At 40.6% G+C, this 144,179-nt stretch overlaps 1 protein-coding gene, 1 long non-coding RNA gene and 1 pseudogene across 4 annotated transcripts; all 3 read left to right on the top strand.

The window, feature by feature from the left end:
- The first annotated feature begins 25,941 nt into the window (after positions 1-25,941).
- Positions 25,942-54,545, top strand: LOC309612107. Its single transcript, XR_014234945.1, has 2 exons — positions 25,942-28,253; positions 52,650-54,545. It is a non-coding gene; the product is annotated as an uncharacterized lncRNA (long non-coding RNA).
- A 29,251-nt stretch (positions 54,546-83,796) lies between these two features.
- On the top strand, positions 83,797-143,774 carry IL1RL2 (interleukin 1 receptor like 2). 2 transcript variants are annotated; one of them, XM_082357389.1, is made up of 11 exons: positions 83,798-86,010; positions 86,783-86,851; positions 87,928-88,159; positions 91,115-91,310; positions 103,020-103,179; positions 106,267-106,338; positions 119,201-119,330; positions 120,105-120,241; positions 124,210-124,353; positions 130,972-131,133; positions 132,768-143,774. In XM_082357389.1, exons 1-11 carry the CDS (start codon positions 85,926-85,928, stop codon positions 133,184-133,186), a joined length of 1,806 nt encoding a protein of 601 aa, XP_082213515.1. In that variant the 5' UTR covers positions 83,798-85,925; the 3' UTR covers positions 133,187-143,774. The 2 variants fall into 2 exon arrangements, with proteins under 2 accessions (XP_082213516.1, XP_082213515.1); XM_082357390.1 differs by lacking the exon at positions 86,783-86,851 and having other exon boundaries at positions 83,797-86,010.
- On the top strand, positions 91,712-101,716 carry LOC309612102 (olfactory receptor 1J1-like; annotated as a pseudogene). Its single transcript has one exon. The product of its transcript is annotated as an olfactory receptor 1J1-like (transcript).
- Positions 143,775-144,179: the final 405 nt, after the last annotated feature.

Here is a 144,179-nt window from a genome sequence, read left to right as displayed (position 1 = left end):
CATCAGAGTGTTCCTCTCTTCCTACCATATGAGAGGCTCTCATCTTTTATTGTTTTTCATCTTATGATTTAGCCTAGGGTAATCTGATTTCCAGCGTTCTTGCAGTAAGGAACAGGAAGAGCATTGTTCCTTCCCCAACAGTGGCTTACCTCTCTTCGGGTTACTCACCCTCTGGGAATCCAGTGCTGCTGCCAAAAAAGTGGCATTTTATTTTGCATCTTCTTTCTCCCGTTGTTATTCCCTATTGAACATTTGAAAAGCAACATCTACCAATTGAGAAGGGTTCACTCCAAATGCACCATCTAATTTTTGCAACTTTTCTCCTGATATCTGAGGCACTTTACCCCCCCACCTCCACCCCAAAGAAGGTCAAATTTACCATTCTAATATTTCCAGGGGCTTCGGGATCTGAGTTAGTATAATGTCTGTAGTCTTGATCAAGTTTTTCCAAAAATTCAGAGGGGTCTTCGTTTTTTGACTGAGTTTCTTGAAATTTTTCAACTGCTTTTGCTTTGGTTCCCCTTTTTCAAAGCCCTGCACTAATAAGTAGTACTCCAACAAAGGCATTCTTCCTTCATTCGTGTCTCAATTTGGTTCAGCTGTCAAGTTGGCTTCAGGTGTAGAGGATCCTCCCTATAAGGCAGGTTGCGATCTTTCCAACTAAACGAGTCTGAGAAACCCAGCCAGCTGGTCATTTGCATTTAGGTCCCTATGAGATGATGGCATAAGGGACATTATTCTGCCCCAGGAGTGTCTCCTGGCCAAAACTGGGTGCCCTGTCGGATCTTAGATGGTAATACCAGACCAAATCCCTGTGCCCCAGGAACTAACACAGGATTTTCTAACTGATCCCTATAAGGAGGGATAGTCCTGATTGCCGGGGTCAGGAATTGGCGCTGGACAGACATGGAAGGTAGTGGAAGGGGTGGATATATTGGAATAACATCTGGAGTGGCAGGGACAGCTAGCTCATCTGGAGGAATTAAGGTTTGAAGCAATATCTCCTCACCCTCATTACCTTCCCTTTCTTATTTTCCCTGATGTAATATGATAGCAGAAATGCTTGTACATAAGGAATTTCATCATTCTTTCCCACTTCATTACAGAATAGCAACCATAAAACCATAAATAGCAATTGATAATTTCTAACCACTAGAAGGATGACTTTTTGCCTAGGCATCAACCAACTGGGTTGAATTCTGGGCTGGGGTTTTTGGAGATTTTAGGAACCAAGTGGAACCTTTCTCTTCTCCCTGGGAATGTCCCACAGCCAGGTCTTTTTTCCTCTTCTATTCCTTTCCTCCATTTGACATCAGTAAAAGTTTTAAACATCACAAAATTGATTTGGCTGTAAATGGAGAAACAGTACCAAACAAAACGAAATGAAAAACCAAAAAGACAAACAGAAAATACTAAATAAACCCTCAAGTTTGGTCTTGGGGTTTTCCATATACCAATGACACAGGAGACCATAACAATGTAATGAACACAGCAAGGGTAGCAGTAAATGGTGCACAGGGTCCCAAGATAACCCTGCCTAAACCTCTTGTGGAGATCCTAACTGTGGCCACACATTATTACGATAAAATATCATCTTCTCACTCATGGGTTCATGGTTATAGTCAGATCACTTATCCAAAATGCACATCAGAGTACTTCCTTTAGAGATGGGGAATGTTTCACCTATCTTTAAAGACAGAAATTCAAGAGAAACAAAACACAAACAGCACACACAAATGCTAGCATACAAAGAAGCAAACTAGAGGCTCCAATCAAGATGGAGAACAGAAGGACATGGAGCTCACCCCCTCCCACAAATACAGCAAAAATACATCTACATGTGGAACACTTCTTACAGAATACCTACTGAACACTGAAAGAAGATCTCAGGCACCCAGAAGTGTAGGAGAGATCTCCCCATAACTGGGAAGGATGAAAGAAACAGCAACAACAAAAAAGGAGGAAGTGGGATAGGACCCGAGTCCCTGGGAGGGAGCTGCAAAAGAGGAAAGGTTTCTGTATCTTGGGAAGCCCTTTCACTGGCAAGGAGATCAGCCGGGACAGGAAAGGAGTTTTAGAACTAGGAAGAGAGTGCAGCAGTCAGTGTGCGGCAGGCAGAACAGAGACAGACTGGCTCAGAGGATACTTGCTAGCTCACTGCAGTCTCCAGGCCTAGATGCGCACCTTTTGGTATGTGCTAGGGCTAGGTGCTAAAACCTGGGTTTCAGAGAACAGACGTGGGGAGACGACTAGGGTTGGCTGCTCAGAGATAGCCTGAAGGGGCTGGAGTGAGGTATGTACCCTGACTGGGTGTGTGTGTGGAAGAAGCCTGGGCCTGCCATAGAAGTGAAGCGCCATTGTTAAGGGGAGCATGAAGGGAGCAGTGGGGTTTGCTTTAGCAGCCTGTTTCTTGGTGCCACCTCTATGAGCTCTGGGAGTGCACAAGTGCCAGTGGTTTGCCCAAGCACAGAGGTAGGCCTGAAATCAGAGTTGAGCCCCAGGGGCTGCATGACTTAGGAAGCAGGGCTGAAATCTGAGTCCTATTTCTCAGCTGTATGATCTGAGGATTTATGCCACTGCCACAGGCTTTGTAAACTCAGCTCCTGTGGGACATCTGAGTGGACAAAGTGTGCTCCCGGGGCTGGGATGGGTCCAGCCTTAGCATTTGTGGGTTTTTTGGGTGCATGTTCATGGTGGCAAGGCTGTAGTCTGGGCTGCTTCCATAGCTCCCTAGGTGGGTCCAGATGTGCGACTACTACAGTCCTGATACCTGACTTCAGTTGATTGGTGCCTACAGATCTATGCTGGTGGCTTCTGAACACAGCACCTGAGGGACACCAGGGCTGATTTCCTGCATTCCCACAGTGGAGGCAGGGCTGAGGGCAGTGCCAACATCAAGGTACTTTGTGAGCCAACATAACAGGCTACAGATGACACCACAGAGCACACTCCCCTGTGGACAGCTCCTGTGGAGGAATATTCAGTGGCTCCTCACCCAGTAGGAGTGCTCCAATCCTGCCTACCTCACACTGCAGCTTAGAAACAGATCTGGGGGCTCCTACTCCAATATCTAGGGAGCACACCCTGAAACTGACAGGGCAGTGATAACTGCAGAGCCAAGAGGAGGTCCCACTCAATATCCAGTGAGAGCTCTGATCACTACAACACCAGTCACACCACCTGATGTAATGGAGGTAATGGCTAGCACACAGGGAAGATGCAGCAGGTGTCCATACTAAAAACAACCCTTGTGACAAAATATTAAACCCACAAAGGCTATAACAGGGATGCTCTCACATAAAAATAGCCCTCCAAGACCAGAGTAGATAATTGTTTGTTCTAAACTCAGAGTAAGAGAAATAAGTAAAATGAAGCAGAGGAACCACTCCCAATAAAAATATCAGGAGAATTCTCCTGAAATAACAACAAAACAGACTTCTTCAGTATAATAGATATTGAGTTCAAAAAGGAGATAATGAAAATACTGAAAGAATTAGGAAGAGCTATTGACAGAAATACAAATTACTGTAAAAAAAAAAAGGACATAGAAACTATAAAGAGTAACCAAGAGAAATTAGAAAACTCTTTTGCTGAGACAAAAGCTGTGCTGCTAAAGGCAATAAATAGCAGATTGAATAATGCAGAGGAACAAATAAGTGATCTAGAAGATAGAATAATGGAAATCACCAAATCAGAACATCAGAGAGAAAGCCAAATGAAAAAAAAAATGAAAGCAATATAAGAGGCTTATGGGATAATATAAACATGCCAATCTATGCATAATAGGGATCCCAGAAGAAGAAAGAAAAAAGGGGATCAAAATGTATTTGAAGAAATTATGGCTGAAAACTTCCCAAACATAAAGAAGGAAACAGATATTCAGGTATAGGAAGAACAGATGGACCCAAACAAGATGAACCCAAACAGACCTACACCAAGACATTATAATTAAAATTGCAAAAGTTAAGAATAAAGAGAGGATTCTAAAGGCAGCAAGAGAAAAACAGAGTTCATTACAAGGGAACCCACATAAGGCTATCTGCTGATTTCTCTATAGAAACGTTGTACGACAGGAGCGGCAAGATATATTCAAAGTCCTGAAAGGGAAAAATCTGCACCCTAGGATACTGTACCAACAAGATCATTTAGAATAGGAGAGATAAAGAATTTCTCAGACAAGCAAAAACGAAAAGAATACAGCAACACTAAACATACCCTAAGAGAAACATTGAAAGGTCTTCTTTAAATAGAAAAGACACAAGAATCTATAGGAAAGAGAAAATTCACAATTGGAAAGTAAATCACTTAAATAAGCCAGTAAACAGATTTAAAAAAATTTTTTTCAAGTTCTGTGAAAGTGATGATAACCGCAATAACAGCAAAAGGATAAACGTGAAGATGTAAAAGAGGACATCAGAATAAAAACATGTGGGGGAAGAGAGTAAGAAAATGTAGATTATTTTTTTTCCAGAATGTGTTTGAGCCTATATGACTATCAGTCAAAACAAGTAGACATAAGAAGGGGTTAACAAACTTGAAAAACAGGGTAACCACAAATCAAAACCATACAATAGATTTACAAAACCCAAAAAGAGAACACAAGCATAGTACAAAAGAAAATCATCAAACCACAAAAGGAAAAGCAAAAGGAAAAAGAAAGGTAGAAGAAACTCAAAATCAATGGGAATACAAGGTTTAAAATGGCAACAAGTACATATCTATCAATAATTACCTAAATGTTAATGGACTAAATTCTCCAATCAAAAGACAGAGTGGCAGATTGGATTAAAAAAAAACAAGAACCTAACATATGCTGCAGGAGACCCATTTTATGGCAAAGGACACACATAGATAGAAACTGAAGGGATGGAAAAAGATATTTCATGCAAACGGAAATGACAAGAAAGCAGGGGTCACAATACTCATATCAGAAAACAGACTTTCATACAAAGGCTATAAAGAAAGACAAGAAGGACATGGTATAATGATAAAAGGATCAATACAAGAAGAGGATATTATACCCATCAACATATATGCACCCAATATAAGAGCACCTAAATACATAAAACAAATACTAACAGAAATAAAGGGAGAAATTGACAGGAATACAAAAAGTGTAGGAGATATTAACACCCCACTCACATCAATGGACAGATCTTCTAGACAGAAAATAAATAAGGCAACAGAGAGCCTAAATGATACAACAATAAGACTTAATTGATATTTTTAGGACATTACATTAAAAAAAACCCAGAATACATATTCTTTTCAAGTGCACATGGAACATTCTCTAGGACTGACCACATATGAGTGCACAAAAAAGCCTCAACAAATTTAAGAGAATGGAAATTATTTCAAGCATCTTTTCTGACCACAACAGCATGAAGCTAGAAATCAACCACAGAAAAAGAATAAAGAAAAATAAATGATTACATAGAGACTAAACAACATGTTACTAAAAAACCAGTGGGGGCTTCCCTGGTGGTGCAGTGGTTAGGAATCCGCCTGCCAATGCAGGGGACACGGGTTCGTGCCCCAGTCCGGAAAGATCCCACATGCCGCGGAGCGGCTAGGCCTGTGAGCCACAACTACTGAGCCTGCGCGTCTGGAGCCTGTGCTCCACAACGGGAGATGCTGCAACAGTGAGACGCCTGTGCACCGCGATGAAGAGTGGCCCCCGCTCACCGCAACTGGAGAAAGCCCTTGCACAGAAACGAAGACCCAACACAGCCAAAAATAAATAAATTTATTAAAAAAAAAAAATGGGTCAATGATGAAATCAAAGAGGAAATTTAAAAATATCTTGAGACAAACGACAATGAAACACAACCATATAAAATCAATGGGATGCAACAGTTCTTAGCGAGAAGTTCATCTTGATACAGGCCTTCTTCAGGAAACAAGAGAAAACTCAAATAAGACAACCTAACCTACCACCTAAAAGAATTAGAAAAAGAACAAACAAAACCTAAAGTCAGCAGAAGAAAGGCAATAATAAAATCAGAGAGGAAATAAAATAGAGATTAAAAGAACAATAGAAAAAAATCAATAAAACCAAGAGCTGGTCCTTTGAAAGGATAAACAAAATGGAAAAATCTCTGGCCAGGCTCACCAAGAAGAGAGAGGACCCAAATAAGCAAAATAAGGAATGAAAGAGGCAAAATTACAAATGATACCACAGAAAATTTTTAAAAAATAAGAATACTATGATCAATTATATGCCAACAAACTGGACAGTCTAGAAGAAGTGTATGGACAAGTTTTTAGAAACACACAACCCACCAAAACTGAATCAAGAAGAAATAGACAATTTGAACATACTGATCACTAGAGGTGAAACAGAATCTGTAATAAAAAAAACTCCCTGCAATCAAAAGTCCATGACCAGATGGCTTCACTGGGCAATTCTACCAAACATACAAAGAACTTTTACCAATCCTTCTTAAACTCTTCCCAAAGTTTCAAGAAGAGGGAATGCTGTCAAAGATATTCTATGAAGCCACTATCACCCTGATACCAAAACCAGACAAAGACCATAAAAGAAAAATACAGGCCACTATCTTTGATGAATACAGATGCAAAAATTTTCAGCAAAATATTAGCAAATCAAATCCAACAACATGTAAAAAAGATCATACACCATGACGAAATTGGATCCCTTTTAAAATCACATTAAGAAGGATGTCCAAGGACAAATTGGCAGAGTAGAAGGACCTGAGTTCACCTTCTCTCTTGAAAACACCAAAATCACAACTAACTGCTGAACAACCATCAACAAAAAGACTGGAACCTACCAAAAAATTATTCTACTTCCAAAGAAAAGGAAGCCAGAATGAGACAGCTGGAGGACCTAATCTGTAATACAATCAAATCCCATACCTTCCAGGTTGGTGACCCACAAACTGGAAAATAATTATACCACAGAGCTTCTCCCACAGGAGTGAGAATTCTGAGCCCCACATCAAGCTCCCCATTCTAAGGGTCTGGCATTGAGAGGAGACACAGAGCATCTGTCTTTGAAGGCCAGCAGGGCTTGATCACAGGAGCTCCACAGGACTGGGGGAAACAGGGACTCCACTTCAGGGGGGGCACACTCAAGGTACAGTGCACACCAGAACCCAGAGGAAAAAGTAGTGACTTCATAGAAGACTGGACCAGACCTACCTTCTGGACTTGGAGGGTCTCCTGGGGAGGCACGGGGCTCACTGTGGGCACAAAGACAGTGGCGGCAGAGGTACAGGGGAGTACTCATTGGTGTGAGCTGTCCTGGAGGCTGCCATTTTGATGCCAAGATCTGACCCCACCCAAGAGCCCATAGGCTCCAGTGCTGGGACGCCTGAGGCCAAACAACCGACAGAGCAAGAACACAGCCCCACCCATCAGCAAACAGGATGTTTAAAGTCTTCCTGAGTCCCCAGCCACCTCTAAACACACCTCTTGACATGGCCTTGCCAACAAGAAGGACAAGACCCAGCTCCACCCACCAGTGGGCAGCACCAGTCCCTCCCACCAGGAAGCCTGCACAAGCCTCTTAGACGAGCCTCACCCACCAGGGTGCAACATGAGAAGCAAGAGGAACTACAATCCTGCAGCCTGTGTGACCACAAACACAGAAAGTTAGACAAAATGAGACGGCAGAGGAATATACTCCAGATGAAGAAAAAAGATAAACCCCCAGAAGAACAACTAAGTAAAGTGGAGATAGGCAATCTACCTGAAAAAGAATTCAGAGTAATGATAGTAAAGATAATGCAAGATCTCAGAAAAAGAATGGAGGCACAGACAAAGAAGATACAAGAAATGTTTAATGAAAAGCTATAGCATATAAAGAACAAACAGAGATGGAGAATACAATAACTGAAATGAAAAAATACACTAGAAGGAATCAATAGCAGAATAAATGAGGCAGAAGAACAGGTAAGTCAGTGGGAAAACAGAATGGTGGAAATCACTGCCACAGAACAGAATAAAGTAAAAAGAATGAAAATAAATGACAACCATTTAAGAAACTTCTAGGACAACATTAAATGCACCAGCATTTGCATTACATAGGTCCTGAAAGGAGCAGAGATAGAGAAAGCCTTGAGAAAATATGTGAAGAGATAATAGGTGAAAACTTCCCTAACATGAGAAAGGAAACAGACATCCAAGTCCAAGAAGCACTAAGAGTCCATACAGGATGAACCTAAGGAGGAACACGCCCAGACACATAGTAATCAAATTGACAGAAATTAAAGACAAAGAGAAAACATTAAGAGCAACAATGGTAAAGCAACAAATAACACACAAGGGAATCCACATAAGGTTATCAACTGATGTTACAGCAGAAATTCTGCAGGCAAGAAGGGAGTGGTATGATATATATAAAGTGATAAAAGGGGAAAGCCTACAACAAAGAATACTCAACTCAGCAAGGTCTCATTCTGATTTGATGGAGAAATCAAAAGCTTTACAGACAAGCAAAAGCTAAAAGAATTCAGAACCACCAAACCAGCTTTACAACAAATGATAAAGGAACTTCTCTAGGAGGAATAGAAAAGGCACAACTAGAAACACATCAATTATGAAAAGGGAAAGCTCACAGGTAAAGACAAATATACAGTAAAGGTAGAAAATGATCCACATGCAAATATGATCTCAAAACTAGCAAACCTGAGAAGAGGAGAGTACAAATGCAGGATATTGGAAATGCATTTGAAATTAAGAGAACAGCAACTTAAAAAATCTTGTATATATATAGACTGCTATATCCAAACCACATGTTAACCACAAACCAAAAATCTACAATAGATACATACACAAAAAAGAAAAAGGAATCCAAACAACACAAAAGACAGTCATCAAATCACAAGAGAAGATAACTAAAGAGGAAGGGAAGAAAAAAGTCCTACAAAAACAAATCCAAAACAATTAACAAAATAGCAATAAAAACGTATATACTGGTAATTACCTTAAATATAAATGGATTAAATGCTCCAACCAAAAGATACAGACTGGCTAAATAGATACAAAAACAAGACCCATATATACGCTGTCTACAAGAGTCCCACTTCAGATCTAGGGACACATACAGAATGAAAGTTTGTGGATGGGAAAAGCTGTTCCATGCAAATGGAAATCAAACAAAGGTGGAGAAAAAATACTACTATCAGACAAAATAGACTTTAAAATAAAGACTGTTACAAGAGACAAAGAAGGACACTACATAATGATCAAGGGATCAATCCAAGAAGATTTAACAGTTGTAGATATATATGCACCCAACATAGGAATACCTCAATATATAAAACAAATGCTAACAGACACAAAAGAAAAAATTGACAGTAACACAATAATAGTGGGGGACTTTAACACCCCACTTACATCAAAGGACAGATCATCCAGACAGGACAGATCAATAAGGAAACACAGGTCTTAAATGACACATTAGACCAGATGCACTTAATTGTTATTTATAGAGCATCTGATCGGAAAGCAGCAGAATTCATATTCTTTTCAAATGCATGTGGACAATTCTCCAGGGTAGATCACATGCTGGGCCACAAAGCAAGCCTATGTAAATTTTTAAAAAACTGAAATCATATCAAGCATCATTTCTGACCACAACACTATGAGGTTAGAAATCAAATATAGGAAATAAACTGCAAAAAAACAGAAACACATGGGGCCTAAACAATATGATACTAAACAACCAATGGATCACTGAAGAAATCAAAGAGGGAATAAAAATACCTAGAGACTAGTGAAAATGAAAACACATCAATCCAAAACCTATGGGACACAGCAAAAGCAGTTCTAAGAAGGAAGTTCATAGCAATACAAGCTTACCTCAGGAAACAAGAAAAATCTCAAAACAACTAACCTTACACCAAAAGCAACTAGAGAAAGAAAACAAAACCCAAAATTAGTAGAAGGAAAGAAATCATAAAGATCAGATCAGAAATAAATGAAATAGAAACTAAGAAAACAACAGAAAAGATCAATGAAACTAAAAGCTGGTTCTTTGAAAATATAAACAAAATTGATAAACCTTTAGCCAGACTCATTAAGAACAAAAGGGAGAGGGCTGAAATCAGTAAAATTAGAAATGAAAAAGGAGAAGTTACAACTGACACTACAGAAATTCGAAAGATCATAAGACTACTACAAGCAACTATATGCCAATAAAATGGACAAACCAGAAGAAATGGACAAATTCATAGAAAGGTACAATCTCCCAAACTCAACTGGGAAGAAATAGAAAATATGAACCGACCAATCACAAGTACTGAAATTGAATCTGTGATTTAAATACTCCCAACAAACAAAAGTTCAGGACCATATGGCTTCACAGGTAAATTCTACCAAACGTTTAGAGAAGAGTTAACACCTGTCCTTCTGAAACTATTCCAAAAATTGCAGAGGAAGGAACACGTCCAAAACTCATTCTATGTGGCCACCATCACCCTGATACCAAAAGCAGACAAAGATACAAGGAAGGGAGGAAGGAAGGAAGAAGGGAGGGAGGGAGGGAGGGAGGGGGGGAGGGAGGGAGAGAAAGAGGGAGAGAGAGAGAGAAGAAAGAAAGAAAGAAAGAAAGAAAGAAAGAAAGAAAGAAAGAAAGAAAGAAAGGGAGGGAGGGAGGGAGGGAGGGAGGGAGGGAGGGAGGGAGGGAGGGAGGAAGAAGAAAAAGAGAAAATTACAGGCCAATATAACTGATGAACATAGATGCAAAAATCCTCAATGAAATACTAGCAAAACGAATCCAACGATACATTAAAAGGATCATACACCATGATTAAGTGGCATTTATCACAGGGATGCAAGGATTTTTCAAAATCTGCAAATCAACCAGTCTGATATACCACATTAACAAACTGAATAAAAACCATATGATCATCTCAATAGATGTAGAAAAAGCTTTTGACAAAATTTGATACCCATTTATGATAAAAACTCTCCAGAAAGTGGGCATAGAGGGAACTTACCTCAGCATAATAAAGGTCAGATATGACACCCACAGCTAACATCATACTCAATGGTGAAAAGCTGAGAGCATTTCCTTTAATATCAGGAAAAAGATAAGGATGTCCACTCTTGCCATTTTTATTCAACATAATTTGGAAGCCCTAGCCATGGCAATCAGAAAAGAAAAAGAAATAAAAGGAATCCAAATTGGAAAAGAAGAAATAAAAACGTCACTGTTTGCATATGACATGATATATACATAGAAAATCGTAACGATGCTACCAGAAAACTAGTAGAGCTCATTAATGAATTTGTTATAGTTGCAGAAGACAAAATTAATACACAGAAATCTGTTGCATTTCTATACACTAACAAAAAAAGATCAGAAACAGAAATTAAGGAGCCAATCTCATTTACCATCGCATCAAAAAGAATAAATACTTACGAATAAACATACCTAAGGAGGCAAAACACATGTACTCCAAATATCATAAGATGCAGATAAAAGAGATCAAAGATGACACAAATAGATGGAAAGGTATACCATGTTTCTGGATTGGAAGAATAAATACTGTCAAAACATCTAGGGACTTCCGTGGTGGCGCAGTGGTTGAGAGTCTGCCTGCCGATGCAGGGGACACGGGTTCGAGCCCTGGTCCGGGAAGATCCCACATGCTGCGGAGCAAATGGGCCTGTGAGCCACAATTACTGAGCCTGCGCGTCTGGAGCCTGTGCTCCGCAACAGGAGAGGCCGCGATAGTGAGAGGCCCGCGCACCGCAATGAAGAGTGGCCCCCGCTTGCCACAGCTGGAGAGAGCCCTTGCACCAAAACGAAGATCCAACACAGCCATAAATAAATAAATCAATAAATAAATTAAAAAAAAAAAAAAAAACGTCTATACTGGCCAAAGCAATCAAAGGACTCAGTGCAATCCCTATCAAATTTCCATGGCATTTTTTTGCAGATCAAGGACAAAACACTTTAAAATTTGTATGGAGACCCAAAAAACCCCAAATAGCCAAAGGAATCTTGAGAAAGAAGAACAGAGCTGGAGGAATCAGGCTACATGATTTCAGATATAGAAGACTATATTATAAAGTCAAAGTAATCAAAAGAGTATGGTACTGGCACAAAAACAAAATTATAGATCACTGGAACAGGATAGAAAGCCCAGAAATTAACACACACGTCTATGGTCAATAATCTATGCAAATGAGGCAAGAATATACAATGGAGAAAACACAGTCTCTTCCTTCAATAAGTAGTGCTGGGAACCCTGGACAGCTACATGCAGAAATATGAAATTAGAACATTCTCTAATGTTCTTTAAAAAAAAAACACCTCAAAATGTATTGAAAACCTATGTAAGACGAGATACTATAAAACTCCTAGAGGAAAACATAGGCAGAATATTCTCTAACATAAATCATACCACTGTTTTCTTAGTTCAGTCTCCCAGGCAATAGAAATAAAAGCAAAAATAAATAAGACCTAATTGAACGTATCAAATTTTGCACAGCAAAGGAAACCATAAACAAAATGAAAAGACAAGCTACAGATTGAGAGAAAATATTTGCAAATGATGAGCCTGAAAAGGGATTAATTTGAAAAATATACAAACAGATCATTCAATTCAATATCAAAACACTAACAATGCAATCAAAAAATGGGCAGAAGATCTAAAGACATTATGCCAAAGAAGATATAATGATGGCCAAGGAGCACATGAAAAGATGCTCAACATTGACAATTATTAGAGAAATGCAAATCACAACTACAATGCAGAATCACCTCACAATGATCAGAATTTCCATAATTAAAATGTCTGCAAATAACAAATGCTGGAGAGGGTGTGGGGAAAAAGGAACCCTTCAACACTGTCACTGGGAATGTACTTGGTACAGCTAATATGGAGAACAGTATGAACGTGCCTTAAAAATTACAAGAACTTTATTTACAAAAAACAAATAGACTCAGACTCAAAAACTAAGAAAACAAACTTATGGTTACCAATGGAGAAAGGTGGTGGGTAGGGATAAATAAGGAGTTTGGGATTAACATACACACACTATTATATACAAGATGCAAAATCAACAAGGACCTACTGTATACAACAGGGACTCAATTTAATACACTGTACTAACCTATATGGATAAAGATCCAGAAAAAGAATAGATATATGTTTATGTATAAGTAAATCACTCTGCTGTACAACTGAAAACAAAACATTGTAAATCAACTCTACTCCAATATAAAATAAAAATTAAAATTTAAAAATGATTGGAAAATAAATGTTATGTTATGCATATTTTACCACAATCCAGAAATTTGAAAGAAAACACATAAAAATAAATAAAATACTTCAAAATAAACATGAACACATAGGTGAAAGACTTATATACTGAGAACTATGAAACATTAATAAAGGAAATTGAAGATAATTCAAAGAAATGCAAAGATATTTAATGCTCTATGATTGGAAGCATTAATACGGTTAAAATGGCCATACAACTAAAAGCAATCTAAAGATTTATTGCAGTCCGTATCAAATTACCAATGACATTTATCACAGAACTAGAACCAATAAGCCTAAAATTTATATGCAACCATGAATGACCCAGAATCGCCCAAGCAATTCTGAGGACAAAGAACAAAGCGGGAGGCATAACCCTCCCAGACTTCAGACAACACTATAAAGCAACAGTATTCAAAACAATGAGGTACTGGCACAAAAACAGACCTATGGATTAATGGAAAAGAATAGAGAGCCCAGTAACAAAACCACACAGCTATGGTCAATTAATCTTCGACCAAAAAAGCAAAAATATACAATGGGGAAAAGATAGTCTCTTCAGCAAGTGGTGTTGGGAAAGTTGGACAGTTGCATGTAAATCACTGAAATTAGAACCCACCCACACACCACACAAAAAAAGGAACTCAAAATGGCTTAAGGACTTAAATAGGAGACATCACACAATAAAACTCCTAGAGAAAAATGTAGGCAAAACAGTCTGACAGAACTGGTACCATTGTTTTCTGAGTTCAGTCTCCCAAGGCAATAGAAAGAGAATCAAAAATAAACAAATGGGACCTAATCAAACTTATGACCCTTGGAACAGCAAAGGAAACCATTAACAAAATGAAAAGACAACCCACAGAATGGAAGAAAATATTTGCAAATGATATGATTGACAAGGCGCTAATCTCCAAAATATACAAACAGCTCATTCACATCAATATCGAAAACACTAACAACCCAATTAAAAAATGGGCAGAAGATCCACATAATACACTTCTCCAAAGAAGACAGATGGCCAAAAAGCACATGAAAAGATGCTCAATATCAATAATTAACAAAATGCAAATTAATGAGCTACCACCACAAGGATCAGAATTTCCATAATTCAAATGTCTACAAATAAGAAATGCTGGACAGGGTGTGGAGAAAAAGGAACCCTCATATGCTGTTAATGGGAATGTACAGTGGTACAACCACTATGGAGAACAGTAAGGAGGGTCCTTAAAATTTAAATGAACTTATTTACAAAACAGAAACAGACTCAGAGACTGAGAAAACAAACTTATGGTTACCAAAGAGGAAAGGTGGTGGGGATGGATAAGTTAGGAGTTTGCAATTAACATATACACGCTACTATATACATAAGGCATATTCAACAAGTACCTAATGTATAGCATAGGGAACTCAACGTAATACTCTGTATAACCTATATGGGAAAAGAATCTGAAAAAGAATAGACATAATTATAAGTAAGTCACTTTGATGTACAACTGAATCCAACACAATACTGTAAATCAACTACTCCAATATAAAATAAAAATTTAAAAAATTAAGATCATAAATGTTTTATTATGCATACTGTAATACCACAATAAAGAAATCTGCAAAAAGTAAAATAAAATAAAATACAAAAATATTGCATCAAAATGAATAAAATACTTAGGAGTCAACCTCACAAAGGAGGTCAAAAACTTATATGCTGAGAACCATAAAACATTAATAAAGGAAACTGAAGATGATGCAAAGATATCCCATGCTTTTGGAATAAAAGCATTCATATTTTCAAAATAGCCATACCACCCAAAGCAATCTACAGATTTAATGCAATCCCTATCGAATTACCCATGACAGTTTTCACAGAACTAGAACCAATAAGCCTAAAATTTATATGCAACCATGAATGACCCAGAATTGCCCAAGCAATCCTGAGGACAAAGAACAAAGCAGGAGGCATAACTCTCCCAGACTTCAGACAATACTACAAAGCAACAGTATTCAAAACAATGAGGTACTGGCACAAAAACAGAACTATGGATGAATGGAACAGAATAGACAGTCCAGTAACAAACCCACACAGCTACGGTCAATTAATCTTCGACAAAGAAAGCAAGAATATACAATGGGGAAAAGATAGTCTCTTCAGCAAATGGTGTTGGGAAAGTTGGACAGCTGCATATAAATCATTGAAATTAGAACACACCTCTCCACTATACACAAAAGGCAACTCAAATTGGCATAAGGTCTTAAATAGGAGACCTCACACCATAAAACTCCTAGAGAAAAACATAGGCAAAACATTCCCTTACAGAAATTATACTGTGGTTTTCTTAGGTCATTCTCCAGAGGAAATAGAAAAGCCAAAAAAAAAGAGGACATAATCAAACTTCTGCACCCTTGCACAACAAAGGAAACCACAAACAAAATGAAAAGACAAACCACCAAATGGCAGAAAATAGTTGCTAATGATGCAACTGACAAGGCACTAACCCAAAATATACAAACACCTCATTCACATCAATATCAAAAATACTAACTACCCAATGAAAAAATGGGCAGAAGATCTTAATAGACATTTTTCCAAAGAAGACATACAGATCGCCCAAAAGCACATGAAAAGATCCTCATCAATAATTATTAGAAAAATGCAAATCAAATCTACAATAAGGAATCACCTCACAATGATCAGAATTTCCATAATTAAAATATCTACAAATAAGAAATGTTGGACAGGGTGTGGAGAAAAAGGAACCCCCCTAAACTGTTGGTGGCAATGTAAATTGGCATACGCATCAAGGAGAACAGTAAGGAGGGTCCTTAAAAATTAAATGAACTTATTTACAAAACAGAAACAGACTCACAGACTGAGTAAAGAGACTTATGGTTACCAAAGGGAAAGGAGATGGGGAGGGTTGAATTAGGAGTTTGGGTATAACATATACACACTATGATATACAAAATAGATAATCAACAAAGAGCTACTGTATACCAGGGAACTGTTCTCAGTACTCTGTGTATCTTATATGGAAAAAAAATCTGAAAAAGAATATATATATATATGTAAATCACTTGGCTCTACATGTGAAACTAACACAATATTGTAAATCAACACTATTCTAATATAAAATAAGAATCTTAAAAATTGATTAAGATGATAAATGTTATGTTATGCATATTTTACAATAAAGAAATTTTGAAAAAAATTGAAATGAAATTTAAAAAAATCATATCAAAATAAATAAAGTACTTAGAATTCAACCTGACCAAGGAAGTGAAAGACTTATATGCTGAGAACTATGAAACATTAATAAAGGAATTTGAAAACGATTCAAAGAAATGGAAGAATATCACATGCTCTTTTATTGGAAGCATTAATATCGTTAAAATGGCCAGGAAATCTACAGATTTAAATACTCTCCATCAAATTACCCATGACATTTTTTTTTTTTTTTTTACAGAACTAGGACCAATAATACTAAAATATATATGGAACCATAAGTGACCCAGTATCGCCACAGAAATCCTGAGGACAAAGAAGAAAGCAGGAGGCGTAACCCTCCCAGACTTCAGACAATACCTCAAAGCTACAGTAATCAAAACAACATGGTACTGGCATAAAAACAGACCTATGGATCAGTGGAAAAGAATAGAGATCCCGGTAATAAACCCACACACCTACAGTCAATTAATCTTAGACAAAGAAAGCAAGAATATACAATGGGAAAGAGACAGTCTCTTCAGCAAGTGGTGTTGAGAAAGTTGGACAGTTGCATGTAAACCAATGAAATTAGAACACACCCTCACACCATACCAAAAAAAAAAGGAACTCAAAATGCTTAAGGACTTAAATCGAGACTTCAAACCATATAACTTTTAGAGGAAATCATAAGCAAAACGTTCTCTGACATAAATCATACCACTGTTTTCTTAGGCCAGTCTCCCAAGGCAATAAAATAGAAACAAATGTGATCTAATCAAACTCATGAGCTTCTGCACAGCAAGGTAACCATAAATAAAATGAAAAGACAACTTACGGAATGGCAGAAATTATTTGCAAATGATGTGGCAGACAAGGGACTAATCTCCAAAGTATATAAACAGCTCATTTACATCAATATCAAAAACACTAACAACCCAATTAAAAAAATGGGAAGATCTACATAGACATTTCTCCAAGGAAGACATACAGATGGTCAAAAAGCACATGAAAAGATGCTCAACTTCGATTATTAGAGAAATGCAAATCAGTAGTACAATGAGGTATCACCACAATGATCAGAATTTCCATAATTAAAATGTTTACAAATAAGAAATGCTGGACAGGGTGTGGAGAAAAAGGAACTCTCCTACACTGCTGGTGGGAATGTAAAGTGGTACAGCTACTGTGGAAAACAGTAAGCAGGTTCCTTAAAGATTAACTTATTTACAAAACAGAAACAGACTCACAGATTCAGAAACTGAGAAAATAAACTTATGGTTACCAAAGAGGAAAGGTGCTGGGGAGGGATGAATTAGGAGTTTGGGGTTAACATACACACACTACTATATACAAAATAGATAATCAACAAGGATCTACTGCATAGCCCAGGGAACTCTACTCAATACTCTGTATAACCAATATGGGAAAAGAATCTGAAAAAGAATAGATTTATGTATAAGTACATCACTAGGCTATACAAGTGAAACTAACAAATTATAAATTAACTCTACTCCGGTATGAAATAAAGTTTTTAAAAAGTGATTAAGATGATAAATGTTATGTTATGCATATTGTACCACAATACAGAAATTTGAAAAAATGTAAATTAAAAAAAAATCACATCGGGGCTTCCCTGGTGGCGCAGTGGTTGAGAGTCTGCCTGCCAATGCAGGGGACACGGGTTCGAGCCCTGGTCCGGGAAGATCCCACATGCCGCGGAGCAACTGGGCCCGTGAGCCACAACTACTGAGCCTGCGCGTCTGGAGCCTGTGCTCTGCAACGAGAGAGGCCGCGATAGTGAGAGGCCCGCGCACCGCGATGAAGAGTGGCCCCCGCTTGCAGCAACTGGAGAAAGCCCTCGCCCAGAAACAAACACCCAACACAGCCAAAAATAAATAAAAATAAAGAATTATTAAAAAAAAAATCACATCAAAATAAATAAAATAATTAGGAATAAACCTGACCAAAGAAGTGAAAGACTTGTATGCTGAGAGCCATAAAATATTAAGAAAAGAAATTGAGGTTGATTCAAAGAAATGGAAAGATACCCCATGCTCTTGGATTGGAAGCATTAATATTGTTAAAATGACCATACTACCCAAAGCAGTCTACAGATTTAATGCAATCCCTATCAAATTACCCATGACATTTTTCACGTAACTAGAAACAATAACACTAAAATTTATACAGAACCATAAATGACTAGGAATTGCCAAAGCAATCCTGAGGACAAAGAACAAAGCAGGAGGCATAACCCGCCCAGACTTCAGACAACACTGCAAAGCTACAGTAATTAAAATAATGTTGCACTGGCATAAAAAATAGATTTATGGATCAATGGAACAGAATAGAGAGGCCAGCAATAAACCCACACACCTATGGTCAATTAATTTTCAACAAAGGAAGCAAGAGTATACAATGGGGAAAAGACGGTCTCTTCAGCGAGTGGTTTGGGAAAGTTGGTCAGCTACATGTAAATCACTGAAATTAGGACAACCTCCTAACCCCTCCACATACCATATGAAAAAGGGAACTCACAACTGTTTAAGTACTTAAACTGGAAACATCACACCATAAAACTCCCAGAGGAAAACATAGACAAAATATTCTGACAGAAATCTTACCATTGTTTTCTTAGGTCAGTCTCCCAAGGCAATAAAAATAAAAGCAAAAATAAACAAATGTGACCTAGTCAACTCATGAACTTTTGCACAGCAAAGGAAATCATAATCAAAATGAAGAGAATCCACAGAATGGCAGAAAATATTTGTAAATGATGCGACAGACGAGGCACTAATCTCCAGCTCATTCTTCTGAAATGGAAAAACAACCGAATCAAAAAATGAGAATATCTAATAGTTATTTCTCCAAAGAAGACATACACATGGCCAAAATGCACATGAAATATGCTCAACATTGATAATTATGAGAAAAGCAAATCAAAACTACAATGAGGTATCACCTCACAACGTTCAGAATTTCCATAATTAAAATTTAAACAAATAACATATGCTGGAGAAGGTGTGGATAAAAAGGAACCCTCCTACACTGTTGGTGAGAATGTAAATTAAAGCCACTATGGAGAATAGAATGGAGGTTCCTTAAACATTTTTTTACCGAGTCCAAACTTGTAGTACTGTAGACAGGCCAATAAATTGAGCTGTGCTTTGTTTGGGCAATAAACAGGGACTTTATCTGGAAGCCAGCTGACTGAGAAGATGGTGCGACTGGTACCCCAAAGAACCACCTTGCCTGAGTTAGAATTCCGCCTTATTTTATACAAAAAGTAGAGGGAGTCAAGTCAAACACTTCCTGGGTCAGGTGAGCTGCAGAGGGGAGGTGTTAACTTCTCCTGTCCTGCAGGCATTCACAGGTGGGCCTGGTCAGGATGTCTCCGGTGAGCTAAACAGAGGTATTTTTAGCTTCATGATCATTACCTGAGAGGCAGGGTTCCCAGAGATGGACCATGATGTATAATTAACGCTTACAGGCAACACCCATTTAGTGATTAACTTGTAGTTGAATACAAAGGTTTTTCCCTATGACAGAAAGTCTACGTCCAATATCTGAGACAGAATCTCAATATATTTTCTTAATTTTACCTCTTGATCAGTACAAGTAAAAGAGTAAATTCGTTTAATCCAGAGTGAATTTTTTCCAAATTCTGGGGATTGGGGAGTGGAGGGAGAGGAGGGCAGATAGTCCTGGTGTCAGCTTCTAAAAATGATAATAGCTTCTATTTAATCCAATTTTAGCAAGTCGGGATCTGGCTTGCTGTTTACGATACAGTAGGTTTCACAAACATTCATTGAAGGGCTAAGTATAAGTAGCATACAGCTAGAAAATCAGAGATTTCCATAAGCTAGTTTGTCAAAAGAAAACCTTTTCCCCTTTGAGGCAAGAATCTGTGAGTGTGGTGAGTTTGGCTTAATGTGGAGGCCACAGAAAGGGTAGCAGGTGAGAAGAGAATGATCTGGGGGAAGAAGGGGAGAAGTCCTTTCTTACTAAAATAAAATGCACAAGTGAATCTAACCGTAGTAAGAATTCAAAAAATAGGGAAAAAATAGACACCCCCTGAAAAAATGTACATGGGGAGACAGCTGGGAAGGACTTTTTTTGGTGTACTAACATTTATTTTACAGCCAAAGTGTGTGTGTGTGTGTGTGTGTGTGTGTGTGTGTGTGTGTGTGTGTGTGTGTGTGTGTGTGTGTGTGTGTGTGTAAATTTTAGGGAGAAGAGCTATAGGAAATAGACGACAATATTTAAAGTGAGTATTAATCTTTTAAACTGAAAACATGCTTATCTTAACATGCGTGGCTCAGATTTCTTCTAAGGAAGGTCTGGCTGTTTAAAGTTCATAGATCCTGTATGTTCACCTTAAATCTGCAGCCCAAACACAAGGCAGCAGTCACTAAAAACTGCAACTGTCAGACCAGTTGAGCTTGGAGCACCTGAATCATGGAGACTCACAGGATCCTGTTGACTTGCTCTGGGCTCAACCAGTGGGGAGACGAATTTACTCAGAGTGAAAGTCAAGGAAACTCATTTTTCTCGGAGGCCTTGACCAGAAGTGATTCCAAGTGTCACTTAGTCCCTGCTTCTGGTACTGGGATGAGCGCACTGATACCAGCCCACAGTGTTCACTGGTTTCCTTTCATTTAACACATCCTGGAACGAGATTCCTCGGACGTCTTCAGTGCGAGTGGATCATGTCTCATGGCCCTAGTGTGAACCCCTTTCTGCCTTTGCTCACATGGTGAATCCTGTCTGGCTACCCACATTCTTCCCTCCTCAGCCATCTCACATCGCTTATCCCGCTTAGCCTGAGACACACTCCTTCTCATTTGCCTCTGTAGCTGTGGACAGTGGCCATCTGTTGAAATACTTTATTGTTGCGTGATATTCCATAATCCTACCTTCCACACTACACTTAATTGCTTCTGAATTCTTAGTTGCCTAAAACTGGACCCCAAATTCCTCCCTCAAATTCCAAAACAGGGGAATATATTTGCTTTCCAGTTGAATTTTGATTGTTTTAAAAGTGCTATGTGCCTAACATATTAGACACTGAGAAAATTACAAAGCTGGAAAACCCTTAATCTCTCTAGTCATAGAGAGTAGTGTCGACAGAAGGGAGTTCAGGAAACCAACTCATTATGATAGAGGGTCTTAACTCCCTGACTGAAATATTTAGACTTTATTATTTGGAGTTGGTATATATAGAAGCTCTTGGATATTTCTGAATGGGAGAACACTAAGGCATAAAGAAAGTGTTAACAGAGGGGCAGGCATTATTATGCAGGCAAATTAGAAGGGAGTAAAGGGTCAGAAAGAGAGGTCTTGAGGAAGTTGGTATAGTAATCCTTCTGTGAGTTGACTGTTTTAAAAACATTTTTCTTAAATAAATTTTAAAAACCCGTTTTATATTGTAGAAGCAATGCTGGCTTGAGAGAACAGAGAAATTCCTGAATATTATGAGGGAGAAAAATTCACCCATAACCTCACAAGTTAAAGATAATTATTAACATTTCATTGTCTTTCTATGGATATAATTGAGACCATATAGTACATGCATTTTAATCCCTAACTTTTCTTTAACTTAGTAACAATATTTGCCCACATTATCTGAAATATGATCTATGAATGTTCATTAAGTTTATCAAATGTATGCTCTATACCTTTTCTGATTTGGTTACACATCTAGATTATTTCCAGTTTGTAGCTATCAGTGGTCAAAATGAAGTAGTCATCCTTGCCCAAATATCTTTGTACACTTCCCTGATGATTAGCTTAGCATACATTCCTAGAATCAATGGGCCAGAGGGCAATGGACCTTCAAGTTCTTTACTAATTGTGTCCATGGAGACATTTGCTCTGCTTTCCCACAGGAAGCGTGTGACACTGAAAATAGTCATTTGAAAGTCTTTGCCAACTTGATAGGGTATCTCTGTGATAAATATTTCTTTTGCAAATTAAATAATGCAGCTCAAAGTTTCACTCAACACTGACAGTTCCTGGGGGCAGGCCATGCCCCCAAATTTGTTATAACTCTCATCTAGTTAACAAGAGGGCTGAGAAGGGAGCCCAGATGTTTTGCCTCCCAGATAAATGACCTCTTTAACCAATCATTGTTATCAGATGACACTGACTAAGGATAAATGTAAGACCCTTCACTTACAATAAGGAACATGCCTAAGCACAAGTGCAGAAAACACGGCTTAGAGGCTACAAATTTGAAAAAAAAAAAGGTGTCTTAGTTCTCAGTAATGCCAGAATGAATGAATGTGGAAAAGCAAAGCAAAACACTTACAAGCCCAATGAGACCACAGGTGATTTGAACACAAGCCTAACATTTAGAATGTCAGGGATGAAGTTCCCATGTCGTCCATGTTTCAGAGGCCAGCAACTGAGTAGCTGTGAGGCCTGTTGCATCCTCTGACTCCAGGTACTAGGTCTGCAGAGAAGGAATGTTGCGGGATCTTTGGCAACATTGGATGTGTCGCAATGTGGAAGACTGGCTTCTTCTTTCTAAGGACCCAAAGGGTGGAACAAAAATCCCTACGTGGCTGAGATTTCCTCTTCCCATTAGGAAGCAGTGATTAGCTACAGTTTGGAATGGGCTGCCTTGGAGAGAATGAGTTCCCTCAAGCCTAAGCTGAGTAAACTCCTGCAGGACTCTGAAGAGATCTGAACACTGGATGTGAGATTAAACTAGGTGACTTGTGGGCAGGATGTCTCTAGAGGGGAGCTGTCCTGAGCCCAGTCAACTGGTGCTGGTAGGTGGATGAGGTTGCCGTTATGGCCGTGTGTAACATAAGTCATTAAGTTGTAAGGGCTGAAAAATGTTGATTACTGCACCATGCGTTCCCCCACATGTAGGAGGGTCCTCACTACTCTACACAAGTCATAGCCAAGCCTTAGGTTCTATTCAGAACCTCTGATGTTGTGAATCTGATTTAAGATAGATTGATATGAAGGACAGAGAGACTCTCTAATGTATCCCAAATGGGTCTCCATATGTGCATGTCCACTGTCATCAGGCTACACCTGCCACATCCCCTCTTCCTTGGTCTACTTCAGTAGCCTCCTAACCGGGGCCACGTTTCTCCACTTGCCATCTCACCCCTCGTGACCAGTTCTTCATACAGTGTCCAGAGTGAACTTCCTTTGAATTTTTATAACCTACATTTAGAAAAGAGCTCGTAAGTGAATAGCTCCTTGAAGTTTCACAGACACTCCCATGCCACCAGCATCCAAATCAAGAAAGGAAGATGATCAGCACTGAAACATCACTCTCATGTTCCCAAGTTACTTGTTACCCTTGCCCCAAAGGAAACCAGTGTTCTGACTTTCAACAGCATAGATTAATTTTTCCTGTTTTTGAAATTTATATAAATGCAACCAAGTAGTATGATCTCTTTTATTCTATTTTCTTTTGTTGGACATTTTATCTGTGAGATTCAATCATGAAATTCATCCATACTGTTGCCTGTATTTGTACGTAGTTGTTTCTCATGGTGCTATAGTATTCCACTGTGAGAATCTACCACACCTGTTTTATCCACTGTATTGTTGATAGGCATTTGGGTAATTTTTAGTTTTTGACTATTATGAGCACTATTCCTATGAGCATTCTAGCAAATGTCTCTTTTGGTGAATGTATGTATGCATTTCCATTTGGTGTATCTGTCAGAAATGGACTTGCTGACTTAGCTTTAGTAGAAATCACCAAATAGAGTTCCTGAGTGGTCATGCCAATCTGTACCGCCACTGGCAGCATATGACAGCTGCAGTTTTTCCATATGCCCATCAACACTTAGTATTGTCAGCCTGGAATCATAGCCATATTGGTGGACTTTTAATGGCCAGAATGACATTTTAAAACTGTAGATAACATTCTCTCTCTGTTCTGCTTTAAATCTTCTAATAGCTTTCAATTTTGCCTACAATAAAATCCAACCTTCTTCCTATTGCCTACAGGCCCCTGTACAGTACAGCCCTGGCTACTCTCTGATTTTATTTACCCAACGCTCGCACATGTTCACTGTATTCTGGTCACTGTGACTTCATTTATGTTATTTAGAAATTTCCACACTCTTTCTTCCTTCAGATATTTTGTCGCAGCTGTTCCTTCTGTGAAGAGAGGTCTCCGCCAGATGTCTACCTGGGGATCTCCTTGTCATTACTCAGGCCACAATCACTTCTGCAGTGAAGCCTCTCCCAACACCCTCTCTACCTGTTCATCGTATTTCATATCCTCATGGTTCTCACCAACCTGAAATCATCTCTTTAAGTGCTCTTAGTCAGTGCTTTTCCCCCACATCTCTCACCCCCCCACACGCACACACTAGCCACTATACTGTAAGCTCTGAGATTGCTTGTCTTCTGTCCAGCTCTTTCCGACACTTGGAGTGTCATCTGACACAAAGGAGGAGACTGGGTAAATATTTGATGAGTGAGTGAATGAACTGATGACTGGAGCTGAGGACCCCAGGACAGTAAATGTGGTAGCATCATCTTCCTGTCACCCTTGTTGCTTCTTCCATCTCTAGAAGTTCATTTTACTCCAGCAACAGAAGTCAACTGCAGAATTGCTGCTGCGTATTCTCAAGCTTCCCAGAGAGAAAAAGAAAAAAGTAAGAACTTAAGCTTGAAGGTATAAAGATCTTGGTAGGACCCCACTCCCCACACTGAGTTTTGGAATATTTGGCCATGTCCTGTGGACACATTTCTGCTTCATTCTCACTGGGAAACTAGTTGTACATTATGTTCAGTGGGAAATTAGTTATTTAGTTAAAAAAAACGTTAATATACATTATATTAAATATACATTTGTATATGAAATCTTTAAAATATGTTGCCTGCTATTCTTCTGAATATGCATCACATCCTTGTCTGAATATCAAATGATTTGAATGTAAAATTCAACCAATCCAAAGTCATCAATGCCTCCATCACATATAGACCATTGCTTCACACCTGCTCTCAGGATGAGGTAATGAATTTTTAGAGGAATTGTTTCAGGTGATTAAAAAAAAATTGAAAGAGTCCATTATCTATGGCTTGTGACTAATGGCATGAACTTCTAAGAATATTCTCATTGCAAAAATATCTGCAATATTAAATACTGTGGCATGGAAGTGTTGGTTGTAGGACGATGGTAAAGAACTCAGTACTCAGCAAGTATCTATTATTGTCAAGCACTCTTCTAAGGAGTTTACAAATAACACCTCTGAAAAGTCCGTCTATCATTGCTATGTTATAGATAAGCGGTACTGCTGGGTTTGAACTCCCTTTCAGGGAGAGAACAGTGAGGTACATCTGTGCCTCCCTTTGAAGGTAACCACATAAAATATCAGAGGTCGAATATAACGAGTTCTCTACAAATTGATGAGAGGAAGACAAACAACTAGGTGGGTGAAAGGGAAAAACATGATAAGGAATTTCAGAGGACAAAGATGAAGATAGGCAAAGGTGTTCCATCTTCCTAGTAATCAGAGAATTGTAAAATAAATGCACACGATAGCTTTCCCATCATTGGACTGGCAAAAGCTGGCACAGTGTAAAAGTCTGACATTACCAAATATTGGCAAGAACATGAAACAATGAAACGCTTATCCTCTAAAGGATACTAACGTGGAAAAAGCTAGGGATCCCCTAATACAGTCGAAGGTCCATCTACCCAGTGCTCCTTCATTTTCACTCATTAGACAAGCTCTCAAAAACCCACACTAGAATTCTCGAGAAGATGATGGAGTAGAAGAACCTTGGGCTCACCTCCCCTCACGAGCATAGCAAAACCACAACTGCTCTACAACCATTGTTGAAAAAGACTGGAACCTAACAAACAAGATATTCTACACCCAAAGACAATGAAGAAACCACAATGAGATGGTAGGAGGGGTACACTGCCAGTATAATCAAATCTCATAACACGTGGGTCAGTGACCCAAAACTGGAGAATAATTATATACAGAAGTTCTCCCACAGGATTGAGTTCTGAGTCCCATGTCAGGATCCTCAACTTGGGGTTCTAGCATTGGGAGGAGAAGCCTTCAGAACATTTGGCTTTGAAGGCCAGCAAAGCTTGATTGCAGGTGCTCCACGGGACTGGGGGAAACAGACACTCCACTCTTGCAGGGTACACACATGTTCTCGCATGACCAGGTGAAAGAGAAAAAGCAGTGACTTCATAGGGGCATAGGCCAGACCTACCCGCTGGTCTTGCAGGGTCTCCTAAGGAGGCAGGGGGTGGCTGTGGCTCACCCTGGGGAAAGGACGCTGCTTACAGAGTTATCAGGGAATATTCATCAGCATGAGCTCTCCTGGAGGCCTACATTTTGCACAAAGACCTGACCCCACCCAACAGCCTGAAGGCTCCAGTGCTGAGATGCCTCAGGCCAAACAACCAACAGGGAGAGAACAGTCCCACCCATCAGCAGACAGGCTGCCTGAAGACTTTCTGAGCCCACAGCCACCTCTAGAAGCACCACTTAACAGGACCCGACTCACAAGAGGGCCAAGACCTAGCTCCAGCCACCAGTGGGCAGGCACCAGCACCCTCACACCAGGAGGCCTGAACAAGCCTCTAGACCAGACTCACACACCAAGGGGGCAGACACCAGAAGCAAGAAAATTATGATCCTACAGCCTGCAGAAATGAGTCTGCAAACACAGGTGAGAACCTACCCGGGACCAGCTGGAACCTGGCCCTTGGATGACGACAGGGGAGTGAACTGCTGGGACACATAGGACATCCCCTACAAAGGGCCAATTCCCCAAGGACAAGAAACATAACTAACCTTCCATATACATAAAAAAAACAAATAGAAATTTAGACAAACTGAGACAGCAAAGGAATATGTTTCAGAAAGTGGAACAAAATAAAACCTCAGAAGAACAATGAAGTGAAATGGAGAAGGCAATATACCTGAGAAAGAGTTCAGAGTAATGATTGTAAAGATGATCCAAGAACTCTGGAAAAGAATGGAGGTAGAGCAAGAGAAGTTACAAGAAGTTTTTAACAAAGACTTAGAAAATATAATATACAAAGAGAGTTGAAGACTACAGTTACTTAAACGAAAAATGCAGTAGAAGGAATCAATAGCAGAAAAATTAGGCAGAAGAACAGATAAGTGAGCTGAAAGACAAGAGTGGTGGAAATCACTTATGCGGAACAAAATAAAGGAGAAAGAATACAAGGAAATGAGGACAGATTAAGAGATCTCTGGGACAACAAACACACCAACATTTGCATTATACGGGTCCCAGAAGGAAAAGAGAGCGGGAAAGGCTCAGATAAAATATTTCAACAGATAATAGCTGAAAACTTTCCTAACGTGGGAAAGGAAACAGTCACTGAAATCCAGTAAGTACAGAGAGTCCCAAGCCGGACAAACCCAAGGAGAAATACACCGAGACACACAGTAATCAAATCGACAAAAGTTAAAGTTAAAAGATTAAAAGCAACAAGGGAGAAGAAACAAATAACATACAAGAGAATGCACATCAGACTATCAGCTGATTTTTTCGGTCAAATATGCAGGGCAGAAGGGAGTGGTAAAATATACTTAAAGTGATGAAAGGGAAAAACCTACATCCAAGAATACTCTACCCAGCAAGGTGCTCATTCAGATTTGATGGAGAAATTAAAAGCTTCACAGAGAAGCAAAAGCTAAAAGAATTCAGCACCACCAAACCAGCTGTACAACAAATGCTAAAGCAACTTCACTAAGCAGAAAAGAAAAGGCCAAAACTAGAGACAAGAACATTGAAAAATGAGAAAGCTCATCGGTAAAGTCAAACATAAAGTAAAGGTAGGAAATTATCTACAATTAAATATGACATGTAAACCAGTGTTCATGATAGGAGGAGAGTGAAAATGCAGAATACTTGAAATGCATTTGAAATTAAGAGAGCAGCAACTTAATACAGTAATATATATATATATACACTGCTATGTCAAAACCTCATGGTAACTGCAAACAGAAAATCTATAATAGATATACACACACAAAAGGAAAAGGGATCCAAACACAAAGCTAAAGAAAGTCAAATCACAAGAGAACAAAAGAGGAAAGGAAGAAATAAGACCTACAAAAACAGATTGAAAACAGTTAACAAAATGGCATTAAGAACATACATATTGATAATTACCTTGAATGTAAACAGATTAAAGGCTCCAACCAAAAGACACAGACTGGTTTAATGGATACAAAAATAAGACCCATATATATGCTGTCTACAAGAGACCCACTTCAGATCTAGAGACACATACAGACTGAAAGTGAGGTGATGGATAAAGCTATCCTAAGTAAAGGGAAATCAAAAGAAACCTGGAGTAGCAATACTCTCATCAGACAAAATAGACTTTAAAATAAAGACTGTTACAAGAGACAAAGAAGGACACTACATAATGATTAAGGGCTCAGTCCAAGAAGAAGATATAACAATTGTAAACATAGATGCACCCAACAAAGGAACACCTCAATATATAAGGTAAATATTAACAGCCATAAAAGATAAATTGACAGTAACACAATAATAGTTGGGGACTTTAACATCTTGCTTACATGAGTGGAGAGATCATCCAGACAGAAAATCAATAAGGAAACACAGGCCTTAAATGACACATTAGTCCAGAAGGAATCATTGATATTTATATAGCATTCCTTCAAAGGCAGCAGAATACACATTCTTTTCAAGTGCACATGGAACATTCTCCAGGATAGACCACATGAGGGGCACAAAGCAAGCCTTGGTAAATTCAAGAAAATTTAAAGTATATCAAGCATCTTTTCTGACCACACCACTATGAGGTTAGATACCAACCACAAGAAAAAACTGCAAAAAACACAGACACGTGGAGGCTAAACAATATGCTACTGAACAACCAATGGATCACTGAAGAAATCAAAGAGGAAATCAAAAAAACACCCAGAGACAAATGAAAATGAAAACAGAACGATCCACTTTTATTCAACACAGTTTTGGAAGTCCTAGTCACAACAATCAGAGAAGAAAAATAAATAAGTTATCCAAATTGGAAAAGTAATACTGTTACTGTTGGCAAATGACATGAAAGTATACACAGAACATCCTAAAGATGTTACCAGAAGACTACTAACACTCAATGAATTTGGTAAAGTTGCAGGATACAAAATTAATACACAGAAATCTGCTGCATTTCTATACATTACCAATGAAAGATCGGGAACAGAAATTAAGGAAACAATGCCATTTACCATCACATCAAAAAGAATAAAATACATAGTAATAAACCTACTTAAGGGGGCATAAGGCCTGTACTCCAAAAACAATAAGACCCTGATGAAAGAAATCAATGACACAAACAGTTGGAAAGATATACCAAGTTTGTGAATCAAAAACACCAGTATTTTCAAAATGACTATATTCCCGAAGGCAAACTACAGATTCCATACAATCCGTATCAAATTACCAATGACATTTTTCACAGAAGTAGAACAAAAAATTTTTTAATTTGTATCGAAACACAAAAGACCCTGAGAAAGAAAGCAATTTTAAGAAAGAAAAACAGAGCTGGAAGAATCAGGTGCCCTGACTTCAGACTATCCTACAAAGCTACTGATATCAAACCAGTATGGTACTGGCACAAAAACAGACAAAAATCAATGAAATAGGATAGAAATCCCAGAAATACATCTGTGCACAGATGGTCAATTATTTTACAACAATGTAGGCATGGATATACAATGGAGAAAATAGTCTCTTCAAAAGTGGTGCTGGGAAAACTGGACACCTATATGTAAAAGAATGAAATGAGAACTTTCTCTAACACCATATGCAAAAATAAACTCAAAATAGAGTAAAGACTTCAACGTAAGACCAGTTACTACAAAACGCTTAGAGGGAACCATAGGTAGAACATTCCTTGACATCAATTGCAGCAATACCTTTTTGGATTTGCCTCAGAGTAATGGAAATAAAAAAGTAAACAAATGGGAACTAATTAAACTTGAAGATTTTGCACAAAGGAAACCATAAATAAAACCAAAAGACAACCTACTGAATGGAGAAAAAGTTTGTAACTGATGCAATTGACAAGGAATTAACTTCCAAAATATACACACAGTTCATACAACTCAATGTCAAATAAACAAACAACTGAATCAAAAAATGAGCAGAAGATTTAAATAGACATTTCTCCAAAGAAGACATGCAGATGTCCAAAAGGCAGAGGAAAGGGTGTTCAACATCAGTAACTATTCGAGAATGCAAATCATAATGACAGCGAAGTGTCACCTCACACTGGTCAGAATGGCCATCATCAAAATTCTAAAGATAATCAATGCTGGAGAAGGTGTGGAGAAAAAGAAGCCCTCCTAAATTGTTGGTGGGAATGTAAACTGGTACACCCCTATGGAGAACGGTATGGAGGTTCCTTAAGAAACTAGAATTACCATATGATCCTGCGATCCCAATTCTGGACATATCCAGAAAATACAAAAACTCTAACTTGAAAAGATACATGCACTCCAATGTTCATAGCAGCACTACTTACAATATCCAAGACATGGAAGCAACCTAAATGTCCATCGACAGATGAATGGATAAAGAAAATGTGGTAGTGGAATACTACTCAGCCGTAAAAAAAGAATGAAATAACGCCATTTGCAGCAACATGGATGGACCTAGAGATTATCAAACTAAGTGAAGTAAGTCAGACAGAGAAAGACAAATAACATATGATATCACTTATATGTGGAATCTAAAAAAAGTGATACAAAGGAACCTATATACAAAGCAGAAATATACCCACAGACATAGAAAACAAACTTATGGTTACCAAAGGGGAAAGTGGGGAGGGGTAAATTAGGAGTTTGGGATTAACATAAATACATTACTATATATAAACTAGATAATCAACAAGGACCTCATGTATAGCACAAGTATCTATACTCAATATTTTGCAATAAGCTATAAGGGAAAAGAATTTGAAAAAGAATAGATATATATATATGTGTATAACTGAATCATTTTGTTGTACACCTGAAAATAACACGACATTGTGAATGAACTATATGTCAATAAAAAAATAAAAAATAAAAGATTTAACCTGAAGATTCCTTACAGGAAGTTCTAGCACAATCAGATTAAAAGAGTCTACATGATCAGGCAACCAGAGTCATTTTGCAAACAAAACAAAACACCTAATTCTTCTTTGGCTATATTTGGTAGAAATAAGGGTAATTTTAGAGAGAAAAAGGATATGTTTCAGAGGATGTTAAATTCTAGTTTTGTCAACTGAGATGTATTTACAAAGACTCGCTTCCCAGATAGTTCCTTGCTGTTAGGTTATATTGTTGCCAAGTTTAATGGAATTAGTAAAAGGACACCAAGTTTGTTTCTGAAGCTTATCTCAGTAATCTATCTTTGGATAGAGAGCAGATGTCCCATGACCCACAACCAGAAGATTAGGCATCATTTAAAAGCCTTTCTCCAACCTAGATGGAAAGACCTTTATCAGATACACTTAACTAGCTCATGCACAGCAAGAGTGATGGGAATTGACTCTTGGATTAATATTTCCACTTAGAAAGGGCCTCTGCACTACACTGGCCTATAGAGAGGATGGTTGACCTCAAAATCACCTTAAAAACAATGCTCAGAGGGGAAATGACCAGACCAGGATAAGAAGACATCTGAAGTGGACAGTTTATCCAGCATGTGAGACCACGCCTGTATACCAATTACTTTGATAATTGCTCACACCTCTGCTTATTAAAAAACAAAGGTATTTCACAATCTATGCAGAGTTAAATTTAACCCAATTGTTAGGGTTATCTGCAATTACCTATACCCAGTGCTTGTGGGTTATGTTAGGGATTTCTCCACTCCATGGCTCTTAGTGGTTGGCCCTTAGGAAATTTACTCGAGAAGAAAAAAATTATAATATTTGTTCAGGAGACTATTGGCCATTACTAGGTGAGATTCCCTAACCTGGCCAATTAATAATACCTGCTCTGGCCCTGGCCATAAATGTGAATTTTCTTCTAAAGTTACTCAAGCTCAGTCAGAGCAACAAGCAAATAATCAGCCAAAGAATATAACCTCCAGAGAATGCATCAGAGTAGAAGCAGGAAGAACAGTACCTTACGCAAAAAAGAATGATCAAGAGGAATTATACTCCAGGAGCTGTACCTGAGGAAATGCATCTGAGGAACTGCATCTGAGGAACCTCAATCACACCTGGACCTGAATTAGATATCAAGGTTCTAGACATCAAGCTGATGCCATAATCAGATGAGACTTTTGGAGGTCTTAGGAGAGGCTTGAGGGAGGAACCAAGATGGCGGAGTAGAAGGACCTGCTCTCATTCCCTCTTGCAAGAACACCAGAATCACAACTAGCTACTGGACAATCATCGACAGGAAGACACTGGAACTCACCAAAAAAGATACCCCACATCCAAAGACAAAGGAGAAGCCACAATGAGACGGTAGGAGGGGCGCAATCACAGTAAAATCAAATCCTATAACTGCTGGGAGGGTGACTCACAGACTGGAGAACACTTATACCACAGAAGTCTACCCACTGGAGTGAAGGTTCTGAGCCCCACCTCAGGCTTCCCAAACTGGTGGTCTGGCAACGGGAAAAGGAATTCCTAGAGAATCAGACTTTGAAGCCTAGTGGGAATTGATTGCAGGACTTCGACAGGAATGGGGGAAACAAAGACTCCACTCTTGGAGGGCACAAACAAAGTAGTGTGCACATCGGGACCCAGGGGAAAGAGCAGTGCCCAAGGGGAGACCTACCTGCTAGACCTACCTGCTAGTGTTGGAGGGTCTCCTGCAGAGGCGGGGGGTGGCTTTGGTTCTCCACGGGGCCAAGGACACTGGCATTAGAAGTTCTGGGAAGTAATCCTTGGTGTGAGCCCTCCCACAGTCTGTCATTATCCCCACCAAAGAGCCCAGGTAGGCTCCAGTGTTGAGTTGCCTCAGGCCAAACAACCAACAGGGAGGGAACCCAGCCCCACCCATCAACAGTCAAGTGGATTAAAGTTTTACTGAGCTCTGCCTACCAGAGCAACAGTCAGCTCTACCCACCACCAGTCCCTTCCATCAGGAAACTTACACAAGCCTCTTAGATAGCCTCATCCACCAGAGGGCAGAAAGAAGCAAGAAAAACTACAATCCTGCACCCTGTGGAACAAAAACCACATTCACAGAAAGATAGAAAAGATGAAAAGGCAGAGGGCTATATACCAGATGAAGGAACAAGATAAAACCCCAGAAAAACAACTAAATGAAGTAGAGATAGGCAATCTTCCAGAAAAAGAATTCAGAATAATGATAGTGAAGATGACCCAGGACCTCGGAAAAAGAATGGAGGCAAAAATGGAGAAGATGCAACAAATGTTTAACAAAGACCTAGAAGAATTAAAGAACAAACAGAGATGACCAATACAATAACTGAAATGAAAACTACACTAGAAGGAATCAATAGCAGAATAACTGAGGCAGAACTGATAAGTGACCTGGAAGACAGATTGGTGGCATTCACTGCTGTGAAACAGACTGAAGAAAAAAGAATGAAAAGAAAAGAAGACAGCCTAACAGACCTCTGGGACATTAAATGCAACAACATTCGCATTATAGGGGTCCCAGAAGGAGAACAGAGAGAGAAAGGACCCGAGAAAATATTTGAAGAGATTATAGTCGAAAACTTCCCTAACATGGGAAAGGAAATAGCCACCCAAACCCAGGAAGTGCAGAGAGTCCCATACAGGATTAAACCAAGGAGAAACACGCCGAGACACATAGTAATCAAATTGGCAAAAATTAAAGACAAAGAAAAATTATTGAAAGCAGCAAGGGAAAAACGACAAATAACATACAAGGGAACTCCCATAAGGTTAACAGCTGATTTCTCAGCAGAAACTCTACAAGCCAGAAGGGAGTGGCATGATATACTTAAAGTGATGAAAGGGAAGAACCTACAACCAAGATTACTCTACCCAGCAAGGGTCTCATTCAGATTCGATGGAGAAATCAAAAGCTTTACAGACAAGCAAAAGCTAAGACAATTCAGCACCACCAAACCAGTACTACAACAACTGCTAAAGGAAATTCTCTAAGTGGGAAACACAAGAGAAGAAAAGGACCTACAAAAACAAACCTAAAACAATTAAGAAAATGGTCAAAGGACCATACATATCGATAATTACCATAAACGTGAATGGATTAAATGCTCCGACCAAAAGACACAGGCTTGCTGAATGGATACAAAAACAAGACCCATATATATGCTGTCTACAAGAGACCCACTTCAGACCTAGGGACACATACAGACTGAAAGTGAGGGGATGGAAAAAGATATTCCATGCAAATGGAAATCAAAAGAAAGCTGGAGTAGCTATACTCATATCAGATAAAATAGACTTTAAAATAAAGAATGTTACAAGAGACAAGGAAGGACACTAATGATCAAGGGATAAGTCCAAGAAGAAGCTATAACAATTATAAATATATCTGCACCCAACATAGGAGCACCTCAATAAATAAGGCAACTGCTAACAGCTATAAAAGAGGAAATCGACAGTAACACAATAATAGTGGGGGACTTTAACACCTCACTTACACCAATGGACAGATCATCCAAAATGAAAATAAATAAGGAAACAGAAGCTTTAAATGACACAATAGACCAGATAGATTTAATTGATATTTATAGGACATTCCATCCAAAAACAGCAGATTACACTTTCCTCTCAAGTGCACACGGATCATTCTCCAGGATAGATCACATCTTGGGTCACAAATCAAGCCTCAGTAAATTTAAGAAAATTGAAATCATATCAAGCATCTTTTCTGACCACAATGCTATGAGATTAGAAATGAATTACAGGGGAAAAAACGTAAAAAACACAAACACATGGAGGCTAAACAATACATTACTAAATAACCAAGAGATCATTGAAGAAATCACAGAGGAAATCAAGACATACCTAGAGACACATGACAATGAAAACACGATGATCCAAAACCCATGGGATGCAGCAAAAGCAGTTCTAAGAGGGAAGTTTATAGCTATAGAAGCCTACCTGAAGAAACAAGAAAAATCTCAAATAAACAATCTAACCTTACACCTAAAGGAACTAGAGAAAGAAGACAAACAAAACCCAAAGATAGTAGAAGGAAAGAAATCATAAAGATCAGAGCAGAAATAAATGAAATAGAAAAAAACAAAACAATAGCAAATATCAATAAAACTAAAAGCTGGTTCCTTGAGAAGATAAACAAAATTTATAATCCATTAGCCAGACTCATCAAGAAAAAGAGGGAAAGGACTCAAATCAATAAAATTAGAAATGAAAAAAGAGAAGTTACAACAGACACTGCAGAAATACATAGCATCCTAAGAGACTACTACAAGCAACTCTATGCCAATAAAATGGACAACCTGGAAGAAATGGACAAATTCTTAGAAAGGTATAAACTTCCAAGACTGAACCAGGAAGAAACAGAAATTATGAACAGACCAATCACAAGTAATGAAATTGAAACTGTGACTAAAAATCTTCCAACAAACAAAAGTCTAGGACCAGATGGCTTCACGGGTGAATTCTATCAAACATTTAGAGAAGAGCTAACACCTATCCTTCTCAAACTCTTCCAAAAAATTGCAGAGGAAGGAACACTCCCAAACTCATTCTATGAGGCCACCATCACCCTGATCCCAAAACCTGACAAAGATACTACAAAAAAAGGAAATTACAGACCAATATCACCAACGAATATAGATGCAAAAATCCTCAACAAAATACTAGCAAACAGAATCCAACAACACAATAGAAGGATCATACACCACGATCAAGTGGGATTTATCCCAGGGATGCAACGATTCTTCAATATATGCAAATCAATCAATGTGATACACCATATTAACAAATTGAAGAATAAAAACCATATGATCATCTCAATAGGTGCAGAAAAAGCTTTTGACAAAATTCAACACCCATTTATGGTAAAAACTCTCCAGAAAGTGGGCATAGAGGGAACCTACTTCAACATAATAAAGGCCATATATAACAAACCCACAGCAAACATCATTCTCAATGGTGAAAAACTGAAAGCATTTCCTCTAAGATCAGGAACGAGACAAGGATGTCCACTCTCACCACTATTATTCAACATAGTTCTGGAAGTCCTAGCCACGGCAATCAGAGAAGAAAAAGAAAGAAAAGGAATACAAATTGGAAAAGAAGAAGTAAAACTGTCATTGTTTGCAATGACGTGATACTATATATAGAGAATCCTAAAAATGCCACCAGAAAATTACTAGAGCATATCAATGAATTTGGTAAAGTTGCAGGATACAAAATTAATGCACAGAAATCTCTTGCATTTCTATACACTAATGACGAAAAATCTGAAAGTGAGATTAAGAAAACACTCCCGTTTACCATTGTAACAAAAAGAATAAAATACCTAGGAATAAACCTACCTAGGGAGAAAAAAGACTTGTATGCAGAAAACTATAAGACACTGATGAAAGAAATTAAAGATGATACCAACAGATGGAGAGATATACCATGTTCTTGGATTTGAAGAATCAATATTGTGAAAATGACTATACTACCCAAAGCAATCTACAGATTCAATGCAATCCCTATCAAATTACCAATGGCATTTTTTAAGGAACTAGAACAAATCATCTTAAAATTTGTATGGAGACACAAAAGACCCCGAATAGCCAAAGCAGTCTTGAGGGAAAAAAACAGAGCTGGAGGAATCAGACTCCCTGACTTCAGACTATACTACAAATCTACAGTAATCAAGACAACATGGTACTGGCACAAAAACAGAAACATAGATCAATGGAACAAGATAGAAAGCCCAGAGATTAAACCCACGCACCTATGGTCAACTAATCTATGACAAAGGAGGCAAAGATATACAATGGAGAAAAGACAGTCTCTTCAATAAGTGGTGCTGGGAAAACTGGACAGCTACATGTAAAAGAATGAAATTACAACACTGCCTAACACCATATGCAAAAATAAACTCAAAATGGATTAGAGACATAAATGTAAGACCGGACACTATAAAACCCTTAGAGGAAAACATAGGAAGAACACTCTTTGACATAAATCACAGCAAGATCTTTTTTGATCCACCTCCTAGAGTAATGGAATTAAAAACAGAAATAAACAAATGGGACCTAATGAAACGTCAAAGCTTTTGCACAGCAAAGGAAACCATAAACAAGACGAAAAGACAACCCTCAGAATGGGAGAAAATATTTGCAAATGAATCAACGGACAAAGGATTAATCTCCAAAATATATAAACAACTCATGCAGCTCAATATTAAAGAAAGAAACAACCCAATCCAAAAATGGGCAGAAGACCTAAATACACATTTCTCCAAAGAAGGCATACAGATTGCCACGAAGCACATGAAAAGCTGCTCAACATCACTAATTTTTAGAGAAATGCAAATCAAAACTACAATGAGGTATCACCTCACACCAGTTAGAATGGGCATCATCAGAAAATCTACAAACAACAAATGCTGGAGAGGGTGTGGAGAAAAGGGAACCCTCTTGCACTGTTGGTGGGAATGTAAATTGATACAGCCACTATGGAGAACAATATGGAGGTTCCTTAAAAAACTAAAAATAGAATTACCATATGATCCAGCAATCCCACTACTGGGCATATACCCAGAGAAAACCATAATTCAAAAAGACACATGCACGCCAATGTTCATTGCAGCACTATTTACAATAGCCAGGTCATGGAAGCAACCTAAATGCCCATCGATAGACGAATGGCTAAAGAAGATGTGGTACATATATACAATGGAATATTACTCAGCCATAAAAAGGAACGAAATTGAGTCATTTGTGGAGACATGGATGGATCCAGAGACTGCCATACAGAGTGAAGTAAGTCAGAAAGAGAAAAACAAATATCGTATATTAACGCACATATGTGGAACACAGAAAAATGGTACAGATGAACCGGTTTGCAGGGCAGAAGTTGAGACACAGATGTAGAGAACAAATGTATGGACACCAAGGGGGAAAAGCCGCAGGGGGGTGAGGATGGTGGTGTGCTGAATTGGGTGATTGGGGTTGACATGTATACACTGATGTGTATAAAATTGATGACTAATAAGAACCTGCAGTATAAACAAACAAACAAACAAAAACAGCTTGAATTTTATATGTGCTTTTGCATTTGATCTGGTGTATTTCCACACATCATGTATCCTCTGGAAAACCCCGCTGTACACTTACGAGATGAGAGTAAAAAAGGAAAATATCATCTTAGTATTACCACAAAAATACTTTTGATCTCAGGCACCTCCTGAAAGTGCCTCACTATCTCCATAGGGTTCTGGACCACTCTTCCCAAACTGTTTACGTGTAGGATAAAAGAAGCATAGGAGTTATCACCATTGGATAAAGCAAAATTTTCCATGTGCTTAACCAATATTGGCTGTTTAACCTAGTACTTAAGCAGTATGACAGCCAGACTCCAGAATTGAGGTGGGTGGGATAGCCAAAACCTCCAAGCATTGAACTGGGATTCAGTTCCAATTCATGTGCTTTTTAAAAGTAGTTGTTTTTCAGTGTTTTTTTGTGCTATTGTTAACCAGTGGGAGAAGAAAATTGAGCCATATCCCTAGGGAAGAACCAAAGAATTTGAGAGATAAAAATGACCTTTTAAAATAATCTAGTCATAACATTTTAGACTTTTCAGAGTTGAAAAGTACCTGAGAGGTCATCTAATCCAATCCTTAAGCTTTATAATAATTATAAGTAGTACTTGTGATGTACAGCCTAAGTGCTTTACATATAGTCAGCCTCTCTCTTTCTCATGTTATTTTGATCTTTACTGTTTCTTTTTAATATTATTTATAGTAGACAATATCAAATAGGTACCCCATCACCCACCTAGTACTACCCCTACTCACTCCAGCCTCCTCCCTAGATTATTGGATGCAAATTCTAGACATTTTATAATATCATCTACAAACATATCCATATACATCTCTAAAAGATAAGGGCTTTCAATAAATAACCATAATTCCATTCTTACACTTAAAAATTTAACAATAATGCTTTAACAGCATCAAAACCCAGTGAGTGTTTGCGTTTCCCCAATTGTGTCATACATACATGTTTTTTTTTTTCTAGTGTGTTTGAATTGGGGTGCAAATAATTTTGTACAGTACAGTTGGTTGATTTATCTTTTAAGACTGTCCATCACTTTCTTTTTTTCTTTCGTAATTTTTTCTTGTAAAAACTGGGTCATTTGTCTTGTAGAGTTTCCTTGAGTCTAAATTTTGCTGATCACATCTCTGTGGTGCCTTTTAGCATGTTCCTTTCCCTTCTGCATTTCCTTTAAATTGGTACTTAAATTTAGAAGTTTGCTCAGATTTCAAGAGTGGTAAGTATTTCTATCAGGAGGTACTGACTCTCTTTTTGTGATGTCAGTAGCTATTAATGATCTTTGCTTAGATCCATTAAATCATTACGAGCTGCAAAATAGTGATATTCTAATCTGTCATTCTTTATTTACTAGATGGAATACTTCTATAAAGAGAAAGTCTCCCTTATCTACTATGTGATTACCCAGTGGTATAGTTCATATTAGAAAGTCAGGATGAATGCTTGATTCTTTCTTTTGATTCATCAATTTTCAGAATAATGAATTAGTTTACTAGCATTCGCCAGTGGTGACCAGTTAGGGTTTTTTGTTTGGCTTTGGTTTTGGTATCATTATGAATGCCTAGACTTAAACATTTTTTAATATGCTTCAATCCATTGCTGTTATCATTGTACATTATTCCTTACCTAGTAATTTTACATGTTTGCTCTTCTAATAGACTAAGCTTGAAGATGAGGACATGTCTTAGTCATCTTTGTGTCCCTGGTGCCTAGCACATGGCTTTCAATAAACGTTTGTTAAATGAAAAAAAAATATAACCTCCCACAATTATGGTATGGATTTATGTGATTAACACCAGGCTATGGTCATTTAAGTTTAAAGGCTCCCTTATGTTGGGAACAATTAAACCACACTAAGGATAACCAGCCTAGTAACACTAGGAAATTGGGCTGTGTGCCCTATGGACAATGCCAATGTATAATTTCCCTTAAAGATAAGCAGTGGTATAGAGCAGACTAAGTCAGATGACCTGGGGATATACTGAGCGGCACCTGATGGAAGTTCTTAAATTGCTACTTATGAACTTACCGGATATATTATTTGTAGATTTTTGAAATTTGTTTTACAAAATTGTTGTTTCTTGTATTACCAAATGTGTGGCTGAGACCTTGATAGAAATAATGATGACTGTGTGACTTGAAACAGTTGATCAGGTATACAGTTCTATGTAAGATCAGTGATTGCAATAGTGTAGCTCTAGATATGAGAAGAAGCAACAAGAGGGAACTTCTTCCTGGGCCATAACAGACTAGTAAGACAGGTGGTCCAGAGACTTTTGGCTACTGTTAATAAGGCCTAGTCCAGTAATAGCACATTGAGTGGCCTATTAACAAAATCCTCACCTGACCTGGGAATGAACATTCCTAGCACCACGGGATGAAATGGTCATGAAATGCCTTCCAAACCATGTTCGAATTTATCACCATGAGGGGCCCCTGCCGACCAAAACTTGGCACTTGCCATCTGCCTCTGCAAGGATTAAGTCACAAGCCACTGCCGTTGCTGACCTTCAACACACCCTGAAAGGAGTTCAGGGTGAAGATCAGCAATGAGGCACTCTGTGTTCTGAGAAAAACTGGCAGAACAGGCCTTCAGATAGTGAGATATTTTCAGGAGAAGCTTTCAGGAGCCCACATTCTTGCATCTCCTCATATCTAGAAAAGCGCTAAAATCATTAATGGTGACACCTGCTTTGTCCATTAAGGAGAGAAATGTATTTGAAAGTCAAAATGGAGTAGCTATGGTTCAGACATCCAAGGTAAAACTGGGTGGCCATTGTGGATGTCGTTTCATACACAATTCTGTATTGCCAAGAACTTGAATTCCCTGAGTTGTGTCAGACTCAGACACCACCAGCCATTCTGAAAAGAGTGTCTGCTGGTGAAACTGAACAGGACCCTGTGGGTTCCTCGGTAAAGTTTATGATTAATCTCTCTATCCAAAACACTACTCTTTGTTTTTTCTTGTTGTTCTGCATCTGTCCCTACTCAGGATTAAGGAGTATCAAGAAAAGGGGGGATGGAACCAATCAGAACCCTGCAGGCCACCCTCCCCCCCCCAGTACAAAGGCCCCTCCATGTCGCCTGCTTCTTGTTTATAGAAAAGCTGAGTCTCAAAAGAGCAGGCGGAAGCCACTAATGATTAGGAAAATTGGGTCACAGACTCAGTGTCTGATACATATTCCCGAGTTGTTTTACAGATACTGTAACTGCCACCAGAGGGAAAAAGCCGACTGCCTGATGACCAGACTGCGGCCATGACACAAGCTGCTCCATCTTGAGCAATACTGAGCCTATTGCTAGCACAATTCCAAGAACTGGCCTTAAGAGAATGGGATTAACACTACTGCTCATAATCTATATATTTGTGGGCGTCTGAATAATCGCAGCTTGTTCTGCCCATATATGTAAGTGGGCAACTACAACTGTCAGCCAAGAGCTGCTACAAACCCACATCGACATCTTCCAGTCTAAGAATACGGCGCCCTCTGTCAGCAGGAAGAAGTTAAAGATGGACCTTCACCCATAATCTCATAGAAATGGAGTGATGTTCTGACAAAGGGGATTTGCAAGCAGCTTTTGGCAGGAAAGCTCTCTCTGCAGGACGCACCCTGTTGCCTTGTTACTAACCTTAAACCAGGTGCCGCCATACTTTACTAGTCTCCAGCCCTAGTACATCTTTCAAATATTTGATCACACAATATCTTGCCTAATCTATTGGTTCTTTCTGTAAATCAACGTAGAAGACTAAGTAATTAACAGATGACCAGATATCTTCCCTAGCTCTCCCTTCACTAATCTCATGAACACACTGTGTAAAAAAGAAAGTATCGAAAGAAAAATCACCAGATGTCACAAGACTGTACACAACCCTACACACACTCTGTGCTTTTCGTACACCTCGGGGGATAGAGCTGTGACTCCTTTGCAGAGGTTTTCACGAGCACCATCTGTAGGCTGAAAGCATGTTCTGGTGGGACTCCAATGTCAAGCTGTTCTGGTGAAAACACTTTAAGGTGAGGTCTATCAAAAATTAATCAGGGACTTCCCTGGCGCTCCAGTGGTTAAAACCTCACCTTCCAAGGCAAGGGGTGCAGGTTCAATCCCTGGTTGGGGAGCTAAGATCCCCCATGCCTCGTGGCCAAAAAACCAAAACATTAAACAGAAGCAACACTGTGACAAATTCAATAAAGTCTTTAAAAATGGCTCACATTAAATTTAAAAAAAAAAAAAGAAAAGTCAATCAGCTCATTCCCCACTGTCATTTTTTCCCAGGGCTCCTTTGGGGAATTAGGCACCTCATGTCCAAGGGAGCCCCAGGACTCCCTGTTCATTCTTCAGAGTGTTAGTCTCTGTCTACCATGCCAGAAGCTCTCATCTTTTGTTGTTTTTCCTCTTATGTTTTAGCCTAGGGCAACCTGAATTCCAATGTTATTTCTCCTGACGGTAAGTGCATTGTTTCTTCCCCAGTAGTGGCTTACGTCTCTTTGGGTTACTTGCCTTCCGGGAATCCAGTGTCACTGCCAAAAAAGTGAAGTTTTTGTTTTGTATATTTTTCTTCTGTGTCTGTTCTCTGTTGAGCACTTAAAAGGAACATTTACCAATTGAGAAAGTGCATTAGGTTCATTCCAAATGCTCTAAATTTTGCAACTTTTCTCCCAATATCTGAGGAACTTTGCACCCCTTCCTCAGAAAAGGTCAAATTTACCATTCTAATATTTTCAGGGGCCTCAAGATCTGCATTAGTATAATGTCTGTAGGCCTGATAAAGATTTTCCAAAAATTCAAAGAGGTCTCCGTTTTTTTAATTTCTTGAATTTAGTTCAAATTCTTTTGCTTTGTTTCCCTTTTCAAAAAACTGCCACCATGCACATCTGGGAGTACTCTAATAAGGGCATTTGTCCTTTATTAGGGTCCCAATTTGGTTTACCTGTGGGTGCTGCTAAGTGGGCTTCACGTGTAGAAGATCCTCCCTGTAAGGAGGGTTTCGATCTTTCCAATTAAACAAGCCTGAGAAACCCAGCCAGCTGGTCATTTGCATTTAGGCCCCCTGTGAGATGACAGCATAAAGTACACTATCCTGCCCCGGGAGTGACTCCTGGCTCAAATTGGGGGCTCTATTGAGTCTTAGAAGCCGATACCAGACCAAATCCCTGTGCTCCAGGACTAACACAGGATTTTCTAATTGATCCCTGTAAGGATGGACAGCCGTGAGCCCCAGTGTCAGGAACTGGACCTGGAGAGACACGGAAGGTGGTGGAGGGGTGGGTATAGTGGAATGATGGCTACAGTGGCAGGGACACCTACGTCAGCTGGAGGAGTTAAGGTCTGAAGCAATATATCCTCACCCTCATTACCTTCCTTTTCTTATTTTCCCTGATGTAATCGCAGAAATGCTTGTATGTAAAGAATTTCATCATTCTTTCCCTCTTCTTCACAGAATAGCCACCATAGAACCATCAATAGCAATTGATCATCTCTAACCATTAACAGGATGCCTTTCTGCCTGGGCATCAGGCAACCTGGCTGATTTCTGGACTGGGGCTTTTGGTGATTTTAGGAACCAAGTGGAACCTTTCTCTTCTCCCTGGGAATGTCCTACAGCCAGGGCTTTTTTACTTGTATTCCTTTTCTCTATTCGACATCTGTAGAAGTTTTAAATATCACAAAATTTTTTTAGCAATAAACGTGGAAACAGTACAGACAAAATGAAAAGTTAGAACACACCCTCACACCATACACAAGAATAAACTCAAAATGGCTTAAGGATTTAAATGACACATGACACCATAAAACTCCTAGAAGAGAACATAGGTAAACACTGTCAGACATAAATTGTACCAATGTTTTCTTAGGTCAGTCTCCCAAGGCAATAGAAATAAAAGCAAAAATAAACAAATGGGAACTAATTAAACTGGGAAACTTTTGCACAGCCAAGGAAGTCATAAACATAATGGAAAGAACTTAAGGAATGGGAAAAAACATTTGCAAATGATGTAACCGAGCAGAGATTAATTTCCAAAATACACAGACAGCACCTACAACTCAATATCAAAAGAAAAACCCAATCATACAATGGGCAGATGACCGAAAAGACCTTTTTTTAAAGAATACATACATACAGATGGCCAATAGGCACAAGAAAAGATGCTCAACATCACTAATTTTTAGAGAGATACAAATCAAAACTGCAATGATGTACCACCTCAATCTGGTCAGAACGGCCATCATTAAAACATCTACAAATAACAAATGCTGGAGAGGTTGTAGAGAAAATGGAACCCTCCTACACTGTTGGTGGGAATGTAAATTGGTGGAGCCACTATGGAGAACAGTATGGAGGTTCCTCAAAAAACTAAAAATAGAGTTGCCATATGATCCAGCAATCCCACTCCTGGGCATATTATCCGGACAAAGCTCTAATTCAGACAGATACATGCACCCCAATGTTCACAGCAGCAGTATTCACAATAACCAAGACATGGACGCAATCTAAATGTCCATCAACAAATGAATGGATAAAGAAGATGTGGTACATATATATAATGGAATATTACTCAGCCATAAAAATGAATGAAATGCCATTTGCAGCAACATGGATAGAACTAGAGATCATATTAAAGGAAGTAAGTCAGATAGAGAAAGACAAATAACGTGTGGTATCACTTATTTGTGGAATCCAAAATATGACTCAAATGAGCCTATCTATGAAACAGGAGAACTCACAGATGTAGAGAACAGACGGGTGGTTGCCAAGGGATAGGGAGGTGGGGGAGGGATGGAGTGGGAGTTTGGGAGTAGCAGGTGGAAACTATTATATATGGGGTGGATAAACAACAAGGTCCTACTGTAGAGCACAGGGGGCTAAATTCAATACCCCGTAATAAGCCATGATGGAATGGATTATGAAAAACAACATATATATATGTACACACACATATATATATAACTGAAACACTTTGTTGTACAGTAGAAATTAACACAACATTGTAAATCTACTAAACTTCAATAAAATACATTTTAAAAAAACCGAAGAAGCAAATGAACTGGTTCACAAATTGGGTAAAAGCCCAGCAACTCTTTCCTCTCTGCAACAGGGTGCCCCACTCAAATACAAAACAAACTGGCTTATTCCGCAGAATAAAAGCCCCAAACGGAGAGGTTTCTGGCTGCACACACCAGAGCAACTTACCCCACTGCGTGGAGGCCTTCGGCTCCCAAATGTTGATTCCTTGCTCCAATTGCCAGGCGCTGGGGCGGCCAGAATGTTGACGGGAAGATCCTCGGACAAGCAGTCCCGGCAGCGGCCAGGGCCTTACCCCCAAATTCCCAGGCTGCGATCAGCTGGCCAGGAGCAGCAAGGCCCCTGGCGGGTTTCAGCAAAATCTGTTGCCAAGTCCAAACTTTACTACTCACCACGTGACAGGCCAATAAATTGAAAGTCGAGCTGTTGGGACAAGAACTAGCGACTTTATTCGGAAAGCCAGCAGACCGAGAAGATAGCAGACTCCCACCCCCAAAACACCACCTTGCCTGAGTTAGAATTCACGCTTCTTTTATACTCAAAGGGCGGGAGTCAAGTCAAACACTTCCTGGGTCAGGTGAGCTGCAGAGGGGAGGTGTTAACTTCTCCTGTCCTGCAGGCATTCACAGGTGGGCCTGGTCAGGATGTCTCCGGTGAGCTAAACAGAGGTATTTTTAGCTTCATGATCATTACCTGAGAGGCAGGGTTCCCAGAGATGGACCATGATGTATAATTAACGCTTACAGGCAACACCCATTTAGTGATTAACTTGTAGTTGAATACAAAGGTTTTTCCCTATGACAGAAAGTCTACGTCCAATATCTGAGACAGAATCTCAATATATTTTCTTAATTTTACCTCTTGATCAGTACAAGTAAAAGAGTAAATTCGTTTAATCCAGAATGAATCTTTTTCAAATTCTGGGGATTGGGGAGTGGAGGGAGAGGAGGGCAGATAGTCCTGGTGTCAACTTCTAAAAATGATAATAGCTTCTATTTAATCCAATTTTAGCAAGTCGGGATTTGGCTTGGTGTTTACGATACAGTAGGTTTCACAAACATTCATTGAAGGGCTAAGTATAAATATCATACAGTTAGAAAATCAGAGATTTCCATAAGCTAGTTTGTCAAAAGAAAACCTTTTCCCCTTTGAGGCAAGAATCTGTGAGTGTGGTGAGTTTGGCTTAATGTGGAGGCCACAGAGAGGGTAGCAGGTGGGGAAGAGAATGATCTGGGTGTAGAAGGGGAGAAGTCCTTTCTTACTAAAATAAAATGCACAAGTGAATCACGACCATAGTAAGAATTCAAAAGATAGGGAAAAAATAGACACCCCCTGAAAAAATGTACATGGGGAGACAGCTGGGAGGGACTTTTGGTGTACTAACATTTATTTTACAGCCAAAGCATATATACATATATGTGAGTGTGTGTGTGTGTGTGTTGGTGTTAGGGAGAAGAGCTATAGGAAATAGATGACAATATTTAAAGTGAGTATTAATCTTTTTAACTGAAAACATGCTTATCTTAACATGCGTGGCTCAGATTTCTTCTAAGGAAGGTCTGGCTGTTTAAAGTTCATACATCCTGTATGTTCACCTTAAATCTGCAGCCCAAACACAAGGCAGCAGTCACTAAAAACTGCAACTGTCAGACCAGTTGAGCTTGGAGCACCTGAATCATGGAGACTCACAGGATCCTGTTGACTTGCTCTGGGCTCAACCAGTGGGGAGATGAATTTACTCAGAGTGAAAGTCAAGGAAACTCATTTTTCTCGGAGGCCTTGACCAGAAGTGATTCCAAGTGTCACTTAGTCCCTGCTTCAGGTACTGGGATGAGTGCACTGATACCAGCCCACAGTGTTCACTGGTTTTCCTTTCATTTAACACATCCTGGAACGAGATTCCTCGGACGTCTTCAGTGCGAGTGGATCACACGTCTAATGGCCCTAGTGTGAACCCCTTTCTGCCTTTGCTCACATGGTGAATCCTGTCTGGCTACCCACATTTTCCCCTCCTCAGCCATCTCACATCGCTTATCCCACTTAGCCTGAGACACACTCCTTCTCATTTGCCTCTGTAGCTGTGGACAGTGGCCATCTATTGAAATACTTTATTGTTGCGTGATATTCCATAATCTTACCTTCCACACTACACTTAATTGCTTCTGAATTCTTAGTTGCCTAAAACTGGACCCCAAATTCCTCCCTCAAATTCCAAAACAGGCGAACATATTTGCTTTCCAGTTGAATTTTGAATGTTTTAAAAGTGCTAACTATGTGCCTGACATATTAGACACTGAGAAAATTACAAAGCTGGAAAACCCTTAACGTCTCTAGTCATAGAGAGTAGTGTCGACAGAAGGGAGTTCAGGAAACCAACTCATTATGATAGAGGGTCTTAACTCCCTGACTGAAATATTTAGACTTTATTATTTGGAGTTGGTATATATAGAAGCTCTTGGATACGTTTGAAGGGGAGAACACTAAGGAATAAGGAAAGTGTTAACAGAGGGGCAGGCATTATCATGCAGGCAAATTAGAAGGGAGTAAAGGGTCAGAAAGAGAGGTCTTGAGGAAGTTGGTATCTGTGAGATTCATCCATGAAATTCATTCGTACTGTTTCCTGTATTTGTACGTAGTTGTTTCTCATGGTGCTATAGTATTCCACTGTGAGAATCTACCACACCTGTTTTATCCACTGTATTGTTCATAGGCATTTGGGTAATTTTTAGTTTTTGACTATTATGAGTACTATTCCTATGAACATTCTAGCAAATGTCTCTTTTGGTGAATATATGTATGCATTTCTATTTGGTGTATCTGTCAGAAATAGACTTGCTGACTTAGCTTTAGTAGAAATCACCAAATAGAGTTCCTGAGTGGTCATGCCAATCTGTACCGCCACTGGCAGCATATGACAGCTGCAGTTTTTCCATATCCCCATTAACACTTAGTATTGTCAGCCTGGAATCATAGCCATATTGGTGGACTTTTAATGGCCAGAATGACATTTTAAAACTGTAGATAACATTCTCTCTCTGTTCTGCTTTAAATCTTCTAATAGCTTTCAATTTTGCCTACAATAAAATCCAACCTTCTTCCTATTGCCTACAGGCCCCGGTACGGTACAGCCCTGGCTACTCTCTGACTGTATTTACCCAACGCTCGTACATGTTCACTGTATTCTGGTCACTCTGACTTCATTTCTGTTATTTAGAAATTTCCACACTCTTTCTTCCTTCAGATATTTCGTCGCAGCTGTTCCTTCTGTGAAGAGAGGTCTCCGCCAGATGTCTACCTGGGGATCTCCTTGTCATTACTCAGGCCACAATCACTTCTGCAGTGAAGCCTCTCCCAACACACTCTCTACCTCTTCATCGTATTTCATATCCTCATGGTTCTCACCAACCTGAAATCATCTCTTTAAGTGCTTTCATTCAGTGCTTTTTCCCCACATCTATCACCCCCCCAAACACAGTAGCCACTATACTGTAAGCTCTGAGATTGTCTTCTGTCCAGCTGTTTCCAACACTTGTAGTATCATCTGACACAAAGGAGGAGACTGGGTAAATATTTGATGAGTGAGGGAATGAACTGATGACTGGAGCTGAGGACCCCAGGACACTAAATGTGGTAGCATCATCTTCCTGTCACCCCTGTTGCTTCTTCCATCTCTAGAAGTTCATTTTCCTCCAGCAACAAAAGTCAACTGCAGAATTGCTGCTGTGTATTCTCAAGCCTCCCAGAGAGAAAATGAAAAAGGTAAGAACTTAAGCTTGAAGGTATAAAGATCTCGGTAGGACCCCACTCCCCACACAATGAGTTTCGGAACATTTGGCCATGCCCTGTGGACACATTCCTGCTTCATTCTCACTGGGAAACTAGTTGTACATTATGTTCAATGGGAAATCAGTTATTTAGTTCGAAAAAAATAGTTAATATACATTATATTCAATATACATTTGTATACGAAATCTTTAAAATATGTTGCCTTGCTACTCTTCTGAATATGCATCACATCCTTGTCTGAATATCAAACGAATTGAATGTAAAATTCAACCAATCCGAAGTCATCAATGCCTCCATCACATATAGACCATTGCTTCACACCTGCTCTCAGGATGAGGTAATGAATTTTTAGAGGAATTGTTTCAGGTGATTAAAAAAAGAATTGAAAGAGTCCATTATCTGTGGCTTGTGACTAATGGCATGAACTTCTAAGAATATTCTCATTGCAAAAATATCTGCAATATTAAATACTGTGGCATGGAAGCGTTGCTTGTAGGACGATGGTAAAGAACTCAGTACTCAGCAAGTATCTATTATTGTCAAGCACTCTTTTAAGGAGTTTTTACAAATACCACCTCTGAAAAGTCCGTCTATCATTGCTATGTTATAGGTAAGTGGCACTGCTGGGTTTCAACTCCCTTTCAGGGAGAGCACAGTGAGGTACATCTGTGCCTCCCTTTGAAGAAGGTAACCACATAAAATATCACAGGTCGAATATAACGAGTTCTCTACAAATTGATGAGAGGAAGACAAACAACTAGGTGGGTGAAAGGGAAAAACATGATAAGGAATTTCAGAGGACAAAGGTGAACATAGGCAAAGGCGTTCCATCTTCCTAGTAATCAGAGAATTGTAAAATAAATGCACACAATAGCTTTCCCATCATTGCACTGGCAAAAGCTGGTACAGTGTAAAAGTCTGACATTACCAAATATTGGCAAGAACATGAAGCAATGAAACGCTTATCCTCTACATGATACTAATGTAGAGAAAGCTAGGGAACCTCTAATACAGTCGAAGGTCCATCTACCCAGTGCTCCTGCAGTTTCACTCATTAGACAAGCTCTCAAAAACCCACACTAGAATTCTCGAGAAGATGATGGAGTAGAAGAACCTTGAGCTCACGTCCCCTCACAAGCATAGCAAAACCACAACTGCTCTAGAACCATCGTTAAAAAAGACTGGAACCTAACAAGCAAGATATTCTACACCCAAAGACAATGAAGAAACCACAATGAGATGGTAGGAGGGATACAATGCCAATATAATCAAATCTCATAACACATGGGTCAGTGACCCAAAACTGGAGAATAATTATATACAGAAGTTCTCCCACAGGATTGAGTTCTGAGTCCCACGTCAGGATCCCCAACTTGGGGTTCTGGCATAGGGAGGAGAAGCCTTCAGAGCATTTGGCTTTGAAGGCCAGCAAGGCTTGATTGCAGGTGCTCCACGGGACTGGGGGAAACAGACACTCCACTAGTGCAGGGTACACACAAGTTCTCACATGCACCAGGCCCCAGGGAAAAAGCAGTGACTTCATAGGGGCATAGGCCAGACCTACCCGCTGGTCTTGCAGGGTCTCCTATGGCGGCAGGGGATGGCTGTGGCTCACAATGGGGAAAAGACACTGCTTACAGAGTTATCGGGGAATATTCATCAGCATGAGCTCTCCTGGAGGTCTACATTTTGCACAAAGACCTGACCCTACCCAACAGCCTGAAGGCTCCAGTGCTGAGATGCCTCAGGCCAAACAACCAACAGGGAGAGAACAGTCCCACCCATCAGCAGACAGGCTGCCTAAAGACTTTCTGAGCCCACAGCCACCTCTAGAAGCACCACTTAACAGGACCCGACTCACAACAGGGCCAAGACCTAGCTCCAGCCACCAGTGGGCAGGCACCAGCACCCTCACACCAGGACGCCTGAACAAGCCTCTAGACCAGCCTCACACACCAAGGGGGCAGACACCAGAAGCAAGAAAATTATGATCCCACAGCCTGCAGCAATGAGTCTGCAAACACAGGTGAGAACCTACCCAGGACCAGCTGGAACCTGGCCCTTGGATGATGAGAGGGGAGGGAACTGTTAGGACACATAGGACATCCCCTACAAGAGGGCCACTTCTCCAAGGACAAGAAACATAACTAACCTTCCATATACATAAAAAAACAAATAGAAATTTAGACAAAATGAGACAGCAAAGGAATATGTTTCAGAAAGTGGAACAAAATAAAACCTCAGAAGAACAATGAAGTGAAATGGAGAAGGCAATATACCAGAGAAAGAGTTCAGAGTAATGATTGTAAAGATGATCCAAGAACTCTGGAAAAGAATGGAGGTAGAGCAAGAGAAGTTACAAGAAGTTTTTAACAAAGACTTAGAAAATATAAAATACAAACAAGGAGAGTTGAAGACTACAGTTACTGAAACGAAAAATGCACTAGAAGGAATCAACAGCAGAAAAATTAGGCAGAAGAACAGATAAGTGAGCTGAAAGACAAGAGTGGTGGAAATCACTTATGTGGAACAAAATAAAGGAGAAAGAATACAAGGAAATGAGGACAGTTTAAGACATCTCTGAGACAACATCAAACACACCAACATTTGCATTATATGGGTCCCAGAAGGAAAAGAGAGCGGGAAAGGCTCAGATAAAATATTTCAACAGATAATAGCTGAAAACTTTTCTAACGTGGGAAAGGAAACAGTCACCGAAATCCAGTAAGTACAGAGAGTCCCAAGCAGGACAAACCCAAGGAGGAATACACCGAGACACATAGTAATCAAATTGACAAAAATTAACGTTAAGAGAAAAGATTAAAAGCAACAAGGGGGAAGCAAGAAATAACATACAAGAGAATCCACATAAGACTATCAGCTGATTTTTTCAGCAAAATGTGCAGGCCAGAAGGGACTGGTACAATGTATTTAAAGTGATGAAAGGGAAAAACCTACATCCAAGAATACTCTACCCAACAAGGTGCTCATTCAGATTTGATGGAGAAATAAAAAGCTTTACAGAGACACAAAAGCTAAAAGAATTCAACACCACCAAACCAGCTGCACCACAAATGCTAAAGCAACTTCACTAGGCAGAAAAGGCCAAAACTAGAGACAAGAAAATTTTTAAATGGGAAAGCTCATCGGTAAAGTCAAACATAAAGTAAAGGTAGGAAATTATCTACAAATAAATATGACATATAAACCAGTGCTCATGATAGGAGGAGAGGGAAAATGCAGAATACTTGAAATGCATTTCATATTAAGAGAGCAGCAACTTAATACAGTAATGTATATATATAGACTGCTATATCAAAACCTCATGGTAACTGCAAACAGAAAATCTTTAATAGATATACAGACACAAAAGGAAAAGGGATCCAAACACAAAACTAAAGAAAGTCAAATCACAAGAGAAGAGAACAAAAGAGGAAAGGAGGAAATAAGACCTACAAAAACAGATTGAAAACAGTTAACAAAATGGCATTAAGAACATACATATTGATAATTACCTTGAATGTAAACAGATAAATGGCTCCAACCAAAAGACATTGACTGGCTTACTGGATACAAAAATAAGACCCATATATATGCTGTCTACAAAAGACCCACTTCAGATCTAGAGACACATACAGACTGAAAGTGACGTGATGGATAAAGCTATCCTAAGCAAATGGAAATCAAAAGAAACCTGGAGTTGCAATACTCCCATCAGACAAAATAGACTTTAAAATAAAGACTGTTACAAGAGACAAAGAAGGACACTACATAATGATTAAGGGCTCAGTCCAAGAAGAAGATATAACAATTGTAAACATAGATGCACCCAACAAAGGAACACCTCAATATATAAGGTAAATGTTAACAGCCATAAAAGATAAACTGACAGTAACACAATAATAGTTGGGGACTTTAACATCTTAATTACACGAGTGGAGAGATCATCCAGACAGAAAATCAATACGGAAACACAGGCCTTAAATGGCACATTAGTCCAGAAGGAATCATTGATATTTATATAGCGATCCTTCAAAGGCAGCAGAATACACATTCTTTTCAGGTGCACACGGAACATTCTCCAGGATAGATCCCATGATGGGCCACAAAGCAAGCCTTGGTAAATTCAAGAAAATTTAAAGTATAGCAAGCATCTTTTCTGACCACACCACTATGAGGTTAGATATCAACCACAAGAAAAAACTGCAAAAATCACAAACACGTGGAGGCTAAACAATATGCTACTAAACAACCAATGGATCACTGAAGGAATCAAAGAGGAAATCAAAAAAATACCCAGAGACTAATGAAAATGAAAACAGAATGATCTATATCTACGGGATGCAGGAAAAGCTGTTCTAACAGGTAAGTTTAGAGCAATACAAGCTTACCTCAGGAAACAAGAAAAATCTCAAACAACCTGTCTTTACACCTAAAGCAAGTAGAGAAAGAAGGAAAAACAAAACCTGAAGTTAGCAGAAGAAAAGAAATCATAAAGCTCAGAGCAGAAATTTCAAATGAAATAGAGATGAAGAAAATACAAAAGATCAATGAAACTAAAAGCTGGTTCTTTAAAAAGATAAGCAAAATTGATAAACCTATAACCAGACTCATCAAGAAAGAAAGGGAGAGACCCAAAACAATAAAATCAGAAATGAAAAAGGAGAAGCTACAGTGGACACCACAGAAATACAAAGGACCATAGTAGACTACTCCAAGCAATTACATGTCAATAAAATGGAGAACCTAGAAGAAATGGACAAATTCTTAGAAAGGTACAATCTCCCAATACTGAACCAGGATGAAATAGAAAATACAAACAGGCCAATAACGAGTATTGAAATTGAATCTGCTGAAACCAATGTCAAACAAAAGTCCAGGATCAGATGGCTTTACAGGTGAATTCAACCAAACATTTAGTGAAAAGATAACACGAATGCTTCTGAAACTATTCCAAAGAGTTGCAGAGGAAGAACACTTCCAAACTCGTCCTATGAGGCCACCATCACCGGGATACCAAAACCACACAAAAATACCACAAGAAAAGAAATTACAGGCCAATATCCCTGATGAACATAGATGCAAAAAATTCTTAACAAGATCCTAAGCAAACCAAATTCAACAATATATTAAGAGAATCATACACCATGATCAAGTGGGATTTATCCCAAGAGTTTATGGATTTTTCAATATCCACACAATCAGTGTGATACATCACATCAACAAAGTAAAGAATAAAACCCATATGATCATCCCAATAGATGAAGAAAAAGCTTTGGGTAAAATTCAACATCCATTTATGATAAAAGCTCTCTAGAAAGTCAGGCATAGATGGGACCTACCTCAGCATAATAAAGGCCATATATGACAAACCCACAGCTAATATCATACTCAATGGTGAAAAGCTGAAGGTATTTCCTCTAATACCAAGAACAAGACAAGGATGTCAATTCTCGCCACTTTTATTCAACACAGTTTTGGAAGTCCTAGTCACAGCAATCAGAGAAGAATAATAAATAAGTTATCCAAATTGGAAAAGTAAAACTGTTACTGTTGGCAAACGACATGAAAGTATACACAGAAAATCCTAAAGATGTTACCAGAAGACTACTACAACTCAATGAATTTGGTAAAGTTGCGGGATACAAAATTAATACACAGAAATCTGCTGCATTTGTATACATTACCAATGAAAGATCGGGAACAGAAATTAAGGAAACAACGCCATTTACCACACATCAAAAAGAATAAAATACATAGTAATAAACCTACGTAAGGGGGCATAAGGCCTGTACTCCACAACAATAAGACCCTGATGACAGAAATCAAAGATGACACAAACAGTTGGAAAGATATACCATGTTTGTGAATCAGAAACACCAGTATTTCCAAAATGACTATACTCCCAAAGGCAAACTACAGATTCCATACAATCCGTATCAAATTACCAATGATGTTTTTCACAGAAGTAGAACAAAAAATTTATAAATTTGTATGGAAACACAAAAGACCCTGAGAAAGAAAGCAATTTTAAGAAAGAAAAACAGAGCTGGAAGAATCAGGCTCCCTGACTTCAGACTATGCTACAAAGCTAGACATCAAAACAGTATGGTACTGGCACAAAAACAGACAAAAATCAATGAAATAGGATAGAAATACCAGAAATATGTCCGTGCAACAATGGTCAATTGTTTTACAACAATGTAGGCATGGATATACAATGGAGAAAATAGTCTCTTCAAAAGTGGTGCTGGGAAAACTGGACAGCTACATGTGAAAGAATGAAATGAGAACTTTCTCTAACACCATATGCAAAAGTAAACTCAAAATGGAGTAAAGACTTCAATGTAAGACCAGCTACTATAAAACACTTAGAGGGAAACATAGGCAGAACATTCTTTGACATGAATTGCAGCAATACCTTTTTGGATTTCTCTCAGAGTAATGGAAATAAAAAAGTAAACAAATGGGAACCAATTAAACTTGAAGATTTTGCACAAAGGAAACAATAAAACCAAAAGACAACCTCCTGAACGGAGAAAATGTTTGTAACTGATACAATTGACACGGGATTAATTTCCAAAATATACACACAGTTCATACAACTCAATGTCAAATCAACAAAAAACTGAATCAAAAAATGGGCAGAAGATTTAAATAGACATTTCTCCAAAGAAGACATGCAGATGTCCAAAAGGCAGAGGAAAGGGTATTCAACATCGGTAACTATTAGAGAATGCAAATCATAATGACAGTGAGGTATCACCTCACACTGACCAGAATGGCCATCATCAAAATTCTAAAAATAATAAATGCTGGAGAAGGTGTGGAGAAAAAGGAGCCCTCCTACATTGTTGGTGGGAATGTAAACTGGTACACCCCTATGGAGAACGGTAGGGAGGTTCCTTAAAAAACTAGAATTACCATATGATCCTGCAATCCCAATCCTGGATATATATCCAGAAAACACAAAAACTCTAACTTGAAAAGATACATGCACTCCAATGTTCATAGCAGCACTACTTACAATATCCAAGACATGGAAGCAACCTAAATGTCCATCAACAGATGAATGGATAAAGAAAATGTGGTAGTGGAATACGACTCAGACTTAAAAAAAAGAATGACATAATGCCATTTGCAGCAACATGGACCTAGAGATTATCAAACTACGTGAAGTAAGTCAGACAGAGAAAGACACATAACATATGATATCACTTATATGTGGAATCTAAAAAAAGTGATACAAAGGAACCTATATACAAAGCAGAAATATGCCCACAGACATAGAAAACAAACTTATGGTTACCAAAGGGGAAAGTGGGGAGGGGTAAATTAGGAGTTTGGGATTAACATAAATACATTACTATATATAAACTAGATAACCAACAAGGACCTCATGTATAGCACAAGTATCTATACTTAATATTTTGTAATAACCTTAAGGGAAAAGAATTTGAAAAAGAATAGATGTATATATGTGTATAACTGAATCACTTTGTTTTACACCTGAAAATAACACAACATTGTAAATGAACTATATGTCAATAAAAAAATAAAAAAGAAAAGATTTAATCTGAAGATTCCTTACAGAAACTTCTAGCACAATCAGATTAAAAGAGTCTACATGATCAGGTAACCAGACTCACTTTGCAAACAAAACAAAACACCTAATTCTTCTTTGGCTATATTTGGTAGAAATAAGGGTAATTTTAGACAGAAAAAGGATATGTTTCAGAGAATGTTAAATTCTAGTTTTGTCAACTGAGATGTATTTACTATGACTCGCTTCCCAGATAGTTTCTTGCTGTTAGGCTATATTGTTGCAAAGTTTAATGGAATTAGTAAAAGGACACCAAGTTTGTTTCTGAAGCTTATCTCAGTAATCTATCTTTGAATAGAGAGCAGATGTCCCATGACCTACAACCAGAAGATTAGGCATCATTTAAAAGCCTTTCTCCAACCTAGATGGAAAGACATTTATCAGATACCCTTAACTGGCTCATGCACAGCAAAAGTGATGAGAATTGACTCTTGGATTAATATTTCCACTTAGAAAGGGCCTGTGCACTGCACTGGCCTATAGAGAGGATGGTTGACCTCAAAATCACCTTAAAAACAATGCTCAGAGGGGAAATGACCAGACCAGGATAAGAAGACATCTGAAGTGGACAGCTTATCCAACATGTGAGACCACGCCTGTATACCAATTACTTTGATAATTGCTCACACCTCTGCTTATTAAAAAAAAAAAAGGTATTTCACAATCTATGCAGAGTTAAATTTATCCCAATTGTTAGGGTTATCTTCAATTACCTAGAACCAGTGCTTATGGGTTACACTGGGGATTTCTCCACTCCATGGCTCTTATTGCTTGGCTCTTAGGAAATTTATTCTAGAAGAAAGAAATTATAATATCTGTTCAGGAGACTACTGACCATTACTAGGTGGGATTCCCTTACCTGGACAATTAATAATACCTGCTCTGACCCTGGCCATAAATGTGAATTTTCTTCTAAAGTTACTCAAGCTCAGTCAGAGCAACAAGCAAATTTTCAGCCAAAGAATATAACCTCCAGAGAATGCATCAGCGTAGAAGCAGGAAGAACAGTACCTTATGCAAAAAAGAATGATCAAGAGAAATTATACTCCAGGAGCTGTACCTGAGGAACTGCATCTGAGGAACCTCAATCACACCTGGACCTGAATTAGATATCAAGATTCTGGACATCAATCTAATGCCATAATCAGATGAGACTTTTGGAGGTCTTAGGAGAGGCTTGAGGGAGGAACCAAGATGGCGGAGTAGGAGGACCTGCTCTCATTCCCTCTTGCAAGAACACCAGAATCACAACTAGTTGCTGGACAATCATCGACAGGAAGACACTGGAACTTACCAAAAAAGATACCCCACATCCAAAGACAAAGGAGAAGCCACAATGAGACGGTAGGAGGGGCACAATCACAGTAAAATCAAATCCCGTAACCGCTGGGTGGGTGACTCACAGACTGGAGAACACTTATACCACAGAAGTCTACCCACTGGAGGGAAGGTTCTGAGCCCCACCTCAGGCTTCCCAACCTGGTGGTCCAGCAACGGGAAGAGGAATTCCTAGAGAATCAGACTTTGAAGCCTAGGGGGAATTGATTGCAGGACTTCGACAGGACTGGGGCAAACAGACACTCCACTCTTGGAGGGCACACACAAAGTAGTGTGCACATCGGGAGCCAGGGGAAAGAGCAGTGACCAAGGGGAGACTGAACCAGACCTACATGCTAGTGTTGGAGGGTCTCCTGCAGAGGCGGGGGGTGGCTGTGGCTCTCCGTGGGGCCAAGGACACCGGCAGCAGAAGTTCTGGGAAGTACTCCTTGGTGCGAGCCCTCCCAGAGTCTGTCATTTCCCCCACCAAAGAGCCCAGGTAGGCTCCACTGTTGGGTTGCCTCAGGCCAAACAACCAACAGGGAGGGAACCCAGCCCCACCCATCAACAGTCAAGCGGATTAAAGTTTTACTGAGCTCTGCCTACCAGAGCAACAGTCAGCTCTACCCACCACCAGTCCCTCCCATCAGGAAACTTACACAAGCCTCTTTGATAGCCTCATCCACTAGAGGGCAGAGAGCAGAAGCAAGAAGAACTACAATCCTGCAGCCTGTGGAACAAAAACCACACTCACAGAAAGATAGACAAGACGAAAAGGCAGATGGCTATGTACCAGATGAAGGAACAAGATAAAACCCCAGAAACACGACTAAATGAACTAGAGAGAGGCAACCTTCCAGAAAAAGAATTCAGAATAATGATAGTGAAGATGATCCAGGACCTCGGAAAAACAATGGAGGCAAAGATCGAGAAGATGCAAGAAAGTTTAACAAAGACCTAGAAGAATTAAAGAACAAACAAACAGAGATGAACAATACAATAACTGAAATGAACACTACACTAGAAGGAATCAATAGCAGAATAACTGAGGCAGAAGAACGGTTAATTGACCTGGAAGACAGAATGGTGGAATTCACTGCTGTGGAACAGAATAAAGAACAAAGAATGAAAAGAAATGAACACCACCTATGAGACCTCTGGGACAATATTAAACGCAAGAACATTCGCATTATAGGGGTCCCAGAAGGAGAAGAGAGAGAGAAAGGACCAGAGAAAATATTTGAAGAGATTAGTCGAAAACTTCCCTAACATTGGAAAGGAAATAGCCACCCAAGTCCAGGAAGCGCAGCAACCCCGTACAGGATAAACCCAAGGAGAAACACACCGAGACACATAGTGATCAAATTCGCAAAAATTAAACACAAAGAAAAATCATTGAAAGCAGCAAGGGAAAAACGTAGAACAACATTCAAGGGAAATCCCATATGGTTAACAGCTGATTTCTCTGCAGAAACTCTACAAGCCAGAAGGGAGTGGCATGATATACTTAAAGTGATGAAAGGGAAGAACCTACAACCAAGAGTACTCTACCCAGCAAGGATCTCATTCAGATTCGATGGAGAAATCAAAAGCTTTACAGACAAGCAAAAGCTAAGAGAATTCAGCACCACCAAACCAGCTCTACAACAAATGCTAAAGGAACTTCTCTAAATGGGAAACACAAAAGAAGAAAAGGACCTACAAAAACAAACCCAAAACAATTAAGAAAATGGTCATAGGAACATATATATCGATAATTACCTTAAACGTGAATGGATTAAATGCTCCAACCAAAAGACACAGGCTTGCTGAATGGATACAAAAACAAGACCCATATATATGCGGTCTACAAGAGACCCTCTTCAGACCTAGGGACACATACAGACTGAAAGTGAGGGGATGGAAAAAGATATTCCATGCAAATGGAAATCAAAAGAAAGCTGGAGTAGTTATACTCATATCAGATAAAATAGACTTTAAAATAAAGAATGTAACAAGAGACAAGGAAGGACACTACATAATGATCAAGGGATCAGTCCAAGAAGAAGATATAACAATTTTAAATATATATGCACCCAACATAGGAGCACCTCAATACATAAGGCAACTGCTAACAGCTATAAAACAAGAAATCGACAGTAACACAATAATAGTGGGGGAGTTTAAAACCTCACTTACACCAATGGGGAGATCATCCGAAATGAAAATAAATAAGGAAACAGAAGCTTTAAATGACACAATAGACCAGATAGATTTAATTGATATTTATAGGACATTCCATCAAAAACCAGCAGATTTCACTTTCTTCTCAAGTGCGCACGGATCATTCTCCAGGATAGATCACATCTTGGGTCACAAATCAAGCCTCAGTAAACTTAAGAAAATTGAAATCATATCAGGCATCTTTTCTGACCACAATGCTATGAGATTAGAAATGAATTACAGGGGGGAAAAATGTAGAAAACACAAACACATGGAGGCTAAACAATACGTTACTAAATAACCAAGAGATCACTGAAGAAATCAAAGAGGAAATCAAAAAATACCTAGAGACAAATGACAACGAAAACACGACGATCCAAAACCTATGGGATGCAGCAAAAGCAGTTCTAAGAGGGACGATTATAGCTATACAAGCCTACCTCGAGAAACAAGAAAAATCTCAGGTAAACAATCTAACCTTACACCTAAAGGAACTAGAGAAAGAAGAACAGACAAAACCCAAACTTAGCAGAAGGAAAGAAATCATAAAGATCAGAGCAGAAAAAATGAAATAGAGACAAAGAAAACAATAGCAAAGATCAATAAAACTAAAAGCTGGTTCTTTGAGAAGATAAAACATAATTGATAAACCATTAGCCAGACTCATCAAGAAAATAGGGAGAGGACTCAAATCAATATAATTAGAAATGAAGAAGGAGAAGTTACAACAGACACTAAAGAAATACAAAGCATCCTAAGAGACTATTACAAGCAACTCTATGCCAATAAAATGGACAACCTGGAAGAAATGGACAAATTCTTAGAAAGGTATAACCTTCCAAGACTGAACCAGGAAGAAACAAAATATGAACAGACCAATCACAAGTAATGAAATTGAAACTCTGATTAAAAATCTTCCAACAAACAGAAGTCCAGGACCAGATGGCTTCACAGGTGAATTCTATCAAACATTTAGAGAAGAGCTAACACCCATTCTTCTCAAACTCTTCCAAAAAATTGCAGAGGAAGGAACACCCCCAAATTCATTCTATGAGGCCACCATCACCCTGATACCAAAACCAGACAAAGATACAAGAAAAGAAAATTACAGACCAATATCACTGATGAATATAGATGCAAAAATCCTCAACAAAATACTAGCAAACAGAATCCAACAACACATTAAAAGGATCATGCACCACGATCAAGTGGGATTTATCCCAGGGATGCAAGGATTCTTCGATATATGCAAATCAATCAATGTGATACACCATATTGACAAATTGAAGAATTAAAAACCATATCATCATCTCAATAAATGCAGAAAAAGCTTTTGACAAAATTCGACACCCATTTATGATAAAAACTCTCCAGAAAGTGGGCATAGAGGGAACCTACCTCAACATAATAAAGGCCATACATGACAAACCCACAGCAAACATCATTGTCAATGGTGAAAAACTGAAAGCATTTCCTCTAAGATCAGGAACGAGACAAGGATGTCCACTCTCACCACTATTATTCAACATAGTTTTGGAAGTCCTAGCCACGGCAATCAGAGAAGAAAAAGAAAGAAAAGGAATACAAATTGGAAAAGAAGAAGTAAAACTGTCACTGTTTGCAGATGACATGATACTATACATAGAGAATCCTAAAAATGCCACCAGAAAACTACTAGATCTGATCAATGAATTTGGTAAAGTTGCAGGATACAAAATTAATGCACAGAAATCTCTTGCATTCCTATACACTAACGATGAAAAATCTGAAAGAGAAAGTATGGAAACACTCCCATTTACCATTGCAACAAAAAGAATAAAATACCTAGGAATAAACCTACCTAGGTAGACAAAAGACCTGTATGCAGAAAACTATAAGACACTGATGAAAGGAATTAAAGATGATACCAACAGATGGAGAGATATACCGTGTTCTTGGATTGGAAGAATCAGTATTGTGAAAATGACTATACTACCCAAAGCAATCTACAGATTCAATGCAATCCCTATCAAATTACCAATGGCATTTTTTACAGAACTAGAAAAAATCATCTTAAAATTTGTATGGAGACACAAAAGACCCCGAATAGCCAAAGCAGTCTTGAGGGAAAAAAAAGGAGCTGGAGGAATCAGACTCCCTGACTTCAGACTATACTACAAAGCTACAGTAATCAAGACAATATAAACTGGCACAAAAACAGAAACATAGATCAATGGAACAACATAGAAAGCCCAGAGATTAAACCCACGCACCTATGGGCAACTAACCTGTGACAAAGGAGGCAAATATATACAAAGGAGAAAAGACAGTCTCTTCAATAAGTGGTGCTGGGAAAACTGGACAGCTATATGTAAAAGAATGAAATTAGAACACTCCCTAACACCATACACAAAAATAAACTCCAAATGGATTCGAGACCTAAATGTAAGACCGGACACTATCAAACTCTTAGAGGAAAACATAGGAAGAACACTCTTTGACATAAATCACAGCAAGATTTTTTTGGTCTACCTCCTAGAGTATTGGAAATAAAAACAAAAATAAACAAATGGGACCTAATGAAACTTCAAAGCTTTTACACAGCAAAGGATACCATAAACAAGACGAAAAGACAACCCTCAGAATGGGAGAAAATATTTGCAAATGAATCAACGGACAAAGGATTAATCTCCAAAATATATAAACAGCTCATGCAGCTCAATATTAAAGAAACAAACAACCCAATCCAAAAATGGGCAGAACACCTAAATAGACATTTCTCCAAAGAAGACATACACATAGCCAAGAAGCACATGAAAGGCTGCTCAACATCACTAATTATTAGAGAAATGCAAATCAATACTACAATGAGGTATCACCTCACACCAGTTAGAATGGGCATCATCAGAAAATCTACAAAAGACAAATGCTGGAGAGGGTGTGGAGAAAAGGGAACACTCTTGCACTGTTGGTGGGAATGTAAATTGATACAGCCACTATGGAGAACAGTATGGAGGTTCCTTATAAAACTAAAAATAGAATTACGATATGATCCAGCAATCCCACTACTGGGCATAGACCCAGAGAATACCATAATTCAAAAAGACGCATGCACCCCAATGTTCATTGCAGCACTATTTACAATAGCCAGGTCGTGGAAGCAACCTAAATGCCCATCGACAGACGAATGGCTAAAGAAGACGTGGTACATATATACACTGGAATATTACTCAGCCCTACAAAGGAACGAAATTGAGTCATTCGTGGAGACGTGGATGGATCTAGAGGCTGTCATACAGAGTGAAGTAAGTCAGAAAGAGAAAAACAAATATCGTACATTAACGCATGTATGTAGAACCTAGAAAAATGGTACAGATGAACCGGTTTGCAGGGCAGAAGTTGAGACACAGATGTAGAGAACAAACGTATGGACACCAAGGGGGGAAAACCGTGGGGAGGTGGGGATGATGGTGTGCTAAATTTGGCGATTGGGGTTGACATGTATACACTGATGTGTATAAAATTGATGACTAATAAGAACCTGCAGTATAAACAAACAAAGAAACAAACAAACACAGCTTGAATTTTATATCTGCTTTTGCATTTGATCTGGTGAATTTCCACACATCTTGTATCCTCTGGAAAACCCCGCTGTACACTTATGAGATGAGAGTAAAAAAGGAAAATATCATCTTAGTATTACCACAAAAATACTTTTGATCTCAGGCACCTCCTGAAAGTGCCTCACTATCTCCATGGGGTTCTGGACCACTCTTCCCAAACTGTTTATGTGTAGGATAAAAGAAGCATAGGAGTTATCACCATTGGATAAAGCAAAATTTTCCATGTGTTTAACCAGTACTGGCTGTTTAACCTAGTATTTAAGCAGTATGACAGCCAGACTCCAGAACTGAGGTGGGCGGGATAGCCAAAACCTCCAAGCATTGAACTGGGAGTCAGTTCCACTTCGTGTGCTTTTTAAAAGTAGTTGTTGTTCAGTGTTTTTGTGTGCTACTCTTAACCAGTGGGAGAAGAAAGTTGAGCCATATCCCTGGGGAAGAACCAAAGAATTTGAGACATAAAAATGACCTTTAAAAATAATCTAGTCATAACATTTTAGACTTTTCAGAATTGAAAAGTACCTGAGAGGTCATCTAATCCAATCCTTAAGCTTTATAATAATTATAAGTAGTACTTGTGATGTACAGCCTAAGTGCTTTACATACAGTCAGCCTCTCTCTTTCTCGTGTTATTTTGATCTTTACTGTTTCTTTTTAATGTTTTTTATAGTAGACAATGTAAAATATGTACCCCATCACCCACCTTGTACTACCTCTACTCACTCCAGACTGTTCCCTGGATTATTGGATGCCAATTCTAGACATTTTATAACATCATCTACAAACATATCCATATACATCTCTAAAAGATAACGGCTTTGAATAACCATAATTCCATTCTTATACTTAAAAATTTAACAATAATGCTTTAACAGCAGCAAAACCCAGTGAGTGTTTGCATTTCCCCAATTGTATCATACATACATACTTTTTTTTCTAGTGTGTTTGCATTGGAATGCAAATAAATTTGTACAGTACAGTTGGTTGATTTATCTTTTAAGACTGTCCATCTCTCTTTTTTTCTTTTGTAACTTTTTCTTGTGAAAACTGGGTCATTTCTCTTGTAGTTTCCTTCAGTCTGAATTTTGCTGATCACATCTCTGTGGTGCCTTTAGTATGTTCCTTTCCCTTCTGCATTTCCCTTAAATTGGTACTTAAATTTAGAAGTTTGCTCAGACTTCAAGAGTGGTAAGTACTTCTATCAGGAGGTATTGACTCTCTTTTTGTGATGTCAGTAGCTATTAATGATCTTTGCTTAGATCCATTAAATCATTAAGAGCTGCAAAATAGTGATATTCTAATCTGTTATTCTTTATTTATTAGATGGAATACTTCTATAAAGAGAAACTCTCCCTTATCTACTATGTGATTACCCAGTTGTATAGTTCATATAAGAAAGTCAGGATAAATGCTTGATTCTTTCTTTTGATTCATCAATTTTCAGAATAATGAATTGGTTTACTAGCATTCACCAGTGGTGACCTGTTAGGGTTTTTTGTTTTGCTTTGGTTTTGGTATCATTATGAATGCCTAGACTTAAACATTTTTTAATATGCTTCAATCCATTGCTGTTATCATTGTACATTATTCCTTACCTAGTAATTTTACATGTTTGCTCTTCTAATAGACTAAGCTTGAAGATGAGGACATGTCTTAGTCATCTTTGTGTCCCTGGTGCCTAGCACATGGCTTTCAATAAACGTTTGTTAAATGAAAAAAATATATATAACCTCCCACAATTATGGGATGGATTTATGTGATTAACACCAGGCTATGGTCATTTAAGTTTAAAGGCTCCCTTATGTTGGGAACAATTAAACCACACTAAGGATAACCAGCCTAGTAACACTAGGAAATTGGGCTGTGTGCCCTATGGACAATGCCAATGTATAATTTCCCTTAAAGATAAGCAGTGGTATAGAGCAGACTAAGTCAGATGACCTGGGGATATACTGAGCTGCACCTGATGGAAGTTCTTAAATTGCTACTTATGAACTTACCGGATATATTATTTGTAGATTTTTAAAATTTGTTTTACAAAATTGTTGATTCTTCTATTACCAAATGTGTGGCTGAGGGGCTTCCCTGGTGGCGCAGTGGTTGAGGGTCTGCCTGCCAATGCAGGGCACACGGGTTCGGGCCCTGGTCTGGGAGGATCCCACATGCCACAGAGTAGCTAGGCCCTTGAGCCACAATTACTGAGCCTGCGCGTCTGGAGCCTGTGCTCCGCAACAAGAGAGGCCGCGATAGTGAGAGGCCCGCGCACCGCGATGAAGAGTGGCCCCCGCTTGCCACAACTAGAGAAAGCCTTCGCACAGAGACGAAGACCCAACACAGCCAAAAATAAATAAATAAATAAAAACAAAGTAAACAATGCGTTTAAAAAAATACATTAAAAATAAAAATGCGTGGCTGAGACCTCGATAAAAATAATGACGACTGTGTGACTTGAAACAGCTGACCAGATATATAGTTCCATGTAAGATCAGTGATTGTAATAGTGTAGCTCTAGATATGAGAAGACGCAACAAGAGGGAATTTCTTCCTGGGCCATAACAGACTAGTAAGACAGGTGGTCCAGAGACTTTTGGCTACTAGTAATAAGGCCTAGTCCAGTAATAGCACTTTGAGTGGCCTATTAAAATCCTCGCCTGACCTAGGAATGAACATTCCTAGCACCATGGGATGAAATGGTCATGAAATGCCTTCCAAACCATGGTCGAATTTATCACCATGAGGGGCCCCTGCCGACCAAAACTTGGCACTTGCCATCTGCCTCTGCAAGGATTAAGTCACAAGCCACTGCCGTTGCTGACCTTCAACACACCCTGAAAGGAGTTCAGGGTGAAGATCAGCAATGAGGCACTCCGTGTTCTGAGAAAAACTGGCAGAACAGGCCTTCAGATAGTGAGATATTTTCAGAAGAAGCTTTCAGGAGCCCAAATTCTTGCATCTCCTCATATCTACAAAAGCACTAAAATCATTAATGGCGACACCTGCTTTGTCCATTAAGGAGAGAAACGTAATTGAAAGTCAAAATGGAGTAGCTGTGGTTCAGACAACCAAGGTAAAACTGGGTGGCCATGTGGATGTCATTCCATATACAATCGTGTATTGCCAAGAACTTGAATTCCCTGAGTTGTGTCAGACTGAAACACCACCAGCCATTCTGAAAAAAGTGTCTGCTGGTGAAACTGAACAGGACCCTGTGGGTTCCTCAGTCAAGTTTGTGATTAATCTCTCTATCCAAAACATTACTCTTTTTTGTTATTGTTGTTCTGCATCTGTCCCTACTCAGGATTAAGGGGTATCAAGCAAAGGGGGGATGGAACCAATCAGAACCCTGCAGGCCACCCTCCCCCGCCCCAGTACAAAAGCCCCTCCATGTCGCATGCTTCTTGTTTATAGAAAAGCTGAGTCTCAAAAGAGCAGGCGGAAGCCACTAATGATTAGGAAAATTGGGTCACAGACTCAGTGTCTGATACATATTCCCGAGTTGTTTTACAGATACTGTAACTGCTACCAGAGGAAAAAGCCAACTGCCTGATGACCAGACTGCGGCCATGACACAAGCTGCTCCATCTTGAGCAATACTGAGCCTATTGCTAGCACAATTCCAAGAACTGGCCTTAAGACAATGGTATTAACACTATTGCTCATAATCTATATATTTGTGGGCGTCTGAATAATTGCAGCTTGTTCTGCCCATATATGTAAGTGGGCAACTACAACTGTCAGCCAAGAGATGCTACAAACCCACATCGACATCTTCCAGTCTAAGAATACGGTGCCCTCTGTCAGCAGGAAGAAGTTAAAGATGGACCTTCACCCATAATCTCATAGAAATGGAATGATGTTCTGACAAAGGGGATTTACAAGCAGCTTTTGGCAGGAAAGCTCTCTTTGCAGGAGGCACCCTATTGCCTTGTTACTAACCTTAAACCAGATGCCCCCATGCTCTACTAGTCTCCAGCCCTAGTACATCTTTCAAATATTTGATCACACAATATCTTGCCTAATCTATTGGTTCTTTCTGTAAATCAACGTAGAAGAGTAAGTAATTAACAGATGACCAGATACTGTCCCTAGCTCTACCTTCAGTAATCTCATGAACACACTGTGTGAAAAAGAAAGTATCTAAAGAAAAATCACCAGATGTCACAAGACTGTACACAACCCTACACACACCCTGTGCTTTTCGTACACCTCAGGAGGAGAGAGCTGTGACTCCTTTGCAAAGGTTTTCACGAGCACCATCTGTAGGCTGAAAGCATGTTCTGGTGGGACTCCAATGTCAAGCTGTTCTGGTGAAAACACTTTAAGGTGAGGTCTATCAAAAATTAATCAGGGACTTCCCTGGCGCTCCAGTGGTTAAGACCTCACCTTCCAAAGCAAGGGGTGCAGGTTCAATCCCTGGTTGGGGAGCTAAGATCCCCCATGCCTCGTGGCCAAAAAACCGAAACATAAAACAGAAGCAACACTGTGACAAATTTAATAAAGTCTTTAAAAATGGCTCACATTAAATTTAAAAAACCTTAAAAAAAAAAAAAAAAAGAAAAGTCAATCAGCTCAATCCCCACTGTCATTTTTTCCCAGGGCTCCTTTGGGGAATTAGGCACCTCATGTCCAAGGGAGCCCCAGGACTCCCTGTTCATTCTTCAGAGTGTTAGTCTCTGTCTACCATGCCAGAAGCTCTCATCTTTTGTTGTTTTTCCTCTTATGTTTTAGCCTAGGGCAACCTGAATTCCAATGTTATTTCTCCTGACGGTAAGTGCATTGTTTCTTCCCCAGTAGTGGCTTACGTCTCTTTGGGTTACTTGCCTTCCGGGAATCCAGTGTCACTGCCAAAAAAGTGAAGTTTTTGTTTTGTATATTTTTCTTCTGTGTCTGTTCTCTGTTGAGCACTTAAAAGGAACATTTACCAATGGAGAAAGCGCATTAGGTTCATTCCAAATGCTCTAAATTTTGCAACTTTTCTCCCAATATCTGAGGAACTTTGCACCCCTTCCTCAGAAAAGGTCAAATTTACCATTCTAATATTTTCAGGGGCCTCAAGATCTGCATTAGTATAATGTCTGTAGGCCTGATAAAGATTTTCCAAAAATTCGAAGAGGTCTCCGTTTTTTTAATTTCTTGAATTTTGTTCAAATTCTTTTGCTTTGGTTTCCCTTTTCAAAAAACTGCCACCATGCACTTCTGGGAGTACTCTAATAAGGGCATTTGTCCTTTATTAGGGTCCCAATTTGGTTTACCTGTGGGTGCTGCTAAGTGGGCTTCACGTGTAGAAGATCCTCCCTGTAAGGAGGGTTTCGATCTTTCCAATTAAACAAGCCTGAGAAACCCAGCCAGCTGGTCATTTGCATTTAGGCCCCCTGTGAGATGACAGCATAAAGTACACTATCCTGCCCCGGGAGTGACTCCTGGCTCAAACTGGGTGCCCTTTTGAGTCTTAGAAGCCGATACCAGACCAAATCCCTGTGCTCCAGGAACTAACGCAGGATTTTCTAATTGATCCCTGTAAGGATGGACAGCCGTGAGCCCCAGTGTCAGGAACTGGACCTGGAGAGACACGGAAGGTGGTGGAGGGGTGGGTATAGTGGAATGATGGCTACAGTGGCAGGGACACCTACGTCAGCTGGAGGAGTTAAGGTCTGAAGCAATATATCCTCACCCTCATTACCTTCCTTTTCTTATTTTCCCTGATGTAATCGCAGAAATGCTTGTACGTAAAGAATTTCATCATTCTTTCCCTCTTCTTCACAGAATAGCCACCATAGAACCATCAATAGCAATTGATCATCTCTAACCATTAACAGGATGCCTTTCTGCCTGGGCATCAGGCAACCTGGCTGATTTCTGGACTGGGGCTTTTGGTGATTTTAGGAACCAAGTGGAACCTTTCTCTTCTCCCTGGGAATGTCCTACAGCCAGGGCTTTTTTACTTCTATTCCTTTTCTCTATTCGACATCTGTAGAAGTTTTAAATATCACAAAATTTTTTTAGCAATAAACGTGGAAACAGTACAGACAAAATGAAAAGTTAGAACACACCCTCACACCATACACAAGAATAAACTCAAAATGGCTTAAGGATTTAAATGAGACATGACACCATAAAACTCCTAGAAGAGAACATAGGTAAACACTGTCAGACATAAATTGTACCAATGTTTTCTTAGGTCAGTCTCCCAAGGCAATAGAAATAAAAGCAAAAATAAACAAATGGGAACTAATTAAACTTGGAAACTTTTGCACAGCCAAGGAAGTCATAAACATAATGGAAAGAACTTAAGGAATGGGAAAAAACATTTGCAAATGATGTAACCGAGCAGAGATTAATTTCCAAAATACACAGACAGCACCTACAACTCAATATCAAAAGAAAAACCCAATCATATAATGGGCAGACGACCGAAAAGACCTTTTTTTAAAGAATACATACATACAGATGGCCAATAGGCACAAGAAAAGATGCTCAACATCACTAATTTTTAGAGAGATACAAATCAAAACTGCAATGATGTACCACCTCAATCTGGTCAGAACGGCCATCATTAAAACATCTACAAATAACAAATGCTGGAGAGGTTGTAGAGAAAATGGAACCCTCCTACACTGTTGGTGGGAATGTAAATTGGTGGAGCCACTATGGAGAACAGTATGGAGGTTCCTCAAAAAACTAAAAATAGAGTTGCCATATGATCCAGCAATCCCACTCCTGGGCATATTATCCAGACAAAGCTCTAATTCAGACAGATACATGCACCCCAATGTTCACAGCAGCAGTATTCACAATAACCAAGACATGGACGCAATCTAAATGTCCATCAACAAATGAACGGATAAAGAAGATGTGGTACATATATATAATGGAATATTACTCAGCCATAAAAATGAATGAAATGCCATTTGCAGCAACATGGATAGAACTAGAGATCATATTAAAGGAAGTAAGTCAGATAGAGAAAGACAAATAACGTGTGATATCACTGATTTGTGGAATCCAAAATATGACTCAAATGAGCCTATCTATGAAACAGGAGAACTCACAGATGTAGAGAACAGACGGGTGGTTGCCAAGGGATAGGGAGGTGGGGGAGGGATGGAGTGGGAGTTTGGGAGTAGCAGGTGGAAACTATTATATATGGGGTGGATAAACAACAAGGTCCTACTGTAGAGCACAGGGGGCTAAATTCAATACCCCGTAATAAGCCATGATGGAATGGATTATGAAAAACAACATATATACATGTACACACACATATATATATAACTGAAACAGTTTGTTGTACAGTAGAAATTAACACAACATTGTAAATCTACTAAACTTCAATAAAATACATTTTAAAAAAACCGAAGAAGCAAATGAACTGGTTCACAAATTGGGTAAAAGCCCAGCAACTCTTTCCTCTCTGCAACAGGGTGCCCCACTCAAATACAAAACAAACTGGCTTATTCCGCAGAATAAAAGCCCCAAACGGAGAGGTTTCTGGCTGCACACACCAGAGCAACTTACCCCACTGCGTGGAGGCCTTCGGCTCCCAAATGTTGATTCCTTGCTCCAATTGCCAGGCGCTGGGGCGGCCAGAATGTTGACGGGAAGATCCTCGGACAAGCAGTCCCGGCAGCGGCCAGGGCCTTACCCCCAAATTCCCAGGCTGCGATCAGCTGGCCAGGAGCAGCAAGGCCCCTGGTGGGTTTCAGCAAAATCTGTTGCCAAGTCCAAACTTTACTACTTACCACGTGACAGGCCAATAAATTGAAAGTCGAGCTGTTGGGGCAAGAACTAGCGACTTTATTCGGAAAGCCAGCAGACCGAGAAGATAGCAGACTCCCACCCCCAAAACACCACCTTGCCTGAGTTAGAATTCACGCTTCTTTTATACTCAAAGGGCGGGAGTCAAGTCAAACACTTCCTGGGTCAGGTGAGCTGCAGAGGGGAGGTGTTAACTTCTCCTGTCCTGCAGGCATTCACAGGTGGGCCTGGTCAGGATGTCTCCGGTGAGCTAAACAGAGGTATTTTTAGCTTCATGATCATTACCTGAGAGGCAGGGTTCCCAGAGATGGACCATGATGTATAATTAACGCTTACAGGCAACACCCATTTAGTGATTAACTTGTAGTTGAATACAAAGGTTTTTCCCTATGACAGAAAGTCTACGTCCAATATCTGAGACAGAATCTCAATATATTTTCTTAGTTTTACCTCTTGATCAGTACAAGTAAAAGAGTAAATTCGTTTAATCCAGAATGAATCTTTTTCAAATTTTGGGGATTGGGGAGTGGAGGGAGAGGAGGGCAGATAGTCCTGGTGTCAGCTTCTAAAAATGATAATAGCTTCTATTTAATCCAATTTTAGCAAGTCGGGACCTGGCTTGGTGTTTACGATACAGTAGGTTTCACAAACATTCACTGAAGGGCTAAGTATAAATAGCATACAGTTAGAAAATCAGAGATTTCCATAAGCTAGTTTGTCAAAAGAAAACCTTTTCCCCTTTGAGGCAAGAATCTGTGAGTGTGGTGAGTTTGGCTTAATGTGGAGGCCACAGAGAGGGTAGCAGGTGGGGAAGAGAATGATCTGGGAGTAGAAGGGGGAAGTCCTTTCTTACTAAAATAAAATGCACAGGTGAATCATGACAAGAGCAAGAATTCAAAAAACAGGGAAAAAATAGACACCCCCTGAAAAAATGTACATGGGGAGACAGCTGGGAGGGACATTTTTGTTGCACTAACATTTATTTTGCAACTAAAGTACGTGTGTGTGTGTGTGTGTGTGTGTGTGTGTTGGTTTTAGGGAGAGGAAGAGCTATAGGAAATAGATGACAATATTTAAAGTGAATATTAATTTTTAATCTCCACACATGCTTGTCTTAACATGCACGGCTCAGATGCCTTCTAGGGAAGGTCTGGCTGTTTAAAGTTCATACATCCTGTATGTTCACCTTAAATCTGCTGCCCAAACACAAAGGCAGCAATCACTACAAATTTCAGCTGTCAGACCAGTTGAGTCTGGACCACCTGAGTCATCAAGACTCACAGGATCCTGTTGACTTGCTCTGGGCTCAGCCAGCGGGGAGATGACTTTACTCAGAGTGAAAGTCAAGGAAGCCTGTTTTTCTCAGAACCTTTGACCTGAAAGTGACCCCAAGTGTCACTTAGTTCCTGTTTCTGGGTCTGAGATGAGTTGCACTGATACCAGTCTGCAGTGTTCACTGGTTTTCCTTTCATTAAACACATCCTGGAACGAGATTCCTCGGACGTCTTCAGTGCGAGTGTATTGCATGTTTAACGGCCGTAGTGTGAACCCTTTTCTGCCTTTGCTCACGTGGTGAATCGTGCCTGGCTACTCAATTTTTCCCTCCTCAGCCATCTCACGTCGCTTATCCCTCTTAGCCTGAGACAGATTCCTGCCTCCCATGTGCCTTTTAGTTGTGGACAGTAGCCTTTTAAGTACTTTATTGTTACATGATATTCCATAATCCTTCCGTCCACACTACACTTAATTGCTTCTGAAGTCTTATGTTTCCCCCAAGTGGTTCCCAGTCTTTCATCAAATTCTAAAATAGGGGAATATTTTTGCTCTCAAGTTGACTTTCGGATTGTTTTAAAAGTTCTATGTGCCTAACATATTAGACACTGAGAAAATTTCCAAGTTCAAAACAAACTAGTCATAGAGTGTAGTGTGGAGAGAAAGCCGCTCAGGAAACGAACTCATACAATAGATGGTCTTAAATCCCTGGCTGAAACATTTGGACTTTATTATCTGGAGTTGGTATATGCGAGCTCTTGGAGATTTTTAAATGGGAGAACACTAAGGCGTAAAGTGTTGATGGAGGGGTGGGTATTTTTATGAAGGCAAATTAGCAGGGAGTAAAGGGTCAGAGAGGGAGGTCTTAGGAACTTGGGACAGAAATCCCTCTGTGAGTTGATTGTATTAGGAACATTTTTCTTAAATAAATTAAAAATACTTTTTTGTATGATAGAAGCAATGTAGGTTTGAGAGAACACAGAAATTTCTGAAAAGTATAAGGAAGAAAAAACTAACAACTAGAGATAATTATTAACATTTCATTGTAGTTCTATGGATATAATTGAGATCATATAATATATGCAGTTTAACACCTTAACTTTTTAAACTTAGTAAAAATATTTGCCCACATTACTATTATTTAAAATATGATCTATGAATGATCATTCAGTTTATCAAGTGGATGCTCTATACTTTAGCTTTTCTGCTTTGGTTGTACATCTAGATTATTTCCAGTTTGTAGCTCTCAGGGGTCAAAATGAAGTAGTCATCTTTGCCCAAATATCTTTGTCCACTTCCTTGATGATTAGCTTAGCATAGATTCTTAGGATCAATGGGCCAGAGGGCAATGGACCTTTTCATGTTCTTCACTAATTGTGTTCTGTAGAGACATTTGCTTTGCTTTCCCATAGGAAGTGTGTGACACTGAAAAGAGTCATTTAAAAATCTTTGTGAACTTGATAGACACAAAGGGTATCACTGTGATAAATATTTATCTGCAAGTTAAATAATGTGGTTGAAAGGTTCAGTCAACATTCACTGTACCTGTGGGGGGCAGCCCTTGCCCCCAAATTTGTTACAATTCTCAGCTAGTTAGCAAGAGGGCTGAGAAGGGAGCCCAGATGTTCTGCCTCCCAGATAAATGACCTCTTTAACTCACCATCTTTTACCAGATGACATTGACTAAGGATAAATGTAAGACCCTTCACTTCCAATAAGGAACATGCCTAAACCCTGGTGGAAAAAATATGCTTAGTGGCTACAAAAGTGAAAAAAAAAACATTTAGGGTGTTGGTGTGCAGAAACCCCAGAATGAAAACCAAAGCAAAACAAACATGTACAAGCCAAACCAGACCACAGGTGATGTTAACACAAGCCTAACACTTAGAATGTCAGGGATGAAGGTCCCATGTTCTCCATGTTTGAGAGGTCAGCAGCTTAGTTGATTTGCGGGCTGTTGGAGGCCCTGATTTCAGGTACTAGGTCTGGAGCGATCAATGGTTGCAGGAGCTCTGGCGACATTGCATGTGTGGCAACGTGGAAGACTGCATTCTTCTTTCTATGGATCCGAAGGATGGAACAAGAATCCCTACATGGCTGAGGTTTCCTCTTCCTTTTAGGAAGGAGGGATTGGCTGGTAGGCCTACAATTTGGAATGGGCTGCCTTGGAGGGAATGAGTTCCCTCAAGTCTGATCTGAATAAACTCTTGGCAAGAATATGAAGATATCTGAACACTGGGTGTGAGACTAAGATGGGTGACTTGTGGGTGGGATGTTTCTAGAGGGGTGCTGTCCAGAGCCAAGTTGACCGGTGCTGGCTGGGTTGGGGGGGGGGGTGTGATTACGGCCGTTTTGTGTGTGTGTGTGTGTGTGTGTGTGTGTGTGTGCACGCACGTACGTGCATGCACGCTCGCACGTAAATTGTGAGGCCTGAAAAGTGTTAATTATTGCCCCATGTGTAGGAGGGTGCTTATTACTCTGCTCAAGTGATAGCCAAACCTTAGGTTCCATTCCAACCCTGTGACGTTGTGATTCTCTGAATTTGATTTAAGATAGACTGACTTGAAGAAGGAACAGAGAGACCCTCTAATGTATCGCAAATGGGTCTCCATATGTGCATGTCCACTGACATTGGCCTACACCTGCCACATCACCTCATTCTTACTGGGAAACTAGCTGCAGGTTACGTTCAATGGGAAATGATCAGCTAGTTAGTTAGAACAAATAATATTACTATGCATTATATTATATATACATTCGTATATGAAATCTTTAATAAAATGTATTGCCCTGCTACTCTTCTGAATGAACATCACATCCTTGTCTGAAGATCAAATCAATTGAGGGTACAATTCAACTAGTTCGAACTGAGCAATGCATCCGTTGCACTCAAAGCATTGTTTCATACCTGCTCAGGATGAGGTAATGAATTGGTAGAGGAATTGTTTCAGCTCATAAAAAAAAAACAAAAACAATTGAAAGAGTCCATTACCTGTGGCTTGTGGCTAATGGCATGAATATCTAAGGATATTCTCACTGCAAAGCTATCTGCAATATTAAATACTGTGGCAAGGAAGAATTAGTCATAAGATGATGGTAACAAACTGTGCTCATCAAGTTTCTATTATTGTCAGGCGCTCTGCAAAAGAGGTTTTACAAATGTCACCTCTGAAAAGTGGGTCTAATCATCGCTATTTTATAGATAAAGCGTGCTGCTGGGTTTGAGCTCCCTGTCAGCGAGAGAACAGTGAGGTACACCTGTGCTTCACTTTGAAGGTAACCACGTGAAACATCAGAGGTAGAATTTAATGAGTTATCTACAAATCGATGAGAGGAAGACAAACAACCAGGTGGGGAAAACGGAAAAAACATGAGAAGTTATTTCACACAGAGGACACAGGATGAACAGAGGCAAAGATGTTCCACCTTCTTAGTAATTAGAGAATTGTAAAATAAAATCATACAATAGCTTTTCCATCACTGGGCTGGCAAAACTGGCAAAATATAAAAGTCTGACATACCAAATATTGGCAAGAATATGAAGCAATGAAATACTTATCCTCCAAAGAATACTAAATGGAGAAAATTAGGGTTTCCTAGTATAGTTGAAGATGCACCTACCCAGTGATCCTGCATTTTCACTCACTGGACAATCTCTCAAAAACCCACACAAGAGGACATTACAAAAATCTTCACAGCAGCACTATTTTTAAAGCAAAGCATAAATTTGATATTTAAATATCCAACTTAAATATCCAAAGGAGATAGATACAAAAATTGTGGAATATTCATACAATAGAATACAATATAGTAGTTTCCTTGAGTGAACTAGAATTACACTTCTCAAAATATTTGAATGTCACAAATATAATATTGAATGAAATAAAACGTTGCATAAGTATATAGTACTTTTTATATAAACGCTAAAAAACCCTACACAAGAATATATTGCTTAAGGAATACACACACACACACACACACACACACACACACACACATCAGAATGATAAACAAGTTTAGGATGGTGAGTTTGGAGGGTGGGAGAGAGGTACACAGGAAACTTGGTAATTATGATTTCTAAGGCTGGGTCTTGCTTATATGACTTATGACTTATTGAATTATTTAGCTGTTAACTATTGCTGACGCCCATTAAAATAGAAAATTTTAAATGTGAAAATCAGAGAGGAAGAATAAAGTGAATTAATTGAGGAAGTTTCAGCAGAAAGCAGCATTTCTCATCGCCATAACAAAGCAAACCTGTTTGGATTCCTTCCTTCCCCTTTCTCATTAGCAAACAATGTTCTCCAGTTTCTCTGATTTTTCAGGGTAGTTGAGAACCTGCAGTAAAGGTTTTGATTTTCTGTTGTTTTTAATTGCAAAGGTTGCAATCCCCAAGTCAGTTGTGCCTTCAGAGCCAAGCGGTTCATTCCCCCAGTACCGGGAAACACATTTGGTACAGAAACCATCTCTGGAAGTGCAAGTTTCGCGTCCTCAGCCTCACCAACAAAGTGAAGTGTCAGCCATGTCCCATCAGAGGGAGGCCTGCAGGAGGGCTGGGACGCCCGTCTTAACTTCCTAAGCTTTGGAGCAACTATACTGACTGAACTTGGCATGCAAGTTGATCCTCAAACTATACAAAACAGGATAGGACACAGATTCCTCTATTTATAAGGTAGAAACTGAACAAGACAACAAAAAAGATTCAGAAATAACTTTCAACACTGCTTATAACAATAGTTCTGTATGCGAATCACTTGATATTTTTTATAGTAATGCTAGTTTGCGGGCATAAAGCTTGCAAAATGTATAAGTACAGAGGAAACTCACTTAATGCTGATGCCAGGGGGAAAGTAATAAAGATCTCCACTTCCGGCTTACCAAGGGGGCCTCAGAGTAAAGAGCCCTAGGGAGCCCTGAGATCTTTTAAAAAGATCCCTGAAATCAAAACCATTTTCATCGTAGTATTAAGACCTTCTCTGTCTTTTTTACTCTCATTCCCTCACCAGTGGACAGTGGAATTTCTCAGAGGCTACATGACATGTAACATCATAAGAGACTGGATATGAGAATCCAACTGTCTTCTGTTAAATTAGACATTAAATAAGAGATTTCCAAACACTGAGTATGCGTATGTAGAGGTATGTAGAACAATACCACTTTTCTCAGTAAGTCTGTTTGTTTTGGAAAGTAGAGTTATTTTTCATAAAATATATGATATTTATATTAATGTGTAGAGAGTTTATTGTTATTTTAAGTAAATAAGAAAATAAATGTTTAAACCACTCTCCAGTTTAATTTCTAACATAGTAAATATCGACAGATATAACCCACATAAACAAAAGCACTTTGGAATCCTCAATAATTTTTGAGTGTAGAAATTTGCAAACCACTGGCTTCCAGCTTATCACAGAAAGCTTTGCTGTCATCTCCTCTTGCTGCTATGGCTGCTTTTCTCACTGTTCGGAATCCCACAAGGACCACCAGAAATAGCTTGGCCAGAAATCTGTTGAATGGAGATTACATTTTATATTTTTTTCTAAGTCTCAGTGTCCTCCAGGATGTCTCCGGGTGTCTCCTGATGGTCAGGGCAACAAGTCCCTGTTGATATCGTCAGAGTTGGAAGTTTCAGACGGGAACAGTTTTCCTGCTCCAGGTATTTGAGGATCCCCGTGGGATGTCTGCTTTACAGAAGGTAACAGCACGACCCAGGCAGATAAATAATATTCCTTAAAAGCCATCTGGGGATATTAACCAAGGTGGCAGAGTAGAAGGATGTGCTCTCACTCCCTCTTGCGAGAACACCAGAATCACAACTGGCTGCTGGACAATCATCGACAGGAAGACACTGGACTTCACCAAGGAGGATACCCCACATCCAAGGACAGAGGAAAAGCCACAGTGAGACGGTAGGAGGGGCGCAATCAGAGTAAAATCAAATCCCATAAGTGCTGGGTGGGTGACTCACAGACTGGTGAACACTTATACCACAGAAGTCCACCCACTGGAGTGAAGGTTCTGAGCACCACGTCAGGCTTCCCAACCTGGGGGTCCGGCAACGGGAGGAGGAATTCATAGAGAATCAGACTTTGAAGCCTAGTGGGAATTGATTGCAAGACTTTGACAGGACTGGGGGAAACAGAGACCCCATTCTTGGAGGGCACACACAAAATAGTGTGTGCACTGGGACCCAGGGGAAGGAGCAGTGACCCTGGGGGAGAATGAACCAGACATACCTGCTGGTGTTGGGGGGTCTCCTGCAGAGGTGGGGGCTGGCTCTGTTTCACCGTGGGGACAAGGACACTGGCAGCGGAGGTTCTGGGAAGTACTCCTTGGTGTGAGCCCTCCCAGAGTCTGCCATTAGCCCCACCAAAGAGCCCGGGTAGGCTCCAGTGTTGGGTTGCCTCAGGCAAAATAACCAACAGGGAGGGAACCCAGCCCCACCCATCAACAGTCAAGTGGATTAAAGTTTTACGGAGCTCTGACTACCACAGCAACAGTCAGCTCTACCCACCACCAGAGCCTCCCATCAAGCCTCTTAGATAGCCTCAACCACCAGAGGGCAGACAGCAGAAGCAAGAAAAACTACAATCCTGCAGCCTGTGGGGAAAAAAACACATTTACAGAAAGATAGACAAGATGAAAAGGCAGAGGGCTATATACCAGATGAAGGAACAAGAAAAAACCCCAGAAAAACAACTAAATGAAGTGGAGATAGGCAACCTTCCAGAAAAAGAATTCAGAATAATGATAGTGAAGATGATCCAGGACCTCAGAATAAGAATGGAGGCAAAGATTGAGAAGATGCAAGAAATGATTAACAAAGACCTAGAAGAATTAAAGAACAAACAAACAGAGATGAACAATACAATAACTGAAATGAAAACTACACTAGAAGGAATCAATAGTAGAATAACTGAGGCAGAAGAATGGATAAGTGACCTGGAAGACAGAATGGTGGAATTCACTGCTGCGGAACAGACTAAAGAACAAAGAATGAAAAGAAATGAAGACAGCCTAAGAGACCTCTGGGACAATATTAAACGCAACAACATTCGCATTATAGGGGTCCCAGAAGGAGAAGAGAGAGAGAAAGGACCAGAGAAAATATTTGAAGAGATTATAGTCAAAAACTTCCCTAACATGGGAAAGGAAATAGCCACCCAAGTCCAGGAAGTGCAGAGAGTCCCATACAGGATAAACCCAAGGAGAAACACGCCGAGACACATAGTAATCAAAGTGGCAAAAATTAAAGACAAAGAAAAATTACTGAAAGCAGCAAGGGAAAAACGACAAATAACATACAAGGGAACTCCCATAAGGTTAACAGCTGATTTCTCAGCAGAAACTCTACAAGCCAGAAGGGAGTGGCATGATATACTTAAAGTGATGAAAGGGAAGAACCTACAACCAAGATTACTCTACCCGGCAAGGATCTCATTCAGATTTAATGGAGAAATCAAAAGCTTTACAGATAAGCCAAAGCTAAGAGAATTCAGCACCACCAAACCAGCTCTACAACAAATGCTAAAGGAACTTCTCTAAGTGGGAAACACAAGAGAAGAAAAGGACCTACAAAAACAAACCCAAAACAATTAAGAAAATGGTCATAGGAACATACATATCAATAATTACCTTAAACATGAATGGATTAAATGCTCCAGACAAAAGACACAGGCTTGCTGAATGGATAGAAAAAAAAGACCCATATATATGCTGTCTACAAGAGACGCACTTTAGACCTAGGGACACATACAGACTGAAAGTGAGGGGATGGAAAAAGATATTCCATGCAAATGGAAATCAAAAGAAAGCTGGAGTAGCTATACTCATATCAGATAAAATAGACTTTAAAATAAAGAATGTTACAAGAGACAAGGAAGGACACTACATAATGATCAAGGGATCAATCCAAGAAGAAGATATAACAATTATAAATATATCTGCACCCAACATAGGAGCACCTCAATACATAAGGCAACTGCTAACAGCTATAAAAGAGGAAATTGACAGTAACAAAATAATAGTGGGGGACATTAACACCTCACTTACACCAATGGACAGATCATTCAAAATGAAAATAAATAAGGAAACAGAAGCTTTAAATGACACAATAGACCAGATAGATTTAATTGATATTTATAGGACATTCCATCCAAAAACAGCAGATTACACGTTCTTCTCAAGTGCGCACGGAACATTCTCCAGGATAGATAGATCATATCTTGGGTCACAAATCAAGCCTCAGCAAATTTAAGAAAATTGAAATCATATTAGGCATCTTTTCTGACCACAATGCTATGAGATTAGAAATGAATTACAGGCGAAAAAAACATAAAAGACACAAACACATGGAGGCTAAACAATACGTTACTAAATAACCAAGAGATCACTGAAGAAATCAAAGAGGAAATCAAAAAATACCTAGAGACAAATGGCAATGAAAACACCATGATCCAAAACCTATGGGATGCAGCAAGAGCAGTTCTAAGACGGAAGTTTATAGCTATACAAGCCTACCTAAAGAAACAAGAAAAATCTCAACTAAACAATCTAACCTTACACCTAAAGGAACTAGAGAAAGAAGAACAAACAAAACCCAAAGTTAGCAGAAGGAAAGAAATCAAAAAGATCAGAGCAGAAATAAATGAAATAGAAACAAAGAAAACAATAGCAAAGATCAATAAAACTAAAAGCCGGTTCTCTGAGAAGATAAACAAAATTGATAAGCCATTAGCCAGACTCATCAAGAAAAAGAGGGAGAGGACTGAAATCAATAAAATCAGAAATGAAAAAGGAGAAGTTACAACAGACACCACAGAAATACAAAGCATCCTAAGAGACTACTACAAGCAACTTTATGCCAATAAAATGGACAACCTGGAAGAAATGGTATAACCTTCCAAGACTGAACCAGGAAGAAGCAGAAAATATGAACAGACCAATCACAAGTAATGAAATTGAAACTGTGATTAAAAATCTTCCAACAAACAAAAGTCCAGGACCAGATGGCTTCACAGGTGAATTCTATCAAACATTTAGAGAAGAGCTAACACCTATCCTTCTCAAACTCTTCCAAAAAATTGTAGAGGAAGGAACACTCCCAAACTCATTCTATGAGGCCACCATCACCCTGATCCCCAAACCAGACAAAGATACTACAAAAAAAGAAAATTACAGACCAATATCACTGATGAATATAGATGCAGAAATCCTCAACAAAATACTAGCAAACAGAATCCAACAACACATTAAAAGGATCATACACCACGATCAAGTGGGATTTATCCCAGGGATGCAAGGATTCAATATACGCATATCAATCAATGTGATACACCATATTAACAAATTGAAGAATAAAAACCATATGATCATCTCAATAGATGCAGAAAAAGCTTTTGACAAAATTCAACACCCATTTATGATAAAAACTCTCCAGAAAGTGGGCATAGAGGGAACCTACCTCAACATAATAAAGGCCATATACGACACTTCCACAGCCAACATCATTCTCAACGGTGAAAAACTGAAAGCATTTCCTCTAAGATCAGGAACGAGACAAGGATGTCCACTCTCACCACTATTATTCAACATAGTTCTGGAAGTCCTAGCCACGGCAATCAGAGAAGAAAAAGAAATAAAAGGAATACAAACCGGAAAAGAAGAAGTAAAACTGTCACTGTTTGCAGATGACATGATACTACACATAGAGAATCCTAAAACTGCCACCAGAAAACTGCTAGAGCTAATTAATGAATATGGTAAAGTTGCAGGATACAAAATTAATGCACAGAAATCTCTTGCATTCCTATACACTAATGATGAAAAATCTGAAAGAGAAATTATGGAAACACTCCCATTTACCATTGCAACAAACAGAATAAAATACCTAGGAATAAACCTACCTAGGGAGACAAAAAACCTGTTTGCAAAAAACTATAAGACACTGATGAAAGAAATTAAAGATGCTACCAACAGATGGAGAGATATACCATGTTCTTGGATTGGAAGAATCAACATTGTGAAAATGATTATACTACCCAAAGCAATCTACAGATTCAATGCAATCCCTATCAAGCTACCAATGGCATTTTTTATGGAGCTAGAACAAATCATCTTAAAATTTGTACGGAGACACAAAAGACCCCGAATAGCCAAAGCAGTCTTGAGGGAGAAAAACGGAGCTGGAGGAATCAGACTCCCTGACTTCAGAGTATACTACAAAGCTACAGTAATCAAGACAATATGGTACTGGCACAAAAACAGAAACATAGATCAATGGAAAAAGATAGAAAGCCCAGAGATAAACCCTCGCACCTATGGTCAACTAATCTATGACAAAGGAGACAAAGATATACAATGGAAAAAAGACAGTCTCTTCAATAAGTGGTGCTGGGAAAACTGGACAGCTACATGTCAAAGAATGAAATTAGAATACTCCCTAACACCATACGCAAAAATAAACTCAAAATGGATTAGAGACCTAAATGTAAGACTGGACACTATAAAACTCTTAGTGGAAAGCATAGAAAGAACACTCTTTGACATAAATCACAGCAAGATCTTTTTTGATCCACCTCCTAGAGTAATGGAAATAAAAACAGAAATAAACAAATGGGACCTAATGAAACTTCAAAGCTTTTGCACAGCAAAGGAAACCATAAACAAGACGAAAAGACAACCCTCAGAATGGGAGAAAATATTTGCAAACGAATCAAAGGACAAAGGATTAATCTCCAAAATATATAAACAGCTCATTCAGCTCAATATTAAAGAAACAAACACCTCAATCCAAAAATGGGAAGAAGACCTAAATACACATTTCTCCAAAGAAGACATACAGACGGCCACGAAGCACATGAAAAGATGCTCAACATCACTAATTATTAGAGAAATGCAAATCAAAACTACAATGAGGTATCACCTCACACCAGTTAGAATGGGCATCATCAGAAAATCTACAAACAACAAATGCTGGAGAGGGTGTGGAGAAAAGGGAACCCTCTTGCACTGTTGGTGGGAATGTAAATTGATACAGCCACTATGGAGAACAATATGGAGGTTCCTTAAAAAACTAAAAATAGAATTACCATATGATCCAGCAATCCCACTACTGGGCATATACCCAGAGAAAAACCGTAATTCAAAAAGACACATGCACCCGAATGTTCATTGCAGCACTATTTACAATAGCCAGGTCATGGAAGCAACCTAAATGCCCATCGACAGACGGATGGATAAAGAAGTAGTGGTACATATATACAATGGAATATTACTCAGCCATAAAAAGGAACGAAATTGAGTCATTTGTTGAGACGTGGATGGATCTAGAGACTGTCATACAGAGTGAAGTAAGTCAGAAAGAGAAAAACAAATATCGTATATTAACGCATGTATGTGGAACCTAGAAAAATGGTACAGATGAACCAGTTTGCAGGGCAGAAGTTGAGACACAGATGTAGAGAACAGACATATGGACACAAAGGGGGTAAAAACGCGGTGGAGTGGGGATGGTGGTGTGCTGAATTGGGTGATTGGGATTGACATGTATACACTGATGTGTATAAAATTGATGACTAATAAGAACCTGCAGTATAAAAAAACAAAGAAACAAAACAACTAATACTAAACTTTCATTGGGTTATTTGTATGGAAATATGTTAATATAACTGTTTCAGACATTACATGAAATTTCTAAAAATCTTATATGTTCTGGTATAATGTTATAAGTCATAATCCTAGTTATTACTTTAAAATGTATATCTCAGAAATAACTAATTTTCTTGTCAACTGCATTATTATGAACTTTCATCAAATCTTTAATCGTGGTCATTTTTAAGTCTTTTGTCATTTACAGACAGTTCTGGGTGTACTCTGATGCTTTTGTAAATATGTTCCTATAAAAGGTTTTCATCTTCAGGAAATTCATGGAAAAGACTCTGACAAGTACAGGTTTCTGGTAACTGACTGTACTGCTGAACTGAATGAATAAGCATTTTCAGAACTCTAATGAAAAACTGATGAACTCATAAAAGTGCTAACAAAAGATCAAGATAAAAAAAATTAATTACATGGGACTGAGTGAACTGATGAGGATGAGTATAATTTTTGTGACTTTCTGTCTGAATTAAAAAAAAAAATCCCACTAGGACTCAGAGGCAAAGAATATACAAATCAATTTTCACTGCAAAGTAGAGGAGCTGTTACAGTGGAGGATTACTGGACTGAATGTCAGTATTATGACATAGTAGGAGTGTGTTTCATGTTTGGTAATTGCAATCATTGTTGCTTTTGTTGTGGTCATCCATGTACAATGCTTGGTGTCAGTCTATTTATCTCTTGTAAAAATAAAATACAGTGTGTGTGTGTGTGAAAAAAATAAAATAAAATAAATACAGGTATTGAAAAAAAAAAAAAAAGCCATCTGGGTCGGCGTCTACTTTGGGGGCATTCTATATAGGCCAATGCAGGGCATGTAATAACTCCCTGAATGGAGTTCGGAAAGGAAGGAGTAGTTCATGTGGTGGGACAATTTGGAATAGATTTCAGCAGACAATTAATGGGGATGTAGGACTTCTTAGCTGCCAGAAAAACCGGCTAAAAGCCTTCAAACCCACTTCCTAGTGCGATGGCACGCTCCTTCCTAAGCTACCACTGCGAAGGTAGGGCTGCCCCGCCCACCGTAGTGAGGAACTAGCCTGGTATGGAAATGCCACGACAGAGCTCAGTCCCGGGCTGTCAGTCTCCACTTTCTAGGAGCTCCTGCGCGCTCCGATCCAGTCCTGCAGGTACACAGCCGGCTCGCGGAGTCTGCAGCTGAGCAGGGCGCGGGCGGGGCGAGGAGATGGCAAAAATGTGCGCGACTGGGGCGGGGGGCGGCGATCGGGACTCCCGGGCGGCCCCTGACCGGCTGGGCGACCTTGGGGGAGCGGACTCCGTCTGTGGGCGAAGGTGTGGAGGCCGCGTCCACTGCCGGCCCGTCTTCCTCCCTCTTTTCCTGCCGGCCTTTGCCATATAGGCCTAAGCTGCCTTCTCCCGAGTGAGCAGGTTTCCGTTTAGACGGCCGGGCCCAGGAGGATCCTGAGGCTGAGGACGCGCAGGGAAGGCTACGCGCGACGCACGGTGGGCACCCGGGCGCCACCACGGGGAGCGGGGGCCGCGGGCTGAGGCGGGCGGGTCGGGCGGCGAGCTGCGTGGCAGAATGGGACGTCCCTGCGCCCCCAAAGGAGGCGACCGGGCAGCCTGGAAGAGGGGACCCGCCCCGATGCCCGCACTGCGCCTCCCGACCCCTCCCGACCCCTCCCACTGATGCCTCTCCCCCCAGATTCTGGAGGTGGGCGCTCGGAGCAAGGGCGGGGCAAGGGAGGGAGCAGTCTTTGGGGGCGCGTCCGGATACATCCGGGGCCAAAGTTGGAGGTCTCCCCATGGAGAAGGGAAGGTCAGAAGCCTAGCTGGGATCTCTGAGATTCAGAGGTCGCAGAACCCCGGCCTTGTGCCGGCAGAGGGCGCGCTGCGCCCGCTGCGCCCCTTTCCATCCCCCCCCCTCTTGCTTCCTCGCAGCCGGTAGGGGAATGCTGTTGTTGCTGCTCTGCGTCGTGTCCAGCGCTCTTCCACGATTTATCAGAGCAGGTATGTTCGGTTGGTTCGGGTCTCAGTGGCCCCCCTCCCTCCCTGCCACCCTGCCGCTCTGGGCGAGCCCCTGTGCAGACCTCCTGGGGGATCGCGTGAGACCGGAGCCTGGCCGGTGACACTCGCCCCAGGGGTCCAGGCAGAATCCCAGGGGAGGCGGAAACGGCAAGTTTCAGCTGCAGGGGTCTGAGAGGAGTTGGGCAAATTTGCAAGTCAAGGCTCGAGTTAAAATGCTCAAATAGGGGTTTCCCTGGTGGCGCAGTGGTTGGGAATCTGCGTGCCAATGCCGGGGTAAACGGGTTCGATCCCTGGTCCGGGAAGATCCCACACGCCGCGGAGCAACTGGGCCCCTGAGCCATAACTACTGAGCTCTGCGCGTCTGGAGCCTGTGCTCCGCAACAAGAGAGGCCGCGATAGTGAGAGGCCCGCGCTCACAGCAGCTAGAGAAAGCCCTCGCACAGAAACGAAGACCCAACACAGCCAAAAATAAATAAATAAAATTTTTTAAAAAGCTCAAATAGATCTAATACCTTCTATTTTATATGACAAAGGGACATGTTAGACCCAAGGTAATAGCAAAGAAACCAGCAACGGAACAAATTAATTCCAAGAAACACGAAGCATTTTGTTAGAAACGAACTTTAAAGTGAGCGGATTGTTTAACAATTCTTTTGGGGAGGAGATACTTACACCTTTTATTGGGGACGGATTGAATTAACCCGGTAGCAGGGCAGAAGGAAAACAGGTCAAGTGGGGCTCAGAATAGGAACGTTTACTCTAAAGGAGGAAGATGAAGGAATTAAGGGTCTTAGAATAGAAGGGAAAGAGGGGAATCGTTCCAAATGGGGAGATCACTTGTTGAGGGGGAGGACTGAGTACATTCCCTCTTATGGACAGATGTGAAGGACTTCGGGTTATGCTTTCTCATCAGCAGACTGTTTTTAGGAAACTCCCATACTGAGAAAACTCTCACATACAATTTCAAATCAGCAAGAAAATTGAGGTATTTGTGGAAACTAATGATAACCGACACGAGCGCTCTCGGTTGTGATTATTTTTTTCCTTTCTTTCCCTAGATGCTTGCGAGGATGTGAGTATGCAGGAGACTGTGTCAGTAGGCCAGCCTACGGCTTTTAACTGCATATACCCTCTGCCAACATCTGGGAGGGTAGATGCAACATGGTATAAATATCCTAGGAAAATCCCAGTATCCAAAAACATACAGTCTAGGATCCACCAGGACCAAAACTGGATTTTGTTTCTCCCTGTGAAAGGGGAGGACTCTGGGATCTACCACTGTGATACAAAGTAAGTTCCTCATTCATGAGAACTCTCTCTCTCTCTCATTCATATGTATATAATATATGTATAATATTCATATAATATATAATTCCTTTAGAAAAACTCTTGATACACTCTTAATCAATGTAGAAAACAATGAGAAGAATATAGTTTTGTAATTGTTATGCGATGGTTTCAATGAACAGACTTTTAAGCAGAACAGATTTGTAAATCAGTTGTTGGACCGTGAAATGCATCTTTTCCTATCGAAATGATGTCCAAGGCCAGACCAGCTTACAAAGCCTGTTTAATCCCAATATGATTGCTGCCTTCTTTCTTGGAATGCTAAAAGTTTTTGTGACAGGTGGTACATCAGAGAGGTATAAGCCTCCTTCAAGCACTTTTTGTAAGGGTTCTGCTATAGGAATTTAACAGTGACCAAGCATCAAGTATGTTCTAGACCCCATGCTAAGCCTTATGCTAGGAATGTAAGTAAGTGACACAGGTCTGGCGGGAGATAGTTGAGCCAGGTTGGCACTGTGGTGAACCAGAAAGCATATGTCACACCAAAGGTGGCGGTCTATGCAGTTCAAGTCCATCTTCCAAATTTTCAAGGTAACCTGGAAATTAGAATGTGTGTGTGTGTGTGTGTGTGTGTGGTTAACTTTCCAATAAACTTTGTGCATGTGTCCTAATTAAAACACATCCGTGGACCAAATTTTGGCTGAGGGCCCCAATTTTGTTATCCTCCTTTGCTAATGTGCATGACCTTCATGAGTTATTTGACCTCCACGAGCCTTGGCTTTCTTATCTGTAAAGTGGAAGTAATGCCAGCCAGATAGGGTAGAAGTAAAAATGACCCCAGATCATGTGTGAAGTAGGTACTCCAGGAATGTAGCTGCATCCTCCCTCTCTTGTGGTTCCTTGGTATTTGCCAGCCTCTTTCTGTGTTTCAGGGATGGCCACGTCCTTCTCTGATTCCTGCCAGATTCCTCATTTCCGTGTGATTGACTCAAAGTACATGGTTACTCAGTGGCACAGGTGGAAGTGCCAGTAGCCCCTTCCCCCAAATTTCACTCACTCTTCAGACCAGCTGCTGACGTCTTGAGGGGGTCTGCTCTCCTCTTTACTCCAGGTTATTCATCAACCAGAGTTGGAGATCGTATGCCACACAAATCTGTCTGGACGTCCAGGCTGGATTTATTTATTTTTTATTCTAACTGGGACTTCATTTTTATTTATTTTTATTGGGGTATAATTGATTTACAATGTTGTGTTACTTTCTGCTGTACAGCAAAGTAAATCAGTTATGCATATATCCACTCTTTTTTAGACTCTTTTCCCATATAGGTCATTACATAGTATTGAGTAGAGAGTTCCCTGTGCTATACAGTAGGTTCTTATTAGTTATCTATTTTATATATAGTAGTGTGTATATGTCAATCCCAATCTCCCAATTTATCCCTCTCCCCCCCTTTCCCCTGGTAACCATAAGATTGTTTTCTACATCTGTAACTCTATTTCTGTTTTGTAAATAAGTTCACTTGTACCATTTTTTTAAGATTCCACATATAAGCGATATCATATGATATTTGTCTTTCTCTGTCTGACTTACTTCACTCAGTATGACAATCTCTAGGTCCATCCATGTTGCTGCAAATGACATTATTTCATTCTTTTTTATGGTTGAGTAATATTCCATTGTGTGTGTGTGTGTGTGTGTGTGTGTGTGTGTGTGTGTGTGTGTGTGTGTATATATATATATATACCACATCTTCTTTATCTATTCCTCTGTTGATGGACATTTAGGTTGCTTTCATGTCTTGGCTTTTGTAAATAGTGCTGCAATGAACATTGGGGTGCATGTATCTTTTCGAATTATGGTTTTCTCTGATATATGCCCAGGGGTGGGATTGCTGGATCACAGGCTTGATTTAAAATATTTAAATATGGGAGCTGTGAAATGGGGCAAAATAATCTTTCCTAGAACGTAGACATCAATACTGTCGGTCATGGAAGAAAGTAAACATGAATTCTCACAAATCTTTAATATACAGATATGATACATGTTTAGTAAACTATATATTTTTACTTTGAAATAATTCAAATTCATATCATATTTGCAAGAATTGTATAAAGAGCTCCTGTCTACCCTTTATCGAGATTTCTATTATTTAACACTTTGCCACATTTTCCCCATCATCCCCTGTGTATGTTACACACAGTATTTTTTCTAAACCATTTTTTTCCAAATCATCTCAGTTGTATGCAACAGGTCCCTTTACCCCTTAATATTTCAACGTGTCTTTCCTCTCAACAAGAATATTCTCTTACATCATCACAGAATAGTTATCACGTTCAGGAAATTTAACCATCACACAATACTTTTATCTACTAACCGATCTGTATTCTAATTTTATCAATCTTCTCAATGATGACTTTTATAAATGTTTTTCTTCCTTTTCCTGTGAAAGATTCAATCCAAGATCATTGCATTGCATTTGGTTGTCATGTACTTTTAATCTCTTTGCATCTGGAACAGATCTTCAGCCTGTTTTGTGTGTGTGACATTGACATTTTTAAGAAGTACAGGCAATTATTTTATATTGTATCTCTTAATTTGGGTTTGCCAGATATTTCTTCATGAGCCGGTTCAGGCTGAGCCTTCTTGGCTGGAATGCTATGGAAGTGGTTTGCATTCTCTTCAGACAGCACACTCAGAGACACCTAGCATCAGCGTGTCCCTGCTTGGTGATGTTCATTTTGATTATTTGGTTAAGATGTCCTCCCATGTTTCCACCATCCGAATACTTTTTTTTTCCTTTCATAATGAATGACTTGTGAGATGTATGCTGTCTTGTTTGAGGCAGAGGGTTTGCAGAGTGCTTGGAAGAGGATTTGGAAATATTTGGAGATAAACAGAATTATTTGGTTTTGTGACTGTTTGAGTTTATGAGGTTTCAATCTGTTGTTTTCTTACAGTGATACAAACATCTGTCCCAGAATGCAAGTCAACCTCACTGTATTTAAAAAACAATGGTGTGGTACTTCCAGAAACAGTCAACCGAACGTGCCAGATGAGTACAAACAGATTTTATACGTTGGAAAAGATGACACTCTTATGTGTCATCTGAACTTCCCAAACAGTTTTGATTTGGATTCAGTAAAGTGGTATAAGGTAAAAAAATAATTTTCCTATTGATATTTTCCTTCCTCTTCTTTAAAACCTACTTGATTTTTAGTTTAAGTTGTACCTTTTAAAGCAGAATGGGTAAAGAGAGAGATTTGTGTATGTAAGATTTGTTAACTAATTGCTATTGACAATTTAACACTGCTAATTATTTATTTTTTTAATTTGTAGTTATTAGAGCTTGGTCATAGCTTATTATTGGAATCCACCCCTCCCCCAATTATTCTTACTTTTCAGACTATCCTTCGTTATTCTTTTTAATTAAGATTAATTAAGTAGTTTCTTTGAATGGGTAGTACACGCATAGGGTTCAAGAATCACGAAGTATCAGAAGGCATGCCCCAGAAAGTCCCCTTCCCACTCCTGATTCATATTTGCCCAGGTCCATCTAAAGTCTATCATAGTGTCTTCACTATATTAAAAAAAGAATGAGTTCTTTCTGATTTCAGCTGAAGAGTTTGATTGATGTTTCTTTGATTGAGGTCTGAATGATGTCTCCAAGTGACTGTGTCAGTGTCCAGACAAATCACACTTCACTGTTCTCACCAGACTGGATGAGGCACCAAAGTGCGAGTGCAATGCAGTGAGATTTGTCTGTGCAGTGACACAGCGACTTGGAGAAAGTATGTGACCATATGGTAGTTGCTATGCTCAGTATGTCTAAGTTCCTGACATTTCCAGTTTCTATTCATTCCCAGCAGAGATAAGAATGGCATGAGGAGGGAGGACCACAGCAGTGTGTCCGAGTTCCTCCTCCTGGGGCTCCCCACCCTTCCAGAGCAGCAGGGCGTGCTCTTTGCCCTGTTCCTGGGCGTGTACCTGACCACGGTGTTGGGGAACCTGCTCGTCCTCCACTCATCAGGCTGGACTCTCGCCTCCACACCCCCATGTACTTCTTCCTCAGCCACTTGGCCCTCACCGATGTCTCCTTTTCATCTGTCACTGTCCCAGAGATACTGATGAACATGCAGATTCAATACCAATCTATCACATACGCAGGGTGCATTTCACAGGTGTATTTTTAATATACTTTTCGGTTGTGTTGATAATCTCCTCCTCGCCGTGATGGCATGTGGCAGGTATGTGGCCATCTGTCACCCTCTCCACTACACCACCGTCATGATGCAGAGGCCGTGTGTGCTGCTGGTGGCTGGGTCCTGGACTCTCTGCTGTGGCAGTGCCCTTCTGCACACCCTCCTGCTGGCCCTGGTGTCCTTCTGGGCTGACAACATCATTCCCCACTTTTTCTGTAGCCTCCCCATCCTACTCCAGCTGTCCTGCTCAGACACCTCTCTTAATGAGTTGGTTATATTCACTGCAGGGGCTGCGGTTGTCATTCTTCCATTGACTGGCATCCTGATCTCTTATGACCGCACTGGGGTCTCGATCCTGGAGGTCCCTTCTACCAAAGGGACCTGCAAGGCCCTGTCCATCTGCAGCTCCCACCTCTCTGTGGTGTCTCTATTCTATGGAATGATTATGGCACTGTACTTTTCCTCCTCATCGGGCAGTTCCAATGACAAAGACATGATTGCCTCATCGATGGACACAGTGGTGACTCCCATGCTGAACCCCTTCATCTATAGCCTTAGGAACAGAGACATGAAATTGGCTCTGGGGATTCTTTTCAGAAACAATCAACGTTTCGCCAAGTGAGGATCAGCTAGCCATGTTCTTATTTCACCCACTGACCTTGTCAGAAAGGTCCTCTTTTTCTTTTAACAACTTTATTGGCGTATAATTGTTCTACAACAGTGTGTTAGTTTCTGCTATATAACAAAGTGAATCAGCTATATGTATACATATATCCCCATATTCCCTCCCTCTTGCGTCTCCCTCCCACCCTCCCTATCCCACCCCTCTAGGTGGTCACAAAGCATCGAGCTGATCTCCCTGTGCTATGCAGCTGCTTCCCACTAGCTATCTATTTTACATGTGGTAGTGTATATATGTCCATGCCACTCTCTCACTTTGTCCCAGCTAACCCTTCCCCCTCCCCGTATCCTCAAGTCCATTCTCTACGTCTGCGCCTTTATTCCTGTCCTGCCCCTAGGTTCTTCAGAACCTTTTTTTTTTTTTTTTTTTTAGATTCCATATATATGTCTTAGCACACGGCATTTGTTTTTCTCTTTCTGACTTACTTCACTCTGTATGACAGACTCTAGGTCCATCCACCTCACTAAAAATAACTCAATTTCATTTCTTTTTATGGCTGAGTAGTATTCCTTTGCATATATGTGCCATATCTTCTTTATCCATTCATCTGTCGATGGACACTTAGATTGCTTCTATGTCCTGGCTATTGCAAATAGTGCTGCAATGAACATGTGGTACATGACTCTTTTTGAATTATGGTTTTCTCAGGGTATATGCCCAGTAGTGGGATTGCTGGGTCGTTATGGTAGTTCTATTTTTAGTTTTTTAAAGAACCTCCATACTGATCTCCATAGTAGCTGTATCACTTTACATTCCCACCAACAGTGCAAGAGGATTCCCTTTTCTCCACACCCTCTCCAGCATTTATTGTTTGTAGATTTTTTGATCATGGCCATTCTGACTGGTGTGAGGTGATACCTCATTGTAGTTTTGATTTGCATTTCTCTAATAATTAGTGATGTTGAACATCCTTTCATGTGTTTGTTGGCAATCTGTATATCTTCTCTGGAGAAATGTCTATTTAAGTCTTCTGCCCATTTTTGGATTGGGTTGTTTGTTTTTTTGATACTGAGCTGCATGAGCTGCTTGTATATTTTGGAGATTAATCCTTTGTCAGCTGCTTCAGTTGCAAATATTTTCTCCCATTCTGAGGGTTGTCCCTTCATCTTTTTTATGGTTTCCTTTGCTGTGCAAAAGCTTTTAAGTTTCATTATGTCCCATTTGTTTATTTTTGTTTTTATTCCCGTTTTTCTAGGAGGTGGGTCAAAAAGGATGTTGCTGTGATTTATGTCATAGAGTGTTCTGCCTATGTTTTCCTCTAAGAGTTTGATAGTGTCTGGCCTTACATTTAGGTCTTTAATCCATTTTGAGTTTATTTTTGTATACAGTGTTAGGAAGTGTTCTAATATCTTTCTTTTACATGTAGCTGTCGAGTTTTTCCAGCACCACTTATTGAAGAGACTGTCTTTTCTCCATTGTATATTCTTGCCTCCTTTGAAAAAGATAAGGGAACCATATGTGCATGGGGTTATATCTGGCCTTTCTGTCCTGTTCCATTGATCTATATTTCTGTTTTTGTGCCAGTACCATACTGTCTTGATTACTGTAGCTTTGTAGTATAGTCTGAAGTCAGGAAGCCTGATTCCTCCAACTCTGTTTTTCTTTCTCAAGATTGCTTTGGCTATTCGGGGATTTTTGTGTTTCCGTACAAATTGTGAAATTTTTTGTTCTAGTTCTGTGAAAAATGCCATTGGTAGTTTGATAGGGATTGCACTGAATCTGTAGATTGCTTTGGGTAGTATAGTTATTTTCACAATGTTGATTCTTCCAATCGAAGAACATGGTATATCTCTCCATCTGTTTGTATCATCTTTAATTTCTTTCATCAGTGTCTTATAGTTTTCTGCAGACAGGTCTTTTGTCTCCTTAGGTAGGTTTATTCCTAGGTATTTTATTCTTTTCGTTGCAATGGTAAGTGGGAGTGTTTCCTACATTTCTCTTTAAGAGTTTTCATCATTAGTGTATAGGAGTGCAAGAGATTTCTGTGCATTAATTTTGTATCCTGCTACTTTACCAAATTCATTGATTAGCTCTAGTAGTTTTCTGGTAGCATCTTTAGGATTCTCTATGTATAGTATCATGTCATCTGCAAACAGTGACAGCTTTACTTCTTCTTTTCCGATTTGGATTCCTTTTATTTCTTTTTCTTCTCTGATTGCTGTGACTAAAACTTCCAAAACTCTGTTGAATAATAGTGGTGAGAGTGGGCAACCTTGTCTTGTTCCTGATCTTAGAGGAAATTGTTTCAGTTTTTCACCATTGAGAACGATGTTGGCTGTGGGTTTGTCATATATGGCCTTTATTACATTGAGGTAGGTTCCCTCTATGCCTACTTCCTGGAGAGTTTTTATTATAAATGGGTGTTGAATTTTGTCAGAAGTTTTTCCTGCATCTATTGAGGTGATCATATGGTTTTTATCCTTCAGTTTGTTAATATGGTATATCACATTGATTGATTTGCATATATTGAAGAATCTTTGTATTCCTGGGATAGAACCCACTTGATCATGGTGTATGACCCTTTTAATGTGCTAGTATTTTGTTGAGGATTTTTGCATCTATGTTCATCAGTGCTATTGGCCTGTAGTTTTCTTTTTTGTATGTGTGACATCTTTGTCTGGTTTTGGTATCAGGGTGATGGTGGCCTCATAGAATGAGTTTGGGAGAGTTCCTTCCTCTGCTATATTTTGGAAGAGTTGGAGAAGGATAGATGTTAGCTCTTCTCTAAATGTTTGATAGAATTCTCCTGTGAAGCCATCTGGTACAGGGCTTTTGTTTGTTGGAAGATTTTAAATCACAGTTTCAATTTCAGTGCTTGTGATTGGTCTGTTCATATTTTCTAGTTCTTCCTGGTTCAGTCTCAGAAAGTTGTGCTTTTCTAAGAATTTGTCCATTTCTTCCAGATTGTCCATTTTACTAGCATATAGTTACTTGTAGTAATCTTTCATGATCCTTTGTATTTCTGCAGTGTCAGTTGTTACTTGTCCTTTTTCATTTCTAATTCTATTGACTTGAGTCTTCTCCCTTTTTTTCTTGATGGGTCTGGCTAATGGTTTATCAATTTTGTTTATCTTCTCAAAGAACCAGCTTTTAGTTTTATTGATCTTTGCAACTGTTTCCTTCATTTCTTTTTCATTTATTTCTGATCTGATCTTTATGCTTATTTTCCATCTGCTAACCTTGGGTATTTTTTGTTCTTCTTTCTCTAACTGCTTTAGGTGTAAGGTTAGGTTGTTTATTTGAGGTTTTTCTTGTTTCTTGAGGTAGGATTGTATTGCTGTAAACTTCCCTCTTGGAACTGCTTTTGCTGCATCCCATAGGTTTTCGGTCATCGTGTTTTCATTGTCATTTGTTTCTAGTTATTTTTTGATTTCCTCTTTGATTTCTTCAGTGATCTCTTAGTTATTTAGTAGTGTATTGTTTAGCCTCCATGTGTTTGTATTTTTTACAGTTTTTTTCCTGTAATTGATATCTAGTCTCATAGCGTTGTGGTCGGAAAAGATATTTGATATGATTTCAATTTTCTTAAATTTACCAAGGCTTGATTTGTGACCCAAGATATGATCTATCCTGGAGAATGTTCCATGGGCACTGGAGAAGAAAGCATATTCTGTTGTTTTTGGGTGGAATGTCCTATAAATATCAATTAAGTCCATCTTGTTTAATGTGTCATTTAAAGCTGTGTTTCCTTATTTATTTTCATTTTGGATGATGTGTCCATTGGTGTAAGTGAGGTGTTAAAGTCCCCTACTATTTTTGTGTTACTGTCGATTTCCCCTTTTATGGCTGTTAGCATTTGTCTTATGTGTTGAGGTGCTTCTGTGTTGGGTGCAGAAATATTTACAATTGTTATATCTTCTTCTTGGATTGACCCCTTGATCATTATGTAGTGTCCTTCTTTGTCTCTTTTAATAGTCTTTATTATAATGTCTATTTTGTCTGTTATGAGAATTGCTACTCCAGCTTTCTTTTGATTTCCATTTGCATGGAATATCTTTTTCCATCTCCTCACTTTCAGTCTGTATGTGTCCCTAGGTCTGAAGTGGGTCTCTTGTAGACAACATATATATGGGTCTTGTTTTTGTATCCATTCAGACAGTCTATGTCTTTTGGTTGGAGCATTTAATCCATTTACACTTAAGGTAACTATCAGTGTGTGTGTCCTTATTACCATTTTCTTAATTGTTCTTGGTTTGTTTTTGTAGGTCTTTCCCTTCTCTTGTGTTTCCCGCCTAGAGAAGTTCCTTTATCATTTATTGTAAAGCTGGTTTGGTGGTGTTGAATTGTCTTAACTTTTGCTTGTCTGTAAAGGTTTTAATTTCTCCATCAAATCTGAATGAGATTCTTGCTGGTTAGAGTAATCTCGGTTGTAGGTTTTTCCCTTTCATCACTTTAAATATGTCCTGCCACCCCCTTCTGGTTTGCAGAGTTTCTGCTGAAAGTTCAGCTATTAACCTTATGGGGATTCCCTTGCATGTTTTTTGCTGCTTTTCCCTTGCTGCTTTTAATATTTTTTGTTTGTATATAATTTTTGATAATTTGATTAATATGTGTCTTGGCATGTTTCTCCTTGGGTTTATCCTGTATGGGGCTCTCTGTGCTTCTTGGACGTGATTGACTATTTCCTTTCCCACATTAGGGGAGTTTTCTACTATAATCTCTTCAAATATTTTGTCAGACCCTTTCTTTTTCTCTTCTTCTGGGACGCCTATAATTTGAATGTTAGTGTGTTTAATGTTGTCCCAGAGGTCTCTGAGACTGTCCTCAATTCTTTTCATTCCTTTTTCTTTATTCAACTCTGTGGTAGCTATTTCCACTATTTTATCTTCCAGGTCACTTATCTGTTCTTCTGCCTCAGTTATTCTGTTATTGATTCCTTCTAGAGAATTTTTAATTTCAATTACTGTGTTGTTCATCATTGTTTGTTTGCTCTTTAGATCTTCTAGTTCCTTGTTAAATGTTTCTTGTATTTTCTCCATTCTATTTCCAAGATTTTGGATCATTTTTACTATCATTACTCTGAATTCTTTTTCAGATAGACTGCCTATTTCCTCTTCATTTGTTTGGTCTGGTGGGTTTTTACCTTACTCCTTTATCTGCTGCATATTTCTCTGTCTTCTCATTTTATTTAACTTTTTGTGTTTGTGTCTCCTTTTCTCAGGCTGCAGGTTCATAGTTTCCATTGTTTTTGGTGTCTGCCCCCAGTGGGTGAGGTTGGTTCAGTTGATTGTGTAGGCTTCATGGTGGAGGGGACTGGTGCTTGTGTTCTGGTGGGTGGGGCTATATCTTGTCTTTCTGATGGGCAGGGCCACGTCTGGTGGTGTGTCTGTGAACTTAGTGTGATTTTAGGCAGCCTCTCTGCTAATGGGTGGGGTTGTGTTCCTGTCTTGCTAGTTGTTTGGCATGATGCATCCAGCACTGGAGCTTGCTGGCTGTTGGGTTGACCCAGGTCTTAGTGTTGAGATGGAGATCTCTGGGAGAACTCTTGCCAGTTGATATTACGTGAGGCTGGGAGGTCTATGGTGGTCCAACATCTTGAACTCGGCTCTCCCACCACAATGGCTCAGGCCTGACACCAGGCCGGAACACCAAGACCCTGTCAGCCACACAGCTCAGAAGAAAAGTGAGACAAAAAGAAAGAAAAAAGTAAATAAATAAAAAATAATATTAAAATTAAAAAATTAAAAATAATGAAAAAAAAGAGAGCCACCAAACCAATAAACAAATCCACCAGTGATAACAAGTGCTAAAAACTAAACTAAGATAAACATAAAAATCAGAAACAAATCAGTCACAGATAGTAAAACCCAAGTTTACAGTTGCTCCCAAAGTCCACTGCCTCAATTTTGGGATGATTTGTTGTTTATTCAGGTATTCCACAGATGCAGGGTACATCAGGTTGATTGTGGAGCTTTAATCCGCTGCTTCTGAGGCTGCTGGGAGAGATTTCCCTTTCTCTTTGTTCACACAGCTCCTGGGATTCAGTTTTGGATTGGCTCCACCTCTGTGTGTAAGTCACCCCAGGCGTCTGTTCCCGCCCAGACAAGAGGGGGTTAAAGCAGCTGCTGATTAGGGGGCTCTTGCTCATTTGGGCCGGGGGAAGGGAAGGGTATGGTAGTTATTGGAATGCAGGGTGAGCCTGCGGCGGCAGAGGCCAGCATAATGTTGCAACAGCCTGAGTCGCGCCGTGTGTTCTCCTGGGGTACTTGTCCCTGGATCACGGAACACTGGCAGTGGCGGGCTACACAGGCTCCCGGGGGGGTGGTGGTGTGGATAGTGACCTGTGCTTGCACACAGGATTGTTGGTGGCGGCAGCAGCAGCCTTAGCATCTCATGCCCACCTCTGGTGTCTGCGTTGATAGCCGCGGCTCACGCCTGTCTCTGGAGCTCGTTTAGGTGGTGCTCTGCCTTCTGTGGGCAGCTGGGGAAGGAATCCCCTCTCCTCAAACAACCCAAAACAATGGTCTCTCGCCTCTTCGGCAGCTGCAGACTTTTTCCTGGACTCCCTCCCAGCTAGCTGTGGTGCACTAGCCGCCTTCAGGCTGTGTTCACGCAGCCAACCCCAGTCCTCTCCCTGGGATCTGACCTCTGAAGCCCGAGCCTCAGCTCCCAGACCCTGCCCGTCCCAGCGGGTGAGCAGACAAGCCTCTCAGGCTGGTGAGTGCTGGTCGGCACCAGTCCTCTGTGCGGGAATCTCTCCGTTTTGCCCTCTGCACCCCTATTGCTGTGCTCTCCTCCGTGGCTCCGAAGCTTCCCCCCCACCACCCCCCGTCTCCACCAGTGAAGGGGCTTCCTAGTGTGTGGAAACTTTTCCTCCTTCACAGCTCCCTCTCCAAGGGACAGGTCCCATCCCTATTCGTTTGTCTCTGTTTTTTCTTTTCTCTTTTACCCTACCCAAGCATGTGGGGATTTTCTTGCCTTTTTGGAAGACTGAGGTCTTCTGCCAGCGTTCAGTAGTTGTTCTGTAGGAGTTGTTCCACATGTAGATGTATTTTTGATGTATTTGTGGGGAGGAAGGTGATCTCCACGTCTTACTTCTCCACCATCTTGAAGGTCCCCCCAGAATGGTATATTTTTATTTTTAAGAATTTAGAGACAGAGTAGTTCTGGATAATGACAAAATCCGGCTTGTGGCAGGGAGAATTGAAGACTCATAGGAGTAGAGGTTGTCCTTGAGAATGAAGGTGTTCCAGAGGAGAAGGTTCAGGTGTTAGAACATCCATGCTCATAGACTGTGAAGTATCCACATTTGGGAAAGCAGGAATGTCTCCTTTTTTTTTTTTCAATTCCAAATTACTTCTCAATACAATGGTTTCTGCCCCACCACCATACTGGATCTATAGTTGCTGAGTTACTACTGGCTTCCCAGCTGCCAAATCTAACATTCATTTCCAATCCTGATCTTGATCTCTTGTGGTGTCCATCACTGCTGGATGTGCCCATGAGCTGAGAGCTTCCTCTTCTCTCTCTTCTGAAACTTACTCATTCTTTATCTCCCCACTCCCTGGCTTTTCCTTAGTAATCATTACTGTGTTCTCATTCTCTGTGTTTGGGTCTTAGATTTTAGGGGTTCCCAGTTTCAGCCATGGTCATCTTCAGTTCTTGCTTTGATTGCATTCAGGTGGAAGGCTCATAGAACCATCGCACACAGATGGCTCCCAACTCTCCTTTCTCCCATCTCCAGATACTTCATCCAACAATCTAACATAGATTCCATGTAGACATTCCCATCACACAACTCACCAGATTCACCATGTCTAGAGCCACTTTTTTATCTTAATCTCAAATCTGATCATTCGTCTGTATTTTCTTTGCATTCCATCTCCTATCTAAGGACACTTTTGCATCCCTAAGCTGGGACCATACCGGTCCTGTTCCATCTCCATAGTCCAAATTTGTCACTAAGGCTGTGAATTAGAACTGCTTAAAATCACTGTTTTTTGTTCCCTCCTGGTTATCCCCAGTGTACTGCCTTAGTTCACGTTCTATTCAGCCTTAGTGTACGGAAATAACTTCTTAAATTGTTCCCTAGTCGTTAGGATTGCCCCATTTTAATCCTTTCCCACACAGCAACCAGACAGATTGTGCTCAAAGGCAACTATGCACACCTTGGTCCCTTGCACAGACAGCTTCAGGTGCTCCTCCCCTTTTCATGGTTTTCTATGATTGGGCTCCTGACTCCCTCACCAGTTTCATCTTCACCACTCTCCTATGACCACTACAGCTTAGCCAGGATGCTCTCGTCTATTTTGTACCTGTGAACCATTGTACATGCTGGGTCAGAATTGTTCTTCTTGGTGCTAGAAAGACAAAAATTTTCAAATTTTGGCTGCTAATATTACTAATTAAAATCTTATTAGTGAGATATCACCACTCATTTTTAGCTAAAAATCAAAGCCTTCTGAGTATTAAAACTGTAAAATAATGCAGCGGATTACAATAGAGACAGTTCTAGTTACTGAAAAAGGGCAGAATGGTTCTTCAGCTGTCCAGGTTAAACTTTAATATGATTAAATATTTGTATGTCTTGAATGAGTCAATCAGAAAGGGGACTGATCAAGATCAGAGCATAGAAATGGAGTCCCAGAGATTACACCCACCCAAGCCCCACCCAGGAGCGAGGTTTCCATAATCCAAACACTCACACTTTTTGTTTGTCCCTATTCTAAAGAAGGCAACATCACTCATATTATCAGCATCTGACTCTTACTAGTAATTCCCATTCTACTCAGTAAGCAATGATCTGATTATAATTTGGTTTCCCCTATAGAGTGTTTACAGAAAAAATAATATAAGACTTCTAGAAAGTTATTGTTCACATGATAAATAAATAAACAAATGTTCATTTTGGCATTATTGAGTTTCACCTTCCACAATGGATGCATTCACACTGTTCCAATGGTGGAGAGTGAGTTCTGACCATGGTTGACTCAGTGAGGAGAGAGCTCAAAACTTGAGTAATTACATCTTTATATAATTAGGGGTTGTATGTTTGTCTTCTCTATTATAAGGATTGTGAGCTTTCTGAGGAGAGGGACTGCATCTTATTCGTGCATGACCAGGGCCTCTCACAATGCTAGCAAAGAGCAAGAAAAATATTTGAATGAATAAATGGACTCAATTATCCCAGTTGTTATTTTGTAGATTGGCACTTCCTGAAGAAACGGGAAAAGGTTTGAGAAAGAGTTCAGGAGTGGGCCTCTGCGTTGGAAAAAACGATTCACATGAGAATGTGAGCTTATGACAGGACAGATGAATGGTGAGGCTTGCCCTCTGGGTGGAAACTGAGGAGAACAATGAGAAAGGCCTTCCTGAGACTAACCAGTCTTTAAGTTGGTTTTGTGTGAGGCTGTTTCCTTGTTGATGCAGTGGAAGCCTGGGTGACTTAAGAAGTGACGTGATATCTGCTCCCCTTAACCTTGCCACGTACTTTGACTATTGCTTAGGCCTCCAGGTAGAAGGTTGGTGAAGAGTTATTTTGGACCTCGACAAAGTCCAACCCCTGATAGGTGGAGAAGGTGCGATTGGACCTGTAACACAGAGGACGCAGTCCTTATTCACCTGGGCTTGCAATCTTGCAAAGGGGCTTGGTGCCATTAGATGGTGGTCCATTGAGAGACATGGAGGACCTTCCTGCCTATTCACATTCTCCTACCAAACTCCTTTATGGACCAGGTCCAATCCTTCTCCATAAAGTCTTCCTTCCAGCCTACATAAGCCTCTCTTCTGTCAACTCCCAGTAGACCTCATATTTATAGCTCTCACTGTAACCTGTAGAATATTCTTTATCAGTTTTCTGGGGAGATATGTATATATCTTATATAAATATACATATGTCTTCAATTAGATTGTAAATTACCTAAGGTCTAGAGATCACATAGGTTTCTTGTCTCCCCATGGTTCATAGAACGGTGCTAACTAGGAATGTAACTGATACCCCAAAATACTCTTTGAAATGAAAAATATATTTTTTAAATTTAGGACTGTAAAGAGATTGAAGGAGAACGATTTATTTCTTGGGGAAGGAAGCTTTTAGTGACGAATGTCTCAGCAAAGGATGGAGGGAACTATGCGTGTCAAGCCAGGCTCACATATGCAAAGAAGCAGCACACTGTTTTAAATAGCATTTCTGTGAAGATCAGTAAGTACACTCTTACCCATCACCTTGACTGCCTCTTGGCTTTGCGTGAGAGGTTGGCTTTGGGCAGAAGGGGTTCCTGATCTTGATTTTCCTGAGGGTTAGCAGTCCCTCAAACACGTCATTATTAGAATCAGAGGGTAGGAAGTGTGGGGCGAAAGGGCATGGGCTGTTTAGTTTTCTCATCTGAAAAAAAGGAAGACTCAAAATTCTGGGTTTATTCATGAAAATTAAATGAGATCATGTCTATGGAGTAGCACTCAGGGTGCCTGGCGAAGTATAGGTATTCAGTAAAGGGCAAACATGAATACCTCAATGATCTTACACTCTAGTCTTACATTGGTGGCTGAGGGAATTCTTTATAAGATGGAATTTCAAAGGCAAAATGAAGAATACCTTAAGAGATCATTGAGTCCAATAATCTGTATTTTATGTCATTGCAATAAATGTTTATTTATAATCTATTATATGCCAAAAATTGTTAAAACCTATAATTAAAAATTTTTTTTAAATTCTTTCTTTTATTGAGAAGCTCTCAGCCTGGTTGTAGTGGTGCTAGAAATGTAAATAGATCATCTTAACATTATGTGGTAAGGAGAGTGTTATAGACAGTGTCCAGGGGAGCAGGAAAAAAATCAGAAGTAGCTGCATGGGTGGCAAGTAAATAAATGGTCTTGGAAGCTTTCCAAGAGGAAATGTCTTCTCAGCTGAATTTTGAAGGATGAGCAGGATTTACAGAAGTAAAGAAGAGGGAGGAGGGACAGAGAGAAGTGTCTCAGGCAAAGCATGGAAGTGTCTACCATGATAGTTTATGTTGGATCTAAAAGTAATTTTGTTAGAGCATAAAAAACTGTGAGCTGAGGAGTGGCGGGAACTGAAGTCATGGAGTTAAACAGGGGAAAGGTCAAGGGGGCTGGTTATACGCAGGTTTTACCATGAAGCGCTGAAGAACCCTTGGATGAGTGTAAATGCAGAGCCACGAGGCTGCATTTGTGATGGATGAGATCAGTCCTAAGATGGTTTGAGCAGGAGTTGAAGGGGGTCTTGAGGCCTGGAGACCACTTAGGAGGCTGCTGCAACATCTGGATGTAACTATCTGAACTTCGCTGGAAGTGAAGATGGGAAGCATGGATTTTCTCCTAAGAACAATGGGAAGCAGCCAGAGCAGTTGAGAGCAGGAGAGTAGCATGGTGTAACATGTTTCTGAGAGCTCACTGTGGCCACTGTGCACAGAACGATCCCTATAGATAAGAATGGCAGTTAGGAGGCAGGTGCAGAAATGCAGGTGAGACATCAGGTAGGCACAGTCATCATGGTAGCACTGAAGATGGAGAGAGGTGGATGGACTCCAGGCATTCTAGGAGGTAAAATCCACAGGTCTTAGTGTCAGACTGAATGTGGGGTGAGGGATGTGGCAAGGTCCAGGAAGCTAGGCCTTTTGGATGGTGATACTATTCAAGAAAAAAATGTAACTCTGGAGGAAAACTGGATTTAAGAGTGAGATCATGAGTTTGGTCATGGGTGAGCTGAGTATTTGGTGACTTGAGATGTCAAGTAGGTCATGGCCTATATGGGTCTGGAGCTTAGAGTTACACCTTGCAAAGTCATTGAACTTTAGATGGTAATTGAAGAGGTGGATGTGAATGAAAGTGCCTAGGGAAAGAGTAGAGAGTAGAAAATAGGGTTTAGGTGTAAAGAAAGAGGCACAGACTGAGAAATGCTAAGAGGTAAAATTAGTTTGGCTGGGTGATGGTCATATGAAGAGGGTGGGAGAAAAGCTGTTGCTTAGAATGACATCTAGATTTTCTATGTGTGTGATTGAGTGGGAGATGGTATATTAACTGGCTGGTGATGACTTCTGTTTGGGACATACAATAAGTCTCCTACATAAGAACAAGTTCCATCCCAAGAGCATGTTTGTAGGTCCAACAAAGTTAGCTTAGGTACCCAACTAACACAATCGGCTATATAGTACTGTACTGTAATAGGTTTATAATAATTTTCACAAAAATAATACATAAAAAACAAACACTCAAAATAAAGAAAACATTTTTAATCTTACAGTACAGTACCTTGAAAAGTACAGTTGTACAGTATGAGAGCTGGCATACAGGCGCTGGCATCGAGTGAACAGGCAAGTACCAGCTACATCACCGCTGCTTTTACACTTGCTTCTGGACATCCTGGGCTTGAAATAAAGATACTGTACTCTATACAGTACTGTACAGTAAAGTACACAAAAGCACAACCACTTGTAGAGGATGCACACATGTGACAATGTACGCCAGACACATGAACTAACTTATGTGGACACACAAGCGCAAGTTAGCATCTTTGAAAGTTCACAACTTGAAGGTTTGTATGCAGAGGACTTACTGTACTGAATTTGAATAGTTTGTAGAATGTGCAAATATTATTGCTATCATGAAGGACATATGTTTTTGCATTTTTATAGCTTCCCTCGTATAACTTTTTCACCTCACACCCCAAATAGAGAGGAGGAATGTGGGATCCAGAGGGTGATTGCTAAATATTGGTAGACAAATTGGGGAGGGAAGGCGTGGAGAAAGACAAAGGGGTGGGGAGTCAATACAAGGAAGGCAGTTATAAAGTGAGGGAGAGGGATGAAAAAGCTGAAGAATAAGGAAGGTCTGAGAAGAATATGGAATAGCAGGGTTGGAGGATGGAGGAGTGGAACCGAGGACAGACCATTAGGGTCACTGTTTCTTTCTGTCTAGGACCCAGGCCAGAACTTTGCTTATCACCACTGCTTAATATGTGTACTGGATGACTAGGCAATGAGAATTTATTACACAATCTCATCAGTTTATATTTATGTCAAATATATAATGGTGATGTGAACTCTCTTAGTAGCCCAGCTTTTAGTTTTTCCCCTTAGCAATTCAATTATTTCTGGTTGAAAAATATGCATTTATGGAGCGATATTTTGTCACATCATGAGTTTTGTTTTTTCTTGACCAATGTTTATTGAAGGTCTGCTCAGTACCATGTTTTCTTTATGTTATTATTGCATTCAAGTAGTTGAGAATGTTTCTAATACAATTTCATCTGGGTATGATTTCTTATCAGGAAAAGTGGGAAATGGAAGAAGAATCCCTAAGATCATTTATCCAAAAAATAATTCAATTGAAGTAAACCTTGGTGAGTAAACTTATTGAAGCCTCTGAAATCACTAAGGGCAGGAATCAGTAAGTCCACACATCCTTGTGAATGTTTTTGAATTTTAAGAATGAAGATAAATACCATACAGGTGTATCCAGTTTCCAGCTTTGTATATACCTGAGTTCATCAGGAGAGGTATCAAAATAAAAAATCACAGAGCACAAGGCTGGGGAGGTTGTGCTATGAAAGGTCTGGCTGCAATCACTATGGGTCTAAAAGATTACTGTAAATCTGTTCACGCAAAGACAAATTCTTCCTGAAAGACATGATATGTAATATCAAACTACTGTTAAGTAATATTGATCAAGAGTCCTGGGTTATATTATCTCACACTAGGAAGGATATGAAAGGAGTAGGGGAAGTTGCCATGTTATTTTCCTTATTTTACATAGGAAGGGATCAATAAACACTGCCTCAGTTTGTGATCTAAGTGGAGAAAAATGGACTCAAATACTTTTTTAAAATTTAAAGGTAATCACTAGTAAGGTAAAAATGTGTTGAGTACCTTCTAAAGAAAAAATAAATTAAACAAAGTTTTTATTAAAAGACAGATGCTTGGGACTTCCCTGGTGGCACAGTGGTTAAGAATCCTCCTGCCAATGCAGGGGACACAGGTTCAATCCCTGGTCTGGGAAGATCCCACATGCCATGTCCCAACTAAGCCAGTGTGCCACATCTACTGAGCCTGAGCTCTAGAGCCTGTGAGCCACAACTACTGAGCCCACACGGTACAACTACTGAAACCCACCCGCCTAGAGCCCATGCTCCACAACAAGAGAAGTCACTGCAATGAGAAGCCCATGCACCACAATGAAAAGTAGCCCCCACTTGCCGCAACTAGAGAACGCCTGCGTGCAGCAACAAAGAACCAACACAACCAAAAAATTAAAAAATTTAAAAAAAAAAAAGATGTTCAGGTTGAGTCAAATATTAAAATCCAATTATATGCTCTCCTCAAAATACACAGATCTAAAAATACATGTCCTAGAAGATTAAAAATCAGTGCATAAGCAAGATATGCATAAGATTTGCATACAATAGCAATAAAAAGAAATCAGATTCGCAATATTAATCTTTCAATCTGATAATATATCTTTCAATGCAAAAAATTAAATGACAAATTGAATCGTTTTATACTAATAAAAATTATCCCTCCCCAAATAAAAATGTTTATGTGTCAAATAGCCATGCATCAAAATAAAATATATAAAGCTAAACTCTCAGAAATACAAGCACAATACAACAAGACAGTACAATAGTTTCAGTTATAGTGGGAGATTTTAACATATTCTGGCTTTGACAAATTTGCTAGTCAAATAAGGATCTAAAATACTCTAGTAATATATTAAGAATAATGTATTTAATGGATAGCATTCATAAACATCTATGAAAAACTCAGAGTCCCAAAAGAGGAAATTATACAGACCACGTGGTATAATCCCCATGTAGGTAATCTAGAAATTTATAGCTAAAATCAAAACAATGATAAACCCAACAAAAAATAAATCCACTAATTAAAAAAATTAAGCAACAACAAATTTAGCTTCTAATTATTTACTTTCTTGGTTAGATTAAGCCAAAGCCATTGGTACAGAATATTTAGAAAATAATGGCAGAGAGAAGATATCAAACTTCATGGAATGTGACCAACAGTGAGTTCTAAAGAAGCATGTATCTTTAAATATCATTATTATTAATAATAAGTGTAGAAAACATTAAAATCTATAATCTAACCCTTTAACTCTATAAAAAAGAGCAACTAAACAACTCCATGGAAGGAAATAAAAAAGATAGGCATAAAAAATTATAAAGTTATTATAAGGAAAACAACCAACAAATAGAATTGATAAATTACAAAGTTGGTTCTGGGATAGAAGGGTTGGGGCGGGGGTGGGGTGGAATAGAAAAAGAAGATAGAGGAAACTCCAGCAAATCTAATCCCCCCAATGCAGAGAAACTCAAACATTAAAGACAGAAATGAGAAAGCTTACAAAGCAACACATGGAAAGGAGATGAAATCTACTCAATACTTAAAAGGCTCTGGACCCACATGTTTCAAGGAGAGTTCTTTAGTTCTTTTGAACTTTCAAAGAAATAATAATGCCTATAATAAGAGATAGTTGTCTACATATCACTCACCATGTGAATACCCTAGTGGATTTCATAAACACCTAGAAAGGATAAATATACCTGTTATTAACTCTCTTAATTAACTTTGTTCCCCTCTCCTGTCTTTGAAAATTCTAGCCATTGTGTTTAGATAATTAGAAAGAAAATGATAAGTCATAGAGAGGAAGATAATCATATAACTATTAAATAAATTTAAAATCTTCCCACAAACAAAATTCCAGATTCAGTTGGTTTTACTGGTGAATTCTACAAAACATTTAATAAAGAGATAACATCAATTTTCAACAAATTGTTTCAGAGAGAAGTAAAAGAGGAAATAGTCCTTATCTCATTTTATAAGGTCAGGAAAACCTTGACACCCAAACCCAACAAGGATATTACTAATTTTTTTTAAATTTATTTTTGGTTGCATTGGGTCTTCATTGCTGTGCACGGACTTTCTCTAGTTGTGGCGAGCTGGGGCTATTCTTCACTGTGGTGCACGGGCTTCTCATTGTGGTGGCTTCTCTTGTTGTGGAGCATGAGCTCTAGGCGTGCAGGGTTCAGTAGTTGTAGCGCACGGGCTCAGTAGTTGTGGCTCACGGGCTGTAGAGCGCAGGCTCAGTAGTTGTGGTGCATGGGCTTAGTTTCTCTGTGGCGTGTGGGATCTTCCTGGACCAGGGATCGAACCTGTGTTCCCTGCATTGGCAGGTGGATTCTCAACCACTGTGCTACCTGGGAAGTCCAGAACATTATTACAAAGGAAAATTTCAGGCCAAATCTCATTCATAAACACAGATGAAAAATGTAAAGCAAATTGCTAGCAAATTTATTTTAACAACATACATAAAGGACTAAACTGGGGTTATACGGAGCAATACAAAGTTGTTTCATATTAGATAATTCACACTTTTATTTTGCATAAACAAACTAAAGGAGAAAAATAATACACTTACCTTATAGACACAGAAAAGTCATTTAGAAAACTTGAACTGGGAATTCATTATTAAAAAAAAATAAACTCTTTTATTAAGAATAGAAGGGAATGTCCTTAATCCGATTTTTAAAAATCTATTTTTAAAAGCCTATAGGAACAACACACTCAAAACTGACTTATTGAACACTTTTTCTTTGTTTGGAGGAAGAAGACAGTCAAAATCTTAACAGATTTTGGTTTTTGTAGAATTTGATACATTGATTATGACATTGGTATGAAAACTCAAAGATTGAATAATAGTTAAGACACTTTTAAGTTACTTGCTGAAACAACCGGCCTGCGGTCCCCAGGACTGTCACGGCTTCGGCCGCCGGGGCCCTTCCAGAGCCGGCAGCCTCAGTGAGGCCGCCCTCCCCTCGGGCTCCGGGGCACTTCAGTGATGGCGGAGGGAAGAGACCCCGAGCCGGGAGTTACAGCTCTGCGGAAACGTGGGCTCAGTTCTGGGCGAGGAGGTGGGACCGCTCAAGACACTTTTAATGAAGAAGAACTGAATGGGAGGATGAGTGACACCAGATTTCAAGATTTGCTTAAAAAAGATTTGCTAAAAAGACAATCTAGTCCTGGTATGAGGATCGACGGTAGAACAGAACTGAAGGCCCAGAAATAGATCCATGCATGCAAAGCACTTGGTTTTGACAAATCTGACACTACAGAGTAATAGGGAAAGTGCAGTCTTCTCAATAAATGGCCCTAGACAATTGGATGTAATATAGAATAAAACAAAACTTGCCCCCTTTCTCGTGCCTTTTCTAAAAATAATTTCAAGTGAATTGTAGACCTACCTATGAAAGTCAAAACCATACATTTCTAGAAAAATACCTTTATGATTTGGGGTAAGGAAAGGTTAAAAAAAACGAAGAACATACAAATTACTAGTCTTGAAGGAAAAAATTGGTAAGTGAGGCTACATTAGAAATAAGAACTTTTGTTTATTCAGAGAGTGGAAAGACAAGCCACTGAGTAGAAGAAGATACTTGAAATAAGTGAGCAAAGGTCTCGTAGGCAGGATCTAGGCCAGGCTCCTCCAAAATAATGAGGAGAAGGCCACCTGGTGGGAGGACAGACAAACCACTTGGACAGACAGCTCAAGTAGAGGATATCAACACAGCCAATAAAAAGGTTAAAAAGGTGCTCGACCAGGTGCAATCTAGGGAGATGTAACTTAAGTTCACTAGGTGATATCAGGACACATACATAAAGATGGCTAAAGTAAATAGACTGACGATCCCAGGCATCGGAGTCTGTGCAGTAACAGGAACTCTCACACTGCTGGTGGAAGCGTCAGAAATTAGAAAACAGCTTGGCATGTCATTTCAAGTTGGAGCTAGGCATAATGTATAATCTCCCAATTTTACTGGTAGATAATTCTGTATACTCATCGTGTACATGGGTGTGTATACATGAGGTATATACACATGTGACCTGGGAGACATATGCAGAAGAGAAGAGAGTTCAAATAGGCCATAGGCATAGGAGGTAAATAATAGAAACCATGTCAGTGCGTATATAGCAACAGTAAGAGAAATGAATAAGAACTAGTATGTTGGAGACCTTCAAGATGGTGGCGGCATAAGATGTGGAGATCACCTTCCCCCCCACAAATACATCAAAAATACATCTCCGTGTGGAACAACTGCTACAGAGCACCTACTGAACGCTGGCAGAAGACCTCAGACTTCCAAAAAGGCAAGAAAATCCCCACGTACATGGGTAGGGCAAAAGAAAAAGGGAAAAAACAGAGACAAGAGAATAGGGATGGGACCTGCACCTCTGGGAGGGAGCTGTGAGGGAGGAAAAGTTTCCACACACTAGGAAGCCCCCTCAGTGGCGGGGATGGGGTGGGGAGCTTTGGAGCCACAGAGGAGAGCACAGCAACAGGGGTGCAGAGGGCAAAGCAGAGAGATTCCTGCACAGAGGATCGGTGCTGACCAGCACTCACCAGCCTGAGACACTTGTCTGCTCACCCGCCAGGGCGGGTGGGGGCTGGGAGCTGAGGCTCGGGCTTCAAAGGTCAGATCTCCAGGGAGAGGACTGGGGTTGGCTGTGTGAAGACAGCCTGAAGTGGGTTAGTGCGCCACGGCTAGCCAGGAGGGAGTCCAGGAAAGAGTCTGGACCTGCCGGAGAGGCAAGAGACCATTGTTTCGGGGTGCATGAGGAGAGGGGCTTCCTGCTCTGTGAGCCTGCAGACAGCAAAGCACTGCCTAAGCAAGCTCCAGAGATGGGCATGAGCTGCAGCTATCATGTTGGACACCAGAGGCGGACACAGACCGCTACCTCTGCTGCCACTGCCATCAAGAGTCCTGTGTGCAAGCACAGGTCACTACCCACACACTCACAGGAGCCTATGCAGCACGCCACTGCCAGGCTCCTGTGATCCAGGGTCAACTTCCCCAGGATAACACACAGTGCACCTCAGGCTGTTGCAACATCACGCTGCCCTCTGCCACCGCAGGCATTCCCGGCAACCCAATTGTGACTACTATACCCCTCCCTCTCCCGGGCCTGAGTGAGCAAGAGAGCCCTAATCAGCCGCTGCTTTAATCCTGTCCTGTCTGGGCAGGGAACAGATGCCTGAGGGTGACCTACACGCAGAGGCAGGGCCAAAACCAAAGCTGAACCCCAGGAGCTGTGCGAACAAAGAAGAGAAAGGAAATCTCACTCTGCAGCCTCAGGAGCAGTGGACTAAATCCCCACAATCGGCTTGGTAAACCCTGCATGTATGGAATACCTGAATAGACAACGAGTGTTCCCAAAATTGAGGTGGGGGACATTGGGGGCAACTGTGGACTCAGGGTTTGCTTTCTGCATTTGATTTGTTTTTGGTTTTATGTTTACCTTAGTTTAGTTTTTAGTGTTTGTTTTCACCTGTGGGTTTGTTTATTGGTTTGGTTGCTCTCTTCCTTTTTTTTCTCTCTTTTTCTGAGTGTCTGTGTGTATGTTTCTTTGTGTGATTTTGTCTGTTTAGTTTTGCTCTTACCATTTGTCTTGGGGCTCTGTCTGTTCGGGGTTTTTTTTGTTTGTTTTTCTTTTTGTGTATGTTTCTGTGATTTTGTCTGTTTAGTTTTGCTTTTATCATTTGTTTTGGGGTTCTGTCTGTTCTTTTTTTTTTTTTTTTTACCTTCCTTTTCTTCTGTGCTGTGCAGCTAGCAGGCTCTTGGTGCTCTGGCTGGGTGTCAAGCCTGGACCTCTGAGGTGGGAGAGCCGTGTCCAGGATGTTGGACAACCAGAAACCACACGGCCCCATGTAATATTAATTGGTGAGAGCTCTCCCAGAGGTCTGTCTCAACACTAAAACCCAGCTCCACCCAATGGCCAGCAAGCCCCAGTGCTGGACATCCCATGCCAAACAACTAGCAAGACAGGAACATAACCCCACCCATTAGCAGACAGGCTGCCGAAAGTCATACTAAATTCACAGACAATCCAAAACACACCACCGGACGCGGCCCTGCCCACCAGAAAGAGAAGATTCAGCCCAGCCACCAGAACACAGACACCAATCCCCTCCACAAGGAAGCCTACACCAGCCACTGAACCAACCCCACCCACCAGAAACAAGAGGAACTATGAACCTGCAGGCTGTGAAAAGGAGACCCCAAACACAGTAAGTTAAAAAAAATGAGAAGACAGAAATATGCAGCAGATGAATGAGCAAGGTAAAAACCCACCAGACCAAATATATGAAGAGGAAATAAGCAGTCTACTTGAAAAAGAATTCAGAGTAATGATACTAAAGATGATCGAAAATCTCATAAATAGAATGGAGAACATACAAGAAACGTTTAACAAGGAATTAGAAGAACTAAAGAGCAAACAAGTAATGATGAACAACACAATAAATGAAATTAAAAATAGAAAGAATCAATAGGAGAATAACTAAGGCAGAAGAATGGATAAGTGACCTGGAAGACAGAATAGTGGAAATAACTGCTGCAGAGCTGAATAAAGAAAAAAGAATGAAAAGAATTGAGGACAGTCTCAGAGACCTCTGGGACAACATTAAAAACACCAACATTCGAATTATAGGGGTCCCAGAAGAAGAGAAAAAGAAAGGGTCTGACAAAATATTTGAAGAGATTATAGTAGAAAACTTCCCTAATATGGGAAAGGAAATAGTCAATCAAGTCCAGGAAGCACAGAGAGTCCCATACAGGATAAACCCAAGGAGAAACATGCCAAGAAACATATTAATCAAACTATCAAAAATTATATATAAAGAAAAAATATTAAAAGCAACAAGGGAAAAGCAACAAATAACATACAAGGGAATCCCCATAAGGTTAATAGCTGAACTTTCAGCAGATACTCTGCAAACCAGAAGGGGGTGGCAGGACATATTTATAGTGATGAAAGGGAAAAATCTACAACCAAGATTACTCTACCCAGCAAGGATCTCATTCAGATTCAACAGAGAAATTAAAACCTTTACAGACAAGCAAAAGTTAAGAGAATTTAGCACCACCAAACCAGCTTTACAACAAATGCTAAAGGAACGTCTCTAGAAGGGAAACACAGAGAAGGAAAAGACCTACAAAAACAAACCCAAAACAATTAAGAAAATGGTGATAGGAAAATACATATAGATACTTACCTTAAATGTAAATGGTTTATATGCTCCAACCAAAAGACACAGACTATCTGAATGGATACAAAAACAGGACCCGTCTATATGCTGTCAAGAGACCCACTTCAGACCTGGGACACATACAGACTAAAAGTAAGGGGATGGAAAAAGGTATTCCATGCAAATGGAAATCAAGAGAAAGCTGGAGTAGCAATACTCATATAAGAAAAAATAGACTTTAAAATAAAGACTATTACAAGAGACAAAGAAGGACACTACATAATGATCAAGGGATCAATCCAAGAAAAATATATAACAATTGTAAATATTTTTGCACCCAACATAGGAGCACCTCAATACGTAAGACAAATGCTAACAGACATAAAAGGGGAAATCGACAGTAACACAATAATAGTAGGGGACTTTAACACCCCACTTACACCAGTGGACACATCCTCCAAAATGAAAATAAATAAGGAAACACAAGCTTTAAATGACACATTAGACCAGCTGGACTTAATTGGTATTTATAGGACATTCCATCCAAAAACAACAGAATACACTTTCTTCTCAATTGCTCATGGCACATTCTTCAGGATAGATCATATCTTGGGTGCCAAATCAAGCCTTGGTAAACTTAAGAAAATTGAAATCATATTAAGTATCTTTCCGACCACAATGCTATGAGACTAGATATCAATTACAGGAAAAAAACTGTAAAAAATACAAACACATGGAGGCTAAACAATACACTACTAAATAACCAAGAGATCACTGAAGAAATCAAAGAGGAAATCAAAAAATACCTAGAAACAAACGACAATGACAACACGACGACACAAAACCTATGGGATGCAGCAAAAGCAGTTCTGAGAGGGAAGTTTATAGCAATACAATCCTACCTCAAGAAACAAGAAAAGATCTCAAATAAACAACCTAACCTTACACCTAAAGCAATTAGAGAAAGAAGAACAAAAAAACCCCAAAGTTAGCAGAATGAAAGAAATCATAAAGATCAGATCAGAAATAAATGAAAAAGAAATGAAGAAAACAATAGCAAAGATCAATAAAACTAAAAGCTGGTTCTTTGAGAAGATAAACAAAATTGATAAACCATTAGCCAGACTCATCAAGAAAAAAGGGAGAAGATTGAAATCAATAGCATTAGAAATGAAAAAGAAGTAACATCTGACACTGAAGAAATACAGAGGATCATGAGAGACTACTACAAGCAACTATATGCTAATAAAAGGGACAACCTGGAAGAAATGGACAAATTCTTAGAAAAGTACAACCTTCCAAGACTGAACCAGGAAGAAATAGAAAAAATGAACAGACCAATCACAAGCACTGAAAATGAAACTGTGATTAAAAATCTTCCAACAAACAAAACCCAGGACCAGATGGTTTCACAGGTGAATTCTATCAAACATTTAGAGAAAAGCTAATACTCATCCTTCTCAAACTCTTCCAAAAAATTGCAGAGGAAGGAACACTCCCAAACTCATTCTACAAGGCCACCATCACCCTGATAGCAAAACCAGACAAAGATGTCACAAAAAAGAAAACTACAGGCCAATATCACTGATGAACATAGATGCAAAAATCCTCAATAAAATACAAGCAAACAGAATCCAACAGCACATTAAAAGTATCACCATGGCCAAGTGTGGTTTATCCCAGGAATGCAAGGATTTGCAATATATGCAAATCAATCAATGTGATACACCATATTAACAAATTGAAGGATAAAAACCATATGATAATCTCAATAGTTGCAGAAAAAGCTTTTGACAAAATTCAACACCCATTTATGACAAAAACTCTCCAGAAAGTGGACATAGAGGGAACCTACCTCAACATAATAAAGGCCATATATGACAAACCCACAGCCAACATTGTTCTCAATGGTGAAAAACTGAAACCATTTCCTCTAAGATCAGGAACAAGACAAGGTTGCCCACTCTCACCACTATTATTCAACAGAGTTTTGGAAGTTTTAACCATGGCAATCAGAGAAGAAAAAGAAATAAAAGGAATCCAAATCAAAAAAGAAGAAGTAAAACTGTCACTGTTTGCAGATTACATGATATTATACATAGAGAATCCTAAAGATGCTACCAGAAAACTACTAGAGCTCATCAATGAGTTTGGTAAAGTTGCAGGATACAAAATTAATGCACAGAAATCTCTTGCATTCCTATACACTAAAAATGAAAAATCTTAAAGAGAAATTAAGAAAACACTCTCATTCACCACTGCAACAAAAAGAATAAAATACCTAGGAATAAACCTACCTAAGGAGACAAAAGATCTGTATGCAGAAAACTACAACACTGATGAAAGAAATTAAAGATGATACAAACAGATGGAGAGATATACCATGTTCTTGGATTGGAAGAAATAATATTGTGAAAATGACTCTATTACCCAAAGCAATCTACAGATTTAGTGTAATCCCTATTAAACTACCAATGGCATTTTTCACAGAACTAGAAAAAAAAAAATTTCACAGTTTGTATGGAAACAAAAATGACCCCGAATAGCCAAAGCAATCTTGAGAAAGAAAAACGGAGCCAGAGGAATCAGGCTCCCTGACTTCAGACTATACTACAAAGTTACAGTAATCAAGACAGTACGGTACTGGCACAAAAACAGAAATATAGATCAATGGTACAAGATAGAATGCCCAGAGGTAAACCCACACACATATGGTTACCTTATCTTTGTCAAAGGAGGGAAGAATATACAATGGAGAAAAGACAGCCTCTTCAATAAGTGGTGCTGGGAAAACTGGACGGCTACATGTAAAAGAATGAAATTAGAATACTTCCTAACACCATAGACAAAAATAAACTCAAAATGGATTAAAGACCTAAATGTAAGGCCAGACACTATCAAACTCATAGAGGAAAACATAGGCAGAACATTCTATGATATAAATCACAACAAGATCCTTTTTGACCCTCCTCCTAGAGTAATGGAAATAAAAACAAAAAATAATAAATGGGACCTAATGAAACTTAAAAGTTTTGCACAGAAAAGGGAACCATAAACAAGATGAAACGACAACCCTCAAAATGGGAGAAAATATTTGCAAACAAAGCAATTGACAAAGGATTAATCTCCAATATATACAAGCAGCTCATGCAGCTCAATATCAAAAAATCAAACAACCCAATACAAAAATGGGCAGAAGACCTAAACAGACATTTCTCCAAAGAAGATATGCAGATTGTCAACAATCACATGAAAGGATGCTCAACATCACTAATCATTAGAGAAAGGCAAGTCAAAACCACAATGAGGTATCACCTCACACCGGTCAGAATGGCCATCATCAAAAATTCTTCAAACAATAAATGCTGGAGAGGGTGTGGAGAAAAGGGAAGCCTCCTGCACTGTTGGTGGGAATGTAAATTGATACAGCCACTATGGAGAACAGTATGGAGTTTCCTTAAAAACTAAAAATAGAACTACCATATGACCCAGCAATCCCACTACTGGGCATATACCCTGAGAAAACTATAATTCAAAAAGATACATGCACCAAATGTTCACTGCATTTACAATAGCCAGGATATGGAAGCAACCTAAGTGTCCATCATTGGATGAATGGATAAAGAAGATGTGGCACATATATACAATGGAATATTACTCAGCCATAAAAAGAAATGAAATTGAGTTATTTGTAGTGAGGTAGATGGACCTAGAGTCTGTCATACAGAGTGAAGTAAGTCAGATAAAGAAAAATAAATACGGTATGCTAACACATATATACGGAATCTAAAACAAAAACGGTTCTGCTGAACCTAGGGGCAGGACACTAATAAAGATGCCAACATAGAGAATGGACTTGAGGACACAGGGAGGGGGAAGGGTAAGCTGGAACGAAGTGAGAGTAGTATAGACATATATACACTACAAAATGTAAACTAGATAGCTAGTGGGAAGCAACCGCATAGCACAGGGAAATCAGCTCGGTGCTTTGTGACCACCTAGAGGGGTGGGATAGGGAGGGTGGGAGGGAGACGTAAGAGGGAGGGGATATGGGGTTATATGTATGCATGTAGTTGATTCACTTTGTTATGCAGCAGAAACTAACAGAACAGTGTAAAGCAATTATACTCCAATAAAGATTAAAAAAAAAAAAAACTAGTATGGTCCATTGTCTGTATGGACTATGGTGACACACAACAGCATGAGTGAGCATCACCAACTAAACATGGATCATTGGAAGCCAGGGTTCAGGGGTGAGTAGGAAGTGATAAAATATAAAATAAGGAAAGCAAGTGGGTGGCTTCTGGGGTTTTGGCAATATACTATTTTCTGGATGAGGTGAAGGTGATATGGATATTTGATTTTTAATAATTCAGTAACTTTACATTTATACTCTATACTTTTTACCATAACTGTGTTATATTTTACAAATAAGAAAAAAAACTTAATACCACCTAGAATAAAGAAACTTAAAGTAGACTGTTTAGAAGTACAGTAATTTTTTTACATGTAGTAAATAGATCGAATTTATTAGGCTTTGGGGGCAAAATAAAATGAAATGAAATGTATATTTATTTAATATAATTTTTGAATGCATGTGGAGGCAGGATAAAGGAAAGAGGGAAAGGATAGGGGTCACAAATGGTGAAGTAGAAATATCACTGGATTTGGAATTAGGAAACCAGAGTCACATCTCGTTCCTTCCTCTAATGTGTGACCTTGGGCAAAGCACTTGATCTGTCTGAACCTCAGTGTTCTTATCTCTAAGATGGGGATAATAGCTCTGCCCCTTTTCTGCCTTGTAGGAGTGTCTGAACGATAAGAAGACTGAAGGAGAAAACGTGTGTGAAATACTTTGTAAACTTTGTAAACTTTGCTAAGTTTACTGAGAGTAGAAGCAGTATGCGTGCCCCTGATATTGTGGGAAAATTGGTCTGAAGCTGGTGACGTTTGACAGCTTATTCCTGTCTCTGTACAATAGGCATCCTGGAAGGTCATGTGTCCTCGTCCTTTCCATCCAGGGAGAGAATAATGTACAGTAGATGAACATTGACCTCAGGGGGACATTTTTGGTAATTGAAATATATTCAAGGCTCAGAAGCAAGGTGCCTTTGTTAAGCAGGTCACTTTGGTAGTGTTTTCATTGTGTGTTTATGAATTTGATTGTACAGGTTCCACCCTCATCGTGGACTGCAATATAACAGACACACGGGGTAACACAAACCCGCGCTACTGGAGGGTCAATAACACATTGGTCAATGTTTACTACAAGGAATCCAAACGAATTCAAGAAGGAAGCGAGTAGGTGTTTTGCTTTTCTGGCTTCCCTAAAACCTAGCACGAATTTCTCCATCTAAATGATTTTGGTGCTGGTACTGCTTTATTTTAGGTGGCTCTCACTGTCTCTCCCCTCACTCCTTTTAGTTGTAGTTTTCAAAGTCCTTTTCAGTACTGTGGGGCCAAGCGTCTGGTTCAGAGAAGATGCTCATGTTATTACTCCTGCTTGGATCATAGAGAGAGGAGACAAAACAACAAAGTATGGCTCCAAGCAGCAAGATCAGTTTCTCTCAGCTACTCCTTACAACCAGTCTCATTCCTATTTAGGAAGGCCATGGGCCTTCAAGGCTTAAATAGCAAAATGGCCACAACACAGGGATTTTGGGGAGAGACGATGCATGATCATTACCTACTGGAGTGGTGTAAACCCAATTTATGGTGGTTTAAGTTGAGTGGTATGAAACAAGACTAATGAAGTCAAAAGGCAGAAGAACTTGTGTTGGGCTTTGCAGTGTAGGTAGGTTAGGATGAGTGGAGAGGGACAGGGGGAGGCCCCTTTGGGCTGAGGATGGTGTCTCTAATTAAAAGGACTACACTTCTGCATCACTGTCTAGAAGAAAATGCAAATTTGGTGCTACACAATCCATCACCTCATTGAGCCAGCAGGCTATTCTTAGGGTGAAATGATGGCCCCAAGTGTTCTCCAGGAAAGAACTTTATTCTCCAGACAAAAGGTTATAAAATATGTTGGTTAAATACAACTCATGTACATATTAATGACTGGCTCCTCTTTCATAGAAACTACACTGTTTTTCAAGGACATCTTTTTTACACAATGAACATAACCTTCTTAGAAGTGAAAATGGAAGATTATGGCCACCCTTTCACATGCCATGCTGGAGTGTCTGCAGCTTACGTTATACTAAAACTCCCAGGTAATACTCTAGTGGGATGCATTCGGCTCAAGAGTGTTCCAGGTGATGGCAAGGAAACACAAGTGAAAGAGGAGTGACTTGAAATGTTTGGTGTGAGGCAGCAGAGTGGTATTAAATAGGGAAACTCAATATGAAATCTAGATAAAAGCTGATACCCTGTCTAGTCATGTTCTTGGGGTCAGGCTGTGGCTTCACTACAGTGTCCTTAGAAAGCTCCCTATTAGTATGCGTTGAGATTTTATGCGTCAGAACTCTAGAAAACACAGAAGTATTCCTTTATTAAACCTGCTTGCTCAACTTTTATAATCATGTACTTGTGATTTTCAGCTTTTAGGTTGTTCATTATAAATCATGTGATGTAAAAATAAAGTGCTAATGCATATTTTTATCATGTAACTTTGTAAAATTATCTGTAGAGGCTGAATCCTGATATTGGAGCAGGAAGGCTTCAAATTCCATGTGTGTACACAGATTGTGCACTTAACACTGTACAGAGTGTGCTGATTATCCATTGGAGGTGATGGAACCAGAGAGTAAATAGTGAAGGATGAAATCATAATCTCGAGAAAAACTTTCAATTCTTAAATGTATCAGGGGAAATGTTTGAAGTACCTTGTAAGAGGTTTACCAAGCCTGTAGTTTACCAAGACAGCTTTTTTATAATTCTATTAATATCACCTATTTTTTTTTGGATAGCTACACACAAGAGAGAGGGCTTGAATTTTCCAGTGTCCCTTAAGGATCAGTTAAAGCCATGTTTGCGTGCGTCTAGCTAAAGTCTCACTAGCGTCCATCCCCTCCCTTTGAATGGCAATCAGTAGGTGTGTGTACACAGCAGCCTGCATTCCTGACTGGGCTTTTTCCCTACCTCACTTCCATGCCCAGAGGCCAAGGTCACACTGTCCCCAGGTGCCTTTCCTGTGAATGAGCACACAGCACCTCCCCCTTCTCACTCTGGACCACGGGGAGCCCTCTTGGGTGCCTCAGGTAGAAGGAGTTTTGGCTCATCTGCCATCACTGTCTATTTTTCCTCTGCTCAATGGCTTTTCTTTGTCATCGAAAGTCATTTGGGATCACTTTCCCCCAATCAGTCATGTGCATCCCATCTCCCTCTATGGCACATCTGGGTGATTCTTGAGATTCTATCCTCAGAGCCACTCTTTCTATACCCTCCTCTCTGATACTATCCCTTATCCTCATGGTTTCAACTGTCATCCCTGTGTGCGTGAAAACAAACTCCACGTCTCCAATGACATTTTCCCTTCCCACGTGGCAACTCTGCATTTCCAACTGCTTACTGGACAGATTTTGAACTTTATATAAAGAGAGTTACATAGTAGGTTTTCTTTGATGTGTTGCTTCTCTTCTTAGGTTTATGGGGTTCACTGAGGCATCGGTGATGTAGCGTGTAGCAGAAGTTCATTCATTTTCAGTGCTGAATCCTGTTCCATTGAATAACCAGGTTACAGTGTATCCATTCTACTGTAACTATGTGGTCACTTGAGTTGTTTCCAGTTTGGGACTGTTAACAAATCATGATGCTATGGAAATTCTTGTGTGTTGGTGCTGGCGCTCATGTAGAAGCATTCCTTTGTGATACATCATTAGGAGTAAAATTGCTGGAGAGAGTGCCTCAGGGTCCACACCAGAGAAAAGAGGGGGACCTGATTGTGGGAAGCCTTGGAAATTGCACAAGACCTGAAGTGGTTATAACTGAAATCTGCCTCAACCTAGACTGAGGAAGACCAGTGTCAATTTCTATGTCAATACTGCCTTATAGGTAGTAACCACGTGGAAGTACTGTATTCAGAAGGATTCTGAGGCAAAGTCCAGGCTCAGAGCAACTAATGATGTTATCAGTTAACACCTGGTGATCATACAGGAGAGGGGACATGTCCTTAATCTCCTTTGTTTTATGTTAGTTAAGAAATCTACGCTTACTAAATTCATCTTTGTTCCTATCAACACTTATTTCATATCTCACATGCAATGTATATTTGGACGTGTGCACTCTGTTTTGTTCTCCCTAAATTCTTAGGAACAAACCCTCTTAAATCCAAGCCTCTTGTTGGTTTCCTTGGGACCTGAAGTAAGGTTACAAATTCTCCATTGGACTTCCGATTTTTGTTGAAGACACCTTCAGATGTGAATCATATTTGGATGATCGGAAGCAGGCTCTCTAGAAAGTTGTTTGGGTTGGGTGTGCCCTCCTATGAATTTCCTTTAATCACTTGTTCTCAGCTACCATCTCAGTTTAAGGCTGGTGGTAGCCAGGTGGACCCAAAAGGTAAATACCCCCTTAAATAGGGCCTTCAATAGGTCACCTGATGTCTCAACAGAGAGTTTTCCACTTATTTCAGTTTCAAAGCCAATACTTCCTTTGAACTTATTCATTAACTTCCTGTTTGGAATTTCATTGTCTTTTAGCTCAATTATAGAGCAGAGGATATCGACACTCCTGAATGCAGTGCGTGATCAACCCAAGAATTTCAGGCCAACACTCCTGTTTACTTACCAGAGGCTTTTTGAATCTCATAAATATTGTGGCCATGGTCTTTTTATCATGACCATTTGCAGTGCCAAGATCCCTGATGTGTACAGTAAAGGTCCCCACACACAGGTCTTCCCAAGGGGAGAGGTGGCACTGTTGCTCCAAGAGCTGGTAAAAAGCGTAGAAGCGGGAGGTGGCAGCGGGGAGGAGGCGATTCCATCCAACAGATAGAAGCTAGAGGTTCAAACTCACGGTCAGGACCAACTGGGCACCAGCGTGCAGAGCAGATCCACTTGGCTATGCTGGGACTTAATCAATGGATTAATTTTGGGGACACAGAATGTGTTTTTAGTTATTGTGCTTTATTATGCCATGTATTTGAAGACATACAAGCACGCATAGGGATTTCTTTACAAAATGTTTGCAACATGGTGTGGCCTAGGGCAGGTTGTGATCGGTTCTTCAGTAAGCTCCCCTCCCCCCTCCCGCCCACCCTCCTACCCACACACACTTTCCAGTGGGGACCGGAGGACCAGGGAGGGGGCCAATGAAGGAAGTGGTGGACGTGCGGTGGATCCTAAGAATGGGGAGGATTTCTCTTCCGCTCTCCCACTTCCTCTTTTCTAGTTCTCGCCTTCCTAGAGCCTCCTTCTTTGACAGCACCGCTTTGGGCTGTGGTCAGGCAGAAAGCTGTGCTGTTCCTCTTCTCAGATACGTGGGAGCATGTTTTGAGGGGGCTTGGAGTTCCAGAGAAATTGGTTCTTCTCCTTGGTCATCTCTTGCCCACTGCTTTTGCTTTAATTGCTTGGCAATGTGCTCACAAAACAGAGCGGGGTGTAAACGCCCTTCCTGAGACCATGTCTTGCAGACAGGTGCCCAGCCTGGCCTCTGCTGGCCCAGAGGGGATGAGGTGGGAGTTTGGCTCTCAGCCAGTCATATGAAGCCACGGAGATGGCTTCCAGGAGAGGCAGCTGAAGGTTCTTTATTTATGACACGAGTCCTGCTGTTCAAGTTTGAGTAACTGGGAAGGCGGTTATAACAGTAATATAATGAAGAACATGCAACAGAACCACCTGGGGAACTTCCCCAGTAAAGGTTCTCAGGCTCCACCTCTGGAGAGTCTAGTGTTGAGTAAGGAGGACCCGGCCATGTGTGCTTTGATAGGGGGGCAGTCTTCCTGCGGTCACAGCCATGCCACACCCACCGTCTGGAGCTAGGGGTCTGCAGACTTTCCCTCTCCAGATTCCCAAGATCACATTTTCTTCCCCAAACTCATGGTCAAGACCAAATTGTTCTACTCCCCATACCTATTACTTAACTGTAAAGGAATAATTAAGTGCTCCCCTCACTGACATCTACTACCCACCTGGCGTATGTAATGGGACTTGTGTAAGTTAAGTGTATAATTGACTCTTTGTAGTATTATTATTTTATTATTTATTGGTTTTTTGTTTTTTTTTTTTGCCATCATTTGTAGTTCCAGATTTTCAAGCTTACTTGATAGGAGGGCTTCTTGTCTTGACCAGCGTGGCGGTGTCTGCTGTGTGTATCTACAACGTTTTTAAGATCGACATTGTACTCTGGTATCGAAGTGCCTTCCATTCTGCAGGGCCCATAGATGGTGAGTAACCATTGAAAAATGCATTGTCCTGGAATCTGCTCGTCCGTATAACCGTTGTAAATATACTTGATCATCTCTACTAGCTTGCCTTTCGTGTTGTTGGCAACTTTAGAGGAGAGCGTCTCCCTGGGGCTTCTTGTACTTTAGAGAAAGGATTTGCCCATAGCCACCGGCACTGTACAATCGCATAAGGCTTGCAAGCTAGGAGTGACCTGGCAGATCATCTTCTGGCTCCCAGTGCAACTGTTTTAGGAAGGTTCTCACGTCCACTGGTGTTGGCAAAAGACAAAAACTTCTCTTGGAGCAGCGTGAGCTCTGTTCACGGTACCTCTTCAACACAGCACATGTGCATGCAGAATTTATGTCACAGAGAGCTAGGAGTTGCCTGTGTTTGCGGCTCCTTCTGGGCCTGGGCTTGGTGCCCAAAAAGATTTGTCTCCAGCTCTCAAGTTTGGAGAGAGACAGACCTGGGTTTGAACTTGAGTTCTCCACTTACTCCCTGTGTGATTTAGGTATTTAATTCTCTTCTCTTTCTCAGGTATAGGTGGAAAGAAGGAAGGGAGGGAGGGAAGGAGGGAGGGAGGGAAGGAAGGAGGGAGGGAGGGAGGGGAGGGGAGGGGAGGGGAGGGGAGGGGAGGAGACGATGATCAGAGCCCACCTCACAGAGTCCTGTAGGAATAGCTGAGTTGACGTTCAGGAAAGCACTGAGGGTCCTGGGGTGCAGGGGGCTCCCGTGCCTGAAGGTCCACGCAAGCTGCCCCTGCCGCTCTGCCTGGGGGCTCATTTTGGTGTGGGGAGCCGTGTCCTGACAGCACTAGTCACCGGAGAAGCGCCCGTGTGATCCGGAATCTGAGCGTCAGGCATTTCCCATCGCTGTGCTTTCAACTCTGTGCTATTTCTTTTGTATCTCACAATAGATGTGATCAATCAAAGCCTCGTAGAAAAGTAATACATCTGCTTTAAGGTCTCCTAACTGGGTAGAAAAGTCACACCCGGCTGAGAGAGGTCTGTGCAGCTTTCCTGCACGGAGATACACAATCGTATCCCTTTCAAGTCCGTAGACTTGCGGTGTTGACGGGAACTCAGGGAGGTGGGGTGGGTCCCAGCACGTTTTAGGAATCCCTATTACACAGAAGGGTGGTAGTCACACTAAGTGCCTGCTTTGCATATAAAACACACGTGTTTGTCCACATGTTTGATAAAGCATAAGTGTCCTAACTTGGAGTTTAAGTTAAATTTCAGAATTCAAAATTGGCAGCCCTTGAGCAACCTGGAAAAAAACGGATTCTTTTTTTTTTTCTTTTCTTTGCCGGTACAATTCACTTGTGGAAATCGGCGTTGCACGTCCAATGCGGCCTGAAGCTCTTTTAGTGTTGCAGGCGCCGAGCTGGGCCGTGGCCCCTGTAGGGCCTGCTCTGCCTAAGCCCACCTCTGCCTGCGCTCTTCCTGCATCTGTCTGAGAAGAGACCTCAGGGCAGCACCGCTGCTTGTCTTTTCTGACACAGAGATGCTTTGTTTGTTGACTGACAGGGGGCTGCGTGGGTTCAGCGTTGTCCCCGGAACTCCCTCCCTGACCTTCCGGGATCCCCGGAGCGTAAATGCCGAGTGTCTGGTGAAACCGCCGCGAGTGAGGTCAAGTGTAGCAGGAAGAGAAAAAAGGAATCGTGCCTCACCCTGAGCAGGGGAAGCTGGACAGTTGATTGACTCAGGGTGCCCCACCCTTTGCTCAGACCGGGCTGCTGCCCAGATTTGGAACCGGCGGACTGAGGGTTTGGAGATGGGAACCTACAGTCAGCCGGCGGTCTTCTTCCTTTTAAGTCAGAAAAGTACACGCGCCCTTTGTGATGAAATTTCCTCCAGCTCAGTCTCTGAGAACTGCCCTGTGAGCCCCCTTTGAGTGTGACTTCAGCAGTGAGTTAGTGATGAGACCCTGAGACGAGTCCCGGATGCTGTTTCCAGCTTTGTGTCCCTTGAGGATATTTTCTGGTTAGTTGGGAACATGTGGAGTAATGGATGACAAATACAAGTGAGGCAGAGAGAGAACATGTGTCCTTCTCGTGATAAGTTGTTTATTCCAACCAGATTAGTCAAGCTGCAGCTGTGATTAATAGTGAGGTGTGTATAACTCACAGTTTTATTAAGAGTCATGGACAGGCCTGGCTAAGTCCACGAGCTCTGTGTATTGTCTGTTAAATCACAGGAGGGAGTATAAAAATTCTTATCGCAGGTGTGCATGTGTGTACACAAATATAAGGATTAGTTTACAAATCTACGCGAGAGATATATCTATGCCTCACCTTATTCCAAATAGGTTTGTGGGGAATGTACCTGTAGAACAGACGATTAAAAACAAAAACAAGGGCTTCCCTGGTGGCGCAGTGGTTGGGAATCCTCCTGCCAATGCAGGGGACACGGGTTCGAGCCCTGGTCCAGGAAGATCCCACATGCCGCGGAGCAACTGAGCCCGTGAGCCACAACTACTGAGCCTGCACTCTGGAGCCCACGGGCCACAACTACTGAAGCCCTCATGCCACAACTACTGAAGCCCATGTGCCTAGAGCCCATGCTCCGCAACAAGAGAAGCCACCGCGATGAGAAGCCCACGCACCGCAGCGAAGAGTAGCCCCCGCTCACCGCAACTAGAGAAAGCCCGCACGCAGCAACAAAGACCCAACACAGCCAAAAGTAAAATAAATTAAAAACAAAAACAAAACAAGTACAGTGAACAAAGGGTAGAATGATAACATAAGCAGGGCAGGGGACAGTTAATGACCCACCTTGGATGGTTTTTAAAGATGCTCTCGCTTTAAAAGTGAAGGCAAAGCCATAACAAGGTTCATGGCACTGTTTACACAAACTTTTCATTCACTCATGAGGGCACATGGCTTTTTCTGGGCCAATCCCCCAGGAAAATTGTTTTGTAGGGAGATCTTGTCTTTAAAGCATGTGATGTAATGAACTTTGCTTGCAAGAAAATTCCCATGGTAAATGTAAAAGCATGTTTAATGTGCCTTTTCTCCCAGTGTCTTCATGCTAGGGCAAAAACGCCAAAAACTCATGCAATTCAGTTAGCGCACTTACCTGAAGGTCAAATTGATTCCATCTGATTTTTCCACGGGACCAGTTTGATCAGGTTTAAAATTTAGCAACATCGTATTGAGAGAAGTAGGGAATCAAATAATCTTTAGGCAGCTTTCATAAACATTAAGTTGTGCAAATAAATGACTGTATTTTTGCCAACAGCCAATGAGGGTGTACGCAGATGCTTTAACATCAAAAGTAGGGATGAATCTCCTTAGAAAATGAAAGGAACTTCACCAGAACCTGGATGCACTGTTTCCCCACCATTACACAGAGAGAGCAGGGCCCACTTTCCTTAGGAAACTCACTAGTAGGTCTGTGTCTCTGTAATTTTCTTGAGGATGTAGACAGTTGCCGGGGGTGGTCCACCTCATGGTTATTTGTTGCTATTCATTGTTATTTCCCCAATTCTGGCCCAGTTACTGTGGCTGGGAGTCAAATTACCTCAAAACTTTACGGCATAAAACCACCACTTATTTTGCTTCTGGATTCTGTGGGTCAGGAGTGTGGACGGGCAAAGCGGGGGTGGCCTGTCTCAGCCCCATGATGCCTGGGGCTTCAGCTAGAGGATGAGCAGCTGATTTGGGCTGTTGACTGGTGGCCTGGGCTCCTCTCCAAATAACCTCTCTATGGGGGCTACGACACTGGGCTTCCTCACAGCATGCGATGGTTTCCAAGGGCTAGTGTTTCAAGAACGGCAGAGCTAGGTAAAAGCCCTTTTTTTTTTTTTTAAATGACTCAGACCCTGAATTTCTAGGATCAATTCTACCTTGTTCATTTGTCAAGGCAGCTGCAGAGTCTTACCCAATTCTAAGGAAGGCGAAATAGATTCTGCCTCTTTGTGGGGTGTGGCAAAGTGCAGAAAGAACTTGTGAGACTGGAAATACTGCTGGGGCTATTTTTGGAAAATACCATCTGACACAGTTGCACAGGATGAATCAGGGATGAGCTTTGTGAAGCTTCCTTCTCCTAGTTTAATCAATCAAGCCTATGTAATGAAGCCTCCATAAAACCTGGAAGGACAGGGTTTGGAGAGCTTCTGGGCCGGTGAGCAGGTAGAGTTCGGGGAGAGTGGTGCCCCCCAGAGAGGGTATGGTTGCCCTGTACCACTTCTCCACCCTTTGCCCTGCACATCTCCTCATCTGGCTGTGGATTCATATCCTTTAAAATCCTTATATAATAAGTCAGTGGTCTAGTAAGTAACATGTTTCTCTGAGTCTGTTCTAGCAAATTAATCGAACCCAAGGAAGGGGTCGTGGGAATCTGGTTTACAGCCAGTTGGTCCGGAGTACAGGTAACACCCTGGACTTGCTACTGGTATCCTGAATTAGTGTTACCAAACTCAGGTTCGGCTGTTCATCACTCGAAAGCCAATACTCGAGAGACAAGGGTTGGTTGGAAAAGGAAATGTTGCTTTATTCAGGAGGCCGGCAACCAGGGGAGAAGGTGGACCGCTGTCCCAGAACCAACTCCAAAGATTCTGCGTGGCCATGAAAGTGTTAAAGGGAAAAGGGGAAATAATCTCAGCTAATCACTGAGAAAGGGGGTCAGATTCTTCACCATCTCCCACTGCATGCAGGCTTGTTGATGCCACATGATCTTTCTTTAGATGCTATCTTGTTCACACAGTCTGCTTGTGAGATTACTGAAGGGGAAGCTGGGGAAAAGATGTAGTCATCTGTTAATTATTTATTCTTCATTTCTACTAAGAAAAGAATCAACAGGTTAGGTGAGGCATTGTGTGATCAAAAGATTTGAAAGGTGTGCTTTGGCCAGAGGTTAGTTAAGCATGGAGGCACCTGGTGTAAAAGTTAAGCTAAAATATAGCTTTGCTAGAGTGACAGGACAAAAAAGGGCCTCCTGCAAAGAGCTGCTTCCTGCAAGGAGCTGCTTACATTGGGGTGGTGGTGGGGGGGGGGGGGGGGTGAGTCGTTGGAACTTCCAGTTTGTAGCGCCTTGGTCAGAAGCACAGGTAACAACTGGGCGTCTGAAGTGGAATGTGACCTTGTGGGACTGAGCCCTTTCCCTGTGCAATCTGATTCTATCTCTGGGTAGAAATTGTCGGAATGGAGTTGAATTCTTAGACACCCTGCTGGCATCCAAGAATTGCTTGTTGGTGTGGGGAAACCTCCACACACACATATTGCAATTGGGTCTGGGAACCCTCTTCAGGGACCCAATCATAAAGGGGCCTTCACACTTTCATGAGTTTTACTTCCAGGAGCCTGACCAAGCTCTGCTGGTAAATATCAGAGAAAAATTCCTTTATGTGCTTCCAGCAGGGAGAAGGGAAAAAGAACCATTTTGAAAGACACCAGAACATTCTGTTCTTAACAAGGACTGCCCTCAGGATACACCAGTTAATGAGAGCCTAACCTGCTGGGGTTTTATCAGGGCCTGACTGGCCTGGGCAAGGGGATATAACAAACTCCAGCCCTCTCTAGCCATCCTGCCCAACCTAAGGGGGGAGAAAACACTGAGAAACGTTTGTGAATTTCATAGTCCAGAGGCATAGGCTCACTAAAAGACTGAGATCTAATCATAGGACTAGAGAATACTTCCCCTCTTCCCACTCCTCACCACATATTGCTAACGACCTGTTTACAGCAATTCTTTTTACCTGGTAGATCACATCCAGCTATCAAGAAAAACTATAAGGCCTATTAGAGGACAAAAAACCCCCCACAATTTGAAGAGACAGAGCAAACATTAGAACTAGATATGGTGGGGATGTTGGAATTATAAGACTGTGAATTTAAAACAACTATGATTACTATGCTTAGGACTCTAAAGGATAAAGTAGACAGCATGCAAGAACAGATGGGCAATGTAAACAGGTGGGAATACTAAGAAATAACCAAAAAGAAATGCTAGCAGAAAACAAACAAAAATGAAGAATGCTTCTGATGGGCTTATTACTAGACCAGACACTGCTAAGAAAAGAATCTCTGGGCTTGAGGATACCTCAGTGGAAACCTCCAAAACTGAAAAGCAAAGAGAACAAAGACCAGGAAAAAACAAAACGAAACAAAACAAAATATCCAATGACTGTGAGACAACTACAAAGAGTGTAACATACATGTATTTCAAACACTAATTACTGAGAATTTCTCCAAATTAATGTCAGATGCCAAACCACAGATCCAGGAAGCTCAGAGCACTCCAATTAAGATAAATACCAAAGACAAACAAACAAAACTACACCTAGGCATATCATTTTCAAACTACAGAATAAAAGATAGGGAAAAAATTCTGAAAGAAGCCAGGGGAAAAAGACACCTTACCTCTAGAGAAACAAAGATGAATTACATTCAACTTATCCTCAAAAAACCATGCATGAAAGAAGAGATTGGAGTGAAAATTTAAAGTGTTGAAAGAATGAGATGCAGTGCTTGGCAATGAGTCAGCCAGCTGGGCACCCTGAAGTCATTGAACCCAAGAAAAAAGACATCATGATAGCAACTCAGATTTTCACTTTGTTCACATAAGATAATTTGGTAGGCATAATTTCACGAGCTTGTCCCATTTCCTTTTCAGATGGGAAGCTGTATGATGCATACGTCTTGTGCCCCAAGCCTCAAAGAGAAAGCCAGAGCCATGATGTGGACACTCTGGTGTTGAAGATTCTCCCCAAGGTGCTGGAGAGGCAGTGTGGATACAAGTTATTTATATTTGGCAGGGATGACTTTCCTGGACAAGGTATGTTTTAAATGAGGTATAAAAATAAGAAATGAATAAAATGGAAAGGAACCGAAATTCCCTGATGGTCCAGTGGTTAGGACTCCGCGCTTCCACTGCAGGGGGCACAGGTTCGATCCCTGGTCAGGGAACTAAGATCCCACAAGCTGCAATGCAGCCAAAAAAAAAAAAAAAAAAAAAAAAAATGGAAAGGAACCTCTCTCTTCTTTGACTTTACAAACAGAAGGAGCTATGCTTGCCTTTCCCCACAGAACCACAGGGAGCCTTTCACTCCCCTGCCCACAGCCCCTGAGCTGAGGAGGTAGGACCAGGCTCTCTTCTCTCATTAGGCTCATCCCTACAACAGGATAACTGGGATTCCTGGTTGAAATCATGTGACTTTCACTTTGGGTAAGGATCTGGTTGACCCATTTGTATGAACCGCTGGATGATGACATACAGAGCCTTGGCCAAGAGACTAAAAAGGGACAACTGGTCATTTGCTGTCACATCCTTGAGTCTAACCACTGAGTATTTTCTGTCAATTTGAATTTGTAAAAGAGCTCATGTTTCAGGCTGGTTTTATAAACTTCAACTCTCTCCAACCCTGCCCTACCTAAATAAAACAGAAGTTATTTATTTCCCCCTTTTAATAGGAGAGTAGCTTTGGGAAATGCAGTTAACATCACTGAACCTCAGTTGTCTCGTCTGTCAAATGGGGTTGAGAATGGCTTCCCTGACTCAGTTGAGAGAAAAGATAAAGGTAAAGGTAAAACCTGAGTAGGGACCAGTATGGAGCTTAGCACATATTAGATACTCAATAGATGAAAACATCCGTCTTATCCTATACCTTCTCTTTCTTAGAAGGCGATACAGTAAACAGCTGATATTTGAAATATCACCAGGAAACCAAGATTACTACCTAGTGGCCTGTTCTGGGTCATTTTAAAAGGTTTCTAAGAACTTTGGATTTGTAGGCTGCTCCTATCCATAGCTTATCACATCGTTTCAAGTTATGAAATCATCCTCCGTGAGGAAATGAAAATGTGATCCAGTGCTTGTTATAAACCTGCAGAAGAGCTCTCATTTCATAAGCATATCAATATTCATTCATTCATTCACTTCTTCAACAAATATTTATTGAGCACATGCTATGTGCCAGGTAATGTTGTAGGCACTAGAAATATTAAAATAAACCAAAGAGAAGAAGGAAGTGCTCTTGGGGAGGTTACAGTCTATTCTTATATCCTAAGAATAAGGAGGATATAAAACTTGGCCTTTGTTTTGAAAAAAGACCAAGTTTTATCCATCGTTGGATATTTCAAGAACTTTCCCCTCCCCTTCCCAAGAAATCATTAGGATATGTTATTTGGTTTCAAGTTAGTCTTATAAGTCCTGGTCATTTAAATAGCTATGAAACACAAGAGGAAAACACAAATAAAGATTAGTAGTACAACATTTGAGCTAACTATCTGTGTCCTATCCTTTAAAAGTCTGTTATTTTTAAAAAAGTATTTATCCTCTACTATATACCAGACCTTCAGCTAAGTTTGGAGATACAAAGTTAGACATGATAAGATCCTTGTTCTGAGTAGTGCATGGTCTGTGGCTCTTTTAATCGTGAGATGTTCTGCATCTTCTTTCTTTATTTCCAGCTGTGGTCAATGTCATCGATGAAAATATTAAGCTGTGCAGAAGACTGATCATCTTCATAGTTCCCGAAGCGCTAAGCCTTGACCTATTAAGGAACATGTCAGAAGAACAAATCGCAGTCTACAATGTTCTCATCCAGGACGGGATAAAGGTCATTCTGATTGAACTGGAGAAGGTCAAGGACTATACAACCTTGCCAGAGTCCATTCAGTACATCAGACAGAAGCATGGGGCCGTCCAGTGGAGTGGGGACTTCACAGAGCAGTCACAGTGTGCAAAGACCAAGTTCTGGAAAAAAGTGAGGTATCACATGCCACCCAAAAGGTGGCCACCTTCTCCCCCTGTCCAGCTGCTAAAGCACACACCCTTCGACCTCATGGACAGCAAGTGGGAGGCCAACGTGGGGTTCATCACCCCGTGATGGAGATGTTGGTTGTCATGTGGTGGCTCACATTTAAATAAGGATGCACTGCCTTTGGGCCATTCGCTTGAAGCTTACGGTTGTGTACTTGTGGAAAGGACTGTGTTTATTTGCTCATTTTGCTCAGAGCTACTTCGTTAGGGAAAGACATTACCTCTCCCGAAGCCCTCATTAACTGACTGGCTCATGAACAGTGATGAACGTGGAGCATTAGCGTTTGATTCCCTGGGGATGGGACATGGAGGGTTGTAGAGTGGCAGTTCAGATGTCAGGTGGTTTGGCATGTGGTGTGGCCCCAGTGGGGCTGGGTAGCCATGATGCAGGAGGGCAGTGTGGGCTTGGGTAGGGCTGGCAAAGGTAATGGCCCTCACTCTTCATGCCTGACCAGTGTGCAAGGCCCTTGTCTTCAGGGAATATTTGCTGTGTCTCTGAGCCCCTCTCACTCCTCAAATGCAAATAAATACCTGTGACCCCGCAGTCTGAGCGCCTTGACACTGGAAGCAACTTGGAGGTCACCTAGACCTGTGGGGACCAACTCTGGTGCCACCGAGATTGCCCATTAATCACCCTGCTGGTGGGCCCCATGCTTTGAAAGACTTTACCTGTCAAACCAAAATAAGTAAGAACTCACTTATTTTTTTTCCAGCTGGCCTCCGTCAGCCGGAATTCTGAGCCACGTATGATAGATGCAGTTACCACACCAAGAGGATGTACTTCTACTCCAAGTAAACAAAGCCATCTTTCAGATAGCTGGCATCACTCTCATCACAGGTCATCACAGTTTATGATTTAACAAGTCACAAAGATTTCTGACACTAAAATTTATCTGTAAACTCTTATCATTACTTTCAAAGACCGAAACTGTTGGAGCTTAGATATAGTCCAACTCTCTTATTCTGTAGTTGACAACAGCAGCATTCAAAGGTGGTGCTATGGTGAGAATGTTCCCGTCCCCAGAATTCATATGTTGGAATCCTGACACCCAATGTCATGCTTTAGGAGGTGGGGCCTTGGGAGGTGATTAGGCCTTGAGGGAGGAGCCCTCATGGATGGGATTGGTGTTTTTTTTTTTAACATCTTTATTGGAGTATAATTGCTTTACAATGGTGTGTTAGTTTCTGCTGTATCACAAAGTGAATCAGCTATACATATACATATATCCCCATATCTCCTCCCTCTTGCGTCTCCCTCTCTCCCACCCTCCCTATCCCACCCCTCTAGGTGGTCACAAAGCACAGAGCTGATCTCCCTGTGCTATGCGGCTGCTTCCCACTAGCTATCTGTTTTACATTTGGTAGTGTATATATGTCCATGCCACTCTCTCACTTCGTCCCAGCTTACCCTTCCCCCTCCCCGTGTCCTCAAGTCCATCTTCTACTTCTGTGTCCATCTTCTACTTCTGTGTCTTTATTCCTCTCCTGCCCCTAGGTTCTTCAGAACCTTTTTTTTTTTTTTTTTTTTTTTTTTTTAGATTCCATGTATATGTGTTAGCATACGGTATTCGTTTCTTGGCGTTCTTGTAAAAGAGATCCCAGATGCTTCCTTGCCTCTTCCACCACATGAAGGTGTAATGAGAAGTCTGCAGTCTGGAAGAGGGACCTCACCTCTTCCAGAGCCTGGTCTCAGACTCCCAGCCTCTAGAAGGCTGAGAAATAAATTTCTGTTGTTTATAGGTCACCCAGTCTATGGTATTTTGTTATAGCAGCCGAGCAGATGAGGGCATGGCCCTAATGAAGAGTCATAGAGACCGGAGGGGGTCAGTCTATGGACCACACAGGAGATGTGTCAGGGCCGGGGTGGGGGGGAGCAGCAGGGGTTAGCGGGGACAGCAGAGGCCCCACGTGTTGGGGGAGCAGGGTCAGGTGGGTCTGTGCCCTTCTTCACAGGCCGTGGATGGCACTGAGTGCCTGACGGAATCTTAGGTGACAAGGAGCCCACGCTCGTCTCTCAGGATTTATATTCCGAGATGACCCAGCTTTACACATTTGTTATCGTCATACTCAGGTCCGGAATGAACATCAACCCACTCTTTATTTTATTTACTATTTGCTCTTTAAAATTTTTTAAGTTATGGGAAATATATATAACGTGCAAACTTTACCACCTTAACCATTTTTAGGCGTGCAGTAGAGTGGCATTAGGTACATTCACACTGTTTTACAACCATCAGCATGATCTGGCTCCAGAACTTTTTCATCTTCCACGATTGCAACTGTGTCCCCATTAAGCATTAACTCCCCATTCCCCCTTTCCCCGCAGGACCCCTGTTCTCGGCTCCTGGCAACTTCCTGTGTCTATGATTTGGACTGTTCTAGGTACCTCACGGAAGTGGAATCATAGGGTATTTGTCCTTTTGTGACTGGCTTATTTTCCTTAGCATTCTGCCCTCAGAGTTCCATAATATTTGCTTTGTGTTCACTACTCTCACCTAGTCCCTCCCTCCTTTTTTTCCTTCCCTACTTGAAGGGCACAGTGAGGGGAGGGCAGATTCTCTGTTTTATTACAGGGAGAGGGACGACCACCCGAAGTCATAAGCTCATTAGGGCCCTTCTAATCAGATGTTTGTAAATTTTTTGCATCTTGGTTTATCTCGCCAACCTGGGAATCATAGCTCTTCGTGGAGGATTTTCCAGTTTAGGTGAAATAAGCTGTTTCTCGTGGTGCGCCCAAGAGCACAATGATGACCGCCACATGTGCCCCTCATCGTGTTCCCCTCACCTTCCGTCAGTCTTCTCCTCTCTGGTTTGTCCCTCGTTGTCTGCAATGCTGGAGAAGTCTCCTCACCTGTAGGACGGCTGACACTTTGTCCTTCGATTGGTCTTATGTGGAGCCCATATGACAGCGCCTATTTCACCATGGAGGAAGCCGAGGTCCAGAAAAGTGAGGCTGAGAAACCAGAGACACAGTCATTTGTCGGGCAGGCACTGTGGTCTGCTACCTGCGCTGTGCTTCTTACCCTACAGCAACTTTTTCTGACTCTCTCAGTCCTGTGAGACCAATTGCTGGTTGGAACTAACTTCTAGAAACCTGGACACTGACCTCTGGAAGTATACAATGAAGGCTTCTGAGTGATTTCCCTCGATTTACTCTGGGCTTTCTCGGGAGCGAGCACACTTTTGTTTTGTTTTGCCTTGTTTTTGCCTGGCAGTGAAGAAAACTATAGCATTTAGGTGCACGTGAGATGTAACATTCAAGATGGAGAACTCCTTCAGTGAGTTTTACATTTCTTGAATGGATCCTTCCGCATGGCTGGAGATCTTAAGATGACATTGATGAATAAGGCTCCGTCTCAATTAATCTCCTTTCTTCCTGGGACAACTTTATCTGAGACACTCCTCCGGGGGGGAAGCATTGGAGTTAATTTCACCTCTTGCCTCATTGCCTCCTAGGAATCTGAGGATCTGGGGCTGTGCCTAGTGGTTAAGAGCAAGAGGGATTCGAGTCTGAAACTCCTCCACTAACTACCTGGAGGGGTCTTTGAGAAGCTTGTCAACCTCCCTGAGCTTGTGTCCTCATTTCGTGATGATGTGAGGGGAAGAGATGACATATGTGAGGCACCGTATGAAAAGCAGTTGTTATTTATGGACAGGTTGAATGCTTGAAATAACTCAAGCCATAATATTTAGGGAAAAGGTTTAACTGAAGGGGAAAAAAAATCGACGTTGAACGTTTTGCAGTAGGCAGCTCATAAAAATTTCTACTAGCTTCTTAAAGTCACACACACCAAATGCCCCTGGAGACGGGGTTCTCCATATTGGGCTCTGCGGGGTCCATGACTGTGCCCCCCTGCTGTGCGCGTTCGGCTGGAGTGACTTTCCAAACCATCCTGCCTTGTGTGCTAGCCGGTGTTCCCTCCCACTTCCGCAGGGACCTTGGCCTTCCTGCTCCCCTGGGTACGCATGCAGCTCCACTCCGATGTGGTCTGGATAACTCTCCTCACCTGCTGCTTGTTGGTGATTATGGGGGCTCAGGAGTTTTGAAGCCTGGACCTGGGAGGTGGGAGCCAGGAATAACCTTCACCTGCACTCACTCTACCACGCAGGATCCCAGGCCAGGAGAGTCTTTGAAGGAAGTACCTGAAATGGGGAGACCCCATCGACAGAGCCATCCCTACCCTGGGCTCCGGGGGACCGCGCCGTGGACCCCTCCTCCAACCTCTACCGCCTCTCAGACCAGGATCCTTTCTTCCTCGGACACTCAGTGGCTCTGATTCCAAACAACCTGTCAGGTCCTGGAGTTTGCTCACTTCTCCTGTCTGTTTCATCCCAGCACTCCCGAAATGAGACTTGCCAATTTTCCCTGAAGACTGTGCTTCCCTTAGAGCCTTCCGGAATTTCTACAGCAGGGGCTCAGAGGCACCCTTTGTTTGGGGTGATGGTGGGAGAAAAGGATTTGTATAGAAAGCCCTTGATCTAAGACGGAGACACCGTTAATTACCCATGTCAGAGAGTGGGTTGATTCCCAATGGAGATTTGAGGGAAGTGGCGTTGGAACTAGTGACATCCACAATACAGTCCTTAAAATGTGCATTTCCACTAGTTTGGAGACATTCTTTAATATTTTATCTCAGCAACTGAACAGATCACTAAGCTGCTAAAGATAACGAAGTGGAAACCTCCTGGGGAATATTTGCCATGTGAATACCCAGTGAATCCCAAATCATTCTCAGTTTTATTACTAGTAGTTTCAGTTTCATTTTTAACTCCATTTGCTTTTAATGAAATCGTAGGGATGCAATAAGGTAAAAAAGACAAATAAAGGAGTTAGCCTGGCTTTGCCACTGAAGTGTAGGTTGGCCCATAAGGGCTGAGAATGTTCATTTGTCGGCTGACACGGGCTCAGGCCCAAATGTGCATAAGAAAGAAGGTTTAAGTGCCAATGGAAATGGACAAAAAGGCAGGTTATAGGAGAGCTGAAGGCCACCACTAATTCATTCACTCATGTTTCAGCCGCTGGGCTTAGTGAGGTAAAAGGAGCTTTGTCACCTGTCCTTGGGGGTGGGCCCCATGTCCCCTGGGTAAACCAGAGAGGACAGAGACTGGCCTGGAGGTAGGGGCGATGTTAACGCAAGTTCGTGCGCCTGACGCCAAACAAACTGAAACGTCAGAGTTTGGAGCAGAGAAAGGTTTATTGAAGGGCCATGCAAGAAGACCGGTGGCTCATGCCCTAAAAAGCCCAAACTCCCCGAAGGGTTTCAGAAAAGTGCTTTTATTTTTATTAAAAAAAATTTTTTTATTGGAGTATAATTGCTTTACAATGTTGTGTTAGTTTCTGCTGTGCAACAAAATGAATCAGCTATACGTATACCTATATCTCCTCCCTCTTGAGTCTCCCGAAGCCCTTTTAAAAGCCGGGTGAGGGAGGGGTGTTGCAGGGTCTGTGATCAGCTTGTGCACAGTTCTCTGATTGGCTGATGGTAAGGTAGCAGGGTGGTGTCACAGGGGTTCACATTATCAGTCTTGGGACTTCCCTGGTGGTCCAATGGTTAAGACTCTGTGCTCCCAATGCAGGGGGGCCAGGTTCGATCCCTGGTCAGGGAACTAGATCCCACATGCCCGCATGCCGCAACTAAGACCCTGAACGGCCAAGTAAATAAATAAATAAATATTTCAAAACAAAACATTATCAGTCCTTAGGCTCCAGGAGGCCTGGGGCTATGTGCTCATGGTCATCAATTAACATCTTCCATTTGTTGGAGAGGGGGAGTTTTTTACATCCGTAACAACAACTCAGGAAATGTGCATCAGATACTGTTATCTGGGTACTTCAGAGAGGAGCTACAGCAGAGGATATGGGGGCGGGGCGGGGGAGGTCTGTCCCCCCCCCCCCCCCCCCCGGGATGGCCCCATGGGGTCCCGCTCGGTTACAGTGAGAGGTGAATAGGTCAGAGGGAAGGTGAAATACAGGTGCTGCGCCCCTCATTACCTTTTGGTTCACCTTCCTGTAATGACTGAGCTGGCCACAAAACCCACTTCCTTTGGTCTCTCACCTCAAACACCGTAAGTCTGCCCATGAGAAAGGGCAGGGTAAAGGCTGAGTCACATCAGTTAAAGGGTCCAGGCAGGCCTGGTCTTTTCCCAAAAGACTGAGATGCAGATACACACGTGTAAGTGCTTGGCACGCTCTGTGGTTCCACGAGGCACTGTCTGACTAACGTGGGGAGCGGGCAGCGGAGCCCCTGACCCTTCGTGCCTCCTGCCACCCCCTATCCGCCCCCAGTGACTCACAAGGTTTCCTGCTGTGTCCCAGGCCGCTGACCTTTCCTCAGCTCTCCATCCTGCTTCATATTTATAAACTTTCCTTCAACACTCATTTGTGTGGTTGATTTATCCAGGGCTGTGTCTGGAAAGTTAAGAAAGTGGATAATTCCTCCCTGGTTTCCTTTTTAGAGACTATTCTATAGATGACAAAGCCACAACATCTGGAATAAGTGACGGGCTGCGTCGGGTGGTGACCCGGGCTCTCAGAGCTGCAGGACATTGGGCCTGAACTGCTGGAAGCCACAGATCTCAAAAGGAATTCTTCTGGGGCCCTTCAAGGATGGAAACTCTGTGTGCATCCATCCCTCCTCTCCTGCCAAACCCAGGCAGCTTCTAAGGGACGCTGACGTTGTCGTAGTGAAACTGAACCCTCGTCCTCCTCCGAGAGGAAGGGGGAAGCAGACCTTGTAGCCCTGGGTCTTGTCCTGAGTCACCTCTCCCCAAAGGCTCTTTTATTGTTATTACTATTTTTTAACTCAAATCCACAAAATCAAGAAAGCCAACACAATGCCTACCTGTGAGTGGTAAAGGGAAGTGTGGAATCCATAATCTTCATGTTTGCCTGCACAGAACCAATCCATTTAGGTAGGTTTTTCAGTAATGTGTCTATTTTTTTCCTAGATAATCTGTTGGTTTGGGTCAACCATTGACTCAAACTCTGACAAAACACAAAAATTAGCTCTTTTCTACTTTCGCAGGGTATACACAAGCTGCTTTAACATGACAAGTAGCTGTTTTCTTTTTCCTGCCTTTCTTGACTGCTGTGGAAGGGTTTGCATTTTAAGCTGTCTTTGTCAGAGGCTCTCTTATTAATGACAGTGGCCACTGCTCACCTTTGATGCTCTGGCCTAACCATTCTTAGGAGCAGAGCTGACACTTATCTGCAAGGACCAAAAAGATTTTACCGAAGGAGAAGGGAGAGCAAGAGAGAATGGAATCCACAGGGAGACACCATCAGATGATCGGACCACAAGGTGGAGGTTTTCTTGTCTTTATCAGGAGGCTGCCCAGCCCCCATCTCCCATCCCCCTCGGAAGACGCAAAAGTGCATCTTTTCGGATTTCAGGCCCAAAATGGGGCCAAGGGGGTTAGGAGTGCGCTCACACCGGCCGAAACAGGCGGCACTAAAGTGTTTTGCTGGATGGATCATGCTGTGTTTTGCTCTGTCTCCTCTTTGCCTGCTTCCAATTTCCTGCTGCAGGAGGGGCTGGGGGTGGGATTCTGGAGACCCAGCTGGGCTTAGCCACAGAGGAGAGCTGGATGGGGTGAGAGCCTGGGGTCTCGGTGGGCAGAAAGCCTGTGCGTGTGCCCCTTCCCCTCTCTGTCCACAGTGAAATATTAAGCTATCACTGTTGCAAATATCAGCGGACCAGGAAGAAAATTTCATTCTCAATTTTGAAATATAAATAATAGTTTTATTTGTTGAGCGCTCGTGAAAAGTGATCAAAATTCTTTTTTATCCACTGAGAAAATTAAAACCTATTTCCATTACATCTAAGTAACCAGCTGGTCACCATTTAAGTATTTATACCTGGGTGCTGGTGTCAACTGAAAAACTGGCAAAACCCAAAGTGTGGTTACAGTTATAGAAAAATGTGAGGATAATGGGCAAAAGAAAAAATTTTCCCCTTTACTCAGTGGATGTATTCTTTCTTAATCTGCATCACTGGCATCTACTGTTTTATTGATTTATTCGTGTTGTCCCTGAACTTACCTGGAAAACCCTGGAGATGGAAGATTTATATGATGATGGTGCTGTAGTTCCCGCAGGCCCTCTGACCCTCATTTCCCCCCATTTCCCTCCCTTTTTAGTGCTGTATCAGCGGGATTTACTCGCCCTCCCCCCAAACACCACCACCTCTGCCGCCACTCCCCTTAGCATCTTTCTGGAAAATAAAAACATTAATAAGGACCGAGGCTTGGGCAGGGGCTAGATGATTTTTCAAAACATCTATCAAACGTGGCCAGCCCCCCAGACCAAGCCACGTGCAAGACAGACCAGGGCTGCAGAGCCTGGATTCCCAGGATTTGCCTGAAGGGCTCGCATCCTGTACCAGCAGCTTTCACATTGTTTAAACTGAGAACTGCAGAATTAGATATATTTTACATCGCAACTCAGTAAGCACATGCACGCACACAAAGAATGAAAACAAAATTCTGTTCTATTATTGGTTCCATTCTATTCTGTCGAGTTTTGCTCAATTTTTTCGAAATGTGGAGTCCAGTCCCTCGATTGTTTAATGACCCACTTACGTGTTTCCAAAGCAATCAGACAAACACAGATCCAGCTTCCCAGCCTGCGGGTCACCACGCAGGAATGATAGTCTGCTTTCTTCAATCAACAGGCTTTATCAAATAGTGATTTTGGCTCCTCTTTGATTGCCTAACTTCTGGGTCAATTCGTTTTATTTGTTGTTTTGTGACCACAGGGCAGGAGAAGTCTTCCCAACAGCCAAGTGAACAGAACTTCCTGCCCGTGTAACAGGATGACATCAAGAGGAAAAGAAAGTAGCCCCGCGGGTGAAGAACCGTGTGGAAGAGAAAAGCATTTCCCCTCTTGAGACCCAGGGAAACCGAGGTTCACCGCCCAACTTGGAGACATCAGAGGACACGTGTGGCCTCCCCACGGCGCCACTGCGCCCTCTGCTGGTGGCCGAGACGCTGCTCTCCATCCCTCCGCGCGGAACCCCCTGGGCCAGGGGCTGCATCCCTGGGCCGAGAACGCATCCTCATCTTCGCTGGCGCTCGCGCGCAGCCTGTTGGAGTCTCCACCTTAAGGCCAAGAGTCTCTTTCTTCTTCTTAGGCTGTGGAAAACGTTGAGAGCGTGCCATTTTCTAAGTCTGTCACTGTGTTCGTAATCCCTGGGCTTCCGAGACTGCAGCCATCTGTCCACAAGTTGTGATGGGGACCAGGAGGTCCTGATTATATGCCCACAAGGCAGGGGTCTAAGGTGGTGGTTCCATAAAGGTCGCCCTGCCATCAGACTGCCTGGATTCCAGTCACAGCTCCACCACCTACTAACTGAGTGCATTTGCGAAACTGGTGACTTCTTAGCTTCTCAGGCAAGTCACAAACCCTGTGCCTCAGTTTCTTCCTCTGTAAAAAGGGGATAATAAAAGTACCTACCTTGTAGGATAACCAGCAAGTAAAATGCTTCTTGGTGCCTAGCAATACCTCAGTGAACATTGGCTGTTATTATTAGTGTATTGTAATAATTAATATTATTTATACTCTATTAGTTTGCACTTATTATTTTTGTTACTACAGTAATGATGACGAAGATGAAAGGTAACATTTATGGAGCACTCACAACATTTCAGACATTCTTCTGCATGCTTTATACTTCTTGTTTCATCGTCAGCTCTGTGAGGTGGCACCCTAAGGACCTTCCTCACTTTGCAGGTGAGGAAGGAGGCATAGTCTGGTGTTAGAGGGGTTTGGGAGGCAGATAACATGGGTTCAAGGTAGCTAATCTCTCTGTTCCATTAGGCCAGTGTTCCATCCCTAGAATCCAGATGAGAATAATACTTCCTTGATAAGAGGATGGTACGTATTAAATGCAATAAGTGGAAAGCACTTTAAGCCCTAGACAAAATGGCTAGTTGGTATTACTGTGAATATGGTAAACCCAAGATTACCTTATATCACTGAGTACCTATTTAGAGTAGTTCTACCTTAAGAAAAACCTGATTCTACCAAAAAATATATAAGCTCATGAATTCAGAGAGTGATTATATTTTTGCTTTTTTAGTGAAAGTATAGATTACAGGGCTCATTTGATGAGTGATTCTCAAAGTTTATATGAACCAAATTAAAAAAACACGAAACCACAAAACACTGAAAAAATATAGATGTATATTATATTGGATCCAAACAAAGGAAAGGAAGGACATATTTTACTACATAATCACAAGTAAAATAGAAAAGTGTAGAATAAACTGGAAAAGAATGTGAGCAAGCATATGAAAGATAAAGGTTGCCATTCTTAATGCCCCCTAGAAAAAGGGCCAAAAGGTATGAACAGGAAATTCACAAAATAAGGGCTAATTCGTGCAAATGCCTAGTGAATGAGAAAGTGCAAAACATCGCAAATCACCCGTTGCTACTAGTTTAGGACAGTTACAATGTGTCAGACTCTATGCTAACCTCTTTAATATATTCTCTCATTTATTACTCTCAATGATCCTGTATTTTCTCCACTTTAAAAATGAATAAATTAAGGATGTAAGAGATCACCCAGGGGTAATGCAGTTGTAAGAAATGCCCTAGGAAATGTATCACTAAGTGTTTCATGATACTGTAACATAACCATTAAATTTTTGGGTGCATTTGGATAATAGTAGCATTGTTATGTTTCCAAAAGAGTCCTTGTGTTTTAGATGTGATAGAGTGAAGCATTTACGGATGAAATACTAAGATGTCTGAGATTTGCCTCAAAATAATTCAGTGTAGGGAGAGGAGGAGCCCTTCAGAGAATGGAGGAAACAAGATGGCCATGAATGAGGCTCACGGGGGCCCATCATATTATTTTCTCTATTTTTGTATATGTATGAAATCTTCCCCAAAGTAAGCTTGAACATTAAAGTAGTTAAAAAGATTTTAAAAAAACAACTAACTCTCAGACACTTGAGCAAATTTGCCTATGAAAAAAGAAACACATTTTTCCTTTCTAGCTAGGGAAAAAGGCATTTGGTTTTCTTTTGTTTTCAACATATAATCAGCTTCTTCTTTT

Source organism: Balaenoptera borealis (genome assembly GCF_965194805.1).
Source record: "Balaenoptera borealis genome assembly, chromosome: 15".
Classification (NCBI taxonomy): domain Eukaryota; kingdom Metazoa; phylum Chordata; class Mammalia; order Artiodactyla; family Balaenopteridae; genus Balaenoptera; species Balaenoptera borealis.
Note: the sequence above shows the minus strand (reverse complement) of the source record. Positions and strands in the feature narration are given on the sequence as shown.

Excerpts from the sequence above, each read along its gene's own strand:
- IL1RL2 (XM_082357389.1), top strand. The coding sequence starts at position 85,926 with ATGGAAATGCCACGACAGAGCTCAGTCCCGGGCTGTCAGTCTCCACTT. Across the intron at positions 86,011-86,782 it reads GCTCCGATCCAGTCCTGCAG|CCGGTAGGGGAATGCTGTTG; the intron begins GTACACAGCCGG and ends GCTTCCTCGCAG. Across the intron at positions 86,852-87,927 it reads TCCACGATTTATCAGAGCAG|ATGCTTGCGAGGATGTGAGT; the intron begins GTATGTTCGGTT and ends TTCTTTCCCTAG.